The sequence below is a fragment of the Lepidochelys kempii genome, chromosome 2 (assembly GCF_965140265.1).
Source record: "Lepidochelys kempii isolate rLepKem1 chromosome 2, rLepKem1.hap2, whole genome shotgun sequence".
Classification (NCBI taxonomy): domain Eukaryota; kingdom Metazoa; phylum Chordata; order Testudines; family Cheloniidae; genus Lepidochelys; species Lepidochelys kempii.
In genome coordinates this window covers 98,642,948-98,787,126 of record NC_133257.1, presented here as the reverse complement: position 1 = coordinate 98,787,126, position 144,179 = coordinate 98,642,948, and the positions used below count along the sequence as shown (strand labels likewise).

Here is a 144,179-nt window from a genome sequence, read left to right as displayed (position 1 = left end):
ATGAAAAGGTAATGATTTTAGTTTTCATTAAGCTGTACAAGTATTTTTTTACAGTCCCATGAACTTTGTAATCATCTTCAGCATGCTAACTTGATTCATCATGATTCATTTACCCGGGCAATTGTCTACGTAATGAGCCCGAGTTTATGCATTTTCTGTAAACATATAATAAACCAGCTTCTCATAAGATTTATGCAAAATATTTCCTGAACCTGAAGATCAGAGCCCTTCAGTGCATTGCCTCTCGCCTAATGTCACAGGGCTTTAACTCCATTTATTTGAAATGCTGTAAAGTTTTTCATGTAATATACAGCAATATCACGTATTAGATATGAAGTCACTTTTTGTTCTCACTATAAGTATGTGTGTGTGTGTGTGTGTGTAGATGTCAGTGTATTCTTAATTTGTTTTAATTTGTGGTGTTCTAAATTCAGGCAAAAAATGTGGACAATCTGGATACGGAGCTACGGTAGTGGGCAGACACAATTTCATCTTTTTTCCCCCTCCTAATGAACATAATCTAAATTTCCAAGGTTTTTATTTTATTTTTTATTTCTGTGGAATCTGTCAAGATCATTGTCATAAGTCAACAACATGAAATAAAACATCCTACAAGTCAAACTTGTTTGCCCTATGCACAAGAATAGTTCTACTGACTTCCAGGGGTCTGGTTGCATCAGATAGGTGAGAAGGGTGTGGCATTCCTTTACCCATTCTGTGTATTACTCATGTGAGTAGAGTCACTGAGCTCTACTGAAGCATGAATAGGGGTTGCAGAATTATTGGGCCTTATGTTTCAAATAATGACAGCTTGAGGAAGGCAGCTGGGCTACTGAAGAGATAAAATGGCAGCAGCTATAGGGCAGAAAAGATTTTTGAGATTCTTAGCAGTCTAATGAGCAGTTAACGTTTCCAAAACATTTTAATGATGTAAGATGATATTAAAGTTCTATAATTTTATTTTCATTGGGTAACCATGTTTTCAAAACCCAAGAGGACACTTTTGTTTCTTTAGCCACTCACCCTTTAGTTTAATTTTAATGCTTACCTTAAGGCTATGCTGCTTTTTGGGGGGGCATCTCACCCTGCCACTCTGTGTCCCATTTCCTATTTTATTTCACAGTCCTCTCCTTTTGCCTATATCATCTGTCCTTCATATTTATTAATTTATTTATTAATTTTCTGATTTTTTTTTATACTTTTATCTCTGTCCAGCCAGGCACAGTCATGGCGTGAAAAAGGTTTTGAAGGGTGTGTCTGCACTGGTTCCTCTTGCTTCTGTCTCTGAAGTCTCCACCTTTCCCTTCTCCTCCGGAAGTTTTTCTTTCCCTTTTCTAATCCCAGTTTTTTTCACTAGCTCTCCTTTTCCCCTTGTCATAGTTATCCCTCGTCCCCTAGTTGTTCTGAAGCATCCTGAGTACCCTGTCTGATTTTCCTCCTGAGGGGGCTATAAGGGGCCTGAAAACATTCTCTTAGCACTGAAGCCTTCAGTGGCCTGAAGATCCCGTTGACAGTGTCCAGAGCTTTGAGTAACCTGAAGGTTTAATAGGATCTGCTGCCTCAGGATGGGAGAACTCTTTTTTTTTCCCCTCACCCTTCAAGGAATGGATAGGATTTCTGCTCTAACAAGCTAACAAATAGCCAGCATCACCTGGGGGCATTGTATCTGTCAGGAGAGATGCTGATATAATGTGTTCATAGCACAGCAGCACCTTTAAAGGCTAGGTGACCATTTGCACTAAATTCTAGCACAACCAGGATAAAATCCTGGCTATAGTACAACCAGCAGGGATATTACAATATTGTGAAAAACAGTGGCATCCTCAGGATGATCTGACTTCAACATTTACATTTCTTATCTGACATTTTCATATCTTTCTTCAGGGCACAGACAAAACCCATTAGAGATTGCAGACAGACATAACAAAGCCTGGAATTTGCGTGTACCTCTCAAAGGTAAAAACTCAAAGTTCAGAACTGTGCTGTGCTCCAATTAAAAGAGATGTAAAAAGGTCTGAGTAGTAAAAACACCTGATGTGAAGAGAGAGAGAAAGACAAAAGATGTCAAACAATAAATTACATTTATCACATAACCCATCAAGTGAGATTGGAGACAAGTACTTGCAATACACAGTAAGGAGAGCATTCCAATCTTGCATTCACAGTGAATATCCATAGTGTATATTCTGCAATCCATTTTATTTGATCTAAATCAAATAATCCTATGGTTATTTCTAAGACTCCTTTTATGTTGGTATCAATGGAAGTTGCATTCAAGGAATAACTTCAAGAATCTAATGTAGATTGCAAGAAAGAAGTTTGCCCAAACTGCTTGAAGAGGATTTTTTTTTTAAAGTATTCCTTAATTTGTATAAATGGGTTAGTTGATAATCAGCAGGGTGGTTGGGATTTTCACATTTGAAAAGTCTCAAATGCAGTGAATCTCCAGTTCTAGAGTATAGAATTTTGCGGTGTGCAAACAAACTCACATCATGCTCACTTACCTCTAATAACTGTACAGAATTCTGCTAGGATTGAACCATTTAGTTCATTCAGAAATACAGGTTAATTCTGTAATGATGTACAGATGAATGCTGAGTGACATACCTAATTGACAGTAACACTTAGTCCCAATGAATACCAAGAACACAATGCCTAAACATCAGTAACTCTTCAAATAAATGTTGTTGGTCTTGGAAGGACACAATAATTACAAGAAAACTACAGCCCACTCATTGATGGGCAATTGGAACATCTAAGAAATACATTTTGAATGAAAAAGCAAAAATGGTAACTCATTTTAGGGAGAGGGAGAGCAAAAGGCACACCACCATGTTGAGCCACTTGCTAATGAGGCAACCAGCTACATTAAAAGAATTGTGCAATGAGTATTATAGAAGTGCATGTGTGAATGGTTGCTTTGTGGATTAAGGTAAATAGAGAGCACCTTGTACACTGAGTAAGTTATGATGTTGATGTTAGTCATCCTCGTTCAGAGACAAATGAAATACTTTAAATTATTATTATGATAGCCAGAATTTCTATAGTCCATGATTTTATCTGAATTCTACCATTTCAGGATTCTTTTGAATTTTGATTGTCAGTTGTTCCAGTGTTATCACCAAGAAGAATAAGGAGCATAGACACACTTAGTAGGTCTGCCTTACAGGAATGAAATCTGCCAAACTGGACTCCAACCTGCTAGACTGAGGTCTCCTAAACTGAGGGCTTAATTGCACGGATAGTCTCTATGTCTGTTCTAGGTTTATTGCAACTAAGAGGTTTCATGCATGCGATGCATCTTTCCAATCTATCAAGTATTTCAAATAAAGATGACCAGCGTTTTTCAGTTATTTTTATTGCTAAAACATGAGGGTGGACTGAAAGTATGCAGCATGAGTAGCTGAGGATCAGGTACCAAGACCTGCAGTAAGATTTGTCCATACAGGAAAAAATCAGCCCCTGTAAGACAATGTACCACACACCTGCCTGGTATATTGCACTGTGGGATGCTTCTTATGACTGCTTTCTGTGTGTGAGTGAGCAAGTTGTATGAATGGCAGCAAATGTATTGGCCTGATTATGGGCCAACATTGCCTCTGTCCCCGAAACCCCTGTCAACTCCATTCTGATCTGGTGAAGCCCCTAGCACACTGCTGTGTTTCATCACTGCATACCATTTGCCGGCATACTTGAGCATCTCTGACTGTGCAAAGCCTGCATTGTTACTGTCACCCTTCACCCTTACATATTCCAGGGCAGGATTTAGCCTTACCTATAAGACAATCTTTCCGTTTAATAAAAAGCCCCTAGAGGAAGACAGGGTTCAGAGTAACAGCCGTGTGAGTCTGTATTCGCAAATAGAAAAGGAGTACTTGTGGCACCTTAGAGACTAACCAATTTATTTGAGCATAAGCTTTCATGAGCTACAGCTCACTTCAAGACTGTTTGCGTGTAGCTTTCCAGAGGAGACAACTGAAAGATTAGCTAAACTTCTGTGGATGAGATTAACTTTACCACTGCCCAAGTTAAGAGAAAAGTGTGACCATCACCTCTTATGTTTCCCTGCATGCAGTTCAGCTTTTTTTTTTTTTTTGCATAGCTATTTGACATCTTTTACGATCTCAGAATCAATTGATATCTTATACTGCTGCTTGGTTCATAAAGCCCCATGACATTAGAGAAGCATATTTCACAATGGGTTATGATATTAATTCAGTATATCAATACATGCTGCTAAGAAAGGAGAGCCTCGGAGAACATATGAATCAGACTAAGAGGAAAGAAAAATGGTAGATGAATGTAAGCTTCCCTAAAACAAATACATTAACAGGAATAGCATAAAAGTTCCTCCTATGCTGAGGCACATATAAAACCAGAATGCACTGTCGAGACATTATTCAGGCTCTGTATGTTGATAAGATGAATTAAAATTGTTGTCTCTGCTAGCACCTGCAAATATACAACAAATTACAAACTAACAGAAAATAACAACACTAGTAACAGAAATATAGACCATTGGTAGGTTTTATATGAGCAGGCCATTCTTCACGTTCCACCCTTAATGAAATAAAACTACGAATAAAATGTATCACCTTTCATCCAGGGACCTCAAATATTTTCCTAAGGTGGGTATTATCTCCATTTTACAAATGGGGGAGCCTGAATCCTAGATAAGTGACTTATCCGTGATCACACAGCAAATCCATGGCAGAGTCAGGAAAGAGGGAAGCCAGGCTGGCTGGCACCCAGTCCAATGTACTGGTCATTTCAGCATGCTGCCTACAATAGCTTGTCTCCCATCTCCATAAAAACTGTTGCTGCCAATGGCTGTCAACAACAGTTTCTCTTTATTCCCATCCCCCACGTTCACCTGTTGTTCAAAGCTGTTTATATGGTAGTACAGATGGAGAACTGTTTTCAGAACTATTACTTGTTCCATCAGGGCTCAGTCACAGTTTCTCTAATGTTGTAAGGGGGAAAAAAATCATCTAAACTAGCAGTTTAATCATTTCAGGGAGGGGAAGCCGGAGGGAATCTGTTGCTGATAGTACTGTCCTCAAGAGGTCATTTTCTGCCATACTATAATTCTCTCTTCATGCTCATTCAGTCTATTGACTCTCTGCTGTGACCAACAAGATATTGCTAATGGCAGGTGCTTTTTGTATGGTGAGCACTAAGACATGTCCTATTTTGGTCAGTGATATCCAGGAAACATTTGAGAACAAAAATATGATTTTTTTTAATATAACCACAAACAATATTTTGCTCCCCCCGTTCTGCATACTGAAAAATCTCTAGAGATTTGATGATGTGACTTGGTATCCTAGAACATCTTGTCTTAATGTGGCTTAATGTATGCAGTACAACATAATTAATCGCCTGCAAAGTTAAACCAGAGAAATATTCACTGAGGCAAGCTGCCTTGAAAGATGTGTACATGCAAAAGACTCACTGCTGCCTATCACAAACAGATTAAGATCTCTTTTTTCCCCTACCTATTCCTTCATGGCTAATGACGAACACACAATTTGCACAAACAAGCAATTTCTTCTGCTGCCTTCAGGAAGAAGCAAGTACTGAGTAATTGGTCTTGGGACCAGGACACATCTCTAGAAAAAGCCAAGTTTCAAAGGATCTGATTTACAGCTATTATTAAGGCAAACGAGAAATATGAACAATCTTCCACTTCTGCTCTATGCACCAAACATTAATAATCATCATAATGCAGATTCATTATATAGCGGGGCCAAATCTTGAATAGTGCTGAGATTGTGCAACTACTGTTAAAGTGGTTGGGAGGTGCAGGTGCTTAGCACCTCTCAGAATTTGTCCTACACGTGGAAATAAATTGTGTACATTCATAGCAAAAGAATTACTTCTCTAGTCTTGGAGAAAAGAAATTAAGTACCTGGTCCAGCAGCCCTAAATATCATGAGTTGTCCAAGTGAAGTTCATAGAGTAACCAAGAGTAACAGCAGCTGGATTGATCACCAAATACCCTCATACTCCGCACTGGAAATCAAGACTGTACACTGTAATCTTAGCCCTAGAGTCAGCTTGAACATACATTCAGTGTAATCTATGCATGAAGTGTTAGCAAATTTGAAATGAACTGGATCAATAATTCTTCAGACAAGCAACACTCTGTTTTTTTCATTAGGAGCTAGTTGCTGTAATGCAAAACGAAATGTCACCATAATCTTCCTTCGCATATAAATAACAACTGTTCATGGGTGCAGTTATTTAATAACTTAGACTCATGACACAGATGAAATCTGTACTTGGTGTCATGTTTGTTAGATTTTCTAAAATACACCTTGTTTGTTGGAAATAAAAGGCCAACAACTAATTTTTCAGTGTTATATGTGATTAATTGTTGTATAGCTATTATACAAATGCTATTGCCAGCATATTTGGATTAATTTTGTTTAAAGTACCTTTTGTGTAAATTTGGAGTATGGTAACTTCATTGATTTAAGTGGAGTTATTCTGGATTGACAATGTGGAGTAAATAGCAGAATTTTGGCTAAGAAGCCTTCAAAATAGGGGTGTCAAACTCATTTGGTAGAGAGGGCAAAATTCTATGTTTAATTATGGTCTGTGGTATAATGTCATGACTATGTATTCTTTGCAGTTCAGAGTGGAATGCCTTCTGGGGTCAGTAGGAGATTTGCAGAGATTAAGAAGAGAATACAGCCTTTATGTAGCAACTAAATGTTAAGATAATTATTTGTTACTGTTATGTTGACTCGGTATGAAAATATGCTCCCCTTTAACTCCATTGCTATTTCTGCCTTTTGTTTCTCTTCCTTCCCATGCTTGACACTAGAGTATCAATATTGGTCTTTAAAGCTAATATTCCTATCAGATTGATAGAGGTGAGGAGGATTCAAGCCTCTAAATTAACATTTCAGGCTGCATGCATACTCAGAGAGATAACACAGCATCAATTACATTCTGTTTACATTTTGAAAGTTATCTCTGTAGCAATGCGGGGCTGGAAATTTACCTTTTTTTAGAATTAAAGCTTAGACTCTGGAGAACCTGAATATATAATTGCATGCCACATCGTTAATAATAATAATGGCTAGATCCAATAAATACATCACATGGGCCAGATCCAGCCCATGGGGTGTCTGTGTGTTTGACACCTTGCTCTCTTTTAATTAACAATATGTGATTTAAAATTACAATTTTTAAACTTGTAAACTTTTTGAGTTCTGATTTTCATACCCCTCAAAGCAAAGGGTACTAATAACATGTATATGACTGACATTTAAAACCCATTATAAATTATCTAAAATGACTTTCAGAATAATCAGCATGTCATGAAGTTATGGTCCAGTGAAGTACCAGTGCTAGAAACTAATGCTGCATGCCATTAGAAAAATAAGATATCAGCTAACCAATGGAGAAGGTGGCTGTTAATTGATATTAACAGGTGACTACATATATTAGATCTTAAATCTAACAATGATTCAGGATTGCCTATTACCAGGCCTGGACCATTGTAATTTATATCTCCTAAAGCTATAGAAACTTCCATGCCCTTTGCCATCCTACCAGGGTCAAAGACGTTCAGAGGATGATCTAGTAGGTAAAATGCTGATTTGAGTGAACTCTCCTCCTCTCCAACCCAAGCAATTCTTTAACCCTAATTTCATGTCCAATCTCTGAACTTCCTTTACTCCTCTTCACCAGGCATGAATGTTCTGATGTCTGGTTACCATTGATTTACACAGCCTCTTGGGCAATAAATTCATCAGGATTTGGTACTTTCTTTGTTCCTTTGAAGTAATCCATAATCTACTACAGCTATCTTTAAACAGCTAGTAGTAGCTCATTCCCTACAGCTTTGTGACTTTTTAGAGAGTAATGTTTGTGATGGAAAAAATTTAGTCCTTTTCCTTGAACTAATCCAATTACATCGGAAGATGGAACTGAGGACGGGAGTTAGGGCTTGCTTATGTTTCAGCGAGACTTGGTGGGCCCTGTGGTGCTTCAGCGACAGGACTGTAGCAGGTACAATTTCAGCATTCCAGCTTGCAGAGGGGAGAGCCTGTGACCTGTAGTCATTATTTTGTGAATTGTATTTTACCCTGATAATGTTAACAATTGTTGTTTAGTGTAACCCCTTTAATTGAAATAGTTTCTAACCTCTGTCTGCCCTTCTCTTTGCCAGACTAGGAGAAAAGTTCCTTTTTGTGTGTGCAAGTGCCATTCCTGAATGAACCCACCAAGTGCTAGATGTCCAATTGCTCTGTTAGCTGGAACATCTACAGGACTTTCATTCAGGCTTTGTGGTGCAGTGGTCATGGTTAACCAGTCCAAGCAATTTCTGTACACCGCTGCTAATGCAGGCCCCTCAGACACAAGTGTGTGTGTGTATTATGGAAAGGATTCTGTTTCCTTGTATACATTCAGCTTGCTCTAAATTTTCTCTATTACAAGTTTTAGAACTGTTCTTGATTGGACCTTTAAAATAAAGAGAGCGAAAGATGATAAACCATTTAATTATTCCAGGATGGGAATTTTTCCAGGTCTATCACACTTCCTATCTCAGAAATTTCAGACATCAGTGATAATTAAGTTACAATACTCTTTCTTCTCAAGGAAAATAATTTGGTGCATAATTTACAGCTCTGTAGGACAATTACCAAGATAGATTGTATACTGTACATGCCTTGCTTTACTCTGCTTTGACTGTCTCTAAGTAAGAATGCTTAGCTCAGAAATACATTCAATGCAAAAACTTCATGTTATTAACGGTTTCACTCCTGAATTATTTTAACCACCATAACAAAGTCTCACACTGGAACTGTTTGGAATAAAAGCAATACTTGCAATAACAGAGACTGGGTTACATAGAGTGAAAGCTTGGCAGAGATGATCATTTTGAAAATGAGGAAAAACTACAGTTGTATGTAGTGTTATTGTAACCATGTCAGTCTCAGGATGTTAGAAGAAGAAAGTGGGTAAAGTCATATCTTTTATTGGACCAACTTCTGCCAAGCTCTATGTGAAAGCTCAAAAAGTTGTCTCTCACCAACAGAAGCTGGTCCAGTAAAAGATATTACCTCTCTCACTTTGTCTCTCTGAAAAACTACAGAGGCAGCCTGGAGGTAGGGGTGAATTTGTTTTAGTGAGTGGAAGGAGTGAGGAACAGAGAAGGGAATAAATGGGGTGGAGTGAGAGAGGGAGGGTCTGAATGAAGATGCCGCCTGGAAGATTCTGTCATTGGGTAACTGGCCTTTTTACAGGGGAAGCTCACTCCAGTATACCCATAACTAATAAGGGTCAGCCATCTTGAGGATAAGTGATTTTCCAGCTGGCTGTTTAGGGCTTAACTGGTAAATGAGCCTTATAGGAAGCTCACAGAATTTAGTGAGAGTTGATCAGGGGAAGGATCAATTGGGAAGGAAAGACCCCTAGAGAAAGGAATTCCCTACCACCACCAGCTGTCAGCCACTCAAGCACTCGCCTCTGGGTTATACCACCTGTGTCTTCACCTTGCAGGTTAACAAGAGGTGCAGCCTAGTCCCCAAGTCCCCTTGAAGAATTCCCTTATGAGATTGAGCCCCTGACACTGGGTACTCATGGAAATCCCAGATTCTCTGCTCCCAAAGAAGCAGTGTATCCCAGTTTACCAGTTTTACCTCAAATCACCACTCCTGAATAAAACAAAGCATGTGTGAGCACTTATAATAAAACAAAAGGAGGCTTATTTAAGACAAAATGAAGATTCCACTAGAAACAAGAAATAGTGATGGGAAGAAATGGTTACAACACATAACATGAACTAGAACCCTACACTTATTAATAGTTTACTTTCTCCCCCAAGTTGTAGAATTCTACAACAGACTAGAAGTCTGTTACGGAATCAGCTGACTTCACAGTAACAAAGATTAAATCTTTCATGAAACACCTCTGCTCAGCAGGATGTCTCCTCAGTGAAAGGATGTAGAGTGTCTTTCTCCATCCTATGATATATTGAATCAGTCTTTTGTTTCTTTACTCAAAGATAGCATGATCTCCTGTCTGTTATCATATTCCTTTTTACCTCAAAAGGGTTATGATTATTTGCAATTGTCTTTCATAGTTTTCCATAGATTTCCTGGAATGGGGCAAGGGAAGACATTTGATCTTTGTATTACATGATAGGTTAACGAGGGAGGGGTAAAAACTCCCTCTGTCTTGAATGGCCCATTACAGAGACATATGATTCCCTGCTGACTAACCTTTACTCCAAGACTGTAAGGCGTAGTTTTCAATATACTTATAGTATTCCTTAAATATTACTTATACACACATCTCACAATGACTATTAGTATTGATAAGTTACAAGCTTTCAGTAGAGATCTCACATGCTACCCTTTATGGATAAATACCATGGAAGTGGTGGATTAGGTATAGTGAGTTTGTCAGGTTTAAGAAGTTGCTTGTAAAGAATAGTGAACCCTTTGCCTGTTGGCACCAATGTCAAAGGGAGGTAGGTGACGGAGAAGAGTTGAGAAGCAGGGTCAGCCTGCAGGTGACTCCCACTGAGAAAAATAGTAAAGCATGGAGGAACTGAAGAGAGCAATGATGACAATGGAGGGAAGCAGGGCTAGCCCGAAGAAGTGTAGAAGAGGAAGCGATTACTCCAGGCAACTGCAAAGAGAATGCACCATTGACATGAGCATTACAGCTCTTTGATCTGAGAGCTCAATGTGCCCATTGCCAGTTTATCCCCTTGTTTCCATAGTATCCTGTGAAGAGTTTGGTAAATTTGCCCTTTTATTTCTCTAAACATTTCAGTGAAGGTGTGTCTTTTCTTACTCTCTTAAAATGACAGCAATAAGTTACTCACCTATCTCATAAGGGTGTTGTGGGATTTTTTAATGCCTGTGAAGCACTCTGAAGATGAAAAGTGCTATATAAATTCCAAGTATAATTATCAGTAAGTCAAAAATATTTAAGTGGGCTTTAAACTACTTTACAATAGTCTTTAATATTTTGGGGAGTACCATATTGACATCCTTTATATTCCAGGCCATCTTTTCAATGATATGCTAGTTAATTACAGAGAAAACTGCTTTCCCCACATGAATAGAAAGGAAGTAGAATTAAATTCAGCGATGGAATGTCACAGGGTAGCTAGCTGTCTGAAGGAGACAGACACCCAGCCTGGCTCCCAAAGGAGAATGAGGCAATCCAGATCCACTGGTAAGTAGCTAATTACCTACCCAACAGTTAATTAGTTAAGGAACACGTGGCCTAATAAAGGCTTATGAGGGCTCAGTCAAAAGGCCTCAGAAGACAGAGAGGAAGCTCCTGAGGAGACAGACTTCTTAGGAGAGTTGTTTTTAAAGAGCTCACCAGGAAAGGTCCTCCCGGAAAGAGCAGGTTCTAAAAAGAAGAAAAGCGCTAGGGTAGGCTCAGTCCCTGCAAAAGGACTTTACGCGGGTATGTTAAGAGGTCCATGTCATTGGGGAACTTTACACTGCTGCAAGATAGAGTTGTAGCATTTTCACCTCTGCAGGTTACCTGAATCCAGAGAAGGTTCCCTTACCCAGGTAATATTAGGTGGTCAGACTCCAGAAGAAGATTCTGGGTCTATAAGGCCTTACTAGTGAAGAGTCTAGATGGGAGAAAAGGAGGGACTCAGATAGAGGCAGACTAAGATTAACCCCTTCCCCTCACCCCCCGCAACTAGGATACTGAAGTGAGGCTTTTTTGCATACATGTCTGGCCTTTCATTTAATAAATTAGACCCCTACAGGGACTATGTTCACTATATACAAGCTTGTGTACAAGTGAAATCATTGATAACCAATAGGAAGAAACCAAGGCAGGGATGCAACCATGGTTCTGTATCAGGTCATTCCAGGAGCCAGTGCCCACTATAACAAGGAACCACATTACCAGCAAGGTATTGGTACTTTGCAGGGAGTTCAGAAAAGAACAACAAAAATGAACAGGAGCTGGAGGGAGTAACCATGAAGGAAGACTAACAAAACCGAATGTGTGCAGTAGAACTTGTAAAAATGCAGAATTTCTGTTCCGTGGGAAATTCCAACATTTCAGAATATTTTTTATTCCAAACTGGAACAAAAAGTCAAAACTTTGAAATTCCCCAGGAAATAAAATTTCTGAGAAAAATCATTTTGATTTTGACTTTATTTTAATATTTTATATTTGTTTTAATGTTATTTTCTAAATTGGTTTGGAAAATGTTACTCTAATTGTGTTGATTTATGGTAATTGGTATCCTAATTTGTTTAGTAAATTGGTACTTGGTTTGTTGAATTGGTATTCTAACTGGTCATTTTCAGTTGTTGTTATTAGTTTGATAATTGAGATACGTATATTTTAGATAAAAGGCTTTTCAAAATAAAAAAAATCAAAGTGTTATGTTCCAATAAGATAGTTCAGCTTGCCTAAGTGATCACTAAGGGGAACCTTACTGTCAACAAATAGTTGATGGGCTATAAATACCAAGAATGGAGATTAAATTATTAAAGTGGCACCCAGAGGTAGGACTTTAATTAACAAACTGAATAAATTCCCCAACAGAAGGAGAGGTGTACTTGAGAAATAGTCTTCCAAGGAAAACATTGGAAGACCCAGCATTTGAGACTTTTAAAATTAGACTATATAAAACATTAGAAAATATATTTTAGAGAATGGTCCCACACTGTCAGTAGATCTGGCTGAATGCTGCACAAACTTTCCGACTGATATAATCTATTCATATATTACATAAAAAAATTTTTTTTTGCAATGTTCACTCTTCTTTTGTTTGCTTTCTGTGCATGAATGTACCCACAGGAATACTCACTAAAAAGAGAATTTGAAGCAAATATTGGAAGATATTCAGAGAAAATGATTTTTCAATTCTTTGGTGGAAATGTTTACATCAAACCCTTAATTCTAATAGTCAAAACATCTTATCTGTTGAAATTTCAGCTATCATATATTTACAACAGACTGCTGGTGAATAAACTGCAAACCAGGATTATTCATCGAACTTTGGTAAACAATTTCAAATAATATATACATTCATTAAAATCATGGTATTACTAAGAAAACACAAAGAGTAGGTGAAAAAAATTGAATCAGTACATACATGTACTATTTGCCCAGCACTAACTGGCAGAGAAATAGATTAGATGATATTGTCATTCTTTTCCATTTCTAACTTACATTAAATTAATAAAATTTAAATTATTTTTTCTCATGATGATCATTGTTGCCACCTCTTCTAACTCTATATCGTGGAAAGTTACTGTTAAACACAGTAACTGATGTTGTGAATGATTCCTCTGAGCAACTAATCAACACATATAATCAGGCTGCTAGACTTAATCCAAATTTTTAAAAACATGTAAGGTTAAATTTTTAAAAAGAGGCAATATTGCACATGTGAGGAAAACTAATGCACCCCAGCAGTATTTCTGAATAGGCAATGCTATTCTTGCTTGTGTTTTTAATTTGTTAATGCTAAGCTTAATATCAAATTATTGTGCAACACAATAAGAAGAGAAACACCTTTTGTCATCCTATGGTTAGCATTGCATCTGCAAAAAACAATACCTAGTTGCCTAACTGCACACTCCAATAGATATTTTTCCATGTATAGTTATCATCAACTTAAAGCTTTCCATTTGCAATGGATTGTAAATGTCTTGGGTTATTTCATAAAGTCCAGAGCAAAATCTTCACTTGAATATGTGTGCGAAAAGTGGTTTGTACACTTGCCTGAACTAATCTTCTGTTTTAAAGAAGTAGTGCAATAGTGCAATCTGGTATATACAGGTGGAGCCTTATATCCACATGAGGTTCCATAGAAGTTGCTCGTGCTCTGCACAAGTTCAGGGGTCTACTAGTGCAGATCAAATTGAAAGAGCAAGTCTTAGGTCTGGTCTATGCTTGAAAATTGTATTGGTATAACTGTGCTGGTTAGGGGTGTGATTTTTACCGATATAGTTATGCCAGTGCAAGTCCTAATGTGGATATAGTTATATCGGTTTAAAGATTCCCTTCCAATACGGGAATAGCTATAACAGTATAAAGCACCTTTACACCAATATAATTGTGTCTGCAAGTGGTTTTTACTGCTTTAACTATACCTATAAGTATAGAATTATTAAGAAGGAACAGAAAACTAATCCAATGGCAGGCTTGCTGACCACATACTGTTTCATTATTTAAAATCTCCCTTATTTGAACTGGACCTTTGCGAACAAATTGGTTGTAAAGGAAATCAGTACAGTTGCTGCAGTAGAGATGATAACAATACAGTGATCCTCTCTGGCCAAATCATTGAGTGATACAGTTTTTCACCCACCTAGACCCAGATATGCTGGTGGTTGAAGGGAACAGAAGTATGAGCACAGATAAACCATAGTTTCCTCAATTATAGGTCACAATCAGTCAAACAAATAAAAATCTGCACTTTTTGACTTCAGTGCCAGTAAAAGACCTGGGGGCAGGCACGGAGCTAGGAAAAGGGCTAATAAAAGACCCATATTCAATTTTACTGAGCTCCCAATTACATGGTAAGTGATTAAATTACATAGAGGCAAGTGAAAAATTATCCCTGACTTAATATTTTCCCAAACATTTTTCCATTTTGCATGCCATGATTCCATAGACAAATCAGCTTCTGACCCTCCCTGAAAACTCATAAACTCAGAGATCCAGGGCCTCTTTTCTTTTTAGGGTATGTCTACACTGCCCCCCAAAATAAAAGTTTTTACCTGGGTTAACTAACTTGCATTAGCTAACTGGAGTTGAAATAGCAGTGACGATACAGGTTATTAGCTCAAGTTCAACTGCAGGCTCCACAATCAGTTTGAACTCATGCTGCTAACCTGAGGTAAAAGACAAATTGTTGTCTTCACTGCTATTTTCACCCGAGTTACCTTTTTTGTGCTGTGTAGACCTACCCATCATTATGCTGGAGTAAATCAGGAATAGTTCCACTTGAGTTCCACTCAAGTTGTAGTGGGGGAGGTTTAGGTTGGATATTAGGAAAAACTTTTTCACTAGGAGGGTGGTGAAACACTGGAATGCGTTGCCTAGGGAGGTGGTGGAATCTCCTTCCTTAGAAGTTTTTAAGGTCAGACTTGACAAAGGCCTGGCTGGGATGATTTAATTGGGGTTTGGTCCTGCTTTTGAGCAGGGGGTTGGACTAGATGACCTCCTGAGGTCCCTTCCAACCCTGATATTCTATGATTCTATGATATCACTGGATTTACACCAGTGTCAGTGTAAATGAGAGAAGAATCAGTCCTCCAGACTTTACTCTCTCATATTTAAGACTACCTAGGTAGGTTTACTTATATGATGCTGTAACAAAAGATAATTACCATTCATCCACACAACATGCCTTTTAGTTCCTCTTGAGTCTTCAGTTAATGTTTAAGTACTGAATTTTGGAAATAGGGACCTGTAGCTTTAAGGCATTAATGAGTTTGGTCTCCAGCCTCTTTCTTTCTCCTTAAGTATATAAAAACTTGTAGGCTGTCAGTCAAACAAGCTTGCTTATGTTTTCTGTGGCAAAGTAGAGTGGAACTGCTGTTAACTAAACAAAAAGGAGCACTGAGCAGTTGTCTTACACTGGTGTCTAAAACGGTATTTTGTGTTCGTGCAAGAACAATGGCATCAAAAAGTGTTAATCCCAGATCACTCAGGCAAAATGCCTGTAATCAGCAGGAGTGAGCCTGTATAGATAGCTGCCATTATTAAAAGCAGCAAACAGATAATCATCTTGTTCATGAGTTGTCAGAGCTGCTCCAAGAATAGGAGCCTTCCAAAGCTAATGTTTTATTGCTTAGGAGTGAAAGCAATAAATTGGAGGTAGTTTCTGAGGTAGTTATTATAGACTGTTATAATTTTAGAGTAGGTCCACTTAAATCAATGGAATTATTCTGGATTTACTCTGTTGTAATTAAGAGAAGAACATGACTCTCTAAACTTAGCTGCTATGGATTAAATCTTCTAGGCTGATTGTTAGATGTAAAACTAAGTATGGAGCATTCCAGTATATACTGGTGGTGGTTGATAATATTATCCTTGTTTGTGTTACTACATGTAACAAGTTGACAAAGTGAATTGTGAATGCAAGCAAAATGCATTCTGTGTCTGGCTCTGTGTGTAAGGACAGGCATGTTTTTAAAAACAAAAATCAAAACTAACCTACAGGCCTGATTCACCGTTCTTAATTACTCTTTTATACCAGTTTTACAATTGTGTACTTCCACTGATTTCAACTGAAAGCTGAATCAAAACCTTTAGTTCTATATTAGAATATTGAGCCACACCTCTTATTACTGTTACACCCTCCCAGGGTGGCTTGATATGTATAAGTATTGGATTATGAGAACATATCTTGCATAGTAATTAAATGTTCATTACTAGAGTGTGTGGTAGTATTTTTTATTAATATTGAATACAAATATAAGTGCATATTTTTGTTTCATACCAGTACTCATGAAGTATTTGAAAAATCCTATCTTGTGGTATTAGCTTGTGTGTAGAACAACATAAGTAAATGCACATTTTTGCAAAGACAAATCTAGTAGGCAGACAAACAAAAGCTCAGGCTCATAAAGCAGCTCTGATGGTATTAGGTGAGTATTTCCAGTTTCTTAACTTCTTATTCCCATTATTTCAGATTTAACTTCACTGATTACTCTTTATCAGTTAAAAAAAATCCTCAAAGCTCCATAATACTAATTTTAAATAATGCACCTGTTAAAACAACATGAGGGAGCATGTTTAATTTAGTTTCAATTATATGAACAAATAGTACTACAAGTAAAAGTGATTTTAAAAAAGACATCGGGGCACTTTCTGCTAACTTAATCCTAGAGCCTTTTAAATGTTTAGTATTTAAATTGTCCATAAATTAGCTTTTCAGCACCATGGAAAGCTCTGGGTTTATCAGGTCTAGAAGCAATAGTTAGACCTCCATTACGTTTGCAATCTTGCCCACTGTAAAAGTGTTCATAGAAATTAGAGGGGAAAAAAAGACTCATTTGGTTATTTAGTCTATTACCTTGCCAATGTAAAGTTGTTTCTGACAGTACAAGTATTTTTTGCCAGGTTAGTTTCCAAATCACTAAAGTGCTATGGCTCTAACTGTTTCCCTGGGGGGACTATTCTACAACCTTACAGAGCTCACAGTAAGAGAATGTGTCTTGATATTCAGCATGAATTTTCATCATTTAAACCCATTCTTGTTATACTCCCTTAGTCCACCCTGAACAATCCTTCTTCTACCTTGGAGTCTGGTGGCAACTTAAAAACTAACAGATTTATTTGAGCATAAGCTTTCTTGGGTAAAAACCTCACTTCTTCAGATGCATAGAATGAAAGTTACTCACGAAAGCTTTCACTACATGCATCTGAAGAAGTGAGGGTTTTTTTACCCATGAACGCTTCTGCTCAAATAAAGCTGTTAGTCTTGTTGTTTTTGTGGATACAGTCTAACACGGCTACCCCCTGATACTCTTCTACCTTGGTGGTCCCCAGCTTTCAAATGTTTATAGACTGATCAGATCTCCCCAGACATCATGTAAAAAAGCTATACTTAGTTCTTTAATCTTGCTGTTTTGGTTTCTCTATTCTGAATCCTTTCTCTTTTGTGGAACACATCTGAGTGTAGATTCTCATGTACATTTCACAGAAAATGTATAGGCAATTTCTTCATAAATCACTTGCTTAGAAAGTTATAATCCCATTCACAAAAATATATGATGTAGATTTCCATTACTACTATTACTGGAGCTAAAATTAGAACATTTGTTGTCTAATTGTGGCTTAATGTATACGTAGATTTGTAAGCCTGGAAACCAATGGAGGGAGACCATTGAGTTTCACAGAACACAGCTTCTGCATAAAGATTGCTCTGTGATAGAAGCCATGAGACACCAATGTGGCCCTTTGCTTATTATGTGTACTTCCCCTGATGTAGCAATAGTTGCCAAGTTTTCCATATCTATTAGTAGGAATAGACTGGTGATTGGTATATGTATGGAGTGGCTCACAACCACAGTACAGGAAAACCTTAATTCTGCTTTTTGTAGAATCTGGGCCAGATTTCACCAGTGCACTCGGACACAATTGTCTGGTTAGCTCAGCTGATGGTTGCTTTGGACCGCCAGAGCTACATAAGAGGGTGAGAGCATACGCAGGAGGGTGAGAGCAGGGAGAAGGAGGGGAAGCTCCCCACTTCCCCAGAGAGGGACAGGCTCATCCTAGGTAGGAGCTGCTTGCAGGGAGGGTGAATCAGCTAGTGTGATTGCTCAGCGTCAGATCAGATCGCAAGCATTGGGGGAGAGGAGGTAGCTTAGCTCCCTCTCGTCCCAACCCTGCTTTTACCAGATGACTGGAGAGAATCTGGTTTCGCTTCATTCCTGCTGTGGCCAGATTAGCACTGGGAGAAATATACCTTCAGTGGCAGGCGGGGGAAACAAACACTGCACAGGGCAGTTCTAGTGGGGGTGAAAGGGTAAATGGTGGCCCAGGGGTGGGCTCTCCACAGCCAGGGCAAGGGGTTGTTACAGGGCAGGGGTAGGGGAAGCCCATAGAAGTGGTGTGTTAGATCACCCAGTGCAGCAGGGGAAGTAACCACACATGCAGGTGAGCAGGCTGTGTTTGCTGGTGGGTTAGTCAGCAGACATTTGTGGCAAGTGGTCAGTGAGGTTGTTTCTGAGGTTGTTTCAACAGCAGTGCTGGGCTTCCAAAGTGTACTGGGCCACCCAGAACCACAATGTTCTTCTATGCTGAACCCAGGAGACGGGGTGGGAGGGGGAAGAGGCTGATTCTAGGGGTGAGTGTGCTTTGCAACAGAGGGGAGATAGGTGACAGAGGTGATATCCTGCCTTGCAAGGTGACAGTTTGTGGTGGTTGCACAGGCCTCAGAGAGGTGCAGAATCCAGGCTCAAATTGGCCATCTCAGAGGGTACTTGAGCGGAACAGGAGTGAGCCTTGTGGGGTAACAAATAGACCAGGACCAGAAATGGGAGTTCCAGAATCCATATCAGACCCATCTGGAGGGTGCACCCCTGCTGGGGACACTAATGGTGTTGTACAGCTGCTGCAAGCTAATCTAAGGTTCCTGTGACAAGTTCAGGCATCTGTGCATGATGGGTCTGGCCTGGGTTCCAAGAGAGGCCCAGCATGGGCACGAGTTTGGGAGTTGGGAGACAGGCACATGGGGCAGACCCGGCCACGGGTGCGGGGAGAGCGGTGTGTTTGAAACCCCTGGGCACATGTCAACTCACCAGTCGTTAAGACAGATAACCTTCTGGAATAGAATTGAGCTTCCTGGGGGTGCTGTGGGGGAACAGGGCACTGAGGAGGCCCCATCAGTCAGTCCCCAGTATGGTTATGCTGGGGTGGGTGACCTGATGGGAGTTCACCTGCTCAGTACAACTAAGGATAAAATGGTGAGAGGGGAGTACGTGGCCATATTACCCCTCTGGCACAGGGAGGTGTTGACAAAAAGTAACCACGGGCAGAGCACACAGCATAAGGAGTGGCCCAAGCAGCCACGGGTGCCTAGCACGTGGGAAAATGGGGAGGCTGCCTTCCTTATCGATGCAGGTGTTCTAGTACAGGTTTACCCGGAGAGGCGCTCAGCCTTGTTTAAGTATGTGGATATAGTCAGGCGGGCATACAGTACTTTGGGGGCATGTCTTGGTTTAATTATGACGAGCAGTTTCGATTAAGGGCAGCAACACAAACCGGGAGCCAGTGGGACATACCACATCACATGCTGTGGTTAGAGTGGATGTCTCTGTGGAGACCAGGAGTTCACACAGATAGTGGCCTGTTCCTTTCACAGCAAGGGCACGGGTCACACAATAATATTTGCTGGGCATTTAATAACAATGTTTGCTTCTGCAACCCTTGTAGATTTAAGCATGTTTGTGAGGTTTGCTTTGGGACCCATTCGGCCCGTTCTTGCCGGAGCGGTAGGGGACGATCGCAAGGGGAGAACAGGATTGGGGGTGGGTGGAGTGCCAACCGCAGGTTTGGCTCAGCTGAAGCAGGTCATGAGGTGCGGAACACAGGCGGGGTAGGGGGGCAAGCTGGGGGTGGTCCAATGGGCACGGGCACCACTGCCAGTTAGGCTTAAGGTGTTCATGGTTTCCTATAGCATTACCCTACCCGAATGAAGCGCATATGGCATATTTGGGAGGGGTTAACTTTAGGATTTTGGATCCCCTTTTTGGGGAATAGCACCCAAATAAGCTCAAAAAATTGTTTTATCCATTGCCTTTAGGGAACCTAAGGGTTCCCTCCTGAGTTCGGTCCCCAGCAGCACTCCAAAGGAATATCGAGTAATACATCACCTTTCATACCCACAAGGCAGCTCCATTCGCACTACAATGAATCAGGTGGCCTGGCAAAACATTTGGGGGTACCTTACAGAAGATGAAACAGAGGGCGCTTCTACTACATTAGCATACCTGGGTATCGAGTGAGCACAAGGGTGGGCATATTACAGTTCCCTCCCAATAAAAGTTTGTGTTTCTGGTATGACAACATGGCAGGCCAAACTTCCACCTCATGCAGGGTTATTAAGTTAATGAGAGAATATATATTTTTTTCTTTTGTGAAGTTTACCATACATAAAACCTATATTAAGGCATTAGGTACATATTAGGGACTGTGGGATAGTATCATTGTATTACCGCCTAATGAATATAGGCTCATTTTGTTTGAACAATATTAGACGTGTGCATCTGGGTTTTGTGCTTGCACGTGTAGGAGTGTGTGGGCAGAACCGGGCCCACAATTTTCAGCCCCTGCAACTGACTTCATACAGATGCAGTGATCTACCCACACCCAGTAAAACTGGATTGGAGCCTTTTTGGAAAAACCTCAGTGTAAATGTATTAATGCTACTGCTCAGGATATTTGGGTCCCTTCCTTAAACAAGCTATCAGAATTAGTAGTAGCTCAAATTAATATACAGTATTGTATTTTAGGGCAGGGTAGAGAGGTTTTTCAATATAATGCTTCCGAATGCATATTGGAAACCTGTTGCTGTATTTTGTAATGTAGCTGAATTTATTTTATACTATTAGCTTTCTTACTTTGGGTGTTTAATGCAGACGGTTTATGTGATTGCATCGCACACTGGGATTATCTGGATTCTGTCTGATTTAGCCATAGATGAGTATTATGACAATCCAACAAAGTTGGACTCTTTCCTGTCATTTTAGGTAGTAAAGTGAAAAGATTTGCTGACTTTCTAGTGAATTCACTTCTCTCCTAATTGCCCCCCAAGGAGCAAAGTGTCAGCAACAATTTCTACCAAATCTTGCATAATGATTAAAAATGGGGAAATCGAGGTAGCTGAAGTAAAGGTCACTCTACAATCTCCATTTATTGAAACAAATAGAGTTAATGGAAGTACTCCATCTTTTGTATATATCTTGGTGGGTTTTTTCTTTCAATACTCCAGAACTGAGACTTTTCAAATATATTAAATTGTGTTTAATGTTCTGTTTATGAGCTTTCTGCATTGATAGTAATGAGGTGTGATCCTCTTGTTCATGCCCTTTTCCTTGAAGAAAATTAACATTTTAAGCAAGATTTAATTACACTTTAATATATCAATGACCGAGGACATACTCATTTCCAAAGAGGGGAGGGAGAGGGGCCTGTATTGCCTAGCTGTGGGGATTATGAGATTCAGCCTTGTGGACTTCCATAACTTTGATTAGAGGAATGAAATAGTGTCCATCATATCAGAATAATGTGGAAATGAATTTACTCTCACCTGTGTGTCTCTCACACACATACTGCTCTAGACAAGTTTTTACATATTTGCTATAGCAGTTATTCACGAAGCATTGCAACATGTTAATATTTTACAGTTTCTATGCTGTAGTTTGTTTAGATAGGTCTTGTTACATGAATTAATCTTTTAGTTCCTAGGCAGGATAGATCTGTTAGTCATTCACAGCCATAGGTACAGTACTGTAGAGCAATGCCATGGAACAATGTGGTTTGAACAGCTTGTTTATATCTAGTTGGTTTTTGTTTTGTTTTGTTTAATAAACAGAAGAAATCCATGTGGTCTCGTGGTCAGAGATTTGCTGTGTTACGTTGAGCAAGTTGCTTAGACCTGCCAATGCTTATGCACATGAGTAGTCCCAATTAATTCATTTAATTCAGTTGTACCAGTCACATGTCTAAAGTTAGGAATGTGTACAAGTGTTCCAGGATCAGGGCCTTTAACATCTTTATGTCACAGTTTATAACATGTATAGAATACTCCCTATCTCTCAAGAATTTTGTGAGGTTTAATTAATGTTTTCAAACCACTGAGATGCTCAGTTGAAAGATACTATAGATGAGATTCCTTTTCTGGCCTCAAAGGGTTTGGCTACACAGTGATAAAAAACTCACAGCTGGCCCGGGTCAGCTGACTTGGGCTTATGGGGCTTGCACTCCAGGGCTGAAAAATTGCTGTGTAGACCAGGGGTGGGCAAACATTTTGGCCCGAGTGCCACATCGGGGTTGCGCAACTGTATGGAGGCCCGGGTAGGGAAGGCTGTACCTCTCCAAACAGCCTGGCCCCCACCCCCTCTCACTTCCCACCCCCAACTGCCCCCCTCAGAACCCCTGACCCATCCAACCTCCCCTGCTCCCTATCCCCTGACAGCCCTGACCCCTATCCACACCCCCGCCCCTGGGACTTCCACACCTATCCAACTCCCTGTTCCCCATCCCCTTGGATGTGACCCGCAGGCCGCAGTTTTCCCACCTCTCATGTAGACGCTCAGGCTGGAGCCCAAGCTCTAGGACACCAAGAGGGTGGAAAGTCCCAGAGCTCAGGCTTCAGCTCAAACATCTACACAGAAATAGTTAGCCCTGCAGCCTAAGTCAGCTGACCCAGGCCCACCATGTTCATTCTGCTGGTCTTTAATCCCTGTGTAGCCTTACCCAGAGTGGCATTTAGTGACAGCTCTCTTGGCTCGTTAATGCTGGCAGCAAGCCAAGTGCCATCTAATGAGCTGTTTGAAGGGCAGGGTAGTTTCTGGAATTATAGAATAGAATTGTGATACAGAGTAAAGAGAAGAACAAAACTTCCATGACCTCTACAGTACTTGTAGAAAAACATTATGTCACTGGCTTGTTAGATTCTGGTCTGAACAGACCAAAATCTGACCTTGATTTCAGTTTTTCTTAAGTCTAAAAAAAATTTTTTTTGCACTGTTTGTATGAGAGAACAGTGTTACTTCCGTTCGTTTAAAGAATGAGAACTTTTTTTATCCAGCAGAAAGAAGATTCTATTAGGGTTGACTCTGCAGTAATCCTTTTATTATTTGAAGTGACACTTATTCTCTCTCATAAGGATGTAAAACTTTTATCACTCCTGGCTTCAACACAGTAAAACTACTGATGAAATATAGTTTATTATGTAAAGGTATGCCACGGGATGAATATACCGTACAGGATGGATTTAAAACTGATGCCCTGAGAAAGTACAGATTTTTGTTTGGCTAACAGTTTACAGGAAGTCCAGAAAAAAAGCACCAAATTCTATAGAAATATTGCTCCTAATATGATCTGCAGCATTAGGTGATTTTTCCCATAGCACAATTTACTGGCAACAAACCTCAAATCATTAATTTCTTGTTCACAGTTATAGTTTGATCTTCAGTTGGTGCAAATCGACATGGCTCCCTTGGAGCCAGTGAAGCTACCTCAGGGTACACTTGCTGGGGATCTCATAACTTCAGTTTCTACTTCAGGATCTAACATAACATAAGACTGCCCATTAAATACCCACTAATCTTAATTTTTAAAATGGAAGCTTGTCATTGTACCTGTTTGCTGGAATCTGCTGCATTCTGTAGGCCTACTCCTGATCACACTTACACTAAAGTCAGTTCCTTAAAACAGCATAAGTGAGATCAAAATCAGGCCCTGTGTTTAATTGCTGAAAGTAGTGCTGTTGGAATGTTGGTACATTACAGGTGGGTTACTGAACCTAATACATGAGTCAGCAATCGAGGTGCATTTTGGCCCATATACAAATATGCCCTCTCCTTCATTGACACCAAATTCTAACTGTTGAAACTGAAGACACTCTCCCCAGGTCCCTATATTAGTCTGGAGGTTCACATTGCCATAGTAAATATTGGTCTTGTTATGTGTTGAAAGAACAGTAATGAGCACACAGGAGAAAAACCTAAAAGAAGATAACAATGCCGTTACAACCAATATTCCTTGGAATAAACACAGCTGCTTTCTGTCAACATCGGTCATAGATATTTTTAGGATTTGTCTCATGATGCGCAATCTGCATTTATCCATGACTTCTGGATAAATTGATTCATCTCTTATGCTGTTCCTTTCTACCCCATTCATCTAGGACATAAGTGAAGAGATATTGATTTTGTATCCAGGTGACAGATCACTGGAGTGTGGGGGAAGCAGGAGGACATTGGGCCAAACAGTTTCCTGGGAGAACTCTAACGTCAAAAAAATTGCACTACAGAAGAATTTTGTCCATCAGGTTTATTATTATTTCAGATTCTATTATCTTGGCTCCCTAAGCTTGTTTTCTTACACTAGCTAAGTTCCGTCCTGTCTTTTGGACAGCAACTAGTGCCTTTACCACTCCCTCTTCCCCATATTCTCTACTCTGTTTGTGCAATCTATTTCAGCTCTAGTACAAATTGATAGGGGGGACCAAGTGGGCAGTCCTGTGAGAGGAAACAGAATGTGGTAAGAGGCGAAATCTGTCTTAGCGTTGTTCAACCTTTCCATGCTACTCCTACTTCAGTTGGTGGATAGGGTCTAGTGATTTGTATATTGTACAGAATCAAATTAAGCTATTCTATGCCACTTTCTAACTGATCACTGTTCAAGCCAAATAAATTAGTTTGCATGTAAGAGACTGACAGATGAAAGGCTAGATTCCACTCTTGTACCAATGTAAATCTGGATATGACAAATTTACACCAGTGCAACTGAGAATAGACTTTGACTCCATTTCTGAGTATCAAATGTGGTGAAAAATAGGATTTTCTGGCAGCACAGTCATGGTCCTGCCTGACTATCTGTGCTTACAGTGATAGATGTGTCTGCCATTGCGACAGTTAGTCCAAAGCTTTGACTATAAATAATACAAAACAGATTCTTTGTAGAGGACTCTTCTGTGTAAGACTCCAGTAAAAGTTGTCTGGGGAGTAGGATGTAGAAATGTAACACAATTATGTCTCCACTGTCTTTGATTCTGCAGGTAAGGTTTGTGTCTAACTGGCTAATATATGGTTCCATTTAGATCACAGGTGAGAATGAGTCTTATCCTGCCACTAAAAACTTGATCTCCACTCTGTTTCACTGGAGGACATGAAAGGTAACTTCAAAATATTAGAATTTCCCACAGTAGAGAAAAGTGAGTTTTGAGTTGCTCTTGTGCTATGGTTCTCATTTTTTTGTACCGGTGACCCCTTTCACATAGTAAGCCTCTGAATGTGACCCTTCTTATAAATTAAAAACACTTTTAAAATATATTTAACACCATTATAAATGCTGGAGCAAAAGCGGGGCATGGGGTGGAAGCTGACAGCTCATGATCCCGTCATGTAATAATCTCACAATCCCCTGAAGGGTCCCGATGCCCAGTTTGAGAACCCCTGCTCTTGTATTTAGTACAAGGTCCTTGATGTTTGAAGTTTGAAAAAAGGCAGTGATGAATTAAAACTATTTAAGGCAATATTGTTTGTTTAAAAAGATTCCTTTACTTGAGAATTCCCTAATAATCTGTGAAAATATTAGATGGCCATGGAAATTGCAATGCATTCATTCACTCTGATGAACTTTGTCTCAAAAAGAACTCCAGCCCTGTCACTACTGGTGTATCTTTACATCAGACACCTGCAATCTGCGTATACGCTTTTGTTGACATCTTCGGGTTAGATGCAAAAGTTTATTTGTGTAATGTTTATATTATTTCAGTGGGAGCTCTACGTTGTGTGAAATGTTTAACTGGGTCCTTTAAAACCACTGGTCCATGATGGAGCCAACGCAGGTGACACAATGGAAAGAGGTAGCCCAATGTTTCAGCACTCGCTCAATGGATCCAAATGATTTGTCCTGTTAAAATGCTGCTGGGCTCTTGGGATCATTTACTTGAAAACATAACACCTCATTGTCAACTCCATCACAAATGTTAACCTACCCCTCTAGAAATTAGGTGTAAATCACCCTTTCATGATGGAGTTACCTTGTCCATCCTTTGATGTTATGCTTTTCTCAAAGAATTCTATTGCAGAGAAAGTTTCCACAGTATGCATCCGATGAAGTGAGCTGTAGCTCACGAAAGCTTATGCTCAAATAAATTGGTTAGTCTCTAAGGTGCCACAAGTCCTCCTTTTCTTATTACAGAGAAAGTGTCATTTTTCTTATTTCATTATCAAGAAATTGGAGTAATGAAGATTGGCTTACATAACCATTCATTGCTACAGGTATAGCCACCAAGAATGCTGAGGAACAGGCCTTACCTCCTCTAGGCCAATTATCAGTAAACAAAAGCATTTTCCAGTTTGAACTAAACAGTGGGTCTTTCCTGTTCCAGGGAATGGGAGTTTTGCCATTGTCTTCAGCAAGACAAAGAGTTAGTCCATAATATCCATACATCCCATCACTGAAGTTGACATGAGAGCACAAATAGAAAGATCTAAAGGGAAGAAACAGAAGACAACCCTTTTGAACATTTTACAGTTTATTTCCAGAACGATCCAGTAGGTTTGGTAAACATTTTTAGTATTTCATTCACCTAAGCAGTCATGGCTGATATATATACATTTACATTTTGAGAATAAATGAAGCATTTCAAGAGTTTAGGGAGTCACAGTATCCAAAAGACTATTTTTGGTCCTACTAAAAACATAAAATATACGTTTGCCATTAACAAATTCAATAAATCACATCTCAAAACTCATTTAGCTAACAGCTCTATTGAAAACCCAGAGTATTTCAGTCAAATAATTGATTATAATTCTCTGGTAATTAGTTTATTGTCTAATATTGTTTATACAACTCAAGTTGTTTCCTAGTCATGCTCCTATTTCACCCAAGATACTAAATATTTATAAATACAAGCTGTCTCTGTTAGAGAAATATTGATAAACAATTTTCAAGTCATCCCTTTGTTCAGTCTGTCATTTCATCATACTCAAGAAGCAAAATATTTTTAGATACAAGCTGTCTCTGTCAGAAAAATCACTTTCATCTGATGTTCTGGCTGTTGCATTCATCAGGGAAGCAGAAGTGTAGAATGCTCAGAGGAGATTTAAATAACCAAGAGCGCCCCTCCCCACAGAATCTGCATATTGTAGCAAGGAGGCCCAGTACTTCTTTCAGCTCCACTTGGGCAGCCTCATTGAACTGACTGGATATCCCCAAGAATAGATATTGCAGCCAGCAGCCCGATTTCATATGTACTTGTATGACTGGATTAACTCATGTGAGTTACTGTTGCTTTATACTGGAATAAATTACAGCAGAAGTGTGGCCACGAGTGTGTATGTTATATGGTATATCTGCCCTAGGCTTAGTGCTGAATTGTGTAAAGTAGATCCTGAACCTTCAAGTCACATATATATATATATATATATAAAAATAAAAGAACAGCCAAGTTTAAGACCTGGAATTGAAAGTCATTATTACACTCACCACCAATGTGATGACATTAAAGCTAGGGTTGTCCTGAATTTTAAATATGTGTAAGAGCATGAGAAATTCCACTTGATAATCGAATAGATATACTGGTCCTGAATCTTCTCTCACTTACATCAGTGACAATCCACTGAATTCACTGGTGGTATTCCTGATTTAGCCTGGTATAAATAATAGTAGAGTTAGCCCACTGTATTTAAATGATACATCTGTCTCCTATGTAAGCATGTGGTAAATATTATGTACAGCTACAATAAATAAGCTAATGGACATACTGGGCCTCATTTTCATTTCTGCTCTGGCAGAATAAAGGGAGCTTAAATGAAAACAGGGGTTATCTGTTACATCGCCCATGCCACCCCTGCACCCAGAGCCAGGATCTCAGCAGGTGTAAAACCCTAGATTCCCAAAGGAACTTAGATGTGGTGACAGTCAGGGTTTGCCATATCTAATGCTCACTGCCCAGGAGAGCGCACTAACTTCCAGGCTACAGTGTTATTCTCATGCTTGCTCTCTCTCTGCCCCAGAGATTCGTTCATTACTTATCCAAAGTGAAACAGCGTCAACACTGGACCAGAGAGAGAGTTGTGCAAGCCTGAGAATGACTTTGTAGCCTGGTGGTTATAGCATGCATGCAGAAGATCCAAGATCCAGTCTTCCTGCGCCAAAGAATTCTGAAATTATAAATCCACAGATGAACAGCTTGAACAGGAGAGACTGAGGGAGCCTCATGTCACAATATCCTGCAGCCCAGGGGCTAGCATGCTCACTTGAGAGGCACCAGATCCCTCTTCAAAACCCTTCTCCCCCTCATGTGGAGGTCCCACAGGAGTATCCTAACCACTGGGCTAAAAGTGACAAAGCTTCCACATTCCACCCCCCTTGCCCCCCCCCCAGCGATTTTGTTTAAGATCCCTATGGGGGTCCATGCAGTTTGTGAGCTCTGAACATCCTTATAGGATTAGGTCCCACACACAAGTTAGGTGGCGGAATGCCTATCTTCCCCCAGATCGTGACCTGGGGCTCCAGAGCACATGAACAGAAGAAGAAACAAAGGTGCCTATGGAACTTTTCTTGCAAAAGTTAAGGTACTGAGTGAGTTTAGGTATCTACAGGGTTCAGTGGCAACTGAATGGGGGCTTTGTGAATCCCCGTGGGGCCTGATCCTGGGATTTAGGCACTTACTTCTTTCTGTGAATCTAGCACTATGTTTTTATGCGTAAATGACTACACAAGGTGCAGAGTAAAACAAAATGAATGTTTTTGCCAGTGATGGCTGCTTAATCTTTTGTTGATGTTGCAGGAGACACTGTAGTTTGTTATAAATACCATCCAGCCATACTTCTCAACTGATAGAAACCAGACAAGTAAGCGGAGGTGACATGTTGGGCCAAGCTGAAGCAAGATTATTAGGTGAGATTGCTGCCAGCCTCCCTCCATGAGTGAGATTCTCACTCCTCTTTCTGCCCCTTTGCAGGAGGTAAAAGGGCCTGAGCAGAGTAATGGGGCCCTGGAAAGCTCTGAATCCATTTGGCAGAGAATTATCCTGGTGCAAGAACTAAGTAAAGGAGCTGCAGGCTGTCGTCTTAAGATTCCCTTGAAAGCCCTGGCGTAGCCAGTGTGCTGGGAGCAGAAGAGGCATTGCAGGTCCACAGAACACAGGATGGCAGAGATTCTGGACAGCATTTCTGCCCCTAGGCAGCCAGAGAGTGGCTGTTGTAACTGACAGAGCCCTTAGGGCAGAGGTGAAAGTAAGCCGGTATGGTACAGAAGGCTGTACCGGACCGGCTTCCCCAGGCCAGTGATTAAAAGGGCCTATGGCTCCCGGCAGCGGCTGGAGCCCCAGGCCCCTTAAATTGCCACCAGAGCCCCGCTGCCAGAGCCCTGGGTAGCGGAGGTGGCTCAGACGGCGATTTAAAGGGCGTGGGGTTCCAGCTGCTGCAAGGCATTCTAGGCCCTTTAAATCCCCACTGGAGACCCGCTGCTGGATCCCAGGTTAGTGGCGGCGGCAGCCAGGGGCTCCGGTGGCAGCCTCCTGCAGAGGCTGGAGCCCCGGGCCTTTTAAGTCGCTGCCCAAGCCCCACTGCAGGAGCCCTGGAGTAGCAGCAGCGGGGCTCTGGCAGTGATTTAAAGGGTCTGGGGCTCTGGCTGATGCTGCTGCAGTGGAGCCCCAGGCCCTTTAAATCTCCGCCAGAGCCCCAAGGTAGCGGCGACAGCCGGGAGCCCCCGGGGCTCCGTTGGCGCTTTAAAGGGCCCGGGGCTCTGCTGCGGTAGCAGTGACTGGAGCCCTGGGCCCTTTAAATTGCCCCCAAGCCCCAGGGCTCCCAGCCATCTCTGCAGCTGGTGGCTCTGGGGGGTGATTTAAAGGGCCTGGGGCTCCCAGCTGCCACTGCTGGAGCCCCGGGCCCTTTCAATCTTGATTAATCTTGATTTAAAGGCCCTGCCTCTTCCTGTTGAGGCCACGCCCCCTGCTCAGGACTCCAGCATACCAGTAAGTCCTTTAAGTTACTTTCACCCCTGCCTTGGGGCTGTTTAAATTATGTGGAAAGGTCCAGAACAAAAGGGAGCAAGAGTGATTTACAGATACCTTAGACCCCTCTCCCTCCGACTTACGAGTTTTGTGCTGCACTGTTTAGAGGCAGACCCCAGAATCTCACCATGGATGCTGGCATCGTCAGGAGTAAGTTGAATCCACTGGTAGCCGGGACCTGCATTCAGTGGAGCTCTGAAGTAGAAAAATTGTGTATGTTTCCACAGGATCAGGACTAAACTTAATTTTTTACTCACATTTTTTCCCCAACAAAAAAATGAATGTGTTGACAAATGAACACTTTCACTTTGGTAGAAAAGCCTTTTTTTGTTTGTTTTAAATCACCAATAAAATTTCACTCCCCACATTTTTATATAACATGCATTACATAATATAATGTATTACAAAATCCTTGTTCTTACTTTGGTCTTGATCAGTTTTAGGCATCAGTGGAGAGTCTGAGTACCAACTAGTAGAAGGATCTTTGGAGAATACCACCCTAGAGGACCTAGTTAAACACAATGCTCAGTAGCACCTTATATGGTTTAAGTGCACCCATGAACTGAATTTGGCAAGGTTGGAAAGGAGGCAGTACATCACTCATCATGAAAAAGTTGAAGATATTGGGCCAAGTGCCAGCTGTGGGTGAGACTCCTCCTTACGCTAGTTCTCATGGCATGTGTTTCAAGAAGAAGACATGCTTCTTCGGAGGTAAGCCAGAAGGCATCCACTAAACACAGTTTCAACACAAGACACTGTATGAAGCAGTCACTCTTAGCGAGAACATTGCACAGAAAGTAAAGATAAGTGGGTGCACTGACTCAAAAGATGTCCATGCATATTGACATTGAGTGTCATGTAGAGTGCTACACAAAAAATGTATGTACTATGTTGCGACAAAATGTAAAAGCAACAGAAACAAATACTGATTTTACTACTGCAAATTGTGCAATTCAGCTGGAGTTCATCAATTGCCTCTCAAAGATACTAATGGATGGGAAAATGGTAGCAATGGGCAATACAGAGGCTAAGTATAGAGAAATATGTGCTTTGAGTGGAATTGAAGAGGAAAAATGCTTAGCAGAAAGGCTCTTAAAGCACGTATTGAAGATGAACTGTTTGCTAAAAACTCTGTCCATATCCATCTTATCTGCAGAAATTAATCACAGAACATACCCTAAAAAGCTGTACAAGGCCTGGTGCTATCAAAAGTGGAAGAAAGCGTACGTGAGAGTTTCAGGGATTCCAAAAATAAACCAGCGTGGCCTGTACTACTACTGTGGTAGTGATGCAATAGTGGTCACAGTGACTTCAGCATCAGCAAGTATAGCACAGAGCAAGAGGAGCAAAGCTGCCACTGTATTGCAAAAGCTCACATGCAAGTGCCTGAGAGAAAGGCGGGTTTCCAACACACATGTAACTCTGTGTGGCATATGTGTAATTTGCCACCACAAGTAGCTGTTGGTTTAACAACTCGTTCCAAACCCCGTAGCAAATTCTTCATGCTGTTATACCAATAAAATAAAACCCGCCAGGATCTTTTAAAAGGAGATAAGACAAAATGCCACATTTATTGTGAATACAAAAAGAGGCACAGCAAACAAGTAATCATAAACATTCTATCCCATGCACTCACACAAAATACCAAAAGAGGCAAAGCAAGTAAACAGTCATATTTACTACATCCCATTCACTCCCACACACATACGCATACAAGTTCTGCAAAGTTGTTGTAGTTACCGGCCTAGAGGTTGCTCATGCCAAGTTACTGGCCAGGTAACCTGGGCATGAGGGTGGAGCCGAATCTTTGTCAGATGCACATCTGATGCTCCTGGAGGGTGGTTGCAGAACCAGACTCAAAGTCCTTATTTATTAGGGACTGTTTTTATAGGCGTTTTATTCCTATGCCAGTCTATGGAGGTGGCTTTATCATGCTGTTGCTGAATAAACCAGCAGGTGCCACATCCCTGATGGCTCTGTGCTGCCAGATGTTATCTTGTTCTTTGGTTCTCCCATCCTTGAGGCTGTTGGGTGGATTCCAGTCTGCCCTCCGGGGGTCATCCGGTTATCTCCACTATTAGCACATTCCTCAGCCAATCGATACTGAAGTGGTAACTCTTAGGCTGGCACTCCTAACCATTCATCTTCTATTTACACACAATATCCATTCGCATGCATTCACGAGCTTTATTTCAACATATATCTCTTCTGACTTTAGGGTGTAACAAAACTGCTTAATCCCCTTACCATATAACATACATAATAAGCAAGATAAAGAACGCGAGAAGGATGGGAGGAACAGTTGTTTTTGCAAAATCTTATCTCTTCTGAGAACAGACTCTCTGTCCCAGGATGTGCTGAGCAGTTTGGCCTTGCTAACTGCTCACAGAGAAAGGAAAAAAGAAAGGCCTTCTAATTAACATTACTTTGGGATCTTAAAACTATATAAAATTAAAAATCATACAGAAATCCTCTGGTATAGTAACAATGCAGCATTCATCCAAGAACTATAACAAAATAGTCCACCTGGAGACTGCAGTTGCAAATGAGGTTCTTCACCACATGGAACTGAATGAAGGGTTGTACATTCCCCAGGACCTTGTGAAAGGTAGGTTTATATTTTGTCCTGACAATAACTTAAACTTTCTTGAAGAAATGAAGGGTACATTTGCCATCTGCTATTGATGCTGTTCTGGTCTGCTATCAGGAGCATATTAATGGAGACCAGTCTGTAAAGTTGCCGGCAGTGACCCAAGAGCATCAACCTCAGGGCAGATTTAAGAACCAGGGCACAAACCCCAAATAGTTTGTGAGTTCTATACTTAGATTTCACCAACCAACCATCCATGTAAACTTCTCAGGCATTACAACAGCCTAAGCATGGAGTCACAGTCACTTTGGGTACTTGAATCTATCTCACCATATCCAGCTCAAGAGTGGGAGCACCCACAGAAAAAAATTAGCAGGTACTTAGCACCCACCGGCAGCCAAGCTCCCCTTCCCACTTCAGAACCTCTCACCTGCTGGCGGTCCCGCCGATCAACTCCCCCCTCCCTCCCAGCCACTGCGGATCAGCTGTTCCATGGCATGCAGGAGGCACTGTGAGGGAGTGGGAGGAGCAGGGACAGGGAAGGGGTGGGGCTTTGGGGCAAGGGGTGGAGTGGGACAGGGCCAGGAAGAGGAGAAGTGGGGGTGGGAGCTTGGAAGAAGGTGTGGAGTGGGGGTGGCGCCTTGGGCTGAACATCCCTGGGGAAAGTTGGAAGCTGGCACCTGTGGTTATATCAACTGTAGTAAAGTTTTACATTCACTAACCTTGCCCACATTTGGTTATTGTACAATAGTAGGCTGCACTGCAGAGGCAAAAAAATCGTTGAGTACAGCTTCAACTTAAGATATAGATTTATCCTTTAAATGATCTGAACACCCAAGGACATACCATACCACACCATTTCAGGAGAAAGGTATACTCCAACATGGTTGGCGGTCAAGGATCAGAAAGACATGTCTAGCCATGATGTCTTAGACAGTGATGACACTGATGATGACTTTAATGAATGAATGTTTTCAGTTCTACAAGTCAAGGCTAACTTCCAAGGATTGCCAAGTTCAATGTCTTTTTTTTTAGGTCAGCAATTCATCCCTGTGTTAAAGCATAATTTTAAAAAGTTGGTCTTTAAATATTTTCTCAAATATATATCTACATATTTTTCTAGGTTTGTCATGTTTGGAACCATTGGGTTGGTGGGAGAAATGGCTCTAGAATGATACCGAACTCGATGCATTTCTTATGACATTGTATTATCACAACATCCACAGGCAGAGGACCTGCAGCTTTGGACTGGGGGAGAATAGTAGTGAGTCCCCCCTGCCTTGTTACAGGGGGTGAAATTATGATTCTGTAGATTTTTATGAATCAGATAACATATATCCTTTACTTTTCTATCACTAATTTGCCCAGAGAATGAGATTTTTTTTTTAAATTATGCTCTCAGACTACCCTTGGATCTATGAGTGAATGAAAAGTCAGTGGCATTAGTAAATCAACTTGGACTTTCTTCCAGTATAGCTCTGTAAACCTTAAAAGACAGATGCCTGTCAGATCTACCTACTACAGTATGCACTTGGTTTGTTGTATTGGCACTGCAATGCTTGGGTTTTCTTCTCTTCTAGACTGAAGTTCTCCAGAAGTTCAGATTAAAATAAAATGTGGTCAACTAATGTTTCCTTTTTGCTTTAGCTGGAGAGTTGCATAACTGCTGTTGGACATTACATTTTCTATTCCTAGAGATTACTTAAAGAGGTCTTTATTAACAGATGATTGTCAAAAAATTGCATTTAATATCCTTGGAGGCATAGAATATCCTGAACCATACTCATATTTAGAGCCAAATAATTGATCGATTAATAACTGTGATCACTGTGGTAAAATATAATCTTAACTACCAGTATAGCTGAATAACTGCCAAAATATTTATGCAACATATTTAATGTTGAAATGAAAACAGTGGTTATCAGGGCTCTGTGTTTAAAATAAAATTAGGAGTAGAGAGTTTAGGACTAGGATAGGGTTCAGAATAATTCACTATATAGCTTCTTTAGCTCGGTCAGCAGTTGAATTTGGCAATATGCATGTCTGCAATTTGATATTGTTTATTTTATTCTTTTGTTTGTTTTTATTATTTCTATTATGGTAGTGTCCAAAGGCCACAGTAGGATCAGGATCCTCTTGTGCTAGGTGCTGTACAAACACAGAAATATCTCCACACCAAAGAATTTACAAAATAAATAAGCAAATGACATGCAATTAGATGTCAAAGATACACATCTAGCAAGTTCCTTTTTTTATTAGATTGATTATTTTTAACCATTCCCCATCTGTGCAGGGTCCAGGTACCTCAGTTAGCATGCTACACTATTGCTGTCCCCAATATTCTATCCTTCCTGCTTGTGCACCCCATGAAAATAAATCTAGGGGGAAAAATTCTCTTTGCCTTAAAAATTTTCTTTCTTCAAGTGGGGAAGGTCTGCAGCTCCTGCTTGCAGCTCCTTGGTGGCAGAAACCAGATCTACCAATCATGGTATAGTCCTGAAAACCCGCCAGCCAGTTCAAGATGGCTCTATGCAGCAGCTTTGGCACTAAAGTTTTATTCAGAGGTCATCAGATAGCACAACCATTCATATCAACACGTCCTAAGGTAAGCAACTTCAGATTCCACCACAACTACCAAGGTGGGGGGAAGGGGAGAGAGTGCTCCTCTGCGTACCAATGGTGGAATTTGAATTATACATAATGAAAGTGTGGAAAACATGAGCAGGTAACCTGGCCACTCTACATCTCTTTTTTTGTAGGCTGGATATGATCCTTCAGGCCAGAAGGCTTCCAGGGCTCTGAATGAAAGCATGCAAACGTTTGTGGGGAGAAAGGACACCTTTGAAAACTTATTAAATGTTCCAAGTTAGCCACATGAAAAATTAAGTCTCAGCAGCAAGATGAGTTGTGTGGTTTTGTTTTTGTTTTTTAACTTATGATGGCAATATAGGCCACAGCTAGAGATTTTCTGAATTAGATACAGCACTCAATGTTGATTTGTAGAGCTCTATTGAGATCAAGACTTCGACAGTTGTGTTTGGCAGTTGTTTTTCTTTTTCTTGTTTTTTTCCAAAGGCATTTTACCAGGGCACAGGGAGAGGTGGAAAAGAAAACAATTTCTTGTAACCAGGTTTTATTTTAGGAATAAAGGCTGTGTTATAGCTTAACACAACTTTGCCCTCATGAGAGGTGCAGTACTGTTGTTCCCTGTTAAGAACCTCCAGATATACTCTTTGCTGAAGCGACAACCAGATGACAACCTCTAAAGACAGAAAATCTATGGGCACTTCTGACAAGGGATCAAAAAGATGCATAGGCAGGGCATTTAATATTTAATATTTAGTTCCAGAAGCAAGGTCTCCTCAGTGGTGCAGATTTGAGAAACATGGCAGCTCTATGAATTTTTTTTTGCTTCTGGATGCCTGCCTGCTGTCTCTATGAGTTGGAAATGGGTACCGCTTGGATTTTAGAGGTTTTAGACCCAGATTAAGATTTTACTATAAGAACACCAGAAAAAATAACTTAACACTCTGCCATTCACAAAAGCTCTTTATAGATGCTCTGTTCGTAAATTACTTTCTCAAAACAACACAAAAATGTGTTACGAACATATCTGAATCTTTTATTTTAATTACTACCTCTCACATATCATGTAACTTGGTTTAATTTTTCCTAGCTTGGGTGCAGAATTTTGTCCTTGGGAGCATTCTTTTTGTAAACGAGGCATAAGTGAGCAATGGTTGCCACCTGATTTGGATATGAGAACCAGAACCCCCCGGACATTGTAGGGCTAATTGGCTCACTTCTGCTTTTTTTCCCTCCCCATATGTGTGTGTTATCTCCTTGAGAACACTGAACAGAAGAAGAGTTATGCTTGTGGCCATGGAAGAAAGTGCAAGTTTGTAGGTACAGCCAATTAATCTGTTAATATGGAATAATACTTTGGTTTCTTTGCCGGGTTGTGGATGCAAGTATATCCATTGATAGGTGCTTGACCCAGGGCTCATCTCTCTACTTGAAGACCTAAGGTTGTAGACTTCATCTCCCAGATGTATCCCTTGCTTTTTCAGCTAGTCGTTATGATGATTATTACCATTTTTGTAGTGGTTGAAGTAAAACTGAGGGGTTTTTTTCCTCGCTTTTGCCCAGGAAAAGAAAAGATTAGACATCCATAGCCAGTTTCAACATTTGGTACCTTCTTTCTTGTTGATAATTCACTTCTGAAGTGTTGTAAGACATCATCAATACATCTTGATCGATTAGGGTTAGAGTTGCAGCTCTTAGGGACTATCTAATTCAGAGATTGGCAACCTTTGGCACATGGCCCACCAGGGTAAGCCCCCTGGCGGGCTGGACCGGTTTGTTTACCTGACATGTCCGCAGGTTTGGCTGACCGCAGCTCCCACTAGCCGTGGTTTGCCGCTCCAGGCCAATGGGGGCTGCGGGAAGCAGTGCGGGCCAAGGGATGTGCTGGCAGGCCGCGTGCCAAGGATTCCGATCCCTGATCTAATTGCTCTGAACCTGAGCCAATGGAGGTCTGAACCTGAGACTGTTGGAGGTCTGCCCCCACCCCCACCATTAGCCTAGGATGAAATTGTTCTCTGCTCTTGAATCTGGCATAGATTTTCTCCACCTACCCTCTCTGATTCCAACACAGTGTGGCATTCTGAGTATGCCTTGGCAACAGGAAATGGAAAGACAGGGATGGTGTATCCTGTGAAATCAAGAAAATAGGAAATTTCTGCAGAAAACTCATGGCATCTGTGCATAATAGTATGCCAGTTAAGAGACCTTTGTCCTGATCCAAAAAGTCAGAGCCCTGATAGATGTGGCTGGAGAACAAGTGTCATTGTATCTCATGGCCACCAACTTCTAAATTCTGTTCTTTGATAGAAATAAAACTTCTCTGGAGGTGGTTCTCACTGATGACTATGAAAATTAATATTGACTCAGTTGCATCATTTGGGTCTTGTTGGTGTTGACAAATCCATATCGTTCCAGAATACATCCTGAGGGGCATGATGGCTATTTTGTGGACCTTTTCCAAGAAGAGTCCTCCAGTGAATCCCATCATTTTAGAATGAGTAAACATGAACCCTTTTCTTGCTTTACAAAAACACTATGTTAAGTATAATGTTCTGCATTTTCAGTTTTATTCTTGAAAAATAAAACTACGGGAATTTTTCAATGTTTATTTTCCAAACATTAAAACTGGGGTGAGATAGGGTTAGAAATAATTTTAAAAATCAGGACATATCAGGAAAAAAGAAGAAAAAACCCTTAAATATGCACACTTTACAACAGTATAATTGAAACTTTTTGTGTACAAAGGTATTTTTTTCTCTCTCGGAGCTAGAAGTTTCTTCAGAAATCCTGGTTGAGGATTCATGTTGAGCCTCTTGCTTTTTCAGAGGTAGTCCAACTTTGAAAATATATATATCTGTATATCAATAGATTCAGGGACTCAAAGCTCGCAATGCCACTTTGCTGAAGTTCAGGAGAGTATCTTGGTGACTGTTCCAAAAAGCCTGCACATCAAATTGCACATTGCCGGGGTTAGGCATGTTCATATAAGTAGTAAATTTCCCTTTCAGGTTTGAAATTTCATCGTTCATGACAAATGGTTGAAACACTTTGGTATAATCATATATTGCTGCAAAATTCATTTTGAGGATGGGGTTCAACACCTAGATGACATTCCAAAAAGAATTTTTGGAACCAAACACTTCAGGGATTAGATTACAGGCCACAGTTTCCCATTTCCCACTGAGCTTTGTGTTGAAGGTTTTGAATACTTTTTTGGTTTTCTCATGTTCAGGGTTGGAAGGATGTCCAGAAACAGCTGGGTTTTCTTGCCATAAGATTCTCTTGCAGCTTTTGTGCTCAATTCAGCTGAGATTTTGGTGGTTGGGATCAGGTAAACATCAGTATTGGCAAATGTGTTGGCAGTCGTTGGAGGAACTCCTATGTTTTCTGTGTTTCACACAGTGATTCCAAGTTTTCAGTGATGAACATTACCTTGGTGCACAGAATCTGGCGTTCATTTTGATTATTTGATAATTTCTTCTTTAGAACCAATGAATTCAGGATGATTTAGGAGACACATGAGCACAGTCCATGTCTTATTTACATGACAGGTAGCAAAATACAAGCTTATCCACAAATGTGGCACTACAGGGGTAGGTAATTGGCTGTTGGATCTGCACTCATTTCACACTGTGTAAAACAAAACCTTCAACTTGTTTGCATGCTTGAAAACAGCCCTGAATCCAATGATGCAAGATTGCCCGTCTTTCATTTCTTCTGTAGCAGTAACTTCTGACAATCCAACAGTTAATCAGAGGAGCAGGACAGGTAACATGTAGCAGCTCCAGTTTCAGTTTAAACTTATCCATGTAGGAAGCAGTGTTAGTTGTGGCCATATTTTCCGAAGTTAGTTGGTACATCTCAAACATGTCAGTTATTGCTGTGTCAACAAAATGGCTGTCAGCAGAGGGGATGAATGTCCCCTCAGCACAAGACAATGCAGGTTTATTTGCTGTGAAATAAAACAAACAAAAATAAAAGGTCAAGAATCGGACGCTCTAAAGCCTCGGGAGGCCTGTCAAAAATCAGATTAGACGCCACATTTCCAACATTTTGTTCCATCAGTTCAGATACTAAAACATCATAATTTTCTTTCAGATACTTATGAGTGAGGTTGTCTGTATTCGGAAGGGGTTTTGCTGCTGAAGAGTCACCAATAGGCCCCTCTGTAATTAACAGCGGTTGGCTGTCAAAACAAAGAGCATGCACAAATTTCTTGACACAATCTTCTATGTCCTCTCTTTCATTAAAGCCCTATGAAAAGTCCTGATATTGACTGTTTATTCTACAGCTCACTGTCTTCTTTAAGCTTCTTGTGTCACTTGCTTTTGACGTGCTCCTTTAATCTGTCAGCCTGAGGACTGACCTCAATGCTGCAATACTTGCAGCACAATGCAACCTATCTGGTCCTGTCTTAACTTTTTTGAAAATTTCTAAGCACTGCTTTTTCTTGTTGGTATTCAGGCATAGATTTGTATTTTTGCCCCATGTTTATTTTTTGACCTAATCTGTCTGTAAAGGATTGATTGTTTAAATTCAGCACCATACCAAATGGACGCAAAGAAATAGGTGAGCAGAGTTTCCTTGTGAGCCAAAGTGCGATATTAATGCTGTTTGATTTTCCGACATCCACTGCATGGCTGTTCTGTGTTTTACAAAGCGGACTCAACAATCATGTAAAAGGAGTTTTGTTAAACACTAACAAAGTATCCCAAAAATATTGAATTTGGATTGATAAACAGGTATAAATCAGTATAAACCAAGCTCCCTTAATTAAAAAAACTGGTAATTTATCAGTGAAAAATCAGTAAAAACTGAAAATGCAGAACACTAAATTAGAACTTGGAGTGGCAGGTAGGCCAAAAGGTGAAGTAGGATACTGGTAATACTGTCTGTTGCATGTGAAGCTGAAATCTCCTGTGGGAGGCTAAATAATACTGTATAAATAGGTGGGTTTAGACCAATTAGTGATAGGAAGAATAAACTATTGGAAATGGCTCTTATGGTGGAATTTAGGATCTATATCCTGAACTCTGGCTTCCAGAGAAATCTGTTCAAGAACTTCTGGTTCAGAGTCCATTATCTTGTTCCCAGAGAGATCAATTACCTCACCTTGAAACTGATTGTACATTTCAGTCTTCATACTTTGGTGTTTCAATCAGCGGAGGGACAAGGGGATGTCAATAAGCTTGATTTTGGAGTTATGTTTAATTTACAGTTGTAAGCCAGGCTGGATGCCTCTGTCTAGAAGTCATTCTGATGTAGTATCGAACCAGCACTTTGAAATGTCATGCCACTTGCCCCGGAAGTCATACTTACTTGAAAGATATACAGGTTTTTTTGCTCTCCCCCCATAGTATCTCCTCTCTTGTGACACTTGGTGTATTCAATAAGCTAGTTAGAACTACTGGAGGGATCTTCAAAGTGGATATAAAGAGTATCAACACCTGTGGTAATGTCTACACTTCTTTTTCAGCTACCAGTTTCCTTAGATTTTCCTATCTTTATTTATTTAAAGGAGGCTCCCATGGTTTTCCATGGGATCAGGCACAGCTGGTGGTGTGATTGGGACACAGAATGTATTTAATTGCTCTTACTGTAAATCTCATGCTGGTTGGTGAGGAGAGGGGTGCAATCTCTCACAAGAGCTATTACTAAGGAATTTTTTCTCAAATAAGGCTTCAAGTTCAGAAGATCTTGTGATTTTGAATGATAACAAGGAGTGTGACCTTGCATGCGTGAGTCTAGCACAAAAAGTGAGGACAGCATATGAAAGGCTGCTGAGGTGACTTAATTTTTATTATATTATTCTTTTAAATACAGACTTGCCACTTCTTTAGCTAGACATGACAGTTGCATCAACTGTTGGGAGTATAAATTTACCTGTGGTTGAACTAACTCCTCTTCTCTCCCACTGCCTCCCATGTTTTCTTTTTTAGAGGCAGAATACAGAATCTGCATAATACTCTTCAGAAAGATTTCAAATTATTGCTCCTCAAAATACCGATTCAGTGATCAGAGTCTAAAGTCTGAAAAAAAAACAAAACCCTAGTTCTGTGGGCCTGCACCTCTCCATCATAAACTAAAAACATACACACAAAATTAAAAAGCTTCTACTAAGCCTTCAGTTATTAGCTGGCTAACTTGATACATTTCAGAAGCTTTCAAACATAGACACCTTCTCCCTCCTCAGAGTCATGGAAGCCTCCTGGCCTGAGGAATCATATCCAACATACGAAGAAAGATGTAGAATGGCCACTTTTCACTCCTTCACTCTGTTCTTCAAACTAAGGGTATGTCTACACTATGAAATTAGGTTGACTTTATAGAAGTCGAATTTTTAGAAAGTGATTTTATACAGTCGATTGTGTGTCCCCCCACTTCAAACCATTAAGACCATTAAGTCGGTGGAGTGTGTCCACAGTACCGAGGCTAGCGTTGACTTCCGGACCGCTGCATTGTGGGTAGCTGTCCCACAGTTCCCACAGTCTCTGCCACCCATTGGAATTCTGGGTTGAGATCCCAATGCCTGATGGGGCAAAAAACATTGTTGCACGTGGTTCTGGGTATATGTCTCAGGTCCCCATTCCCTCCCTCCTTCCCTCCCTCCCTCCCTCCATGAAAGCAATGGCAGAAAATCGTTTCACGCCTTTTTTCCTGGGTTACCCATACAGACTCCATACCACGGCAAGCATGGAGCCTGCTCAGCTCACCATCACCGCACATCTCCTGGGTGATGGCAGTCGTGGGACTGCATTGCTACACAGCAGCAACTCATTGCCTTGTGGCAGCAGATAGTGCAGTACGACTGGTAGCCCTCCTCCTCATCTTCTGGGTGCTCTGGCCAGCCTAGGTCAGGTCGGTCGGGGCGCCTGGGCAGACATGGGTGCTCCTGGCAGATCTCGGTGAGGACTGTCATGGGCACCTGCAAATAAATGGGAGTCACTCAGGTCATTCTCTTCTTTAAGTTTTGTCTAATGGAGATTCAGACCTGCCAGGAATATTGGCAGAGGGATAGCTCTCCCAGCCAGCAGCACCATCTGCTGCCAGCCTACCCCTCCCTCCCTCTGTGAAAGCAATGGCCGACAATCATTTCATGCCTTTTTCCGTGCGGGCGCCATATTGCTGTCAGCATCATCATCCACCCGCCGTTTCCATTGCCACTCTGCTTTCCTACTCACACCATACTACAGCAAGCATGGAGCCTGCTCAGATCATAGAATCATAGAATATCAGGGTTGGAAGGGACCCCAGAAGGTCATCTAGTCCAACCCCCTGCTCAAAGCAGGACCAATTCCCAGTTAAATCATCCCAGCCAGGGCTTTGTCAAGCCTGACCTTAAAAACCTCTAAGGAAGGAGATTCTACCACCTCCCTAGGTAACGCATTCCAGTGTTTCACCACCCTCTTAGTGAAAAAGTTTTTCCTAATATCCAATCTAAACCTCCCCCACTGCAACTTGAGACCATTACTCCGCATTCTGTCATCTGCTACCATTGAGAACAGTCTAGAGCCATCCTCTTTGGAACCCCCTTTCAGGTAGTTGAAAGCAGCTATCAAATCCCCCCTCATTCTTCTCTTCTGCAGACTAAACAATCCCAGCTCCCTCAGCCTCTCCTCATAACTCATGTGTTCCAGTCCCTTAATCATTTTTGTTGCCCTTCGCTGGACTCTCTCCAATTTATCCACATCCTTCTTGAAGTGTGGGGCCCAAAACTGGACACAGTACTCCAGATGAGGCCTCACCAATGTCGAATAGAGGGGAACGATCACGTCCCTCGATCTGCTCGCTATGCCCCTACTTATACATCCCAAAATGCCATTGGCCTTCTTGGCAACAAGGGCACACTGCTGACTCATATCCAGCTTCTCGTCCACTGTCACCCCTAGGTCCTTTTCCGCAGAACTGCTGCCTAGCCATTCGGTCCCTAGTCTGTAACTGTGCATTGGGTTCTTCCGTCCTAAGTGCAGGACCCTGCACTTATCCTTATTGAACCTCATCAGATTCCTTTTGGCCCAATCTTCCAATTGGTCTAGGTCCTTCTGTATCCTATCCCTCCCCTCCAGCGTATCTACCACTCCTCCCAGTTTAGTATCATCCGCAAATTTGCTGAGAGTGCAATCCACACCATCCTCCAGATCATTTATGAAGATATTGAATAAAACCGGCCCCAGGACCGACCCTTGGGGCACTCCACTTGATACCGGCTGCCAACTAGACATGGAGCCATTGATCGCTACCCGTTGAGCCCGACAATCTAGCCAGCTTTCTACCCACCTTATAGTGCATTCATCCAGCCCATACTTCCTTAACTTGCTGACAAGAATACTATGGGAGACCGTGTCAAAAGCTTTGCTAAAGTCAAGAAACAATACATCCACTGCTTTCCCTTCATCCACAGAACCAGTAATCTCATCATAAAAGGTGATTAGATTAGTCAGGCATGACCTTCCCTTGGTGAATCCATGCTGGCTGTTCCTGATCACTTTCCTCTCATGCAAGTGCTTCAGGATTGATTCTTTGAGGACCTGCTCCATGATTTTTCCAGGGACTGAGGTGAGGCTGACTGGCCTGTAGTTCCCAGGATCTTCCTTCTTCCCTTTTTTAAAGATTGGCACTACATTAGCCTTTTTCCAGTCATCCGGGACTTCCCCGGCACCACGGCAGTTGTGACCACTCTAAACACCACGTGCATTATCATGCAGTATATGCAGAACCAGAATCTGCAAAAGCAGGTGAGGAGAGTGATGAGGACATGGACACAGACTTCTCTCAAAGTATGGGCCCCAGCAATTTGGCCATCCTGGTGGCAATGGGGCAGGCTCATGCCGTGGAATGCCGATTTTGGGCCCGGGAAACAAGCACAGACTGGTGGGACTGCATAACGTTGCAGGTCTGGGATGATTCCCAATGGCTGTGAAACTTTCGTATGCATACGGGCACTTTCATGGAACTTTGTGACTTACTTTCCCCTGCCCTGAAGCACCAGAATACCAAGATGAGAGCAGCCCTCACAGTTCACAAGCGAGTGGCGATAGCCCTCTGGAAGCTTGCAACGTCAAACAGCTACCGGTCAGTAGGGAATCAATTTGGAGTGGGCAAATCTACTGTGGGGGCTGCTGTGATGCAAGTAGCCAGTGCAATCACTGAGCTGCTGCTATCAAGGGTAGTGACTCTGGGAAATGTGCAGGTCATAGTGGATGGCTTTGCTGCAATGGGATTCCCTAACTGTGATGGGGCGATAGATGGAACGCATATCCCTATCTTGGAACCAGACCACCAAGGCAGCCAGTACATAAAACGAAAGGGGTACTTCTCACTGGTGCTGCAAGCACTGGTGGATCACAAGGGATGTTTCACCAACATCAGATTGGGTGGCCAGGAAAGGTACATGATTCTCGCATCTTTAGGAACTCTGGTCAGTGGGAATGGCTGCAGCAAGGGACTTTCCAGACCAGAAAATAACTGTTGGGGATGTTGAAATGCCTCTAGTTATCTTTGGGGACCCAGTCTACCCCTTAATGCCCTGTCTCATGAAGCCATACACAGGCACCCTGGACAGTAGTCAGGAGTTGTTCAACTATAGGCTGAGCAAATGCAGAATGGTGGTAGAATGTGCATTTGGATGTTTAAAAAGGAAGGAGGGAAGCACCGGGTGGGGTGGGGGAGGAGGGGAGGATGGAAGAACAAGGCCACACTGCACTTCAAAACTTATTGAATGCCAGCTTTCTGTTGCTTGTGCAGTCCTCTTGGGGTGGAGTGGTTGGGTGCCGCATTCTTGGGCGTCTGGGTGAGGAGGTTACGGAACTTGGTGGGGGGGGAGGTCGGTTGGTTACACAGGGGCTGCAGCGGCAGTCTGTGCTCCTGCTGCCTTTCCTGCACCTCAACCATACACCGGAGCATATTAGTTTGATCCTCCAGTAGCCTCACCATTGCATCCTGCCTCCTCTCATCATGCTGACGCCACCTCTCCTCTCGGTCGTCCCTCCTGTCCTCTCACTCATCCCTCCTCTCCTCTCGTGCATCCTTCCTGTCCTCGTGTTCATTTTGTGCTTTCCTTAACTCTGACATTGTCTCTCTCAACGCATTGTGCTGGTCTCTTTCAGCGTGGGAGGCCTGCATGAGCTCAGAGAACATTTCATCGCAAGTACGTGTTTTCTGGCTTCTAATCTTTGATCTTTGGGACGGAGATGATAGGGGGAGCATTGAAACATTTGCAGCTGCAGGAGGGGAAAAAGGGAGATTAGTCTTCAAAAAGAGACATTTTAGAGAACAATGGGTAGACTCTTTCATGGTGAAACAAGCTGTTAATATTACATAGCACATGTGGTTTCTTTACAAGGTCGCATTTTGCCTCTTATATCGAGGGCCTGCTGGTATGGTGTGAGAGATCACACACGCAGGGCCGGTGGGCAACAGAATTCAGCTTGCAGGCAGACATGCTAAGCCACAGTCTTTTAGCTTCTTTAACCTTCCTAACATGAGGGAATGGTTTCAAACAACAGTGCCCTCATTTCACATACCAAGCACCTGTTGGGTTCGCCCTTTAAAATGGGTTGGCCATTTAAAAGGAGGGGCTGCCGTTTTTGGGTTAATGTGCAGCACAAACCCAACTAATCCCCTCGCTCCCCCCCACACACAACTCTCTGGGATGATTGCTTCTCCCCTCCCTCCACCACGTGGCTACCAGTGGGGATGATTTCTGTTCAGCCACAGGCAAACAGCCCAGCAGGAACAGCCACCTCTGAATGTCTCCTTAATAAAATTCCACTATTTCAACCAGGTGACCATGAATGATATCACTCTCCTGAGGATAACACAGAGAGATAAAGAATGGATGTTGCTTGAATGCCAGCAAACACCAGGACCCTACCCTGCCATGCTTTCTTATGCAATGATTCCAGACTGTGTGCTGCTGGCTTGCCGTGGTAAAGTGTCCTACCATGGAGGACGGAATAAAGCTGCCCTCCCCAGAAACCTTTTGCAAAGGCTTTGGGAGTACATCCAGGAGAGCTTCATTGAGATGTCCCTGGAGGATTCCCGCTCCATCCCCATACACATTAACAGACTTTTCCAGTAGCTGTACTGGCCGTGAATGCATCCCAAGTCTTCAGGGAAAATTAATCATTAAATATGCTTGCTTTTAAACCGTGTATTATATTTACAAAGGTACACTCACCAGAGGTCCCTTCTCCGCCTTCTAGGTCTGGGAGCCCGCCTTCGGTGGGTTGGGAGGGTACTAGATCCAGGGTGAGAAACAGTTCCTGGCTGTCAGAGAAAATGGTTTCTCCGCTTGCTTGCTGTGCTTCAACTCCTCATCATCATCTTCCTCATCCCCAAAATCCGCATCACTGTTGCGTGAGAGTCCATTGACAGAGTCCATGCACAGGGCTGGGGTAGTTGTAGGGGCACCCCCAAGAATGGCATGCAGCTCATCATAGATGTGGCATGTCTGGGGCTCTGACCCGGAGCAGTCGTTTGCCTCTCTGGTTCTTTGGTAGGCTTGCCTGACCTCCTTAAGTTTCACGTGGCGCTGCTGCAGGTCCCTGTTATAGCCTCTGTCCTTCATGCCCTTGGAGATTTTTTTCAAATATTTTGGCATTTCGTCTTTTGGAACGGAGTTCTGATAGCACGGATTCATCTCCCCATACAGCGATAAGATCCAGTACCTCCTGTTTGGTCCATGCTGGAGCTCTTTTGCGATTCTGGGACTCCATGGTCACCTGTGCTGAAGAGCTCTGCATGGTCACCTCTGCTGATGAGCTCACCACACTGGACAAACAGGAGATGAAATTCAAAAGTTCGCTGGGCTTTTCCTGTCTACCTGGCCAGTGCATCTGAGTTGAGAGCACTGTCCAGAGCTGTCACAATGGAGCACTCTGGGATAGCTTCCGGAGGCAAATACCATTGAATTGCATCCACACTACCCCAAATTCGACCCAGCGAGGTCGATTTCAGCGCTAATCCACTCATCGGGGAGGATTCCAGAAACCGGTTTTAAGAGCCCTTAAAGTCGTAAAAAATGGCTTCATAGTGTGGACGGGTGCAAGGCTAAACTGATCTAAAGCTGCTAAATCCGACCTAAATTCATAGTGTAGACCAGGGCTAAATGTGCAAGTCCCCTCAGTCTTTACCACTGGAGGAAGGGAGCCACACACAATGCTTAGTAACTTATTTATTTATTTTTTAGAAAAATGTACATGGGAGGGAGAGCTTCTCACAATTTCTCATTCATCCTTTGTTTTCCTGCTTTGGTGACACACTACTATTGGATATCCCATTGTAATGTAGCTGCAGACTTTCCCTGTGAAGAACAGGAACATTTATCTTACCTAAATAGTTTCCTTTCTTCTGTCTAGAAAATCTGCAGATCTAACTCACCCAGCACAGAGATTATAGTTTTAAGTGAGGCTTAAACTGTCACACTCACCTCCATTTTCTTTGTGGGCATATCTGTCCTCCATAGTTGTGATGGAATTTGAAGCTTCTCTGCAGCAGGAAGTGTGTCATAAATATAAAGGGAAGGGTAAAACCCTTTAAAATCCCTCCTGGCCAGAGAAGAACTCCTCTCACCTGTAAAGGGTTAAGAAGCTAAAGGTAAATTCACTGGCACCTGACCAAAATGACCAATGAGGAGACAAGATACTTTCAAAAGCTGGGAGGAGGGAGAGAAACAAAGGGTCTCTGTCTGTCTATATGCTGCTTTTGTCGGGGATAGACCAGGAATGGAGTCTTAGAACTTTTAGTAAGTAATCTAGCTAGGTATGTATTAGATTATGATTTCTTTAAATGGCTGAGAAAAGAATTGTGCTGAATAGAATAACTATTTCTGTCTGTGTATCTTTTTTGTAACTTAAGGTTTCACCTAGAGGGATTCTCTATGTTTTGAATCTAATTACCCTGTAAGGTATCTACCATCCTGATTTTACAGAGGGGATTTCTTTACTTCTATTTACTCCTATTTCTATTAAAAGTCTTCTTGTAAGAAAACTGAATGCTTTTTCATTGTTCTCAGATCCAAGGGTTTGGGTCTGTGGTCACCTATGCAAATTGGTGAGGTTTTTTATCCAACATTTCCCAGGAAAGGGGGGTGCAAGTGTTGGGAGGATTGTTCATTGTTCTTAAGATCCAAGGGTCTGGGTCTGTAGTCACCTAGGCAAATTGGTGAGGCTTTTTACCAAACCTTGTCCAGGAAGTGGGGTGCAAGGTTTTGGGAAGTATTTTGGGGGGAAAGATGTTTCCAAACAGCTCTTCGCCAGTAACCAGTATTAGTTTGGTGGTGGTAGCGGCCAATCCAAGGACAAAGGGTGGAATATTTTGTACCTTGGGGAAGTTTTGACCTAAACTGGTAAAGATAAGCTTAGGAGGTTTTCATGCAGGTCCCCACATCTGTACCCTTGCGTTCAGAGTCGGGGAGGAACCTTGACATGGTGGCAAAGTGGTGGGATTAACCTGAAATCATGTTGAGATCCAGTTGAGATTTTTTGAACTAGAAATACAGATTTTAAAAAGCATTTTTTTTCCTTTGGAAAGGAAGTCCAGAAAGCAGCTGAAACTGAAAGCAGCTTGTTTTTTCTCTGCTTTGTGGCCAAGCAGAGACAAAAGGGGATTATCTTTGTGAATTGCAGGTTTTCTTTGCCTGGAGGCAGGGTACTTAACTCCTGCAGGGAAATTCACAGTCTTCCAAGCCAGAATTTTTTTCCCCCTAAAAGTAAACGGGGGGTCGGGAGGGTGTTCTACCCATTTGCCTGGAGACAAAAGTGGCAGGTTTGGTTTTTTTTGTTTGTTTTTTTTTGGGGGGGGGATTTTGATTTTTTACAAGGAGCACAAGTTTGAAAAGGATTTTTTTTTCCTTTAGGCTGCTGGTAAGCAGGTTTCCAAGTAGTTGGAGGTTTTTTGCTTTGAATTGAGCCCAGAGCAGAGACAAGGGAATTGTCTTTTTCTGTAGGCTGACAATCGCTATCACAGAATAGGTATTCTATTCCAGCACAGCAAAATTTTACAGCCAAGTTTTGTTTGTTTATTTCTAAACCTCGGGTGTAAAGTTAGTTAAAAACAGAGAGGTTAGAATGACAAAATCCACGGCTCGACAAAAGCTGGAATTATCCAGGTTTCAGGCTGAGGAAAAACAAAGGGAACATGAAAAACAGATAGAACTCATGCGGCTGAAGAAGGAGGAGAAGGAAAAAGAAAGGGAGGCAGCGAAAGAGGAAGAACAACACCAAGCGGCTGCTCACAGGAGAGCTATGGAGGCAAGAGCCAAAGAAATGGAGGCAAGGGCCAAAGAACTGGAGGAGAGGGAAAAAGAGAGGAAGCATGTGGAGGAGATGGAGAAGATAAAGGCTCAGCAGAATATACCAACAAACCCTAGCAATCCGTCTCCAGGTACCACTCCCCATCCCAGAAAGTTCCTACAATGCAGGCAATGATACTGAGGCCTTCCTAGAAAACTTCGAAGGGCCTGCCTTGGGTACAACATCTCTACTGACCAATACATGGTAGAGCTGAGGCTGCAGCTCAGTGGACCCTTAGCTGAGGTGACAGCTGAAATGCCTAAAGAACACATGAACAAGTATGAACTGTTTAAATCCAAGGCGAGAGTCAGAATGGGGATAACACCCGAGCATTTTCATCGGAGGTTCAGAGCCCTAAGGTGGAAACCAGACGTGTCATTTACCCGACATGCCTACCGCATTGTGAAACATTGGGATGCCTGGATATCAGGAGCAAGTGTTGAATCTCCAGTAAATTTGCCCTTCCTAATACAAATGGAACAATTCTTAGAGGGTGTTCCTGAGGAAATAGAAAGATACATCCTAGATGGGAAGCCCAAAACTGTAATCAAGGCAGGAGAGATTGGAGCCAGATGGGTGGAAGTGGCCGAGAAGAAGAAAACTGGTCACAGTGGGAGCGGAGACCAGAAGAGACAACCCCAGACCACACGCTATCACCAGGGGCCGCCTAAAGCCCCACCTACCTCCCAAAGAACCCTCCAGACCCCTTATTGTCCCACCACCCCGTTCTCCAGCAACCCACCTTGCCCCAGTGACCCGTCAGCTGGAAGATGTTTTAAATGTGACGAGCTGGGGCATGTAAATGCCAACTGCCCCAAGAACCCCAACAGATTACAGTTCATTGCACCGGAATCACACCAGAGGTCTCCAGGCCCAGATACCTCCCAGATACCCTTGGAGCGGAGGGAAACTGTGGTGTGGGCGGGAAGAAGGTCACCGCGTGGAGGGACACCGGAGCACAAGTGTCAGCTATCCATGCTTCCTTAGTGGACCCCAACTTAATCAACCCAGAGATCCAAGTGATGATTCAACCCTTCAAGTCCAACTCTTTCAATTTGCCTACAGCCAAGTTGCCTGTCCGGTACCAGGGCTGGTCAGGAACATGGACTTTTGCAGTCTATGATGATTATCCCATCCCCATGCTGTTGGGGGAAGACTTGGCCAATCATGTGAAGCAGGCCAAGAGGGTGGGAATAATCACCCATAGCCAGGCTAAACAAGCCGTAAGGCCTAGCTCTGTTCCGGAAACTTCTATCAGGACCCGGTCAGAGGTGATGGACCCGGACCCCAGGCCAATGTCTGCAACAGCAGTAGTGGATCCAGTCCCAGAGACCCAGATGGAACCAGTCCCAGAACCGGAACCAGCCGAACAACCAACACCAGACCCATTGCTAGCACTGAATCCAGTACTTGCAACCTCAGCACCAGAGGGCCCCACCAAACCTGAACTGGCAGCAGCCGATAACCCTACACAAAAGGCTCAGCTGGAGCCTGAATCCCAACATAGTGCACCAGCGGAAAGCGGTTCACAGTCAATGGAAACAGCCCCATCCCCTACATCGCTCCAAGAGGGACCAAGCCTAGGTCCACAATCCAATGAGGAACTGATGTCTCCAGCATCAAGGGAACAGTTCCAGACCAAACAGGAAGCAGATGAAAGCCTCCAGAGAGCTTGGATGGTGGCACGGAGCAACCCACCGCCTTTCAGCTCTTCTAATCGATCCAGGTTTGTTGTAGAAACAGTACTTTTATACAAGGGAACTCTTTCTGGTGGACACCAGGAAGACTGGCATCCTCAGAGACAGTTGGTAGTTCCAACTAAATACCGGGCCAAACTCTTGAGCTTAGCCCATGATCACCCAAGTGGCCATGCTGGGGTGAACAGGAACAAAAACCATTTCGGGGGGTCACTCCACTGGGAGGGAATGGGCCAGGATGTTTCTACCTATGTCCAGTCTTGTGAAGTATGCCAAAGAGTGGGAAAACCCCAAGACCAGGTCAAAGCCCCTCTCCAGCCACTCCCCATCATTGAAGTTCCATTTCAGCGAGTAGCTGTGGATATTCTGGGTCCTTTTCCGAAAAAGACACCCAGAGGAAAGCAGTACATACTGACTTTCATGGATTTTGCTACCCGATGGCCGGAAGCAGTAGCTCTAAGCAACACCAGGGCTAAAAGTGTGTGCCAGGCACTAGCAGACATTTTTGCCAGGGTAGGTTGGCCCTCCGACATCCTCAGAGATGCAGGGACTAATTTCCTAGCAGAAACTATGGAAAACCTTTGGGAAGCTCATGGGGTAAATCACTTGGTTGCCACTCCTTACCACCATCAAACAAATGGCATGGTGGAGAAGTTTAATGGAACTTTGGGGGCCATGATACGTAAATTCGTAAATGAGCACTCCAATGATTGGGACCTAGTGTTGCAGCAGTTGCTCTTTGCCTACAGAGCTGTACCACACCCCAGTTTAGGGTTTTCCCCATTTGAACTTGTATATGGCCGTGAGGTTAAGGGGCCATTGCAGTTGGTGAAGCAGCAATGGGAGGGATTTACACCTTCTCCAGGAACTAACATTCTGGACTTTGTAACCAACCTACAAAACACCTCCGAAACTCTTTAGCCCTTGCTAGAGAAAACTTACAGGATGCTCAAAAAGAGCAAAAAGCCTGGTATGATAAACATGCCAGAGAGCGTTCCTTCAAAGTAGGAGACCAGGTAATGGTCTTAAAGGCACTCCAGGCACATAAAATGGAAGCATCATGGGGAGGGCCATTCACGGTCCAGGAGCTCCTGGGAGCTGTTAATTATCTCATAGCATTCCCCACCTCCAACTGAAAGCCTAAGGTGTACCATATTAATTCTCTAAAGCCCTTTTATTCCAGAGAATTAAAGGTTTGTCAGTTTACAGCCCAGGGAGGAGACGACGCTTAGTGGCCTGAATGTGTCTACTAGGAAGGGAAAAGTGCTAGTGGTGTGGAAGAGGTGAACCTCTCCACGACCCTTGGGCGTATGCAGCGACAGCAGATCAAGGAGCTGTGCACTAGGTACATGCCAACGTTCTCAGCCACCCCAGGACTGACTGAACGGGCATACCACTCCATTGACACAGGTAATGCTCACCCAATTAGAGTCCAACCTTTACCGGGTGTCTCCTCAAGCTAAAACTGCTATAGAATGGGAGATCCAGGATATGTTACAGATGGGTGTAATCCACCCCTCTGGAAGTGCATGGGCATCTCCAGTGGTTTTAGCTCCCAAACCAGATGGGGAAATACGTTTTTGCATGGACTACCATAAACTAACTGCTGTAACTCGTCCAGACAACTATCCAATGCCACGCACAGATGAACTATTAGAGAAAATGGGATGGGCCCAGTTCATCTCTACCTTGGAGTTAACCAAGGGGTACTGGCAGGTACCACTAGATGAATCTGCCAAGGAAAGGTCAGCCTTCACCACACATCTCGGGCTGTATGAATTTAATGTACTCCCTTTCGGGCTGCGAAATGCACCCACCACCTTCCAAAGACTTGTAGATGGTCTCCTAGCAGGATTAGGAGAATATGCAGTCGCCTTCCTTGATGATGTGGCCATATTTTCGGATTCCTGGGCAGACCACCTGGAACATCTACAAAAAGTCCTTGAGCGCATAAGGGAGGCAGGACTAACTGTTAAGGCTAAGAAGTGTCAAATAGGCCTAAACAGAGTGACTTACCTTGGACACCAGGTGGGTCAAGGAACTATCAGCCCCCTACAGGCCAAAGTGGATGCTATCCAAAAGTGGCCTGTCCCAAAGTCAAAGAAACGGGTTCAATCCTTCTTAGGCTTGGCCGGTTATTACAGATGATTTGTATCGCAATACAGCCAAATCACTGCCCCACTGACAGACCTAACCAAAAAGAAACAGCCAAATGCTGTTCAGTGGACCAAAAAGTGTCAGAAGGCCTTTAACAAGCTTAAAGCGACACTCATGTCTGACCCTGTACTAAGGGCCCCAGACTTTGACAAACCATTCCTAGTAACCACAGATGCGTCCGAGCGTGGTGTGGGAGCAGTTTTAATGCAGAAAGGACCTGATCAAGAATTCCACCCTTTAGTGTTTCTCAGCAAAAAACTGTCTGAGAGGGAAAACAACTGGTCAGTCGGTGAAAAAGAATGTTATGCCATTGTCTACGCTCTGGAAAAGCTACGCCCCTATGTTTGGGGATGGCGTTTCCACCTGCAAACCGACCATGCTGCACTGAAGTGGCTTCACACCGTCAAAGAAACTAACAAAAAATTTCTTCGGTGGAGTTTAGCTCTCCAAGATTTTGATTTCGACATCCAACACATCTCAGGAGCTTCTAACAAAGTGGCTGATGCACTCTCCCGTGAAAGTTTCCCAGAATCAACTGGTTAAAATCATCCTTGAGATGTGGAAAATATTGTTAGTCTTTATGTACTTGGTAGTATATTTAGAGATGCATGTGTCTTATTAACTCTGTTCTTCCTAGAGCTCCAGGAAGAAATCCCAGCCAGTGTTTCACCCTAGCTGAGATTTGGGGGGCGTGTCATAAATATAAAGGGAAGGGTAAAACCCTTTAAAATCCCTCCTGGCCAGAGGAAAACTCCTCTCTCCTGTAAAGGGTTAAAAAGCTAAAGGTAAACTCGCTGGCACCTGACCAAAATGACCAATGAGGAGACAAGATACTTTCAAAAGCCGGGAGGAGGGAGAGAAACAAAGGGTCTCTGTCTGTCTATATGCTGCTTTTGTCGGGGATAGACCAGGAATGGAGTCTTAGAACTTTTAGTAAGTAATCTAGCTAGGTATGTGTAAGATTATGATTTCTTTAAATGGCTGAGAAAAGAATTGTGCTGAATAGAATAACTATTTCTGTCTGTGTATCTTTTTTGTAACTTAAGGTTTCACCTAGAGGGATTCTCTATGTTTTAAATCTAATTACCCTGTAAGGTATCTACCATCCTGATTTTACAGAGAGGATTTCTTTACTTCTATTTACTCCTATTTCTATTAAAAGTCTTCTTGTAAGAAAACTGAATGCTTTTTCATTGTTCTCAGATCCAAGGGTTTAGGTCTGTGGTCACCTATGCAAATTGGTGAGGTTTTTTATCCAACATTTCCCAGGAAAGGGGGGTGCAAGTGTTGGGAGGATTGTTCATTGTTATTAAGATCCAAGGGTCTGGGTCTGTAGACACCTAGGCAAATTGGTGAGGCTTTTTACCAAACCTTGTCCAGGAAGTGGGGTGCAAGGTTTTGGGAAGTATTTTGGGGGGAAAGACGTTTCCAAACAGCTCTTCCCCAGTAACCAGTATTTGTTTGGTGGTGGTAGTGGCCAAACCAAGGACAAAGGGTGGAATATTTTGTACCTTGGGGAAGTTTTGACCTAAGCTGGTAAAGATAAGCTTAGGAGGTTTTCATGCAGATCCCCACATCTGTACCCTTGTGTTCAGAGTGGGGGAGGAACCTTGACAAAGTGTTACATAAATTTTTGGTTCTATCAAATAATTTCTTAATTAAACTTTAAAGAACTTACCTTTATGTAGCAGCTTTGGAAGTATCTTTTAACTTGCTGGGTCTTCAGGGATGTGGCAACTCTCAGCATTCTTTGCTTGTCAGGTCTGGTTTCTGCCTCTAAGAAGGTGCAAGCAGGAGTAAGACCTATTGTGATGGTTCTGTGGACTTTCCTGTGAAAAAGAAAATCTGGTTAATAAAATAGTATTACTAGATGTGGCTAAAGACCTGATCTCTTCTGTGCCTAGGGTCTAATCTACTCCTCCCACTATTATATAGCAAACAGCTACAATAATGAGCCCTGATCTTTCAAACACTTACATGCAATCTTTCCATTGACTTCAGTCATTGGCTTTAGATAAGGCCCACAATAGCTGGAAAGTTTTATCATCTACTCTATTATGTACCTGAATAATTCTCTGCTGGCTTTTCCTTTACGTTTCCCTGCTACACATTATAAAAATCCTAAAATAAAGAATAGAAAAATGGCAAAAAAAATTACTAAATTTAGAACCTCCAAATTTAAAGAACATTTTAAGAACTACAATTTTAAAGTGTAATGGAGAATCATAAAAATCATAGAAATGTCAGGATGGAAGGGACCTCAAGAGGTCATATAGTCCATCTCCCTGTGCTGAGGCAGGAATATGTACCTTCCTCTTTTTCATAGAATTGTATTCAGCCATTTTAGATGTTGAATCAGAATTCGCAAAAAAGAAAAGAAAAGGCCCTCTCTCCTGAATATCTATATTTCCAGTGTTAATTAACCATTGAGTTTTCAATGTTCCTTTTCATAATAAAGAATTGTTTTAAAGATATATAAAAGATAAAATAAACTATGGCAATTTCATCATTTAACTCTATTCAGCAGTACCACAAAATAGGAGGCAGAGGGAGCATGTCCATTGAAGGACAGTTTTTCAAATCAGTTCTAGCTGTTGATATTTGGGTTTGCAGAAAAACCTTTACCCTCTCTAGGAGTTTTCTCTTTGAAACACATTGACTTTGGCTCCCCCAGTCACACTGAATAATTAAATGGCATTTTTTGAGATGTATGCTTTGGTGGCACCTTTTATTCTGTGCTTCTTCAGCTTCTCAGGAATTATAGTATGTGGAGAAATGTAGGGATATTAAAATGTTATCATTTCACCACAATACATTTTATTTTAAAAAGAGACATTTCAAATAAGCACTAATGTTGAAGATATTTGGAGATAGCCCTCTTGTAAAACCTGACATCTAATCCATATGAAAAAAACCAGCTCATTAGTGACATACAATCTAACTGAACAGGTTTCAACCCATCCCATGCTTGTGTGAACCCAAAGAGTCTTTTCAAAACATGTACAGAGGATCTTTCGTATCACCCTAAGTAATTTACATTTTCAAATGCAGCTTCTATAAACTCAGACTAGAACTGATCCAAACAATTGTTTATAAATGCTCTTGGCTTATATACTTCTTTCTACAAAATCAACTGTTGGGTAGGATACATTTAAATATTGAATAGGATTCTAACAATGTGTTTCTTTTGTTTGTGACCTTATCAAAAATTCTGATTTTTATTTTTTGCAACAAACATTGAATACAATGTGGATTTCTGTTTGTACCCGACCTTAAAAATATTCTTCCTATATTTTGTAGTTGTGGTTTTAGAATTTTAAAATAATAATTAGTCAGTATTTCCTCTGTTTCTAAGATCTGCCTTTTTCTTTCTGTCCAGGCTGCCAAATTTCAAGTCTAGACCCTCCATTGTGGTCGAACTTTTGGATTTGGTTTGTACAATTCTTAGCACAATGAAGCATCAATCCTAACTGAGGACTTTGGACACTATGACAATTCAAAGAATTAAACATTAAGATAATTTGAAAAAACAGAGGTAACCATCAGTAGTCACAGATTTAAACTTATTCTCTCTCATGTTTTCTATTTTCTTTTACTACTACTACTACACATGTTAAGGCTTTGCATACAAGTAACACCAATTAAAAATAGTTAATTTTGGGGTAGGGGAAAAAAAAGTCCTAGAACTTTCCAGTTGCTCGACTGAATAAAATAGCTTCATCTTTCTATTTTTAAACCCGTTGGTGTTTGTAATAGTGCTGAGTTCCATTTTAAACTAAAAACTGCTATTTATAAAATCCTACACTACTTGCAAAGTTACATGTTGTTAGCACAATCTACGGCAAGTTGCACTAACCCAATTAAATTAAATTGTTCTGATCGTAAATGTACAATTACTAATTTTCCCAGTCTTCTCATAAATCAGGTCTATTGCCCAGATTTTTAAGAAGAGTGTTAATGCCTTTTGGCATAACTCAATTAATGAGTAAGGAGTGTAAAATGAATGGATTTTCTGTAAAATTGGTTTGCATGTTGCATTTCTCCCATCTTAGATTAGTCAGGGAAATGATTGCCTTAGCTGCACCCCCAAGTGGCTAGCTGAATAACTTGATAAATACTAATACTATACTTTGGAATATAGAAATTTCCATTCCAGACCAAATTAATGGGTCATTCATTTGGTATCTTGTCTCCAACAATGGCCAGAACCAGCAATGACTGAGCTAACGGGGGGTGAGAAAAGGTGCTCCCTGGGCAGCCTTTAGGTGCACAATGGCCATCAGATCACAATGCCACTTACTCAAATCTGACGTGGCTGCCCTTCCATCATGACAGAGGGGCAGCTGGGCCAAGCCTTTAATTTAAGCTCCCAGGCTCGTCTTTTAAAAGTGTTGTGCAGGTTTCCTTTGAGGTTGAGGACTGGTAGGTCACATATAGAGTGATCACTAAATTTCCCAGAACTGAAGTAGAGTTCTATGAAAGCTTGTCACTCTCACCAACAGAAGTTGGTCCAATAAAAGATATTACCTCACCCACCATGTCTCTCTTAAGCATGACAGTATTACTGTGCCTTCATAAATGTTATCTGGAATTTTTATAGTAAGTGTATGATGACTTTCATTTGAAGACCTTAGAGTTTTTCAGTGCAGTATATTGTTCTGAATGACAACTCCTATTTTAATGTGCACATTTAATCTTTGTATTATAGCATTATATATATTGCTATACTATAGTTTAGAAAGATAATTGAGTACCAGAAGCACACACTATTCTTAAGTGGTGTTAGTGACGTGTACACTCAGTACTATAAAATAAAGTGATCAAATAGACACGCCTTTTGGATGCTGTTTAACAGTATATCATGACAAATTTATAACCCACAAAATCTCCATAGTAAAAAGGGGAACACTGCTATAAAAAGCTTCCAACATTTCTATATGTACCACAATATTCTTCTTTTCATCCCTTGTGAAATCCTTTGTATGCTCAGATAATGGGATTTCTGCGGACTTTCTAACATATTGTAGCTGAACAATTGTCAGCCTTTTCGCTTTGTACTATTCTGGATCAAACAGAAGAATCCTGAGTCTAGGTGAACGTAAAGCATTGTAGAATCAATTAAACCAAGCTGTTTTATGTATAGAAATTACCACATGTGAAGCAATGAACAGCTGTGTGCAAACGTACTTTACAGTGATGGAGTTGCTCTTCTTTTCATAAAAAGTGCTGACAGACTGAAAGACTTGCCAGAAATAGCTACAACACCATATACATCTAGAATTCTTCTTTTTTTATTAGCATTAGGGAATGATAGAGTTTTAAGATGGAATGTCCTTTTCCAGTGCACCATACACTATTCATACTGGGTGAGATACATTCAGTACAGAAAGCCTGGGAAAACATATTTATGAACCATTTAAATCCCCTGTAAACCCTCTAAGCAAAGGTTAAGTGGGACTTAAATGTTGCACAGGCTCTTTACACTTTGCATAACAGATTTTCTTCGATATGGTAGTGTCTAACATGATGAAAGCTGAAAAGTTGTAAAGCAACATACATAAACTGTGAACATCAGAGTGCCTTGTTTAATTCATGTAATCCTATTTCTCAGGTATTTTATTATAAAAGAATAATGATTTCCCAGCTACTTCATACTTCAATAAGAACAATAAATAATGCTTAACATACTTCAAATATAAAATGGAGCTTGCTTACCCAGCCATCAAGGAAATAATGCCTCCCTTATTAATTTATGCAAGATGGAACTGTAAGAGTCTACATTTAAACCCACAGACTTGAACAAGTTTGCATGAAGCAAAATCATATTAGTCTTAAAAAAAACTTGAAACACACACATACCACAGCACTCCACTCAAAGTAGATTAACATCTGTGTATATCAAACCTTAAATAAACCATTCACATCATCAATACAAACTTCACTTTTTATATTAGGTGAAACTCAAAGGGGCATATTTGATTGTAAAAGATGAGGTTCTCTTGCAGCGCATTGAAATGTACCATGGTCATTATGTATTGGACAACATAAGTAAATGGGTCTGTTTTTCACTAAGGATTCTTCCCTTAACAGCTAAAAGAGACCACCTTCTTTCATCCATAGCCATAGATATCAGTCTAGTCCAAAGCTGAGCATTTTCTGTTCTTTAATTTTGCTATTCATTAGCAATTATGTTTTCAGAAGAGAAACCTTCAAAATAAATGCTGGACTAGGAAAGGAGAAGAGAAACTCAGTTGCATGCCCTCCATCCCAGGCCCCATGGAAGCACCCTCTCTATTAGCTCTGAGGCATTGCCATTCCATGAGCTGGGAGAAAGATTAACCCGGAGAACAGACCTTCTTTGCAACATGATCCTCTTAGAGGCAGGAGGCTATCCACATAAAGATAATACTATTTCTAGCAGAATTAATTTCCCTTTACAACTTATAAGGGTTTAACCTAGCAGCATGCCTGCTGTGGGAGAGGGGAGACTGAGAAGCATATGGGTCGGTCCTTCCATATGATTGGGGGTTCCTTGTCTTCTAGATTATTAGGGATTATGGTGTTTGGAGACTTGCCCCCTACCATAAATATTTCCTCCCCGAGGAAAGTCTAAATAAGACTGTCAAGGTTCCTCCCCCACTCTGAACTCTAGGGTACAGATGTGGGGACCTGCATGAAAAACCTTCTAAGCTTATCTTTATCAGCTTAGGTCAAAACTTCCCCAAGGTACAAAATATTACACCCGTTATCCTTGGACTGGCCGTTACCACCACCAAACTAATACTGGTTACTGGGGAAGAGCTGTTTGGATGCGTCCTTCCCCCCAAAATACTTCCCAAAACCTTGCACCCCACTTCCTGGACAAGGTTTGGTAAAAAGCCTCACCAATTTGCCTAGGTGACTACAGACCCAGACCCTTGGATCTTAAGAACAATGAACAATCCTCCCAACACTTGCACCCCCCCTTTCCTGGGAAATGTTGGATAAAAAGCCTCACCAATTTGCATAGGTGACCACAGACCCAAACCCTTGGATCTGAGAACAATGAAAAAGCATTCAGTTTTTTACAAGAAGACTTTTAATAAAAAATAGAGGTAAATAGAAATAAAGAAATCCCCCCTGTAAAATCAGGATGGTAGATATCTTACAGGGTAATTAGATTCAAAAACATAGAGAACCCCTCTAGGCAAAACCTTAAGTTACAAAAAAGATACACAGACAGAAATAGTTATTCTATTCAGCACAATTCTTTTCTCAGCCATTTAAAGAAATCATAATCTAACACATACCTAGCTAGATTACTTACTAAAAGTTCTAAGGCTCCATTCCTGGTCTATCCCTGGCAGAAACCAGCATACAGATAGACCCAGACCCTTTGTTTCTCTCCCTCCTCCCAGCTTTTGAAAGTATCTTGTCTCCTCATTGGTCATTTTGGTCAGGTGCCAGCGAGGTTACCTTTAGCTTCTTAACCCTTTACAGGTGAGAGGAGCTTTCCCCTGGCCAGGAGGGATTTCAAAGGGGTTTACCCTTCCCTTTATATTTATGACAAAGACACTGTGAGGTAACCTTGATGTCGTTTACTTTGTCCCCTTCCCAGCCATTTAATTTAGAAAGAGGGGCAGTGGGAGAAGTGGAGGGAAATATACAATATAGCTAAAACATTTGTATTTCTGACCAAATTATATGTATTGATTTTCCTGTTTCACTCATTCACATGTCTAATTTGTTCCTTCGCTTATCAGCAATGATTAACAGTCCTGGTATCAAAATACACCTTTGGCATGTTGAAACGTTTAATCACCATCAATGCTGATAGCAAATTAACTTGCTCGGAAAGAATCCTGGCCATAGCTCAATTTGATTTATTAAAAGGCAGAGCAAATAACGTTGCTCCTGAAAGGGACATGGCACATGAGGGACTAAGTCATCTTTACTATTCATCAGTATAAAGTTGTTCTATGTTTTCTCTTTTTAAGTTTTATTTAATTCATGGATGCTGGTACTGATTGAATTTTTATCACTTACTTGCACACTAATTGTCTCAAAGCTAATTTTCAACACTAATTTTTTCATGAATATTGCATCTCCCTGTTTTGTTACATACTCAAAGCTGCTGATGGTGATTTAAAAGGTATTAATAATGTTTAAGGGAAGATTCTGACCAAAATATACAATACATTGAAATTAGTACCGTTGAAGGGAAAAGTCTATCGCTACACCAAACACAATCATGTTCCTATTTGGCAACAGCAATGTGGTTCCTATTGGTGCTGTGTCAAGTTGAATAGAGCAATGCCATACTAAAAGAAATAGGGTAATATTTGTACCCTTTACCTGTATATCCTCACATGTTCATGCATTTTGTATTTTCCTGTGTACCTAAATAATATATCATTTGTTCACCTTCATGTAAACTCTTTTTAAAATACAACTCAACTGCTAGAAAAAGGTTTCAGAGTAACAGCCGTGTTAGTCTGTATTTGTAAAAAGAAAAGGAGTACTTGTGGCACCTTAGAGACTAACCAATTTATTTGAGCATAAGCTTTCGTGAGCTACAGAGCTGTAGCTCACGAAAGCTTATGCTCAAATAAATTGATTAGTTTCTAAGGTGCCACAAGTACTCCTTTTCTTTTTGCTAGAAAAAAAACCCCAAAAACTGATGATGAAGTATGTTTCAATATATTTGAGACACAGATTATAGGAACAAAGTTGTGTTAAAATGACTTTTTCTGTTGTCATTCTATTGCCGTGGATGTAATCATTTTGACTAATGGATGTTGATATAACAGAGTTGATATTTGCTTACTGAATATTATTATCTTGCTTTCCTATCCTAATGGGAGTATTGGACCTAAAATGTTTATAAATGAGTTAAAAGTATTCTCTGCCCTATGTTATGAGAAGGAAAATAAATATCATGATTTTGTGTTCCATTCTTCTCCACATTACAACAACAATATTAATCTATGAACCCACCATTAAATACACTCGGTGTGGACTCTGTTCCTGACACCGAAAATATTCTGACTAACCCCAAGTAACAGTCCTGAGAATTACTCGTCACCTCATTTTTTCATTCCCAGAAACTATGGCTTTTGAAGTTAAAGATCTTTATTTTTCTCTCTATTTATTTTAGTAAGAACTACAATCCTATTACAGGTAATCTGTAAATTTAAGACACCTCTGTATGGCTGATTTTGGGATCCAGTTTTCCAGACAAACTTATCAAAAGGAAGAAACAAGGAATAAGGATATCTCTAGAAACCAAGGGAAAGGCAAAAGGGCACTGGTGAAGCCCGCTTTCGAAAATATAGTGACAAAACTGAAAAGGTCTGTCAGATTTTACAATCACATTACGAAATTTTGCATCTTTATTTTTGTGGAATTCTGTCATTTTCATATTTTTCACAGGATATAATCATTTTCACAAAAATATGTAGCTGGAGCAGATAAGGTAGCGTTTTGAAGGAGAAAATACAAAATGGCTTCTTTCTGCCACACCTCCCAGTCCATGGAAGCCTCTACCTATGGAATGAAATGCTGGACCCACTGATTTCACCCATGATCTTTACATTCTTGGCTTCTGTAGATTGAAGCAATTCTATCTAAGATTCTACAGAATCTGTAGAAGCAAGTGGCAGTCCCTTACATGGATTGCTGGAGATTTCTTATATGTGATATAATGCTGACACTGTCCACCACTCCTCCACTAAGTTAATGTGTACTAAATATAGATTGGAAACTAATAGGAGCATATTAGCCTACATTATAAAAAGGGACTAGGGAATAGTGAATTTTGGTGCATTCATTTTTGGTTGTCCAACATGAAACATCTTAAAGAAGTATAATTTTTCAAGAAGCAGGGCCTCAGCACTTTCTGACAATGATGCCCCTTTCACTGTCAGGTTGGATACCCAAAAACTGATACTCCCACACTCACTAGTGCTTTTGAAAACTTACTCCTTAGCTTCAATAAGAGGTTGTGGCCTGGGAAGCAGAAAAGAAGAAATGGGCTTTTACACAAATCTGCTGACCCTCTTTGTACACGCTGAGAAATACAAGCAGATTCAGTACATCTTGAAACATCCCCAGTTTTTATTTTATGTGCATCACGGGTAGGTATACAACAATTTATTTGACAAATTTAGGACCTGATCCAAAGCCCACTGAAGTCAATTAGATCCTTTCCATGGACTTCAGTGGGCTGTGGGTCAGACTTAGTCCTTTTTGTCTGTCTCTTAGTAGATAATGATTTTTGCTAGTAGGTTCATTTTAATAATTAAATGAAATAGTTTTTACAAACTTATTTGAAATAGGGAATGCTTGTGAACTGCTTGTGGCAAGTTTTATGACTTGCAAACCAATACTGCATTGTATTATCCCCTAACTGAGAAACCTAATTTTAGGCCAGTGAATGACACAACCTTTACTACTGCAGCAACTCTGTTGCTTCCCCATCTAATATAACTATGCATGAATTTTGTTTCTTGATTAAATAAATCTTGGCTACAGGCCTCATTTTTAACAGTATCACTGTTAGTGAACAGTGAGTAATAAAGTATATGGACAGGTCAAAGAGAAACCTGCCTTTAATTTTGGCAAGATGTTCAGAAACAGGTTTTTACATTCCTTTAACCATCCTTATTCACCTAAAAGTAAAACTATACTAACTCTTCAAAAATCCAAATGACCAATAAATCAAAATGATTGTGATAAAGTGTCCATATTCATAACAGATCAGAACAGATTCTCTCTCAATTTCAGCGCAGTATAAGGCCTTCACGATAGATTAGAAGGTAATAGTTAATTAAATAATGACTGAGACAATGCCTAATAGGCCATATTTATAAGTATCAACAAGTAGCCAAAGTAAAACACAACTAAAACCTCTCCAGCACATCATCAAAGATTTACAACCTATCCTGAAAAATGATCCCTCACTCTCACAGATCTTGGGAGACAGACCAGTCCTCGCTTAAAGACAGCCCCCCAACCTGAAGCAAATACTCTGCAGCAACCACATACCACACAACAAAAACACTAGAATCATAGAATATCAGGGTTGGAAGGGACCCCAGAAGGTCATCTAGTCCAACCCCCTGCTTGAAGCAGGACCAATTCCCAGTTAAATCCTCCCAGCCAGGGCTTTGTCAAGCCTGACCTTAAAAACCTCTAAGGAAGGAGATTCTACCACCTCCCTAGGTAACGCATTCCAGTGTTTCACCACCCTCTTAGTGAAAAAGTTTTTCCTAATATCCAATCTAAACCTCCCCCACTGCAACTTGAGACCATTACTCCGCATTCTGTCATCTGCTACCATTGAGAACAGTCTAGAGCCATCCTCTTTGGAACCCCCTTTCAGGTAGTTGAAAGCAGCTATCAAATCCCCCCTCATTCTTCTCTTCTGCAGGCTAAACAATCCCAGCTCCCTCAGCCTCTCCTCATAAGTCATGTGTTCTAGACCCCTAATCATTTTTGTTGCCCTTCGCTGGACTCTCTCCAATTTATCCACATCCTTCTTGTAGTGTGGGGCCCAAAACTGGACACAGTACTCCAGATGAGGCCTCACCAATGTCGAATAGAGGGGAACGATCACGTCCCTCGATCTGCTTGCTATGCCCCTACTTATACATCCCAAAATGCCATTGGCCTTCTTGGCAACAAGGGCACACTGCTGACTCATATCCAGCTTCTCGTTCACTATCACCCCTAGTTCCTTTTCCGCAGAACTGCTGCCTAGCCATTCGGTCCCTAGTCTGTAGCGGTGCATTGGATTCTTCCATCCTAAGTACAGGACCCTGCACTTATCCTTATTGAACCTCATCAGATTTCTTTTGGCCCAATCCTCCAATTTGTCTAGGTCCTTCTGTATCCTATCCCTCCCCTCCAGCGTATCTACCACTCCTCCCAGTTTAGTATCATCCGCAAATTTGCTGAGAGTGCAATCCACACCATCCTCCAGATCATTTATGAAGATATTGAACAAAACCGGCCCCAGGACCGACCCTTGGGGCACTCCACTTGATACCGGCTGCTAACTAGACATGGAGCCATTGATCACTACCCATTGAGCCCGACAATCTAGCCAGCTTTCTACCCACCTTATAATGCATTCATCCAGCCCATACTTCCTTAACTTGCTGACAAGAATACTGTGGGAGACCGTGTCAAAAGCTTTGCTAAAGTCAAGAAACAGGAAACTAACCCAAGAACCTATCCTTGCAACAAAGCCCGATGCCAACACTGTCCACATATTTATTCAAGTGACACCATCATAGGACCTAATCACATTAGCCATGCCATCAGGGGTTCGTTCACCTGCACATCTACCAATGCGATATATGCCATCACGTGCCAGCAATGCCCCTCTGCCATGTACATTGGTCAAACCGGACAGTCTCTATGCAAAAGAATAAATGGACACAAATCTGACATTAGGAATCGTAACATTCAAAAACCAGTAGGAGAACACTTCAACCTCTGTGGCCACTCAGTAAAATATCTAAGGGTGGCAATTTTGCAACAGAAAAGCTTCCAAAAGAGACTCCAAAGAGAAACTACTGAGCTTGAATTAATATGCAAACTAGATACCATTAACTTGGGTTTGAATAGAGACTGGGAGTGGCTGGGTCATTACACATATTGAATCTACTTCCTTAAGTTAAGTATCCTCACAGCTTCTTGTCAACAGTCTAAATGGGCCATCTTGATTATCACTACAAAAGTTTTTTTCTTCCGCTGATAATAGCTCACCTTAACTAATTAGCCTCTCACTATTAGTATGGTAACTTCTAACTTATCTGTATGTATATATCTTACTATATGTTCCATTCTATGCATCCGATGAAGTGAGCTGTAGCTCACGAAAGCTTATGCTCTAATAAATTTGTTAGTCTCTAAGGTGCTACAAGTACTCCTGTTCTTTTTGCGGATACAGACTAATACAGCTGCTACTTTGAAAACTATTACAGTACTAATTTGCCACATAAGTTTTTAAACCATTTGCTTGGTACCCAAAATTAAGACATTGGACCCATTCAGAGTTCCTTCTTCAATCCCACAGATGCTGACATTTATGGGCCATTTCAAACTGGGAAAAAATGTGGGTTGCCTTCTCGTTTGACTGATCGAACTATTATCGAAGAAGAGACAAACAAACCACCCCAGCTTTCCTCATTTGCTGTGATTCCTCAATGCTGTGATTTATTTCCCTTATTCCTCAATAGAGGATCTTCTTACCAACCAGGGAAGACACGAATCTTAGTCCAACAGTAATGACTATCATACTAAAACACAGAAATAGTCCTTGTGCTTTTACCTCTTATCCAACCCCCAACAATTAAGGTTAACTATAGTCTGGTCCTGGGCTGTTGTCTGGGACCCAGACATAACGAAAAATATCGGTAATCAGCTTATTTCCACTTTAAGGGCACAGAACAGAACAACACTTCTATTATCATCAGCATGATGTTCCCTCCTTGAGCCGTGACTGTTCTGTTTCTAACACTGCCATCCTGATGCTGTGATATATTGATTCCAGAACATATCTTTTAGTCTCCTGTCTTCCTCCTCAAATTGGGAGGACTCATAAGAAATCTAAACACTGCCAGAGCTATGTATGTCACTTTGTGAATCATTCCCCTATGCTGGCTGAGCAGCTAGAGTTCCAACAGAGTCATTTCAAGTTAGAATCGGTGGCTAATTCCTACCTTTTCTAATGTGGTATATGAACAGTAGGGGAGGCAATGCTGTTTACTTGCTCAATAGTTGTATAAAATTGAGCAGGCAGTTTATTCCTAGATTTAGAAAATGTATTCAGTGCTGTCATTGTAAGATTAATGAATCATTGGGATGCTTCTATCAGTCACATAAGCCACACAGAGAAGTCAACACCTTCAATAGCACCATAATCTAATTTCAAATGAAACACCATAATCTAATTTCAAATTGACCAAATTTGCTAAACACTTTGATAAATCCCCAATTGACTTAATGTATGAACTCTTGTAGCAGTGCCAAGCAAGACTGGACTTACATTAAACAGTGAGAATAAGCAAAAGCAATACTTACTGGTTGTCATAATGATATCTTTATACCCACTATTCTTGCATGGAATACATGAATTGCATTGACACAATATATTCATCTTGGACTAATCCAATTCTCATTGAAGTCTATGAGAAGACTCCTTTAGACTTGGATAGGCTTTGGATCATGCCTCTAGGGATTTCAAGCTTTCTTACAGAAACTAGAAGACAACAGTTCAAAAAAATGCATTTCTCTTTAAGGGCTCTCTTGCCATCATGCAACTACTGAACACTCTCCTCTGGAGCGGAATGTCACTGTTTTCTCAGACCATTGCTATTTACCTCATGATATATCATTAGTGTGAACCTAATTCCATAGATCATAGGTCCAAAGCGCTAAACTTTCAAAAAGTAGGTAATGCTTCAGAGCAAACAAGTTGCAAAAGCCTTTGATGCCCCTACTGAAAAAACATTGGAATTCAGTATGTTCTTCAAAAGCCGGCACGTTAAGTCAGCTTGTAATTTGTAAGAAATGGGAACTGAAAACATGACAGATATGGGGGCCCTGTCACTAAATCATATTGGGAACATTTCTGTGTGGTTTAAATATGATTGTTTTTAACCGATTTATATTCAAATACAAATGACAATCCAGCAAGGCACCTGAACATTTCAACATTAAAAACAATATTCGATGAGCACTACGAATATATAGAAGTCGTTGCAGGCTATCAAGAAAATCAAAATGCCATGTAATGAGCTGATCAAGAAGCAGAGCTGAAAGGATGATTAGCAGATGACAGACACAATTGTCCTACATTAACTCAATTTTGCTCCCTACTTCTAACTTACTCATCAAATCAGCGGAGAGCAGAGACAAGGTATAAACTCCCTGTAAAAAATACATTTTTGAAGTGTTACAAGGGGAAATACATGACTCATCCCCCAGTCCTTATTAAGGGAGTTAGCATGTGTAAATGCTGCCCCACTATTGTGGTACAACATTTTTTCTTATACTGGTTTGCAAAGAAATCTGTGGCTGAAGCAACACCAGTAATACCAGTCCCACCAATTAATCAGAGGCTTTTTCAAGGAAACTTCATGAAAACTATCATACTAGGAGAGTGGGCTTTAAAAAGTTGTAACAGCCATAAAGAGATTAAATGTTAGCTCTCTGTCCCACATGAATTATCCAGCAGTGATTTCCACCTTAAGTTTAATTGTTTTATAAACCAAACGCCAAGATTGTGCATTCCCCGCACACTGCCTCCTTTATGCCCAATCTCAGGATGCAAGGTGAGCCTTGTAATCAAAAACCAACCAATACTTTTTCCCCCATCAGCAGTATGGATTTTGAAATTACTGTTTACTGTCAATTTTGTTGATGATGCATGAGGCAGAACACAACAGCTCTTTTGTCAGCAGTACTGACAGCAGAAAACACTTGAAGCAGATATGACTCAGCTGCTACATAGGAAGCAGGTACCTGCACTAACAAGATGTTATTTTTAGAGTTCCTTTTCTAGCACATAATTTTTGCTGATCATATTTTAATTGGCCCTCTCGTAACATAAAAATACAGCATTTCATAGCTATAATCCAACATTTGGAAACTACTTGATCCAGTAATATAATTCCCCTTGTGTTGCAATACAAATAGAACTAATTAAAACACTCTCCTATCTTCACCCCACTATAACCACATTTCAAAATTCCACTCAAACTGAGTGAAAAAAAAATTTAACATGGGGGGAACTTGTGTGAGGAAAAAAATATGTCATTTTCATGGGTTTAAACTGTCTCAGATTTTTCTCAAATTTTATTAGAAAATTGAAAGGCAGTTCTAGCCGGCAAAAGGCTGTCATTTTTTTGCATAAAGAGCTGTTTCTACTGCTGAACTAGTGACACATCTCTGTGAAGCTGAGGGGAAAAAATACTAACTGGGAAAACCTCATGATTTTTCCCAGGAGAAAAATAATACTGTTCTTGTCTCAGAAAGTTCTGTTCATTGGTGGATATGGCAAGCTTTACAAACGTTTATGATATCAGTTTTAACACACATCTTATGACTAATATCTTATATAAATACCTATGCATCAATGAGCAGTTCTACTGTGCATCACTTGCAAAGTTCATTGTCCCTGACATTTTACTGTAGTGTTGATCTCCCTGCGGCACTTGATAAGCTTTGTTAAGCTAACATATTTTCAGTGTCCCTGTGCTGTGCTTATGCTGCCTTATCTCCTTTGCTTCTTGCTTTTGAACTAAAGAAAAGAGAGATGTTAGTGAATGAAGTAGCTTCCCCTATTTGGGGTCGAACCTGTAATAGGTGGAGCTGTTAAGCACTGCTTGTAGTTAAGGTTACATAACACTTTTCATTTTAAGAATATAGCAAATCTATAAGCAACTGAAAAACATTCTTTAGATGTTTGAGTGAAATTTTCCATCCCCTCATGTCCACCGCAGGTTAGAAAAAAGAAATCAGCAAAAAATGGTTCAACCATTTCTGAGAACAAGGTTAGGGGGAAATATGTTGTTTTCCCCTTGTTAAAAAAGAATCTTACAACCATTTCACTGAGAAGCTTAAGAATCTTTGGCACTGGATGCAGGGCGGGGGGTTGCTCTTGTACCAAGGCTGTACCTTTGGCTGATCTTGTGAGAATTCATCCAAAATTGACCAAGTTATAAGCCTCTGAAAAGTTTCAGCAGAGACTTGTTAGAGTTTGGCAGTGAAGTTCTCTGAAGATTCCATCTGCACTGGGCATGCTCCCCACCCAAGAAAGTAGGGTTGAGCAGGACTTTACCTGAAATTGCTGCTGGAAGCGGTTGTGGCCCTGGAAAGATTTTTCTCCTGTCCTTTCGATGCTCCCCTCCTGATGATGGGAAGCACCTGACTGGAATGCAGAGCTGTAAGAAACTGGTGGGAGGGGAGGAGGACACGACCTGGGGCTGGGAGGAGCAGATAGGGAGACAGGAGCCACTGTGGCAGGGCATGGACAGGAACAAAGAAGGGGCAGGAGTAGAGGCTGGGGAAATAAAGAGATGGTGGAGGACAGGAGTCATAAGCCTGAGTAAGGGCAGAAGCCAGGGTAAGTTGGAGAGGAGTATAGGGGGCAGGGGCAGAAGGATCTATAACCATGAGAAAGCATTCTCATCGAGAACCTGGAAATCAGCCCAGAAGTCCTGAGTCTCACTATTCCTCTGTTGTCAGCAAACAGGTGTCAAACCTACAAGGCAAAGCATGTCTCCTCCCCCCTGTAGTGCCAGTCCACATATCAGCTTACCAATTATTCAGTTAGCTGTGGATCTAAACCCCTCTTGATTATCCATGATTGGGAGCAGGGGGCAATATGGTTTCACACAATAGAATTTCTGTGTTTTTCAGTTTGCTTTTTCAAAACATTAATAAATCACATTTTTACAAGATAAAGAACGTTAAGGTTGCAAAATCAACCCCTCGGATGTTAGGAAATGTCAGAATTAAGATGGCTTGTGCAACTTATGATATACTTTTTAATTACATGATCGCATATACTATCTTTCCACAGGTCCTCTACCTCATTCTGTATTATTTATAATATACACACATTTCATACATCTTTATAAAGCATAAGCTGGCCATATTTTTAGAAATGTTAATAAATTGAAGAAATAAACAGATAAAACAGGGGGGCATGATTCTGCAGCCCTTTGCAAGTAAAATTGCCACTGATTTCACAAATGTTCAGCTCACAAAAACCACTACTGTAATTCATGGCACTCCTGCTGCTATCTTCAGCAGTAACCATGCATCTCAGAAGGTGATCTGCCCATGCTAAAATCCAGAAACTAATGCAGCAGTTGATTATTCTATACCTATCTCAGTTACCAGCAATTTGGCTCTCCTCATAAGCAATCTGGCCATGATGCAGGAAAGCACTTAAGCATGTGCTTAACTTAAGTATGGGAGTAGTCCAGTTTACTTCAACAGAGTGACCTATGTACATAAGTGCATGGTGGGATTGGGGCATATTTCCTTAAATGAATCCGAGATGTTCAGTAATAATAAGAAAAAAATATTTTGTGGGGGAAAAGGCTTGGGGAAAAAAATCTGCTCTGTTACACCCATGTAAACCCAATGACGTCAACTCTACTGTAGCCCAGTTGAAGTCACAAGGATTGTATGGATCTTATAGAACACAAAGTGATAATATTTGGTTTATTAGGCATATGGATGGTAGATGTCAAGAGCAAACTTTTGACAACACATATAGTACAGTAGCAAGGCAAACCACAAATCTATTTTTTTAATTAATCAATCATTCACCTAAGAAAGATCAAATGGCACAATTCAAGAAGACTCAATTACAATGGTACAAAACAGGGTGATCAGTATTTCTTGCCTACCACTGTAATTTATAATATAGCCTCATTTGTTACATCGATTGGCTAGGTATTCACTGTCAAGCTTCATTCACAGTCATGCTTAGCTTCTTTAAAAGGAGAATTTAGAGTTAATGTATTTCAAACAAATGTATTATATATCCAGACAATGGAGAATAAATAGTCCAATAAACTAAGATCAAGAAAAGAATCAGTAATATACAAAAACAGACTAAAATAAAAGGATTTCCTAACTGGTTTTAAAGGAGTCTGAATTTTCATGATCCTAACAATAGAGCTAAATTATCATCTTAAACTGCAGGGCTTGGCAGGGGAAATGTAAGCTGCACCTCCCCAGGCATAATGCCTCTGGGAGCATAGATCAGAATAACCTAGTACTGAAACCTTTTAAAGGATGTTTATAACCCATCCATTGTGACAGGCTGATGCTGAAGTCACTGCTAGTCAGGTTCCATCTTTTCACTCAGGGAATGCTGAGACTATGGGCATGTCTACGCTGGCAAAGTTACAGTGCCAGCAGTTACAGTGCCGCTCAGAGAGCGATGAAGGGAAACCGCTGTTGTGTGTTCACACTGTCAGCTGCCTGCGCAATAGCGTGTTCAACTTGCAGCAGTATTTGGCACCGTGCACTCTGGGCAACTGTCCCACACAGCGCCTCTTTATCTTCTGCCCCGTAAGACGTGTGGGAAGGTGCGGGGGGGGTCGCAGGGCAGCCTGGAACCTGTCCCAATGACCCATGATGCATTGCTTCACATCCCAGCAATCCCTGTGCGCATTTGGCACCATCTTTCAACAGTTTGTGTACTGTGTGCTCTGCCTCTTCGGGCTGCAGGAATGGATCCTGAACTGTTGACCAGTATGCTGCTCGCTCTGACCAACACGTCACAAGTGGCAGTGGAGTTATTCCTTAAACTACAAAGGCAAGAGGAGTGTGACATTGATCTCGCCGCACGTACTAGCTATGACACGAGATTGCTTGTAGCTTTCGCGGAGGTGTTGACCACAGGGGAATGCCGCTTTTGGGCTCGGGAAACAAGCACTGAGTGGTGGGATCACATCGTTTTGCACGTCTGGGATGACGAGCAGTGGCTGCAGAACTTTTGGATGAGGAAAGCCACATTCATTTCACTGTGTGATGAGCTCACCCCAGCCCTGCGACACAAGGACAAAAGAACAAGAGCTGCCCTGCCACTGGAAGCTGGCTACTCCAGATCGGTTGCTAACCAGTTCGGCGTGGGAAAGTCGACTGTCGGACTTGTGTTGATGGATGTTTGCAGGGCCATTAATCGCATCCTACTCTGAAAGACTGTGACGCTGGACAATGTGCGTGACTTTGTAGATGGCATTGCACAAATGGGCTTCCTTAACTGCGGAGGGGCATTAGATGGTACTCATATTCCAATTCTAGCACCGGACCACCTAGGCATTGAGTATATTAATCACAAAGGGTATTTCTCAATGGTTCTCCAGGTGCTTGTGGATCACTGTGGGAATTTCACAGACATTAACGCAGGCTGGTCTGGAAAGGTGCATGACAAACACATCTTTTGGAACACTGGCCTGTTCAGGAACATGCAAGCAGGAACTTTCTTCCCAGACCAGAAGATCACCATAGGGGATGTCAAAATGCCCATTGTGATCCTGGGAGACCCTGCCTATCCCTTAATTCTGTGGCTTATGAAGCCATACATGGGGCAACTTGACAGCAGCAAGGAGCAGTTCAACAATAGGCTGAGCAAGTGCAGAATGACTGTTGAGTGTGCTTTTGGCCATTTAAAAGCCTGCTGGTGCTGCTTCTATGGGAAGCTGGATCTGGGCGATTACAATATTCCTATGCTTATAGCCATGTGCTGTACGCTCCATAATAAGGGAAGGGTGAAAGCTTCACTCAGGGCTGGACTGCAGAGGCTCAGTGCCTGGAGGCTGAGTTTGAACAGCCAGAGACCAGGGCTATTAGAAGGACACAGCACGGGACCATAAGGATCGGGGATGCCTTGAGGCAGCAATTTGAAGCTGAAAGCCACTAATATTTGTTGCTATATTCGGGAGTACAGTGCTTGTAATGCTAGGAGGTGATTGGTGCACATGATGCAAAAAGTGAATTTAACATAATTGTATGTTGCTTTGCAGTGCTCTTTTTGCTTTTAATTAATAGAATAAAGATTGCTTTCAAACCAACACAATTCTTTTATTAAAAGACAACAACCAGAGGACAGAGTCAAACAAAAAAAAACATCAGCTGTGAGGGAGATGAGGGAAGGGAAGGTGCCAGGAGGACAAAGGGTCCTAGGACAGCTAAAGATTTGTTTCAGAGTAGCAGCCATGTTAACCTGTATCTGCAAAAAAAAGGAGTACTTGTGGCACCTTAGAGACTAACAAATTTACTTGAGCATAAGCTTTTGTGGGCTAAAACCCACTTCATCGGAGGCATGCCTCCGATGAAGTGAGCTGTAGCTCATGAAAGCTTATGCTCAAATAAATTTGTTAGTCTCTAAGGTGCCACAAGTACTCTTTTTCTAAAGATTTGTGTATGTCGAGGGATCATATCCAACCTTCTCCTTTGGAGTACAATGCAGTGGGTACTGCACTTCAGCAGGGCCAAACTACAGAGGGATGGGTAGTGGGAGTCCGCAGTACTGGACTGTGAGGGGGGAGGAGTGGAATGCTGCGGGTAGAGAATGGAGCCAAGAGGTTGATAAGACTGTGTTGGCGGTGTGGGGGGGCGCATGGGAAAGAGTTTTGCAACAGCAGCTCCGGGGGAGAGCGGGCACGGAGCTGCTCGGTTTGAAGAACAAGTATCACCTGGAGCATGTCTGCTTGGTGCTCCATAACCTTTAAGAGCCACGCTGTGGCTTCATTCTGGCATGTTGCGTGCTCTTTCAGTTCCTTTTCTTGCTGTCCCACCACTGCTTCAACTCCTGTTTCTCGGCAGCAGAGTGCATCATAACACCACACAGAAAGTCTTTCTTAGTTCTTCTTGGCCGCTTTCTAATTCTGCACAGACATTCAGCTCCCGATAAGAAAGAGGGAGGCTGGGCTCCAAGGTCATCTCTGTGAAGTTTAAATACAACATTTTACAGAAGCAATATTGTTTGCAACACAGAGAACACTGATTCAGTGATTTAAAACACAGCCAGCACTCACACACCTGTCACTAACTGGCTGACCCCAGGCAAGCACACATGAGACACAAGACCCCCAAAATGGTGAGTAGCCACAGGAGCAGGGTAAATCACTATTCCTGGATCCTGCTGTACACTGAGCACGTGGCTCTTGGGGAGAACCAGCACGGGGGGGAATCTGATAATCATTCCTGTCCCCACACTTTCCTCAGGACCCGATCATTAAGGAAGATACCTTGCTGCTGATGGTGAGCAGGGAATCAAGGGAGGGTCTTCTCCAAGCCTGCAGCTTCTGCCCTGGCCCCCTATGCGGCTCGCCCGTGTGCAACAATGGACCTCCTCCCATGACAGCACAGTGGTGCGGGAAAGTTACCGTTAATGGGGCAAGAACCAAAGCAGCTCTGCCGAAGTATCTGCGGCAATGGATTGTCCAGTGTCTCCATGAGAGTTTCCGGGAAATCTCTGAGGGAGATTCCCAGGAAGTGAGGGAGTGTATCAATAGCTTGTTCCGCTGCTCAAACTAGGCATGATGTGGGAGACAAACCTGCTTTCTGCAACCCTCCTGCCAACAACTCCCTTCAGCAATTCCCAAAATCAGATCCACTTACCAGGGGCCTCCTCTCCTGTTTGCGCTTCACCAATATTCACCTGCTGTGACTGACTAGGCTCCTCTGGGGTAGAAAAGCGCTTCTGACTGCATGCATCTCTAGCCTCCGAGTCATCCTCTTCCTCTAGTGGCCTCTCCCCCTCTACATCCAAGATTGCCTCCTCCTGGCTCGGGCCACTCTCGGCTGACAATTAAGCCAATGAAGTATCCCCAGGGGACTTTACAGTGGAGGTGGGGTCACCACCAAGTACCGCGTCCAGCTCTTTGTAGAACCAGCAGTTCGTGGGCACAGCACCGGAGTGGCGGTTTGCCTCATGCACCTTGTGGCAGGCGTTCCGCAGCTCCTTCACTTTTACTGTACACTGCAATGTGTCCCGGTCATGGCCCTTTCTGTCATGCATCATGAAATCTATCCGTAGATATCATAATTCGTATGGCCGGAGTGCAGCTGGCACTGCACAGCTTCTTCTCCCCAAATGCCAATGAGGTCCAGCAGCTTGGATTTGCTCCAAGCAGGGGATCGCCTGGTGCGTGGAGCAGGCATGGCCACCTGGAAACATGCGCTGAGAGCACTGCACGCATCACCGAGCAAACAGGAAGGGGACTTTCAAATTTCCAAAGGAATTTATGGTGTGGGGGATGATGGCTGGTCACCTGAGGGCAGGGTAGTAGAGTTCAAATCGATGGCCAGAAAGGTGATAACAGGCATTGTGGGACACCTCCTGGAGGCCAATCACGGCGCTGTAATTGTCCTGGTGTCTACACTGTAGCCCCGGCGCAGAAAGCTCTACGCCTCTCATTGGGGTGGTTTTTTTAAAGTGCTACACCTGCACAGTTTCTGCTCACTAAGTGACTTGGCAGCGTGTACACCTCCGGAGTTACGGCGCAGGAAGCTGCTTTACTGCACAGAAACTTGCCAGTGTAGACTGTGACTAATGAACAGGGATAGGGCAAGCGAGAGAGGATTTTCAGCCCTTCCTCTCCCTTGTGCACCTGTGCAGGGCTAGTCACAATCTCGCCCCAGTTTACACAGTGCAAACTGGGTCTGATCTTTCAAATATACTCTCTCCACATTTTCCTTTTTAGTTTTTTTTTTTAAAATACAGGCTCAGGGGCCTCCCCAACATTAAATAGCTCTAGCAATTCAAAGCTTTAATATGTATATAGCTCCTTTTAATCTAAAGAGCTTCACTGATTTTTTTTTATGCACGCACGCACGTGCGCACACACACACTCTCTCTCTCTCTCTCTCAGAAATGCAGCTGCCTTTGGGGTGAAAGGCAGCAAACAATCAGCATACAGCACAACAGCTTGAAGGGGATGGAACTGACATCAGGGCAAAGCTCTTCTTTTATCAAATGTGCTTTAGGCTCTTCCGGGCTTGATTCTATACTCTGTTGCGCATAGAAACACAAAGTAAAAATACAGGATGTACAGGAGGGAAGGAGAAACAGCTCCTGGATTAATGAATGTTGCTTTGTTGCCAGAAATTACAGTTGGAGTACGTAGTAGCAGGAGTGAAGCCAAAGAGGGGAGCACATAATAAAGCAGCTCATTAGAATGCTGACCTCTTACTTAAGTGCACACACATTCTCCACCCACACGCCATCCTTTTATTTATTTATTACTGTGTGATCTTGGCCCTGATCCAGAGACCACTTAATGGGAGTATTTCTAGTGACAGGGGTTAGACCCTTTGAGAGCAAGGCACACAAGCAGTTTGAAACCTCTGTGCAGTGCCAAAGATTATATCTACTATTTAGTCCTCCTTGATGTTCTACCATGGAAGGAGGAAAGGTTGGTTCAATGCTGCCAGAATGTGAACCTTCTGTTCAGAGAATTTAACTATTCCAACTATGATCCTTGGCTGCTAAGCCAATTCTTCCAGCAAAGATCTGGTATGAAAGGAATAGGAGGAACGGAATGGTGCCGTGTCCTTTCAACCCATGATTGGGGTTAAGTAGGAAATGATTTCATGCAAAAAATTAAGATTTTATTGAATTAATTTAAATCTTCATCAAAACATATGTCCCATATTTCGCAGACACAAGTCAAAATGTCAAAATATAAAAGCTGCTAGCATTAACCATGGAAATATCATCATCTCTACTTCCAGTTCTCAGAATTAATTATGTATCATTTGGTGTGTCTCATAAAAGTACAGACCTGTTTGTTTCTTGACTTCCACGCTGCTTACAATTGCTCTAGGATGTTTTAATGTTTTTTTCCTCAATCTACCTGGAAGCCAGATGACGGAAAACACAGAAAGCAGCTAGCAAAGACTCAGTGAAACAACATCCAAGAGCCAGATTCACAGAAGGATTTAGGCACCTAATTGCCACTTTTGATGCCTAAGTCCCAGAATCAGGCTCCAGTGGGATTCACAAAGCCCCTGCCTAGCAGGCACCTAAAAAATCACTCAGCACCTAGATTTTTGCAGTAAAATTTCCCTAGATGTCTATTTATGCCTCTCTGTGTGTGCACTGTAGTCTCACACCACATGTTTCAGAGTAGCAGCCATGTTAGTCTGTATTCGCAAAAAGAAAAGGAGTACTTGTGGCACCTTAGAGACTAACCAATTTGTTTGAGCATAAGCTTTCCTGAGCTACAGCTCACTTCATCAGATGCATTCAGTGGAAAATACAGTGAGGAGATTTATATACACACAGAACATGAAAAAAAAATGGGTGTTATCATACACTCTGTAAGGAGAGTGATCACTTAAGATGAGCTATTACCAGCAGGAGAACGGGGGGGAAGAAAACCTTTTGTAGTGATAATCAAGGTGGGCCATTTCCAGCAGTTAACAGGAACACCCAAGGAGCAGTGGGGGGTGTGGGGGGGAAATAAACATTGGGAAATAGTTTTACTTTGTACAGTGACACATCCACTCCCAGTCTCTATTCAAGCCTAAGTTAATTGTATCCAGTTGGCAAATTAATTCCAGTTCAGCAGTTCTCTCGTTGGAGTCTAGTTTTGAAGTCTTTTTGTTGTAATATTGCGACTTTTAGGTCTGTAATCGAGTGACCAGAGAAATTAAAGTGTTCTCCGACTGGTTTATGAATGTTATAATTCTTGACATCTGATTTGTGTCCATTTATTCTTTTACGTAGAGACTGTCCAGTTTGACCAATGTACATGGCAGAGGGGCCCTGCTGGCACATATCACATAGGTAGATGTGCAGGTGAACGAGCCTCTGCTAGTGTGGCTGATGTGATTAGGCCTGATGATGGTGTCCCCTGAATAGATATGTGGACACAGTTGGCAACTGGCTTTGTTGCAAGGATAGGTTCCTGGGTTAGTGTTTTTGTTGTGTGGTGTGTTGTTGCTGGTGAGTATTTGCTTCAGGTTGGGGGGCTATCCATAGGCAAGGACTGGCCTGTCTCCCAAGATTTGGGATGGGTCATCCTTCGGGATAGGTTGTAGATCCTTGATGATGCGCTGGAGAGGTTTTAGTTGGGGGCTGAAGGTGATGGCTAGTGGCGTTCTGTTATTATCTTTGTTGGGCCTGTCCTGTAGTAGGTAACTTCTGGGTACTCTTCTGGCTCTGTCAATTTGTTTCTTCACTTCAGCAGGTGGGTATTGTAGTTGTAAGAATGCTTGATAGAGATCTTGAGGGTGTTTGTCTCTGTCTGAGGGGTTGGAGCAAATGCGGTTGTATCGTAGAGCTTGGCTGTAGACGATGGATCGTGTGGTGTGGTGTGGTCTGGGTGAAAGCTGGAGGCATGTAGGTAGGAATAGCGGTCATTAGGTTTCTGGTATAGGGTGGTGTTTATGTGACCATTTCTTATTAGCACCATAGTGTCCAGGAAGTGGATCTCTTGTGTGGACTGGTGCAGGCTGAGGTTGATGTTGGGATGGAAATTGTTGAAATCATGGTGGAATTCCTCAAGGACTTCTTTTCCCTGGGTCCAGATGATGAAGATGTCATCAGTGTAGCGCAAGTAGAGGAGGGGCATTAGGGGACGAGAGCTGAGGAAGCGTTGTTCTAAGTCAGCCATAAAAATGTTGGCATACTGTGGGGCCATGTGGGTACCCATAGCAGTGCTGCTGGTTTGAAGGTATACATTGTCCCCAAATGTGAAATAGTTATGGGTGAGGACAAAGGCTGCACACACTTAAGCCCCAGAGTGATGCACAAACTGGGAGAATATAGACATTCCTCTGCCTAACTTGCCTGAAGGTCCCGATCTGGTAAGCATGCTCAGACCTTACCTTTCAGATCTGGCCCTTATAGACGTGTTTACTCAAAACATCCAGAGGGGAGGAGCTTCCTCAAAATGTTTAACCCAGTGGTTAGGCTACATTAGGGGGAGATCCCCAGTTCAAGTCTCCCTCCACCTGAGGGACAGAAAGGATTTGAATAGGGATAACCTACATTTCAGGTGACCACCTTAACCGTTGGGCTATTCTGATGTGGGGCTCCTTCACTTCTCCTGTTGAAGCTGATCCACTCTGGATAAATAATTTAAAAATTATCTGGAGCAGGGGGACTGGATCCTGGGTCTGTCCATCCTGCTTCTTGCAAAAATGGCATAAGTGCTTAACACCAAGAGAGGGTTTGCAGCTGAGAATCCCAAGCCGATGGACGTGCCTTCCTGCAGCCCAGACTTAGACATCTATCTGCAAGTTAGGTGTGGGAGTTAGCACATACCACTTGACTTGGCACTTCTCATTGGCTTAGGCAAGGAGCCTCCTAACATGCTAGCTTCTGTGAATCCCATGCTAAAGTGCCTCTCTGTCTCTCCATTCATTGTATAGGGAGCCTCGCTGCTAAACTCAGCCTTTGCCAAGCCCAGTGATTTTCTAGGCACCTGTAAGTTAGTCATGGGGGTGCTGAGCTTTACCAGCCCTAGGTTTCTTTGTGAATCTCACCCTAAATGTCCCAGAACAAGTTTTTTAAGGATTTCTGAAAATACTAGTAACCACTATACCTTGCTGAATAATGGAAGCATTTATTTCTGACTATTCAATGAAAAATGCCTAAATTTGCAACAATTATTATTTGCAATTAATTATTTACCCAGTTTTTAAGTACTTAATTATGCAGGATGTTATTTCACATGACTCATTTACCTTAATGATGGTTGTTCTCACTCTTAATAAATGGTGCATGGCTAAAATAACACAGTCACAGGTTGTGTATCTTCGAGTGTATTTTAACTACTAATATACAACACTAGAGATAGATTTTTTTAGTCTTTTCACTCTCCACTATTTACACACCATTATTTCCTTGGAACAGAAGATTTATTTTATACATTTCTTTAGACATGGGAAACGTTTTTCAGTTAAAACAAATCTTCATGTGTCTCATTCTCAACTGAATATTCATCAGAGTAGTTCACTGTTCATAATATTTTCCACAGCAGTAACAGATCTGCTGTTGCCCTTTCTTTGCCTTGGAAAACTTCTGTGCATCTCTGTTTGACTTGTTAGAGCTGATTCTAGTAACTGGGCAGTAATTGTCACTAGAGACCAATCTATTCCCCATCAGGTCTCAAGGGAGTGGGCCAAGGTGTGTCTTCAGTGTTGGAGTCCAGCTGCTAGAATCATGGAGACCCACTTTCACTTACCTCCCACCACGAGATTTTGTGGGACTCAGTCTCAAGCTAGCAGCTCAGCCATGGTGCTTCTGAACATTCCAACATGATATGATACTCTGATTGTCATAGTTGTTGCTTCTCCTTGCACACTCTTGTCAAGATAGTGAAGGGATGGGAAGAAAATATGATGCTAAATCTGCAGTTTCTATGCCAAACTGTCTTTAGGCCTTTCCACCTTTTCTGTTTTTTGCCTATGATTTTTTTAAAGGCACCTCAAGTGCCTAACATTGAAAATGGACAATAACTATTTCAGAACAATTGGTGAGGCTGTTGTTATTGCTCCCAGAAATACATTGTGCAGTGTTATTTACAAGAAAAATGCATTATTGTCTAATTCAAGAAACCACAATGTTTCCACCTGTGGTGAAAAAAGGACTTCTCAGTTACTGTACATTTCTATTAAAACTGAAAGGGAAAAAATAGCTAGCTCAAGAAAAAAATACACTTTATAGTCATTCTAAAAAAAACATTATTTAAATGACTAAGCATGTGTGTCAAAAATATAAAGGGAAGGGTAAACCCCTTTGAAATCCCTCCTGGCCAGGGGAAAGCTCCTCTCACCTGTAAAGGGTTAAGAAGCTAAAGGTAAACTCGCTGGCACCTGACCAAAATGACCAATGAGGAGACAAGACACTTTCAAAAGCTGGGAGGAGGGAGAGAAACAAAGAGTGTGTGTGTCTGTCTATATTCTGTCTTGGCCGGGGATAGACCAGGAATGGAGTCTTAGAACTTTTAGTAAGTAATCTAACTAGGTATGTGTTAGATTATGATTTCTTTAAATGGCTGAGAAAAGAACTGTGCTGAATAGAATAACTATTTCTGTCTGTGTATCTTTTTTGTAACTTAAGGTTTTGCCTAGAGGAGTTCTCTATGTTTTGAATCTAATTACCCTGTAAGGTATCTACCATCCTGATTTTACAGAGAGGATTTCTTTATTTCTATTTACTTCTATTTTTATTAAAAGTCTTCTTGTAAGAAAACTGAATGCTTTTTCATTGTTCTCAGATCCAAGGGTTTGGCTCTGTGGTCATCTATGCCAATTGGTGAGGCTTTTTATCCAACATTTCCCAGGAAAGGGGGGGTGCAAGTGTTGGGAGGATTGTTCATTGTTCTTTTAGATCCAAGGGTCTGGGTCTGTAGTCACGTAGGCAAATTGGTGAGGCTTTTTACCAAACCTTGTCCAGGAAGTGGGGTGCAAGGTTTTGGGAAGTATTTTGGGGGGAAAGACATGTCCAAACAGCTCTTCCCCAGTAACCAGTATTAGTTTGGTAGTGGTAGCGGCCAATCCAAGGACAAAGGGTGGAATATTTTGTACCTTGGGGAAGTTTTGACCTAAGCTGGTAAAGATAAGCTTAGGAGGTTTTTCATGCAGGTCCCCACATCTTCACCCTAGAGTTCAGAGTGGGCGAGGAACCTTGACAATGTGGCAGGAAGGTATAATGTACTGTTTTCCTAAATTAGGCCTGTTTTGAAACATAAGTAGCGTTAAGAATATGGTACTTTACTATACAAAGTTATTGGGAAAGATGTACAGCATACTTCTATTTGTTACTAACAGTGACTATTATTCACTGTTATTTCTACATGAGACAAGAGACACTTACACTATTCTTCCCTAGTTCCAAATGGCTATATTAATATTTTCCAGCAATCTTGCTATATTTCCTAAATCACTTTCCAGTCACACGTTTCTATTTTTCCTTTCAACTACCCCACACAATATAAAGAGCAATTCAATTCACACAGCATGCCCTTTATAACCATGTGACATGTATCTTGTGCAAAACTGGGATATGACTCTTGAGGAATTTGGGATCATATTTTATTGGTTGTGGAAGAGCATTCGGGAAGATAGGAAGTACACATGCATTTCCCCCACCACCACCACCACCCCCCCCATTACAAATGTGCTTTACTTCACTATTACTGTCATGAAAGCTTCAAGTATTATGACATCTAAACACAACTTTCTATGAATACATTTTAAAATAGGCATGGGCAGTGCTCCCTTATTGCTACAGTCTCTTTTATTTTATATATGAATAATCTATCCACCCTCACCTGCAGGAGATTGAATGAGGGACCGTGCATCCTATTCCAGTCACTGGGCTGGAACAGCCTCTGTAGAGCCGCTCCATAGCTGCTCTGCATCACAGGAGACATAATTTCTTCTTTCTTCTCAATCGTGCAGCTGCTTGGCACACAGTTGGCTATGCAGGTCCTGGGAAGAGAAACAGGTGCACACACACACTGAATGAAGTCCTAGCAAAATTCCAGTTGACATCAACAGGGACAGGGCTTCACCTCCTCTCTACTGAGCTTTTAAAATAATTTCAACAGATGAATATAAATTCCAAATCAAGATTATCTCAATTTGACTATGATAATCAAATGCTTTCCATTGTAGAATGAAGAATTTACATGAACAAAGTACCACTTATCAGAAGGGTAGCCATGTTAGTCTGTATCCACAAAAACAATGAGGAGTCCAGTGGCACCTTAAAGACTAACAGATTTATTTGGGCATAAACTTTCATGGGTAAAAAACCCACTTCTTCAGATTCATGGACTGAAAATTACAGATACAGGCATAAATATATTGATACACGAAGAGAAGGGATTTACCTTACAAGTGGAAAACCAGTGTTGACAGGGCCAATTCAGTCAGGGTGGATGTGGTCCACTCCCAATAATTGATGAGAATGATCAATACCAAGAGAGGGAAAATTGCTTTTGTAGTGAGCCAGCCACTTCCTGTCCCTGTTCAAGCCCAAATTAATGGTATTAAATTTGCAAATGAATTGTAGCTCTGCAGTTTCTTTTTGAAGTCTGTTTTTGAAGTTTTTTTTGTTGAAGTATGGCTACTTTTAAACCTGTTATAGAATATCCAGGGAGATTGAAGCGTTCTCCTACTGGCTTTTGTATGTTATCATTCCTGATGTCTGATTTGTGTCCTTTTATTCTTTTGCATAGAGACTTTGTTGGCCTGTGTACATGGCAGAGGAGCATGGCTGGCACACGATGGCATATATCACATTAGTAGATGTGCAGGTGAATGTCAGCAAACTCTATTGGCTTCTATACTACAACTATCAATGTTTCATCTCAGCCACTACAACATTAGATATCTCCTGAATCTGAATAGTGAGGATTTATATTCTATCATTCACAATCCCAGATTATGAGAGGGATCATCTCAGCTGCTGCTCTTTTGCTATAGTTTGGTACATATTTCTATTGATACAATAGAAGGGTCTGAATGTTGTTTCTGCAGAAAATCATAGCACCAGAAATCCCCTTAGGTTATATATACTGTTGGAGACATAATTCATCCCCCAAACTAACAATTTAAGTGGGATTGAAAGACAATACTGGTGACCATTAAGGCAGCAGCGTTTTCCTTTCACCCATACCACCTATTGTGAAGTTTTCAGTTTCTGTTTCAGGCAGCATAAACCACTGATTCCCCAGTAAAAGTTCACTAAGCGTTTTTCTAATGAGATAAACCTTTGATTTATTCAATATAGTGCACAAAGCAAAGTTTAAAAGGAGCGTGGCGTCTCCCAAAAACACACTTTAATAAGGAATTCTACAGCAAAAAAAACATTTGAGATTTAATCAAACAACATGTGTTATATAGTTATTCATCATGTAGAAACCACAGTCCTACCATCATCTTTAATTGCTCTTTTCAGGCTTTAAGAATTAGCTTAAAAATTATACCCTCAACCCTTGGGGATGGGGGGAGGGGAACAACAATTGAATGTTTACTTCTATAAATATCTTCTTTTCCCAAGGAATGATACCAATTGAAAAGTCATTTACAATTCTTTCAGAGAGGCATCTTCTGACCATTACTCAGGACGCTCAATTTTTACTTCTTTTGTGGGGTCGAACAAAATACACACAAAGGGTTACCTTTCTAACCACTGAATTCATCTGTAACCATAGTACATTGACCACTAGATGTGATGATTAGCTTAACACAGGGTTTATAGATTCTGGACAGGACAGGCTTTACATGGAACAGCATTCTAGATCCACAACTAATGTGGTTGGCAGTCAAGGCTCTTCTTCCCTAAGTGCAAGGAAAAGTGCTCCAGATATTAACAGGCATTATCACTACAATCCATTGTATCAGCTACTAGGGTTGGTCAAGGTCTGCAACTGTATCTCAAAACACTAACCGTCCCCCTCCCCCATCTGCTCTTGAATCACAGCAATACAATTATGAGAATTTTCAACATGGCATATAGGTTAGGGCTGCTCGACATTTTTTTGACAAAATGATTTTGTTGAAAATCAACATTTTTTGCAATTAAATGTTCCATTTTCTGGGAGAAAATCAAATTTTTAGTTTTCAAAATTGATCTTGATTTTTCAAAATTCCCATTGATTTCAATGGTTGAGGATCCAGCTATACGAATATGGATATTAAAATATCCCACAGTTGCAAATAGACTTTTTTTGAGGCAGTATTTTTCATTTCAGAATAGTTGCCCAAGTCAGATTTAAAAAAGCAACCAAGTTTATAAATTTATCTGTGAACCTTTCATTGGCCTTATGGAAAATAAAAAGGCAGATAAATTGGAGGAAATAGTAAGGTAGTAAGGAAAGAAATAGAATAAGAAAGGAAGTTGCTGTGCTTAAATGATTTTCTCTTCGCTAGATCATCAGAAATGTACCTCACTGAGTCATGCAGTTTTACCACGGTACTTTTATTTGTCTGACAAGGTGGAAGTCATGCACCTGATAAGAGCTCACTCATGAACGAAGGAAGGCTCAGGAAACAACATACTGTCATTTTATGTGGCCACCAGATAGGAAAATGAGGAATCAGTCCTCTGAGGCAAAAAACAAATTGATAATTTTCACAGCTAGAATTTTTGAAGACTGTTTGCTTAACAGGCAGGTCCAATTGTGTTGCATTCAATACCACCAGGATAGTTGTAGCAAAGAGGAGAACTGCTACACACACGCTGATATGTGGGTGTACCTTGCTTGTTCTCATTGTAAATTATAACCTATCACTTTCAGAAAATGTATTGCTTTAGGGAAAAAAGTGTTACTGAAAAAGATTATGGTATCTTATAACACTTTCCCATAAACAATTGAACGTGGTACCGATACCATAATTATTTAGTAGGAAGTTTGCTTCTCTTTTGGAGTGCTCAGAGCTATCATGGGCATCATGTGATAGGGAGTTATGTGTTTTACGTAAAAATACAACACAAAATAGATGGCAGTAGGTACCTTACTTTAAAATAAATCAATACAGCTTAATGAATACTTTCTCTCTCATCTGTATCTAAATTTACTCCTTTGAAGTTTTTTCACCTTTCAGTATTAAAATGAAAAAGAAGGTTTAATGGTTCCCCAAAGCATATAATCCAGATTTTCAAACAATGGTCTCTAATTTTATGCTTGAAATTTATTTTTGTCCTGGCAGTTTATTGTTGCAAATTACTTTCAGGCATAATTTACGTACCTATGTACCAGAGTGCCTAGCTCCCTCACAAACATTCTAGCAAAGTTATAGGATACAGGATCTGTTAGGGGCTTATTCCTTCACCCACTTATTTCCCTGGTCCTTCTCGCATGAACAGAGAGCAACAATACCTGAAGTCCAAAGGTGCAAACAATTCAATGTTTATTGGGGTGAACTTCCAGCAAGCATGATTCCAGTTTCCTTCCTCAGTGTCCCCCTTCCCAGCTCTGACACCACAGAGCCTTACCTGTGTCCCTGTTCCCATTCCCCCCCTTAGCAAAACATGATTCCAATTTCCCCACCCTCATTCCCTGTTCCCACACCCCCCCCCTTTCTGATTGACTGCAGACTATATAGTAAAACTTGAGTTCTGCTTAGCTATACCTTAACCAATCATTTTACTGAAATTTAACTAACCAATCCTAACATATTGTAACATGATTAGTTAACCAATTATATCCCACCACCTTAATTAGTTTACACCCAGCAAAATTAATTATACAGCAGATAGAAACAATCACAGAACCAGACAGACACCATGCAAATAAACAATAGCAAAGTGGGAACTATAATGACAAAACAATACAGAAGTGAGGATTTTACAACTACATCTTTAAAGACATAAGCTGTGTCTATTGATAAGTGAGTTCTTACCAAACAGAAAACTATCAAACTAAACTTCCTTTTACATCATCTAGGATCTTCCCTTTCTCTGGAGGTGATAGATGAGATCACCTTTTCAACAGCCCCAGATTGCCTTATTTCAATGTGACTAGTTTGGAATGTGAGGATGTGACCGTTCGCTTCCCAGCTTATGGCGGCCTCTGCTGTTTAGCCAAAGATCTTAGCCTAAGCACAGGGCATCAGACTGTCACTGTAAGAGAAGGTCCATAAACAGGCAGACTGTGATTCTGATTCTTTCTTTTATACCTTTATAACTAGGTAAGTGATAAGAATACACCCAAATTCTCTAAGTATAGGCCCCTGCAGACAGGCCTGCATATCTATATCCTAACAGGATCATTTTTTTGTGACAGAGCCAAGTGTAAACTTTGGCCTCTAAAATGAACCTGCCAAATGTTTACTGAATGATTTTATGACAAAATGGGGGACAGGGTTGGTGGGGGGAGAAGAGAGGAATTACTTTTGGTTTCCGCACAGTTACAAATTCCACCATGTACATAATGGTACAGAAGGATGGAGCATCCAAAGACAATTCACCGACTATATACTGTATGATGGCAGATCATAAAAATCAATCTGGAGGCTGCTAAAGTTAAAGAAAGAGCAATAATAATAAAATATGTTTGAAAGTGGCTTTTGTATAGGTGTCTAAACACAGTCTCCCTCAAAACAAACTTCCTGCTTCCACAGACAGGTTCATAATAATAATTGTAGCTTCAAGAAATGCAATGCAGACAAATAACAGCAGTAAGAACAATGGTAAAAGAACAGTAATTCTTCAGTATTATAAATTGATCCATATATTTAATAAATACCAGAGTTCTCACAATCTTCCCTCTTAAAGTGCAACTCAATGACTGCAGCACATACTAACAGCCTCACCTCTGGAGTGAAAACAAAACAATTGAGAGTCATAGAAGATCCATAAAGCTAAGAGAGCAGACTAAAAAGTCAGGAGGCAAGCTGAAGATGGCTTTAAATAAGGAGTCCATAAGAAATAAGCATAACTCAGCACTAAAGATGGGGCAGGGGTGGGGAAGAAAGCATTCTGATAAACACATCATGCATATAGGGCCCAATCCTGTACCACTTGCAAGCATGCAAGACCAAAAATGAACCACCACTACTATTCTCCTGTGCAAAGATATGGTCTGGGTGATAAGAGGCTGAACAGGATGCGGGAAGGGCAGGGACTTGACCAATTGGTCTGTAAAATACACATACCCACCACCGAACATCTGTACATAGGGTAAGTGCAGCTGCCAAAAGATACATGAATATACAGACATACCTGGCTCTGCCTCAGCTCAGGGGGCTGGCCTAGATGACCTCTCAAGGTGCCTTCCAGCCCTACATTTCTACGATACTCTGAATGAGTGCTGCATATTATCTAGAACAATCCATTTAAGAAGGAATTTTGTTTCTCAGCGTTCCTGTGAGTGATGGTTTCTACAAGAGATGGTCAAAAACATTTCATTGCAATGATTTTCTGAGAAATAAATGAGTTTTCTGTGGGAAAAAATCATTTTTGCCAGGAAAAAAAAGGGGAGGGGGGAGTTTGGGAAAATTAAAATGATGGCCACCTGGCTCTCTGTTTGGCTCCTTGTCAATTTCACTTTCTGTTGATCAAACTGACAAAAGGTTTCTCTGATTCTGGTAAACCAAGTACCAGCTCTGGCCAAGGCCATAGGCATTAGCGAAGAACTGACAAACTTATAGCTGGAAACAAAACCAGTTCACCTTTATATTATTTTTGTTCAAAATAGGTATCAAGGTTCCTTCCCCACTCTGAACTCTAGGGTACAGATGTGGGGACCTGCATGAAAGACCCCCTATGCTTATTCTTACCAGCTTAGGTTAAATGCTGCCACCACCAAAGTGTCACACAAAGTACGGGAAAGTGCCCACTTGGAAACGTCTCTCCCCCGCCCCAAATATCACCCCAAGCCCTACACCCCTTTCCTGGGGAAGGCTTGATACAAATCCTCACCAATTTGCCTCGGTGAACACAGGCCCAAACCCTTGGATCTTAAGAACAATGAAAAAGCAATCAGGTTCTTAAAAGAAGAATTTTAATTAAAGAAAAAGTAAAAGAATCACCTCTGTAAAATCAGGATGGTAAATACCTTACAGGGTAATCAGATTCAAAACATAGAGAATCCCTCTAGGTAAAACCTTAAGTTACAAAAAGACACAAAAACAGGAATCTACATTCCATTCAGCACAACTTATTTTATCAGCCATTTAAACAAAACAGAATCTAATGCATATCTAACTAGATTGCTTATTAACTCTTTACAGGACTTCTGACCTGCACTCCTGCTCTGGTCCCAGCAAAAGCATCACACAGACAGAGAGAGAGACCTTCCCCCCCCCCTCCAGCTTTGAAAGTATCTTGTCTCCTAATACATTGGTCATTCTGGTCAGATGCCAGTGAGGTTATCTTAGCTTCTTAACCCTTTACAGGTGAAAAGGTTTTTCCTTTGGCCAGGAGGGATTTAAAGGTGTTTACCCTTCCCTTTATATTTATGACAACAGGTATTAGTCTTATAATAGTGTATTTAGTGTTTAGATTCTATGAAATTCTTGAGAGTTGCTGCATGCTTTGATCTCACTTGTAATGTCTGTATTCTGTGCTATAAGGAGATATGAAAGTTTTGCTTTATAATTTTGAAAATGTTTGCTCCAAACTTGTGAACCCAGGCACAGGAATCTCTCCCCGCCTCCCACAACTTGATAGGAGACCTATCAGGATTTAAAGGGCCATTAAGGAACAGCACAATACAAAGGATTGGAGAATTTCCCTATTACACCTTGAAAATGCCACTTGCCAGAGAGCTCATTTTATTGACTGGAAGGCTAAATGTAAAAGATAACAAGGATCACAAGAAAAATTTTCATCTCTTCACCCTTTGAACTGGTCAGAGGGCCAGAGACACTAAACTAAGGCAGAGATAACTCAGGGGTTACCCCTGGGTCCGCCCTGAAAGACATTTTGAATTGACAGATCACTACATCTCTGTCATCTTTAGGCATCATAGATGGTAATTCATTTGTGCATATATGCTTGCTTGCTTTAACCTGTAAATAACTCTCTCTAGTTTCTTTTTCCTGGATAATAAACCATTATTTACAGGATTGACTACAGTTTATTACAGGATTGACTACAAGGATTGTCTTTGGTATAAGCTCTGAGATACAAACTGATCTGAAGTATGTGACTGGTCCCTTGGTCCTGGGAGTAACCTACATGTTTTGTGATCTTTGGTATAGGTGAGCAACTATCAGTAAGTCCAGCTTGTCTGGGTGGCAAGATAGACTGGAGTGCCTAAGGGGATTGCACGTGACTCCATCGTAAGACTGTTACAGTGATCCACGTGTTCACAGATGTTACTGCGTGGGTGAAATCTAGTTATAGAACATACCATGAGATTGGGGTGTCTGCCCTATTTTTGCCAGGCTGCCCTGAGTAAGGCACTCATGGTCCTGAGCCATTTCAGGCAGTATGACAGTTTCCCAGAGGGATGCTCAGGCAGACAGTCTGGGTGCAATCTATCCCCAGCTCTGGGAAAGAGAGAGGGAGAGCCCTTGCAGTTGGGCTGGAAGACTGTGAAACTGATAAGAGCCTTCCAGGCAGGTTGCCAGAAAGATAACACATTATGTTATAATAAAAGGAGTACTTGTGGCACCTTAGAGACTAACACATTTATTTGAGCATAAGCTTTCGTGAGCTACAGCTCACTTCATCGGATGCATTCAGTGGAAAATGATGAAGTAAGCTTTAGCTCATGAAAGCTTATGCTCAAATAAATGTGTTAGTCTCTAAGGTGCCACAAGTCCTCCTTTTATTTTTGCGGATACAGACTAACATGGCTGCTACTCTGAAACCTGACATTATGTTATGGGTCTCGTGAAACAATTTTTTTCTTGAAAACCCTTCCCACAAAAAACAAACAATCATGTTTTTGAAGTTTCATTACAGCTTGCAATGATAGTTTTTTTCTCCAAAACCACAATTTTTTTTTAATGGAAATTATTTCAATTTTCTGGCCATCTCTAGTTTCTGCCTCAATTGTTATTCTCTCTTTTTCTTTTGGAGTTTTGCCTGGATAAGGAACAACTACTGTGGAATTTGGTCCACAATATTATAGCAGGGAGTTATTACCACTGTTGCAGTTAAGGTTGCAAAGCAGTTTCACCTCCGACCCACTTATTTTGACATGCTTCTATCCTTCCCCAACATTTCCCTTTGAGGCTGAAATTTTGCATGCTTGGTTTCTGCCTCATAAATTTATAAAGTAATATATATGCTCAGACAAACAAAATGAACTGACTTCAGCTACATTTGTACCTTTTCTGTTTTCAATGTGTGTAACTATCTCTGTAAATAAGATTATTTTCAGGAATATATATGAAACTTGAATTTAAGAAAATACTAAAGACATTAATGGAAGATAAGTTCTGAACAAAAATAACTGGATTTATATACCAAAAATCTAAATCCTGAAGTTATGTTCATCCATTCAGAGAAGAAAAAAAAAGAGAAATCACCAAAAGCTAGGATTATCTGGTCATGTTAATATTATGCATATGCACCTTTTTCTATTCTTTCTTGCCTTACTAAATTTAATCCATAATGTATCACTTTTTTTTACTTGTGAATATCATAAAATATTCAGGAGTATATGTGGCTGAGCAACCTTAATTTATATAATTTGTTAACTTTTGAGAACTTGATCTCAGGGTACTAACGTTGCATTAACATTAGTGGATTTTGTTTTTACATTTGATATATGAATATAGGAGTGAGTTACAGTGGGTGTCGGATCTTTAAATTTTTCAGCATTGGGTTAAATCACATTATACACATGAATTAGCCGTTCTGACTCTCCTTGTATAAATAAAGATTAGTATCATGCCAGAGACTCTTCCATTATTTTTATACAACATATATTTATTGTCGTCTTTTTCTGTGACACTGTTCTTTAAGGTTGGGCTTTTCAAAATCAGTAGCCATTGGAATAACATCATTCTCATTGTAGTAAATGGTAAAACTTCTGTTTACTTCAAAGAGAGCAGCCTAAGGCCAATGCTGAGCATTATTTAAGGATATCACATTGTAAGTCTGCAATTTGGTTACACTTACAGTCTCTTTGTAGGGATGGTACATGTGTAATCTCATCAGCACTAGAGAGCATGCTCAGTGAGGATGGCCTTATCAACGATTTTAGCTGTCAAACTAGCAAGTCTCTACAGAGCATGTGCAAGGAGAAATTTTTCAGAGGCTTGCAAATATGGAAATTTGGGTGGATTTTCACTGGTATACAAAAAAGTACATCCCTGACTCAAAACCCATCCTTTGCCAAATTTCACATCCCTGCTCCAAAGCATGAGGGCAAATAAAAGATCTCAAGAACTTTTTTTAAATGACCAAAACAACATATTTTCCAAGCCTCATTCTCAAACAATGCGTGAAACATTTTGACTGAAATTAATCAGCCTGAGGCAGACACCTGACATGGAAAATTGTAGTCCAAACAGTTAAAGTTATAAGCAACTGAAGGTCAAATACCACACAGTTTATTCATACAGGTAGTCCCTCTAACCTAGCCAGAACTACTCACCAATAAAGTAAGCAGTTTGTAGACCATAGTAGAATAATCAACTTACATGTAGCTCATGTCTGTGTGCGCATAAACAAACACCATAATTCATATAGAAAAACAGGAGTCTCAATGTCCCAAGAAAGACTGAACAGCAATTCTTTTAATGAGATCTCATGTTATTAAGACTTCTTACTTTTTTCCAAAATGTATTACAGTAAACTGTGAACTAATATTACAATTAAAACTGAATTACACTAGTTTAATAAATAAACCAAGTACTTTGTCTTTTGTTTTTAATTGTGTGTGTTCACTTTGAAAAAAAAAATCAGTAACTTCTAATGGATCCAGTCAAGGAGTTATCAGAATGTTCTTAAATAACAGCAGCAGAATTTAACCTTTAAAGCCTCCTAACTTATTACCTATGGGCTCAATTCTGAACACTGATTAGCTTATCATTGAAGCTAATAAGAATTTTGCCTGAGTAAGAACAGTTTGGTTTAGGCTATTAGCAGCATTCTGAATAGAAGGTTGTCTTTGTTTTCAACTGTAATTTTCAAATAGGGGGTAAATGGTAAAAATAGGAAAATATCAGAAAATTTTTATACTCCTTCATTTACAGCGAATGCCTGAACTTTAATTTCCATCAGGTTTTCATATGTAATTGCACCCAAACTTCCGATTAGGGTTTTAGAGAATGTAATTAAAAATAAAGTGCATACTATTCAAATATAATCCAGTTAATCAGATGAAAATAACCCTTCTTTGCACCCTTTCCTTTTGAATTACAGATGAAGCATGAAAAGAAATCTTGACCTTTCAACTTTAGCTTCATCATGCAGCCATAAATGCAATTTGCTGCTTGTTCACCACAGGAAGATTGGTTTCAGGCTCATAACTCAGAGATCTTGTTCTCTCTTATGTTAATCATACTTTACAGTTAGATTTATAATTTTATTTTGGTTTGCTCTGTTCTAGTGCACCAAAGACGACTTAGAAAATGGTCCGCGGGCCAGCATCCAAGAGATTAGTACGTATTTTAATCAAATTATATTTAGCTATGTATTCATTGATTTTGATGAAAGGTAAACTAATAAATTGAAACAGTTTGGTCTGTAATTACACAGATAGATAAAAAAGTTACTTTTTCCATAAAATATGAAAAGTTTTATTTGCCTACTTTCCCCTGTACCTCCTGATAATTTTGATTGTGCATACAGAACATTTGGGTCAATATTTAGCAGTTTTGCTTTGTGCGTTTTTTGTTTGTTTCATTGTGTTTGTGTATGAGGATCCAGTACCTAGATGTGCTAGAATGGTGAAGCAGGAGGAGCATGACTCTATTCCTGCTTCCAGGAACAGCTAACACTTCTGCTCCAGCTGGCAGATCAGGTCCAACATACCGAGAATATGGCCTATGCCCCATTAAAGGGATTAGGAGTTGCAGTTCTTGCTGCTCCTTCATTTGCTCCCCCAGAACGTATAGAGGCATTGTGCCTTAATGTATTCCAAGCATGCGGAATGTCTCTGGCTACTACTATTGCCTCAGAGTGTGCCTCTTCGCCCTCCAAAACATGAGAAAGCCAGAAGCAGGAGGATGGCTAATTGACCTGTAAAGTATAGAGATCCACCTCCCAGAAGCTCTGCAGGACAGTACTGGAGCCTATTGCAGCAGCCACCAGGTGCCTGAATAAGCGCTGCATTTAGTGAATCTTAGCTATTTGAAAACTACTGTGCTATAACCTCCCTTGCTTTACTTACTGTATGGCTGCAGCATGTCTTTCCCCTCCAAACTACCCAAACTACCAGATCATCTTGAGCAAATTATTATTACATTTATCTTAATGAAAAATATATTTTATTTAAAATAACCCCCAGTTGTATTCCCTTCTATCCTTTCTTCACTATAAAGTTATAAATGAGTGTACAAAGAGAACTATGCAGTATACACCCCCCACATTCCATTAAAAGCATTCGTCCAATAGTACTTACAAGAGAACTGTTTTGTGGAGCTGCGGAAAGTGTTTCATTTTATTAACAGGCTGCTTTTTGCTTAAATTAGTGATAACTACTCCTTATTACTCGTTATATGTGTTCTGAAGTGAATCAACATGTTGCACACTAACTGGTCTGCACTGACCCTGCTGGCATGAATTCAGAGTTCTCTAGTGTGCGTTAATGCAGTACATTTTAGAAATCACATCCCGCTAGTGCATATTGCTGCTCAGTGTAGACAAGCCCTTACATTTCCTCAGTCTGGGGTCTTCAACGCAAAACAGCCCTTCCTTAACTGCTTCTAGCTCATCACTAGACTCTGGATTCTTTGAATTCTTAGTAGCATGGTCTTGGTCCTTGGAAACCCTCCGTGGTGTGCTCACACCTATATAATATTGCATATTGCCAGTGTACAAAACAATAAAGTTGTGAGCGGTACCAAGAATGTTCTCGACAATTAATGAGGAAATAAATTATTTTTTCCTTTCCCCCTGTCAGAAGTGTAAACTATTTGCCAAATTGCCTTTATAAGAAATTAACTTCCCTGCTCATGAGTTTGATTCACATTTAAAAAAAATCAAATCTCCATCACAACATATTGACTAAGAAAATATTCCTTTTCTCAGGGGAAATTCTTTTTAAGTTCAAAGTTTGCCTTTTCCAGAAATCCCAGTGGAAATAATGTTTTCTCTTGATAATCTACTGATCGAAGCTTTCTTCTTATATCCTAGAACAGGGGTTCTCAACCTTTTCCTTTCCGAGGCCCCTCTAACATGGTATCAAAACTCCATGGCCCACCTGTGCCACAACAGCCGTTTTTCTGCATATAAAAGCCAGGGGGGTAGAAAGCAGGACAATTGCCCAGGGCCCACCACCACAGGGGGACCCACAAAGCTAAGTTGCTCAGGCTTTGGTTTCAGCCCTGGGTGGTGGGGATCAGGGCCCTGGGCTTCAGCCCCATGGGGTAGGACTTTGTCTTTCTGCTCTGGGCCCCCAGCAAGTCTAATGCCAGCCCTGCTTGCAGCCCCCGAGCGGGCCCTCAATCTCTGGTTGAGAACCACTGCCCTAGAACACTTTTTTAAGAGGAAGATTGATTTCCAAACTGCTGTTGGCTAGCTAAGCTATGGTTCCAATAGAAAGAAAACATGATCCAGTTTATGTCACTGATTCTAAAGCTATGCCATATTCTCCATCTCTATATTAAGAGAGGAAATTAGAAGCCCTTAATTAAATGGCTAGGAAATCACAGATGGCCGGATTAATTAATGAAGTAAACAAAGCTAATCAAAAGAATCCAAGAGTGTCAGAGAGGTAGTACGTTCTGGGAAGATTATCAGCAATGATGTGTGATTTAACGTGCAACTTTGTGGAGATGTTAATGTGGAAACAGGCAAGTTGACAGAATATACAATCATGGCAGAAGTGCGATGCACACTGAAGTACTTGTTGGTACTGCTGCTTCTGGCTGCAGGAAAACTGGCTGATCTACTTATCATGGGGCTTTTAAGAGGTAGGTGACTAAAGAAGTTGCTGGTAACCTTGCTCTGAAGTTCCTTGGCTGATGGATGTTCGGAGGTGGTAGGGACAAGAGAAGACTTCTGCCTGCTCCCAGGATCCCTTATTGATTCCAGCAACCTTAGCTGGGGAAGACTAACTTGGTGAGTTCCAGCCTTTTAGGAGAGGGGGTGGGGGTGGGAATGGGGTGGAGGGGAAGATGAGAGCCCTGCTGAGTGGCTCCTGGATCGCTGAGTGGTCCAACAGTTGACCATTCAATATCTCCTTTCTGTAGCTAATGTGTTAAATCGGTAGAAAACCTATCTATTCTTTAAATTAACATCACTGTTGTGTTTGCACAGCTCTTCAGATTTGTTTAACTACATTGCTTAGACTAGAAATAATCATTTCAAAAATGGATCTAAGCTCTTTTTCTCCATGGTTTTCTTTTAGAAAAAGTATGAACAGACCTAATACTTGGTAATTGTTTTATAAGCAATTTCCAGCTACAGTATTTCTAGGAATAAACTACAATGTGCCTTACCATCCTTTGACTGGCTTCATTATCCTGTATATACAACTTATCAAACCTGTCTTGTAAATTGCAGTGTATTTCATCAACACCAGCAAAGCTTGCATAAATAACAGAGTTATGAGTTTAAAATGATAATTACCAGAATCTAATGAATCGCATAAATCATTTATAATGAAGGGAAATAAACAAGGACTCAGAGATGAACACATTAATAACTTGAGTTTCGCAAAAGCAATGAGTAGTTTAATTTACATGGAATGTCCGTAGACATTGAATTCTATCAGTGAAATAATTAGTAGTTAATCTAAAGGGATAAACTTATCTAGCATATTCCAAATTGAAAAAAATGAATATTAAAACCATGATTAAACTACAGTCATTACAGTAAAACTACAGTATATGACCTATAATGGTATATCAGAAGCTGGCAATATTGTTTGTCAAGATTAATATCTCGTCAATGTCTCCGGAGCCTGAAAAAAATGTCTATAAGTGTCCAAAATGTAGATCAGAAGACACTTAAAACAAGATCCTGATAGGTTGGTTCCTATAAATGTTTAGTTCAACCCCAATTTTTTTTTTAATTTTTTGCTTCATTAGATTTATTTTCTGGTATTTTTATTTTGATAGAATAAGAACTTTCAAGGGTCGCTGACTAGAATCCTGGAAAGCAAAAACAAAATATGTCAGCATTAACCTGGCCTTTCTGTCCCGTTTGCCATCCCAGGCCAGACTGCAAGTGTCAAGTAGGCAAGACTCTGACTTTTGTAGAAAATCTGGAGTAACTCTAGGTTGCTACTAGTGAAACTTGGATCAGAAACTGACTCTGTGGTCCTTATGGTGAAGTGATGATTATCTCAGCATCACATGCTTTTAAGACTTCATTGTTCTTCTGGACAGTGTTCATCACCTGATAAGAGATGCAGCTGCTGGGTTATTTTGCTTTTTCTACTCATGTCCCATGTCTCTTCTCATCAAAGGAAAGGCAATTCATAATGAGTTATTTACAACAACATAGAAGAAATACTGAATTAGTCTTTTGCCTTTTTCTTTGATTTTCTCTTTTGTTAGTAATCTGCTAAGAGTGCATAGTGCTGCACAGATATGGGATAGCACTCACTACTATTTTTAGTACTATTATCTTCACCATTCTATAATCAAGAGAACAAAGTCTAAGTGGAACTTTCAACTTTCAGGTATTGCTGTCTATGTTTGAAATAATAAATTAAAACCGGCAGAGAGGTAATGACTGGCAATGAATCCAAACTATTCAGGTATGACAGCTGGGCATCCTTTTGTTTGACAGCCAGGTGTCATCCAGATTTCTACTTGATATCTAATGGCAATTAATATTTCCCTGCTCAGAAAGATAGCAAACATTTGCAATTCCATGCTTATGTTACCAAATACCAGTAAAAGCCATGATAATCTTTGTACTTTAAAGTACTTTGTACTTTGCATTTAAAATGATTTTGGCAGGAAAGCACACCAGACTGACTAATGCAAGCTGATTGTCACTTTTAATACAAAACATTGGTATAAATATAACAATAATAATGATCAAGGATAATAAATACCCATCATGCATAACTGTTTGTCTTACGAGGAATATGCTATAAGTGAAATTCATCCTTGTGCAAATGACCCACACAAAGCTTAAGAGGGATTTAATTGGCACATAGATCTTGTAAGGATTCCATACACAGGTATACATTTTACCGAGTGAGCTTACTTCAGTTGCTTACTTACAGTTGTCTCCCCCAAGTTGTGTTCAGTCAAAAGCTATTTCTTTGGGTCTGTTCAGTGGCTCTCTCTTTGGAGAAGTCTGTATTTCATGTGGCTGCAGAGACTGAATCTTTGTGCCTGTGTGCAAACAGCCTAATATTTAATTTGAAAGAAACAAAAAATCCCAATGTTCATTCTGTGTTTAATACACAAAGATCCAGTAATTTTTGACCCCCAAAGCATTCATCATAGGTACAGAACCGAAGCAATAGATAATGGATTAGATGACCTAAATGGTCTTTTCTCTCTCTAATTTTTATGATATTCACATCCAAAGCCTAAATTGCTCAGTGTCAAAATAGTTGATTTTGCAGTGCCACCATCCAGCTGTTACACTGTGTAAATACACTATTTATTATTACACTAATCACTCATGCCTACATTTTATGGGCCACATACTACCTTCTGCTACACACTGATGAGGGGAGGAAATTGTGGCAAAATTATCTGAAAATAGGACAATGGGATAGAGCATTGGCTGTGTTTTGTGTTTTCCATGCCTTTAGAGACAGTGAATACCTTACAGATCCAGATCTATGGGTATGTCTACACTGAAATATAAGCCCGGGGTTAGTGGGACTCCCAGGAGCTGACCCATGTTAGGGAATCCTGGACTTGAGTGTCTACATTGTATTTTAACTCTATGTTTAGAGATTTTTCTAATGCATGCTTGAACCTAGCACTCCAGTGTCCATGCTGCAGTGTACAGACCTAAGTCAAAGTAATCATATCCCAGAGTCACTAATTTCTTCCCCAAAATGTAGCTGCTCTAGCCCTAGGACAGTAGTGTACTGTCAGAAAAATGTACTGCCCACACTGCACATTACCAGTTTGCTTTGCAAAAGGCTCAATTGGTTCACTCTCTATTGTAAACCCAGGAGGCTGATAGTGCTCATGCAGATGGATGATAAGAAGAGAATGGGTTAACACTGACCTGAATTGCTGCCTTTTGCAAAGGGGTGTGGGGTTGCTTCCCTTTTCAATATAGTGGATTGCAGGTTGTTGGGATAGTTGTCCCATGGAGTTGTGGACAGGCACAAGCACGGGCTTACATTGCAGTATGGACATACCCTTCAAGGCTAGAACTCCACGGCATAGAGACAGGAGGAAGTACAGCCTAGAAACAACTGGTCACTACAAATCTCTTCAGTAATTCCTGCTCATTGGACAAGCAGTAAATTTCTCTTGGTAACTTTGATGCACCTTGTTCCCACCCTGTTTGAGGGGTGGAAGGGAGCAGGCATAAGGGAGTAACCCAGTGGTAGTATGCTATTGAGCGGTAGGTGAAATGATCGCTACAGACTCAAAGATACATCTATATGAGGAGAGTCTAAAGACTGGGCTGTCTCTGATTATAGGTTTGTACAAAATTCAGCATGGTGGGATTCTCATCCTAACTGACCCCCTGGGCATTAGTGCTCTACAAATTGTAAATAATAATGATGACAAATACATATAAAGCAGCATCTCACCTTGGAACCATCGTGGGAGAAATGATACTGGAGGAGTATTGGACTTGGGCCATTCCTCTGTTTCTGTGGAGCCATGATGGTGAGGAGTGGAGACCAATAGAGCATCACATGGGCCAGGACCTCTTCACATGAATGAGCTGGGTGTGACAGGTTAGCCTCTGCTCATTCCACTGGTCAAGGTTAGGGCTAATCTTTGAGGTTTATGTGGGAAGCTCTACCTAGTCATGGTTACGTAAACCCTTCTCTATAGAAGGGAGAATCAGGTGGAAACGCTGTCATTTCTGCTATGGCCTCTTTGTGCTCAGCTGCCTTCTTGAAGATACCCTCTGCACAGAGTGAGCAGAGTAGTGCAGCATGCTCCAAATCCTTCCCCACCCAGCCCACCATAAAGGATGTGTCTGTGTAAAAGGGGTTTGGTGGAGATTCCTAGCCCCCAGAACAGCTCCTTAAGGCCACACACAGTCAGGTACAACACAGCAGCCATAAGAGCACTCTAGGTTGTGCCAAGGAGCAGTTCTGTCCCAGGACAGGACAGGCACTTTTCAGCCCTTTGTCATATGCTGAGCACAATTCACATGGACCACAGTGTTCTGCTATGCATTCTCCCTTCCATGGATTGGCCCAAAGTCTGGAAGACACATGAGATAAATAATCTATAAACACTGAAGAACAGGATCTCAAACTGAAAAGACAAAATTGTGCTAAAAAAGTCTTGTAAATTACAAAAACAAAAAGTGCTATCCTTTATTGGTAGAACTCAGTGTAAGCGCTCATTTCTACTGTAAACCAGGGGTTTATATTTATTTAGTCCATTACTGCAAGTGAAATATATAGTATTCAGGTCAGAACCTGACCTGGTGCAAATCAGCATAGTTCCATTGAGGCCAACGGGGCTACACTAATTTACACCAGTTGAGGATCTGGTCCAATCTTTCATATTCCATTTCTGGTTTATTGTTTTTACAAAGAAAATATAGATGAAAGATTCAGCTTGTATTCCTTTGAAAACAATACTCAAGTGACTCAAGGGTTCGTGATAAGTAACATACATTTACAAAACATGGATGATCTTGTAGGTAAGGCAAAGGTGAGAGCCAGAAAATGCGGATTATTTTGTTAGAAGTGCTAAGCATTTCCTTTGTAACCTTGAGCAAGTCCATTCCTCCCTGTGTTTCAATTTTCTCTTTTGCAAAATAGATCAAATAATAATTATTTACCTCCCAGGCATACTTTGAGACTAAGTTTCATTAGAATCTGTAAAGTGCTTTGAGAGTCTTGGATGGATAAACAGAAAGTCATAGCAGTATTTTACCTCTAGCTTCTGGTTCAAATGTGGCTTAGATAAGTAGTGATCAAAATCTATTTTCTGCCAGTGTTGGCCTATGTGGAATTAATCATTGGTGTCACTGCAGTTCCCAGTGGAGAAGAATTGAAATCACACAAAAAATAGCATTAAAACGGATACTAATTTCCCCCTTTGCTGGCAATCCCAGCAAAGCCGCGTAGGATAGAAGTATAATGACAATGAACGACCCTTTCACTCCTACAGGCGGTCCTTCCAGAACTGATTTCAGGTACTTCAGAGATGCAGTATTTGGAAGTTGTAAAATGTCTGCCCACAGTCTGCTTTGTGGACCTTGGTTTTCAGTGCTACAAATTTTACACCATTCATTAGCATCAAACTATATTATATAGAGAGCTATATAGTTATATAGAGCTATATAGTTATTGTCAAGGTTCCTCCCCCACTCTGAACTCTAGGGTACAGATGTGGGGACCTGCATGAAAAACCTCCTAAGCTTATCTTTACCAGCTTAGGTCAAAACTTCCCCAAGGTACAAAATATTACCCCCGTTATCCTTGGAATGGCCGCTACCACCACCAAACTAATACTGGTTACTGGGGAAGAGCTGTTTGGACGCGTCCTTCCCCCCAAAATACTTCCCAAAACCTTGCACCCTACTTCCTGGACAAGGTTTGGTAAAAAGCCTCACCAATTCGCCTAGGTGACTACAGACCCAGACCCTTGGATCTTAAGAACAATGAACAATCCTCCCAACACTTGCACTCCCCCTTTCCTGGGAAATGTTGGATAAAAAGCCTCACCAATTTGCATAGGTGACCACAGACCCAAACCCTTGGATCTGAGAACAATGAAAAAGCATTCAGTGTTTTACAAGAAGACTTTTAATAAAAAATAGAAGTAAATAGAAATAAAGAAATCCCCCCTGTAAAATCAGGATGGTAGATATCTTACAGGGTAATTAGATTCAAAAACATAGAGAACCCCTCTAGGCAAAACCTTAAGTTACAAAAAAGATACACAGACAGAAATAGTTATTCTATTCAGCACAATTCTTTTCTCAGCCATTTAAAGAAATCATAATCTAACACATACCTAGCTAGATTACTTACTAAAAGTTCTAAGGCTCCATTCCTGTTCTGTCCCTGGCCAAGACGACTACAGACAGACACACAAACCCTTTGTTTCTCTCCCTCCTCCCAGCTTTTGAAAGTATCTTGTCTCCTCATTGGTCATTTTGGTCAGGTGCCAGCGAGGTTACCTTTAGCTTCTTAACCCTTTACAGGTGAGAGGAGCTTTCCCCTGGCCAGGAGGGATTTCAAAGGGGTTTACCCTTCCCTTTATATTTATGACACCCCCCCCAAATCTCAGCTAGGGTGAAACACTGGCTGGGATTTCTTCCTGGAGCTCTAGGAAAACAGAGTTAATAAGACACATGCATCTCTAAATATACTACCAAGTACATAAAGACTAACAATATTTTCCACATCTCAAGGACGATTTTAACCAGTTGATTCTGGGAAACTTTCACGGGAGAGTGCATCAGCCACTTTGTTAGAAGCTCCTGAGATGTGTTGGATGTCGAAATCAAAATCTTGGAGAGCTAAACTCCACCGAAGAAGTTTTCTGTTAGTTTCTTTGACGGTGTGAAGCCACTTTAGTGCAGCATGGTCGGTTTGCAGGTGGAAACGCCGTCCCCAAACATATGGGCGTAGCTTTTCCAGAGCGTAGACAATGGCATAACATTCTTTTTCAGTGACTGACCAGTTGCTTTCCCTCTCAGACAGTTTTTTGCTGAGAAACACTACAGGGTGGAATTCTTGATCAGGTCCTTTCTGCATTAAAACTGCTCCCACACCACGCTCGGATGCATCTGTGGTTACTAGGAACGGTTTGTCAAAGTCTGGGGCCCTTAGTACAGGGTCAGACATGAGTGTCGCTTTAAGCTTGTTAAAGGCCTTCTGACACCTTCCGGTCCACTGAACAGCATTTGGCTGTTTCTTTTTGGTTAGGTCTGTCAGTGGGGCAGCGATTTGGCTGTAGTGCGGTACAAATCGTCTGTAATAACCGGCCAAGCCTAAGAAGGATTGAACCTGTTTCTTTGACTTTGGGACAGGCCACTTTTGGATAGCATCCACTTTGGCCTGTAGGGGGCTGATAGTTCCTTGACCCACCTGGTGTCCAAGGTAAGTCACTCTGTTTAGGCCTATTTGACACTTCTTAGCCTTAACAGTTAGTCCTGCCTCCCTTATGCGCTCAAGGACTTTTTGTAGATGTTCCAGGTGGTCTGCCCAGGAATCCGAAAATATGGCCACATCGTCAAGGTAGGCGACTGCATATTCTCCTAATCCCGCTAGGAGACCATCTACAAGTCTTTGGAAAGTGGCGGGTGCATTTCGCAGCCCGAAAGGGAGTACATTAAATTCATACAGCCCGAGATGTGTGATGAAGGCTGACCTTTCCTTGGCAGATTCATCTAGCGGTACCTGCCAGTACCCCTTGGTTAAGTCCAAGGTAGAGATGAACTGGGCCCTTCCCAGTTTCTCTAATAGTTCATCTGTGCGTGGCATGGGATAGTTGTCTGGGCGAGTTACAGCATTTAGCTTACGGTAGTCCACGCAAAAACGTATTTCCCCATCTGGTTTGGGAACTAGAACCACTGGAGATGCCCATGCACTTTCAGAGGGGCGGATTACACCCATCTGTAACATATCCTGGATCTCCCGTTCTATAGCAGTTTTAGCTTGAGGAGACACCCGGTAAGGGTGGACCCTAATTGGGTGAGCATTACCTGTGTCAATGGAGTGGTATGCCCGTTCAGTCAGTCCTGGGGTGGCTGAGAACGTTGGCGCGTAGCTAGTGCACAGCTCCTGGATCTGCTGTCGCTGCATACGCCCAAGGGTCATGGAGAGGTTCACCTCTTCCACACCACCAGCACATTTCCCTTCGTAGTAAACACCTTCAGGCCACTCAGCGTCGTCTCCTCCCTGGGCTGTAAACTGACAAACCTTTAATTCTCTGGAATAAAAGGGCTTTAGAGAATTAATATGGTACACCTTAGGCTTTCGGTTGGAGGTGGGGAATGCTATGAGATAATTAACAGCTCCCAGGCGCTCCTGGACCACGAATGGCCCTTCCCACGATGCTTCCATTTTATGGGCCTGGAGCGCCTTTAAGACCATGACCTGGTCTCCTACTTTGAAGGAACGCTCTCTGGCATGTTTATCATACCAGGCTTTTTGCTCTTTTTGAGCATCCTGTAAGTTTTCTCTAGCAAGGGCTAAAGAGGTTCGGAGGGTGTTTTGTAGGTTGGTTACAAAGTCCAGAATGTTAGTTCCTGGAGAAGGTGTAAATCCCTCCCATTGCTGCTTCACCAACTGCAATGGCCCCTTAACCTCACGGCCATATACAAGTTCAAATGGGGAAAACCCTAAACTGGGATGTGGTACAGCTCTGTAGGCAAAGAGCAACTGCTGCAATACTAGGTCCCAATCATTGGAGTGCTCATTTACGAATTTACGTATCATGGCCCCCAAAGTTCCATTAAACTTCTCCACCATGCCATTTGTTTGATGATGGTAAGGAGTGGCAACCAAGTGATTTACCCCATGAGCTTCCCAAAGGTTTTTCATAGTTCCTGCCAGGAAATTAGTCCCTGCATCTGTGAGGATGTCGGAGGGCCAACCTACCCTGGCAAAAATGTCTGCTAGTGCCTGGCACACACTTTTAGCCCTGGTGTTGCTTAGAGCTACTGCTTCCGGCCATCGGGTGGCAAAATCCATGAAAGTCAGTATGTACTGCTTTCCTCTGGGTGTCTTTTTCGGAAAAGGACCCAGAATATCCACAGCTACTCGCTGAAATGGAACTTCAATGATGGGGAGTGGCTGGAGAGGAGCTTTGACCTGGTCTTGGGGTTTTCCCACTCTTTGGCACACCTCACAAGACTGGACATAGGTAGAAACATCCTTGCCCATTCCCTCCCAGTGGAATGACCCCCCCAAACGGTCTTTGGTCCTGTTCACCCCAGCATGGCCACTAGGGTGATCATGGGCTAAGCTCAAGAGCTTGGCCCGGTATTTAGTTGGAACTACCAACTGTCTCTGAGGATGCCAGTCTTCCTGGTGTCCCCCAGAAAGAGTTTCCTTGTATAAAAGTCCTCTTTCTACAACAAACCTGGATCGATTAGAAGAGCTGAGAGGCGGTGGGTTGCTCCGTGCCGCCGTCCAAGCTCTCTGGAGGCTTTCATCTGCTTCCTGTTCGGTCTGGAACTGTTCCCTTGATGCTGGAGACATCAGTTCCTCATGGGATTGTGGACCTAGGCTTGGTCCCTCTGGAAGCGATATAGGGGATGGAGCTGTTTCTGTTGACTGTGAACCGCTCTCCGCTGGTGCACTATGTTGGGATTCAGGCTCCGGCTGAGCCTCTTGTGTAGGGTTATCGGCTGCTGCCAGTTCAGGTTCGGTGGGGCCCTCTGGTGTTGAGGTTGCAAGTACTGGATTCAGTGCTGACACGGGGTCTGGTGTTGGTTGTTCGGCTGGTTCCGGTTCTGGGACTGGTTCCGTCTGGGTCTCTGGGACTGGATCCACTACTGCTGTTGCAGACATTGGCCTGGGGTCCAGGTCCATCACCTCTGACTGGGTCCTGATAGAAGTTTCCGGAACAGAGCTAGGCCTCACGGCTTGTTTAGCCTGGTTGCGGGTGACCATTCCCACCCTCTTGGCCTGCTTCACATGATTGGCCAAGTCTTCCCCCAACAGCATGGGGATGGGATAATCATCATAGACTGCAAAAGTCCACATTCCTGACCAGCCCTTGTACTGGACAGGCAACTTGGCTGTAGGCAAATTGAAAGAGTTGGACTTGAAGGGTTGAATCGTCACTTGGATCTCTGGGTTGATTAAATTGGGGTCCACTAAGGAAGCATGGATAGCTGACACTTGTGCTCCGGTGTCCCTCCACGCGGTGACCTTCTTCCCGCCCACACTCACAGTTTCCCTCCGCTCCAAGGGTATCTGGGAGGTATCTGGGCCTGTGGACCTCTGGTGTGATTCCGGTGCAATGAACTGTAATCTGTTGGGGTTCTTGGGGCAGTTGGCCTTTACATGCCCCAGCTCGTTACACTTAAAACATCGTCCAGCTGACGGGTCACTGGGACGAGGAGGGTTGCTGGAGAACGGGGTGGTGGGACGATAAGGGGTCTGGAGGGTTCTTTGGGAGGTAGGTGGGGCTTTGGGCGGCCCCCGGTAATAGGGTGTGGTCTGGGGTGGTCCCTTCTGGTCTCCGCTCCAACTGCGACCAGTTTTCTTCTTCTCTGCCACCTCCACCCATCTGGCTCCAATCTCTCCTGCCTCGATTACAGTTTTGGGTTTCCCATCTAGGATGTATCTTTCTATTTCCTCAGGAACACCCTCTAAGAATTGTTCCATTTGCATTAGGAAGGGCAAATTTACTGGAGATTCAACACTTGCTCCTGATATCCAGGCATCCCAATGTTTCACAATGTGGTAGGCATGTCGGGTAAATGACATGTCTGGTTTCCACCTTAGGGCTCTGAACCTCCGACGAGACTGCTCGGGTGTTATCCCCATTCTGACTCTCGCCTTGGATTTAAACAGTTCATACTTGTTCATGTGTTCTTTAGGCATTTCAGCTGCCACCTCAGCTAAGGGTCCACTGAGCTGCGGCCTCAGCTCTACCATGTATTGGTCAGTAGAGATGCTGTACCCAAGGCAGGCCCTTTCGAAGTTTTCTAAGAAGGCCTCAGTATCATCACCTGCCTTGTAGGTGGGGAACTTTCTGGGATGGGAAGTGGTACCTGGAGAAGGATTGCTAGGGTTTGTTGGTATATTCTGCTGGGCCTTTATCCTCTCCATCTCCTCCACATGCTTCCTCTCTTTTTCCTTCTCCTCCTCCACATGCTTCCTTGCCTCCATTTCCCTCTTGTGTGCAGCCTCCTGTACCTCCTTCTCCAGCCGCATGAGTTCTATCTGTCTTTCATGTTCCCTTTGTTTTTCCTCAGCCTGAAATTTGGCTAATTCCAGCTGTAGTCGAGCTGAGGATTTGGTCATTCTAACCTCTCTGTTTTTAACTAACTTTACACCTGAGGTTTAGAAATAAACAAACAAAACTTGGCTGTAAAATTTTGCTGTGCTGGAATAGAATACCTATTCTCTGATAGTGATTGTCAGCCTACAGAAAAAGACAATTCCCTTGTCTCTGCTCTGGGCCCAAATTAAAGCAAAAAACCTCCAACTACTTGGAAACCTGCTTACCCAGCCCAACGAAGAAAAAAAAAATTCTTTTCAAACCTGTGCTCCTTGTAAAACAAAAAAAAAAATCAAAATCCTAAAAAAAACCCTGCCACTTTTGTCTCCAGGCAAATGGGTAGAGCACACACCCCCTATTTACTTTTAGGAAGAAAAGAAAAAAAAAACCTCTGGGTTGGAAGACTGTGAATTTCCCTGCAGGAGTTAAGTACCCTTCCTCTAGGCAAAGAAAACCTGCAATTCACAAGATAATCCCCTTTTGTCTCTGCTTGGCCACAAAGCAGAGAGAAACCAAGCTGCTTTCAGTTTCAAAGCTGCCTTCTGGACTTCCTAAAAATTCCTTTTTAAAATCTGTATTTCTAGTTCAAAAAATCTCAACTGGATCTCAAAATGATTTCAGGTTAATCCCACCACTGTGCCACCATGTCAAGGTTCCTCCCCCACTCTGAACTCTAGGGTACAGATGTGGGGACCTGCATGAAAAACCTCCTAAGCTTATCTTTACCAGCTTAGGTCAAAACTTCCCCAAGGTACAAAATATTACCCCCGTTATCCTTGGAATGGCCGCTACCACCACCAAACTAATACTGGTTACTGGGGAAGAGCTGTTTGGACGCGTCCTTCCCCCCAAAATACTTCCCAAAACCTTGCACCCTACTTCCTGGACAAGGTTTGGTAAAAAGCCTCACCAATTCGCCTAGGTGACTACAGACCCAGACCCTTGGATCTTAAGAACAATGAACAATCCTCCCAACACTTGCACTCCCCCTTTCCTGGGAAATGTTGGATAAAAAGCCTCACCAATTTGCATAGGTGACCACAGACCCAAACCCTTGGATCTGAGAACAATGAAAAAGCATTCAGTGTTTTACAAGAAGACTTTTAATAAAAAATAGAAGTAAATAGAAATAAAGAAATCCCCCCTGTAAAATCAGGATGGTAGATATCTTACAGGGTAATTAGATTCAAAAACATAGAGAACCCCTCTAGGCAAAACCTTAAGTTACAAAAAAGATACACAGACAGAAATAGTTATTCTATTCAGCACAATTCTTTTCTCAGCCATTTAAAGAAATCATAATCTAACACATACCTAGCTAGATTACTTACTAAAAGTTCTAAGGCTCCATTCCTGTTCTGTCCCTGGCCAAGACGACTACAGACAGACACACAAACCCTTTGTTTCTCTCCCTCCTCCCAGCTTTTGAAAGTATCTTGTCTCCTCATTGGTCATTTTGGTCAGGTGCCAGCGAGGTTACCTTTAGCTTCTTAACCCTTTACAGGTGAGAGGAGCTTTCCCCTGGCCAGGAGGGATTTCAAAGGGGTTTACCCTTCCCTTTATATTTATGACAGTTATATATACACACACGTATATAAGAAAAGGAAAAGAAAACCCTTCCATGAGCTCTGGATATTACTGTTAAATTGCCTTATCATAATTCTTTTCAGCCTCCTAATATATTTACAGTTGGTGGTGCTAGACATTAAGGGTTTGATTCTCTTTTCAGATGCAAGGACACACATCACCCTAGTATGATCAGTTCCTAAATTCAAACTGATATCCCACCTAGACAGTTTAGATTAGTACACAGGAAGATTTTAGATACCTATTTCGGAGTGACCCCACCATGGAAAAAAACATCTGAGACCTTTCTGATCACATTCCAAAATACATTTTAAACCCATACATTGTCTGGGCTGGATATTTATTTTTATACATAGGGGATTTTTCACCTGTCTTCTACAGTAGAGTCATCTTTCTTTATGACCTGATCCATTGAAGAAAAGCCTCTCATTGACTTCAATGGGTTTGGATCAGGCTTTAAATACATATTTAAATACCCAGGTCCTATACACTGCATGGGTAAGTTAGCAATTGCATTAAAAATTATATTACAGGTTCAACGCACTGCACAAACACTAATCCTCATACTACCCCTTTAAGGCAGGCATTCACAGGGGTCTTCCCAACTCTTTCTGATGACAAAACTGAGCCATAGTGAGGACCCAAATGCATTGGGGCTGATTTGGCCCAATGTTCCTAAACGGAGCTTGAGGTAGATCAAATGCAATAAAGATGACAATAGTGCACCGCAAACAGCATATGCTCTGCAAATGCTGCCACTCTTACTTTACTCACAATCTTAAAAAGAAATTATCTTCATTCGTCTCACATCCCCCAAGGAATGGTAAATCACCAGAATTGCGTAAAAGAAAATATTTGTTTCACAGCAGGTCAGCAAATTTCCAAATACTCAACAATACCATGCAGTTTATCCAGCAGTGAGTTGAAGAATCTTCAGTAAACTTCAATACTGGGCCAGCCTCAGCTCTGCTCCCTGGAGCTACATTGGTAGCATAAACCGGCCATAACCAACTTACTAAGGATTTCCCCCAGTGCAGGGGAATCCTCAGATGACATATGGCTAGGGTTCCATGTCTGTCACAGAGATTCTGTGACTTTCTGTGACCTCTCTGACTTCTGCAGGGGCCAGTGTGGCTGACAGCAGGGCCGCCCAAGCAGCTGGCTCTGGGGCCAGATGCTCAGGTGGCTCCAGGGACAGCCACTGTTCGGGCGGCCCCGGCAGCAGTGTGGAGAGCCTGTCCTGGTCAACTGCAACACAGCAGCCCGTGGGAGAGCCAAGGGTGAAGCTGTCACTCAAGTGAAGTCTGAGAGTCTCTGCATGCCTGGAAGGGGGTCTTGGCTTGGGCCTCAAATAAGCTGGTTCAGAGGGGAATGCTGGGGAGGTCTGGTGGAAGAACCTATGTGACCCATGTATATTTGGATGTGATGGCCCAATCCCAGTAGAAAGGCTGGAGAAGAGCTCAGCCATTATTCCAGCCCATAGTGCACAGTAGCAGAACAGCTGAGTTGTGGTCCCACAGCCTAGCTACAATTTAGGGGCATGTGGTTTCTTTGCCCTGGTCTACACTAGGACTTTAGGTCGAATTTAGCAGCGTTAAATGGATTTAAACCTGCACCCGTCCACACAATGAAGCCCTTTATTTCGACTTAAAGGGCTCTTAAAATCGATTTCCTTACTCCACCCCTGACAAGTGGATTAGCGCTTAAATTGACGTTGCCGGCTCGAATTTGGGGTACTGTGGACACAATTCGATGGTATTGGCCTCCGGGAGCTATCCCAGAGTGCTCCATTCTGACCGCTCTGGACAGCACTCTCAACTCAGATGCACTGGCCAGGTAGACAGGAAAAGAACCGCGAACTTTTGAATCTCATTTCCTGTTTGGCCAGCGTGGCAAGCTGCAGGTGACCATGCAGAGATCATCAGCACAGGTCACCATGATGGAGTCCCAGAATCGCAAAAGAGCTCCAGCATGGACCGAACGGGAGGTACGGGATCTGATCGCTGTATGGGGAGAGGAATCCGTGCTATCAGAACTCCGGTCCAGTTTTCGAAATGCCAAAACCTTTGTCAAAATCTCCCAGGGCATGAAGGACAGAGGCCATAACAGGGACCCGAAGCAGTGCCGCGTGAAACTGAAGGAGCTGAGGCAAGCCTACCAGAAAACCAGAGAGGCGAACAGCCGCTCTGGGTCAGAGCCCCAAACATGCCGCTTCTATGATGAGCTGCATGCCATTTTAGGGGGTTCAGCCACCACTACCCCAGCCGTGTTGTTTGACTCCTTCAATGGAGATGGAGGCAATACGGAAGTAGGTTTTGGGGACGAAGAAGATGAGGAGGAGGAGGAGGTTGTAGATAGCTCACAGCAAGCAAGCGGAGAAACCGGTTTTCCCGAGAGCCAGGAACTGTTTCTCACCCTAGACCTGGAGCCAGTACCCCCCGAACCCACCCAAGGCTGCCTCCTGGACCCAGCAGGCGGAGAAGGGACCTCTGGTGAGTGTACCTTTTAAAATGCTATACATGGTTTAAAAGCAAGCATGTGAAAGGATTACTTTGCCCTGGCATTTGCGGTTTTCCTAGATGTAGTCCTAAAGCCTTTGCAAAAGGTTTCTGAGGAGGGCAGCCTTATTTTGTCCTTCATGGTAGGACACTTTACCACTCCAGGCCAGAAACACGTACTCGGGAATCACTGTAGAACAAAGCATTGCAGTGTATGTTTGCTGGCATTCAACCAAAATCCGTTCTTTATCTCTCTGTGTTATCCTCAGGAGAGTGAGATATAATTCATGGTCACCTGGTTGAAATAGAGTGCTTTTCTTCAGGGGACACTCAGAGGAGCCCATTCCTGCTGGGCTGTTTGCCTGTGGCTAAACAGAAATGTTCCCCGCTGTTAGCCACAGGGAGGGGGGAAGGTTGAGGGGGTAGTCACGCGGTGGGAGGAGGCAAAATGCGACCTTGTAACGAAAGCACATGTGCTATGTATGTAATGTTAACAGCAAGGTTTACCCGGAAAGAGTGTAGCCACTGTTTTATAAAATGTGTCTTTTTAAATACCGCTGTCCCTTTTTTTTTCTCCACCAGCTGCATGTGTTTCAATGATCACAGGATCTTCTCCTTCCCAGAGGCTAGTGAAGCTTAGAAAGAAAAAAAAAATGCACTCGCGATGAAATGTTCTCCGAGCTCATGCTGTCCTCCCACACTGACAGAGCACAGACAAATGCGTGGAGGCAAATAATGTCAGAGTGCAGGAAAGCACAAAATGACCGGGAGGAGAGGTGGAGGGCTGAAGAGAGTAAGTGGCGGGCTGAAGACAGGGCTGAAGCTCAAATGTGGCGGCAGCGTGATGAGAGGAGGCAGGATTCAATGCTGAGGCTGCTGCAGGACCAAACCAGTATGCTCCAGTGTATGGTTGAGCTGCAGCAAAGGCAGCTGGAGCACAGACTGCCACTGCTGCCCCTCTGTAACCAACCGCCCTCCTCCCCAAGTTCCATAGCCTCCACACCCAGACGCCCAAGAACGCGGTGGGGGGGCCTCCGGCCAACCAGCCACTCCACCACAGAGGATTGCCCAAAAAAAAGAAGGCTGTCATTCAATAAATTTTAAAGTTGTAAACTTTTAAAGTGCTGTGCTTAAAGTGCTGTGTGGCATTTTCCTTCCCTCCTCCACCACCCCTCCTGGGCTACCTTGGTAGTCATCTCCCTATTTGTGTGATGAATGAATAACGAATGCATGACTGTGAAGCAGCAATGACTTTATTGCCTCTGCAAGCAATGATTAAAGGGAGGAGGGGAGGGTGGTTAGCTTACAGGGAAGTAGAGTGAACCAAGGGGCGGGGGGTTTCATCAAGGAGAAACAAACAGAACTTTCACACCGTAGCCTGGCCAGTCATGAAACTGGTTTTCAAAGCTTCTCTGATGCGTACCGCGCCCTCCTGTGCTCTTCTAACCGCCCTGGTGTCTGGCTGCGCGTAACCAGCAGCTAGGCGATTTGCCTCAACCTCCCACCCCGCCATAAACGTCTCCCCCTTACTCTCACAGATATTGTGGAGCACACAGCAAGCAGTAATTACAGTGGGAATATTGGTTTCGCTGAGGTCTAAGCGAGTCAGTAAACTGCGCCAGCGCGCCTTTAAACGTCCAAATGCACATTCTACCACCATTCTGCACTTGTTCAGCCTGTAGTTGAACAGCTCCTGACTACTGTCCAGGCTGCCTGTGTACGGCTTCATGAGCCATGGCATTAAGGGGTAGGCTGGGTCTCCAAGGATACATATAGGCATTTCAACATCCCCAACAGTTATTTTCTGGTCTGGGAATAAAGTCCCTTCCTGCAGCTTTTGAAACAGACCAGAGTTCCTGAAGATGCGAGCATCATGCACCTTTCCCGGCCATCCCACGTTGATGTTGGTGAAACGTCCCTTGTGATCCACCAGAGCTTGCAGCACTATCGAAAAGTACCCCTTGCGGTTTATGTACTCGGCGGCTTGGTGCTCCGGTGCCAAGATAGGGATATGGGTTCCGTCTATAGCCCCACCACAGTTAGGGAATCCCATTGCAGCAAAGCCATCCACTATGACCTGCACATTTCCCAGGGTCACTACCCTTGATATCAGCAGATCTTTGATTGCGTGGGCTACTTGCATCACAGCAGCCCCCACAGTAGATTTGCCCACTCCAAATTGATTCCCAACTGACCGGTAGATGTCTGGTGTTGCAAGCTTCCACAGGGCTATCGCCACTCGCTTCTCAACTGTGAGGGCTGCTCTCATCTTGGTATTCATGCGCTTCAGGGCAGGGGAAAGCAAGTCACAAAGTTCCATGAAAGTGCCCCTACGCATGCGAAAGTTTCGCAGCCACTGGGAATCATCCCAGACCTGCAACACTATGCGGTCCCACCAGTCTGTGCTTGTTTCCCGAGCCCAGAATCGGCGTTCCACAGCATGAACCTGCCCCATTAGCACCATGATGCATGCATTGTCAGGGCCCATGCTTTCAGAGAAATCTGTGTCCATGTCCTGATCACTCACGGGACCGCGCTGACGTCGCCTCCTCACCCGGTATCGCGTTGCCATGTTCTGGTGCTGCATATACTGCTGGATAATGCGTGTGGTGGTTAATGTGCTCCTAATTGCCAAAGTGAGCTGAGCGGCCTCCATGGTTGCCTTGGTATGGCGTCCGCACAGAAAAAAGGCGCGGAACGATTGTCTGCCGTTGCTCTGATGGAGGGAGGGGCGACTGACGACACGGCTTACAGGGTTGGCTTCAGGGAGCTAAAATCAACAAAGGGTGTGCCTGTACATCAAGGAGTATTTCAGGCAGGACTGCATGGAGGGTTCCAATAAGAAATGGTGCACCTAAGTTATCGTTGTTATTGGAACAAGGAGGTTAGCCTGGCCTCTGATTGATACATGGCTAGATTTACCTCGGTGCACCTTCTCTGTGAGTGAGTGCAGTGTGATCTAGACAGGGGAGGAGGCAAATGAGTACAAAACAAATCTGGTCTATTTCTTGTTCTGACCCACTCCCTCTATCTTTTACATCTTTGGCTGGCAGCAGACGGTGCAGAAGGACTGCATGCCATCCACATCTCATGGCTGCTCGGCAGAAGATGGTACAGTACAACTGCTAGCCATCTTCATCTCTTGCCTGCCTGGCATAAGATGGTACAATACGACTGCTAGCAATCCTCATCTCTTGCCTGCCTGGCAGAAGATGGTACAGTACGACTGCTAGCAGTCCGTATCGCCTGCCCGCTCACCATACGACGGTTCAATAGGACTGCAGAACTAAAGAGAATGACCTGGTCAAGTCACTCCAAATTTAGTCCCTGCGCCCATGTCTGCCCAGGCGCTCCCAGCCGACGTGGCCAGGAGCACCTCGGACACGACGAGGACGACTACCAGTCGTATTGCACTGTCTGCTGCCAGAAGGCAATGGGTTGCTGCTACTGTGCAGCAAAGCCATACCGCGTCTGCCAGCACCCAGGAGACATAGGGTGACGGTTACCTGAGCTGGCTCCATGCTTGCCGTGGTATGGCGTCTGCACAGGTAACTCATGAAAAAAGGCGCGAAATGATTGTCTGCCCTTGCTTTCACGGAGGGAGGGAGGGAACGGGGGCCTGACGACACGTACCCAGAACCACCCGCGACAATGTTTTAGCCCCATCAGAGTGCTCCATTGTGACTGCTCTGGACAGCACTCTCAGATGCCCGATTGTTTGCCATTGCTCTGACGCTGGGAGGGGCGCTTACAGGGTTGGCTTCAGGGAGCTAAAATCAACAAAGGGGGTGGCTTTACATCAAGGAGTATTTCAGGCAGGACTTCACGGAGGGTTCCAATAAGAAATGGTGCACCTAAGTTATTGTCGTTATTGGAACAAGAAGGTTAGCCTGGCCTCTGATTGATACATGGCTAGATTTACCTCGCTGCACCTTCTCTGTAAGTGACTGCAGTGTGATCTAGAAGAATGAGTCCCCTAGACAGGGGAGGGGGGGAAGCAAATGAGTACAAAACAAATCTGGTCTATTTCTTGTTTTGATCCACTCCATCTATCTTTTACATCTTTGGCTGGCAGCAGACGGTGCAGAAGGACTGCATGCCATCCACATCTCATGGCTGCTCGGCAGAAGATGGTACAGTACGACTGCTAGCAGTCCGTATCGCCTGCCCGCTCACCATAAGACGGTTCAATAGGACTGACTGCAGGACTAAAGAGAATGACCCGCTCAAGTCACTCCAAATTTAGTCCCTGCGCCCATGTCTGCCCAGGCGCTCCTGATCGACCTCACATAGGTGACCAGGAGCACCTCAGACATGACGATGACGGCTACCAGTCGTACTGTACCGTCTGCTGCCACAAGGCAAGGGGTTGCTGCTACTGTGTAGCAATGCCGTACCGCGTCTGCCAGCACCCAGGAGACATAGGGTGACGGTTACCTGAGCAGGCTCCATGCTTGCCGTGGTATGGCGTCTGCACAGGTAACTCAGGAAAAAAGGCGCGAAATGATTGTCTGCCCTTGCTTTCACGGGGGGAGGGAGGGAACGGGGGCCTGACGATATGTACCCAGAACCACCCGCGACAATGTTTTAGCCCCATCAGGCATTGGGATCTCAACCCAGAATTCCAATGGGCAGCGGAGACTGCGGGAACTGTGGGATAGCTACCCACAGTGCAACACTCCGGAAGTCGACTCTAGCCTCGGTACTGTGGAAGTTAATGCACTTAATGCACTTAATGCACTTAGAGCATTTTCTGTGGGGACACACACACTCGAATATATAAAACCGATTTCTAAAAAAACGACTTCTATAAATTCGACCTAATTTCATAGTGTAGACATACCCTTTGTTAAAAATGTGAAATTAAACACCAGTTGCCAACAGGAGGAAATAAACTAATTAGAAATATAAGAAAATCACCACATGCAGTCTCAAAGCTATGTTGCAAAGTCACTTCAGAGATTGTTTGGGGAACAGAAGTGCTTAGAAATAGTGAGAAGGAGTAAACTAAATTGTGGTATGGTTGTTTCCACCCTATTAACTGTTCTCCAGTTGCCCATATTGCATATATGCGAAAGCTATGTAGTATTGTTCAGTATGAAGTAATTACACAAAGAAATATCTTTTAAATATTGGCTTTGTTTTAGCCAGTGGAATTATCCCTATTTTTTCTTTCCCTACTTTTCCATTTCATTATTCTTTCTTCTTTATGGGAGTGTGATTTTGGATGCCCTCATATTAAACTCAAGTCCTGTGTTGTTTTCAAATTTCTCAGAGCCACTTTAATGATCAGATTATGCACTGTGTTACTATTTACATATATTATGCCCTTCTGCTTGGAAAAGTCCATACCAAGCTGGGAAGTTTCAGGCTTACCTATGAGGACGTGCACAGCAGAGTCTTGATCTCGGGCAAAGAGCTGGTTGCAGTTCAACAAGAAGCACTAGATCATGTCAGCAAGATTTAACTTGTTATAAATTGCAGCTAATCTCACTTTCAGGCATGTTGTGACCCCCCAGGGTAAGTGTGTGTAATGTTTGTAAACATTATTTATCACCTATCCTTTTGACAGATGATGCCAAAAGAGCAATATACATTCCTCTGCAATAGGAAATGATTCTCCTGCCCCATTGCTTTCTGCAAAAATAGTTCCTGGAGGGCCTAGGTACAGCAAAAATACATGCATCCGACAAAGTGGGTATTCACCCACGAAAGCTTATGCTCCAATACGTCTGTTAGTCTGGATCTGTAAAAACGGCAAAGAGTCCAGTAGCACCTTAGAGACTAACACGGCTACCCTTCTGATACAAAGATACATGTAAATGTATAGCTCTTTATTGTCCATTGATGCATGAAAGTTGGCTAGTCCAATGGGATGCAAACAATCATACCAGTAGATGTGAATTGATCAGAAATGTTGCAAGTGGAGACCTGCTGCTTGTGAATTATTGTACAATGTCATTCAGTTCAGACCAAGTGAGGTTTGCCATAAGTGAGAGAGAAAAGAAATATCATGCATTGGGGAAGCTAAATTACATTGTATGGTGGCAGTCAGCCTGTCAGTAAATGCGATTAAAGCAATTCCTATTGTATAGATCTGTCCAGAACCATAATTGAGGAGAAAATGCTTCAGTGAAAACTATAAAAACTGAAGTTAAATTGTAAATTTAATCAGCATCGATTGGCTGCAGCTTTAGAATTTATTAGGGTGCTAAAAAATTCTGTTTTATCCTTTTTTAAATGGGGCTTACAATATCACTTGGAGGTAGTAAAATACAATCAACATTGATTTTTTTTTAAATTTCAGAACTTAAAAATATTTATAAAATTATGACTCCTTTCTCTCTCTCTCTCTAACTGCTTGCTCTTATAACACTTTTCAGTGGAGCAGCTTCACATACTATGTGTTTACAAAAAGAAAAGGAGTACTTGTGGCACCTTAGAGACTAACCAATTTATTTGAGCATGAGCTTTCGTGAGCTACAGCTCACTTCATGGGATGCATGCCGTGGAAACTGCAGCAGACTTTATTTATACACAGAGAATATGAAAAAATACCTCCTCCCACCCCACTGTCCTGCTGGTAATAGCTTATCTAAAGTGATCATCAGGTGGGCCATTTCCAGCACAAATCCAGGTTTTCTCACCCTCCACCCCCTCACACAAATTCACTCTCCTGCTGGTGATAGCCCATCCAAAGTGACAACTCTTTACACAATGTGCATGATAATCAAGTTGGGCCATTTCCTGCACAAATCCAGGTTCTCTCACCCCCTCACCCCCCTCCCAAAAACCACACACACAAACTCACTATCCTGCTGGTAATAGCTCATCCAAAGTGACCATTCTCCCTACAATGTGCATAATTAAGGTGGGCCATTTCCAGCACAAATCCAGGTTTTCTCACATCCCCCCAACCCCCATACACACACAAACTCACTCTCCTGCTGGTAATAGCTCATCCAAACTGACCACTCTCCAAGTTTAAATCCAAGTTAAACCAGAACATCTGGGGGGGGGGGGGTAGGAAAAAACAAGAGGAAATAGGCTACCTTGCATAATGACTTAGCCACTCCCAGTCTCTATTTAAGCCTAAATTAATAGTATCCAATTTGCAAATGAATTCCAATTCAGCAGTTTCTCGCTGGAGTCTGGATTTGAAGTTTTTTTGTTTTAAGATAGCGACCTTCATGTCTGTGATTGCGTGACCAGAGAGATTGAAGTGTTCTCCGACTGGTTTATGAATGTTATAATTCTTGACATCTGATTTGTGTCCATTTATTCTTTTACGTAGAGACTGTCCAGTTTGACCAATGTACATGGCAGAGGGGCATTGCTGGCACATGATGGCATATATCACATTGGTGGATGTGCAGGTGAACGAGCCTCTGATAGTGTGGCTGATGTTATTAGGCCCTGTGATGGTGTCCCCTGAATAGATATGTGGGCACAATTGGCAACGGGCTTTGTTGCAAGGATAAGTTCCTGGGTTAGTGGTTCTGTTGTGTGGTATGTGGTTGTTGGTGAGTATTTGCTTCAGGTTGCGGGGCTGTCTGTAGGCAAGGACTGGCCTGTCTCCCAAGATTTGTGAGAGTGTTGGGTCATCCTTCAGGATAGGTTGTAGATCCTTAATAATGCGTTGGAGGGGTAAAAACTTCAAATCCAGACTCCAGCGAGAAACTGTTGAATTGGAATTCATTTGCAAATTGGATACTATTAATTTAGGCTTAAATAGAGACTGGGAGTGGCTAAGTCATTATGCAAGGTAGCCTATTTCCTCTTGTTTTTTCCTACCCCCCCCCCCACAGATGTTCTGGTTTAACTTGGATTTAAACTTGGAGAGTGGTCAATTTGGATGAGCTATTACCAGCAGGAGAGTGAGTTTGTGTGTGTATGGGGGTGGGGGGGATGTGAGAAAACTTGGATTTGTGCTGGAAATGGCCCACCTTAATTATGCACATTGTAGGGAGAATGGTCACTTTGGATGAGCTATTACCAGCAGGATAGTGAGTTTGTGTGTGTGGTTTTTGGGAGGGGGGTGAGGGGGTGAGAGAACCTGGATTTGTGCAGGAAATGGCCCAACTTGATTATCATGCACATTGTGTAAAGAGTTGTCACTTTGGATGGGCTATCACCAGCAGGAGAGTGAATTTGTGTGAGGGGGTGGAGGGTGAGAAAACCTGGATTTGTGCTGGAAATGGCCCACCTGATGATCACTTTAGATAAGCTATTACCAGCAGGACAGTGGGGTGGGAGGAGGTATTTTTTCATATTCTCTGTGTATAAATAAAGTCTGCTGCAGTTTCCACGGCATGCATCCCATGAAGTGAGCTGTAGCTCACGAAAGCTCATGCTCAAATAAATTGGTTAGTCTCTAAGGTGCCACAAGTACTCCTTTTCTTTTTGCGAATACAGACTAACACGGCTGTTACTCTGAAACCTGTCATTATGTGTTTACAGTACAGTATGATACATTGGCTTTCAATTTTAGTTAAAGCAGAGCCATCTGTTTGGTCACAAAATGTTTCATTTCTACAAATACTAATTACAATATTTACAATTGACACACAGGAAAAATCACAACCTAGAGCTGCATGTTTATAGGCCTCAATCCTTGCCCTGGAGTGTTTAAATGTTGGAGTGATACCACAGACACCAGGCGGTAGTGTGGTATTCAGAGATGACTGAATTTCGTGCTTTAAGGTTTAATCATGACTAGTCTGGGTTCAGTCCATTCATGTTGCAGAGTCAAGCACTCAAAAGTTAGGAAAGGCCAGAATTAAGATTGGCTATGCAACCTTAATCTGGCCTGTTTGTGCGTGTTCATCATGATAGTCTTGCTTAACATCACCCAGGGATGTCTGTGGCAGAGCCAGGAATAGAACCCAGCTCTCCTCGTCCCAGTCTAGTGTCTTAAAGAAGAAAGACCATCTCTTCATCATTCTCTCTCCCTCCTGCACATAAAGTGTGTAACAAATAGTGTGTTAATGAAGACTATCATAATACGTACCCATAAAGGGACTGAATGTTGGGAATTAGGAATCTGGGATTGTATTCCTGACTTTGTGGGGAACGTGGTCTCGTGGTTACATACAGCACAGATGAATATATAGGTCTGGCATTCTAAAAAAACATTGTGGATGAGTGGATAAGGCTTGAATCTGCTATTTTAGAGCCAGATTCTAGATTCCACTGTGCCCCTTTGATTCTGCTCCAGCCACACACCAGGGTTGTAAGAGAGGTAGATATATCTCCTGAGAAATTTCCCCAGTGCAGGAGCAACATAGGGACAGAATTCACAGCTCTATTCTGCCCCTGAGATAGAAGTCATGTTGTGTTGCCTGTTGGAAGCACAATGGGGTGTGATCAGCTTACTAGGCACTTCAGCAAATTCATGGTGTGGGGAAACCCAGGGGTAGCTGGATAATTAAGCTGGATAAACTTAATTTGGAACAACTTCCAGCTTGGTGCAACAGTTTGTTACTTAAGACTTCCACAAGCAGCTCCTACTCTGGGAAGCACAAAAGTGGGTAAAGGTCACTTCCCATCCTTCAGCCCGTTCCCAGGGTGCACCTTCTCTACTGCTCCTCCAGAGAGTACAGCACAGAATGTGGGCCTTGGATTCTACTCGCAGCATTGCTACAACTGACCTTATGTAATCATTCAGTTAGTCCATCTAAAATATAGGGAATGATACTTGCCTTCATAATTATGAGTATGAGGCCTTGCTTAAGAATAAGGGCTGTGAAATGCAAAGATTATTAAAACCAGTGAAAGGAAGAGATGACACTAGAACTCATTGTATCCTCTTGATACCTAGGCAAAAGCCATGGCAGCAGCCGTGGCTTGTTACTGATGCTATTTTGTTCCTCTAGTCTGAGGCTATGGCTCTATGTCTTTGTGGTTAAGAGCATGCTCAGTGAAATTAGCATCTAAAGGATGTCCGTGGGACATGAACACGTTCAGCACAACTGGAAATGTTCAGAGAGCTTATTAGCCAGCCTCTAAAAAGCTGTACTGAGCATATGCAATTTTCAGAGGCTTATAACTCAGTCAATGTGGTTAGATTTACACTGCGACTGACAAAGCACCTCTTTGACTCTAGGATCAATCCCCTGCCAAATTTCAAGTTCCTGTTCTTAACCCTGAATGTGCTAGAGTTCTTGAAAAACATTTTGGGAAAAAGACTAATTACTGTTTATGACTGACTACTTACTATTAACATAATTACTTATTTTTTCAGAAGCTTGTTTTCACAAACAGCTGAAACAGTTGTGCTGAATCTAGAATCAGGCTGAGGCTGAAAGCAATCATGGAAAAATTTCAGACTGCATGGCAAAATTATAGATGCTCATAATATTAGATAGTATAAACTACAGACATTGGTACCAGCTTTAATATTAATATTCTGACGTTAAGGTTACTAGTTTCTCTCTCAAAAGTCATGAAATGGCAATATTACAGTTGTTCAACCAACCTTACTATTGCATACTATTTCTCAAGTAATGTAATATAATATCATACAGCATTGTGTTATCACTTAATCTCCTGTCTATCTTTTTCCCCTCACTCTTTTATACTTAAATTAATATTAGTATTGTAATGGTCCAGTAAATCTTTGATGACTTATCCTGTTTTATAAGATGGCTGTAGTTTAAGGACTGGAGCACTTAACTATGAAGCTTAGTTGCACATTGCAGACTTTTGTAGGTGCAAATCAGGCAGTTAGAAAGCTAATTTAGCTGCAAAGTATCCTGCAAACACTATGCATGTGGATAATTTCATTCTCATGATTAGTCCTATTGGAATCCAATGTGCCTACTCCTATGAGTAACATTATTAAAGCGTAAGTGTTTGCAGGATTGTATGAATGTATGTTTATATCTCAGTAAATTTTAACCGATGATGGTTTGACTCCAGTAGAAGTCTTTTCATTGACTTCATTGGATTTAGGAGCATGTCTAATGTCCCTAAACCATCAAATATTTAAGCGTGTATTTAACTTTAAGCCTTGGGATTAGCCCCATTGACTTTAATGGGAGCGCTCGCATTTTTAAATTTAAGCACATGCCTCAGTGCTTTGTTGCATCAGAATTTACTTTGTTAACGTCAGTACAGAGCTCTCCAACAAACAAGGCCTGATTCTACCATATATTGTGGCAGCTGTCTTAAACATTGAGGTAAGGCACCTGAGAATTTTCTCTCTTTTAAGGAGATATCAGGTGTGCTGCTTTGTTGAAGTGGCCATTCACAGCACCCAGCTGCTGACATAAGACTGCTGAAAGGATTAATTAGATAACATTAGTAAAGCCAGAGGAACATGAAAAGTTCTCTGCATAATGCAAGGTATTATTAATATCAGTCTTCAATATACTACATGCAGAGAAGCAGGTGAGCTGAAAGAACATAGCTGGTACTGACAAACCCTGAAGAGCCCTCACTTTACTTCTGAGCGCCTCTAATCTGTACAACTATTTTAATATATAATAATAAATACCCAGTCTGCATTTTTGCAAGAATAAACGATCAGGTAATCATCTAGAAGAAGGTAAAGGGTTTGTGCTGATATTACAGCTTTTCTTTACTCATTTCCCAACTTACAGCATCCCCGCTCCAGTGCTAAGCTTCTGGGGAAGACACTAGGGGAATCTGCATTTTAAGTTGGGTGCCATTCAGTGTGTGCTAACGCTATGTTGTGGTCTAGTAATTTAGAACAATTCTACTAGCTATTATTTCACTTGTGCCCTAAGTCACACCAGAGCCCTTGTGCATTACTGTAAGATCATGATCATTTCAAAGGATTGTAAAGTGAGATACCAAAAACTATTGTATAGAATAGTGAAAATAAATCCATTGCAAGAACATTCTTTCACTGTACTTTTAATTTGTGATTGTATTTAAGTATTTCCAAAGTAGCACGGCAATTTAGTGAAAATGTTCTAAATCCCTTCTAATTAGCAGCGACTTTCCAAGCTAAACTAATAGGAAGTTGGAAATGAAATAGTCTAAGTAGGTAAAATGCCTCCTACTGTTTGAGAACTGGCTTTCCAACCTAAAACAGTAATTAGATGCAAACTGAATATTCACAGTGAATAAATTCCTCCTTCTGTTTGAACACAAACAATAGGAGGTCAAAGCTAATCCTAGGATACAAGACAACCTGATACTTTTCTACAGTATGTTTATGAATCATATTAACTGAACCTTTTTCTGCAGGTGGTGAAACCAAGCATTCTCAGTTAGTAACCATGGATGCACATATATAGTCACTACAGCTGTCTGCTTCTTTTCCAGTGCCTCAAGGTTATTTTCCCTGGTAGTTTATCATGACAAATACCCTATAAAAGAAACCCATCAAAGGCATGGATAGGGTCTATTCTGGGAGGTAGGAAGGGGATCAAAAACACGGACAGGATTACTCCGATTTTCTGTAACTGTAACAGTCAGAGTGTGGTAACGGTGGGCAACCTCCCTAACTTTGAAGAATTCTAGGTAAAGCTCATAAAAATAGCAAATTCACAGCTCTAGCAACAGTCATGCTCAGGGCAAGCTTCTTCACACAGCTCAGTATCCTGACCTACAACTTGAGTTGACTCCACTGAGGGGGAAATCACAGCCCCCCCCCCCAGCATTTTCACCAAATTGACAGAAGGCAAACGTTGCTGAATTTTGCTGGAAAAATGGATCAATAATTGTCTGTGGTGCACAAGCCATTTTCATTGTCTCTTTTTCAAAATTTGTAGCTAATAAAATGTATCTGCAATTTGTTATAAAAAACAAATGCAAAGCTAATGATAGACAAAAGGTACCTTTCAATTTCTAAATACAATACACTTCTCTCCTCATCTATCCAAGTCTGTTTAGGAGACCACAGAGACCACATTCTCCAGACTATACAAGGGAAAGATCAATAATGGGAGAGGCAGTGAAGGCCCTTCCCCTTCCCCTACCATGTTCCTACCTCCCCCACATGCACATACATATATACCTCCTTGCAGCTTCATGGTTCACCAATCTGAATCTCTGAGGGTAGGGACAGGACCAAGCCTCACAAAGAGGATTTCGACCAAGCAGAATGCATGAAACAATGCCATTTTGTTTCATGGTTGGCTATATATTTGGGTGTGTATTCAGATTTAATTTACATCCCGACCCAAATATACAGACAGTAATAATAGTCATATTACACAACTAGCCCATTTCTTTGAATTTGAATTTACACCAGAAGACAAATCTCTGTCCTACTGGATTATGATAAAATAGTGTATATCCTGTAGAGCCAAAACAGAAATAATAAATAAAATACTGTAGGCCAGAGACCACTTCTCAGATTTCCTGTTCAAATGAAAGGGGCAATGGTGCTTCTGCAGTATTCTTGTCTTCAGTCCATCCTAAACCCAGAGACACCCCTCAGCACACTTTACACTCAGTTTGGGAGGCTGGAGGGCATAGAGCATGGGAGTGAACATGTTCTGTGACAACGTCCCCAGTTAAAACTATAGATTTGCCAAGGGGTTTATTCTTCTTAACTTACGTATGGCTGCTGGGGGAACCCAAATCAACGGCAATATGGTTCCTGCTGGAAACATGTTGCGAGGCATAATGTGGCTAGGTTACTGCCTCAGCAGACATGGTAGTACTTTCTTGACAGACCAATAGATTCAATAGAGTTGGGAGGTTTAACCTGCCACTCTTGTCCTCTCCTCTGGATTTTGTCTATCAGGAGGTGATCTAGGCCAATGATAGAAAGAAAGAGAACACATTTAATTACAAAACAATTGAAAGTCCTTGTGCAGTAAATAAAAATGGATGGATATTCACTACATGGCTTGTGTCTCCCAGAAGGGTAGAGGGCACAGAAAGGTGAGGGAGAAGAGCAGTGCTAGAAAAAGCTTTACATCAAGGTGGGAAAATCACTTGTATATCTATGAAAAGAAAGCTCTATACAAGGCAGAGGCAGGAGAATTGACAGAGTGCTAAAAGGTAGCATTATTAGTATAAGATATTTTTATGAACACTGGCTGTTAACAATGAATATACAGTAGTAGTATGCAATATTATTTTTTTAGTTGAAGTATGAGGTAGAGGGATGCACAAAAGAAGAAAAAAATAAAAGAAGAATTGGTGACAGACAAACGTTAATTTAAGAAAGAATAATAAGGTAAAGGGAAATATATCTCATAGAATTATTATTTTTTAAATAAGAGGAAAAACAAAGTAACATTCTATTGAGATTTGGATAGAAGAGGGAGCTATCTGAGATATTAGATTGCTAGGTACACAGACAGTAGAGAAGATGAACTCAACGGGATGCAGACAAAAAAATGATGATCTCTCCGAAGAATGAAAAGACATATTCAGACCAAACAGAATGGTAGATGGGCTGTTACAATTTCCTTAGAGGACTATTCCAGGAAGAGTAGTAGTTGGTGGTCACAATAATTTCTCAGCCAAAACATTATTTTACAGCTTTAATTTAGCATTTTTTCCCTTTAATTAACATCTCCGAGCCTCAACCTTCTCTTTGAATACCTAGCTCGTCAGTGCCATCCATAGACTAGATAAGAAATCTGACAGGGAAAGATTATATGCATATACAAAAATATTCATATACCTGGAAACCCAGGGAAGAAATTAAAACACTATCAACTTGGTTTATGGTGCCTACTAAAGAAGGACTTTCATTATAGTAATTGCTGTATTCCATGTTTTTATTAGTCATCTCAGAGACATGTCTGCACCAATTTAAACATATAGGAAAGTAAAGTGATAAGCCAAAATCTCTGTGAACAATATATATGGGCACAATCATGTTTCTACTGAAGTAAATGGTAAAATTAGCACTGATTTCTATGGGAGCAGTATCAAGCAGTGTGGACCCAATCTAATAGCTAGTTTATCCATTGACTTCAATGGGCACTGGATCAGGCCCTTATAAAGTTAAATGTCTTGGTCCTTATTTTCAAGGTGCTCAGTGTCCTGGCCATCTGAAAGATCCCCTAAACCAGCATGGATTCACCAAGGACAAGTCATGCCTGACTAATCTAATTGCCTTCTATGACGAGATAACTGGCTCTGTGGATGAAGGGAAAGCAGTGGACGTGTTGTTCCTTGACTTTTGCAAAGCTTTTGACACGGTCTCCCACAGTATTCTTGCCAGCAAGTTAAAGAAGTATGGGCTGGATCAATGGACTATAGGGTGGATAGAAAGCTGGCTAGATTGTCAGGCTCAACGGGTAGTGATCAATGGCTCCATGTCTAGTTGGCAGCCGGTATCAAGTGGAATGCCCCAGGGTCGCTCCTGGGGCCGGTTTTGTTCAATATCTTCATAAATGATCTGGAGGATGGTGTGGATTGCACCCTCAGCAAGTTTGCAGATGACACTAAACTGGGAGGAGAGGTAGATAACGCTGGAGGGTAGGGATAGGATACAGAGGGAGCTAGACAAATTGGAGGATTGGGCCAAAAGAAATCTGATGAGGTTCAACAAGGACAAGTGCAGAGTCCTGCACTTAGGACGGAAGAATCCAATGCACCGCTACAGACTAGGGACCGAATGGCTCAGCAGCAGTTCTGCAGAAAAGGACCTAGGGCTTATGGTGGACGAGAAGTTGGATATGAGTCAACAGTGTGCCCTTGTTGCCAAGAAGGCCAATGGCATTTTGGGATGTATAAGTAGGGGCATTGCCAGCAGATCGAGGGACATGATCGTTCCCCTCTATTCGACATTGGTGAGGCCTCTTCTGGAGTACTGTGTCCAGCTTTGGGCCCCACACTACAAGAAGGATCTGAAAAAATTGGAAAGAGTCCAGCGGAGGGCAACAAAAATTATTAGGGGACTGGAACACATGACTTATGAGGAGAGACTGAGGGAACTGGGGATGTTTCGTCTTCAGAAGAGAAGAATGAGGGGGGATTTGATAGCTGCTTTCAACTACCTGAAAGGGGGTTCCAAAGAGGATGGCTCTAGACTGTTCTCAGTGGTAGCAGATGACAGAACGAGGAGTAATGGTCTCAAGTTGCAGTGGGGGAGATTTAGGTTGGATATTAGGAAAAACTTTTTCACTATGAGGGTGGTGAAACACTGGAATCCGTTACCTAGGGAGGTGGTGGAATCTCCTTCCCTAGAAGTTTTTAAGGTCAGGCTTGACAAATCCCTGGCTGAGATGATTTAGTCAGGGATCGGTCCTGCTTTGAGCAGGGGGTTGGACTAGATGACCACCTGAGGTCCCTTCCAACCCTGATATTCTATGGTTCTATGATTCTATGATGAAAACCATGGTCAACAACTCCATTCCTTGGGCACAACAGATCTTTCTACGGAAGACACAGGAGGAGACAGAGCCTTTTGGGTGGCCAGTCTGAGATGGTAGAACTAAGGACCATCACAAATCTCGCTAACTTCCTCTTCACATGCAAGGTGAACTTCTTTGACCTGATGTTCTCTGAGACAAACTCGGAGCAATTTGCACCTTTTTTTTAAAAAAATAGACAAAACCAAAAAATAACCCAAACAAAACTCTGCACACACAATTCTACCATTGGTGGGGAGGATGATAGAAAGAACAAACCAAACCAAACATGACACACTAGCCATGTCACAATGCAGTACTGGAAAGTGCTCAGATATTACAATGATGAGAATAGTAAAAACCCTATATATATATATATATATATATATATATATATATATATATATATATATATATATATATATATATAATTTACTTATCTATTTATATATAAATAAAATAGAATTGTAATGTTGAGGATACAATATTAAAAAATCTTTAAAAGGAAACAGGCTAAGTCTGAGAACTTACAGTCAATTACTAAAAAGAAAAGGAGTACTTGTGGCACCTTAGAGACTAACCAATTTATTTGAACATGAGCTTTCGTGAGCTACAGCTCACTTCATCAGATGTTTACCGTGGAAACTGCAGCAGACTTTATATACACACAGAAATCATGAAACAATACCTCCTCCCACCCCACTGTCCTGCTGGTAATAGCTTATCTAAAGTGATCAACAGGTGGGCCATTTCCAGCACAAATCCAGGTTTTCTCACCCTCCACCCCCCCACACAAATTCACTCTCCTGCTGGTGCTAGCCCATCCAAAGTGACAACTCTTAACATAATCAAGTCGGGCTATTTCCTGCATAGATCAAGGTTTTCTCACATCCCCCCCGCCCCCATACACACACAAACTCACTCTCCTGCTGGTAATAGCTCATCTAAACTGACCATTCTCCAGGTTTAAATCCAAGTTAAACCAGAACATCTGGGGGGGGGGGGGGTAGGAAAAAACAAGAGGAAACAGGCTACCTTGCATAATGACTTAGCCACTCCCAGTCTCTATTTAAGCCTAAATTAATAGTATCCAATTTGCAAATGAATTCCAATTCAGCAGTTTCTCGCTGGAGTCTGGATTTGAAGTTTTTTTGTTTTAAGATAGCGACCTTCATGTCTGTGATTGCGTGACCAGAGAGATTGAAGTGTTCTCCGACTGGTTTATGAATGTTATAATTCTTGACATCTGATTTGTGTCCATTTATTCTTTTACGTAGAGACTGTCCAGTTTGACCAATGTACATGGCAGAGGGGCATTGCTGGCACATGATGGCATAGATCACATTGGTGGATGTGCAGGTGAACGAAACCTGTCATTATGCAAGGCACTGCATTTCTGTTCCTCTGAAACCTGTCATTATGCAAGGCACTGCATTTCTGTTCCTCTGAAACCTGTCATTATGCAAGGCACTGCATTTCTGTTCCTCTGAAACCTGTCATTATGCAAGGCACTGCATTTCTGTTCCTCTGATACCTGTCATTATGCAAGGCACTGCATTTCTGTTCCTCTGAAACCAGTCAATTACTGTAACTAATCTACTAGAGTGGCAACAGCATTAGTTCACTAGGATTGTAGTCGCATTAGCACTCTATCCTGCCATCCTTAAATTCTGAATTCAGAGAAATTGTACTAAATTCTGTAAAATTGAAGAAAAGAAAAGATGCATATCAATAGCCCTAGCATAATCTGTGTAGCTAAAATAGTGTAGTAAAGCCATTCTGAATGTATAATTTTTAAGGTAATCACTATTTGTAGGTTTAGAATTTCTATATTTTAATTGTATAATATGACATTTTCTTGAACTAAGTTTTAAAATTCACTGCAAATTCTAGAGCTGATTGAATTCACTGAGAATAAGTTATTGAAAATGAAACCCTATTTCCTGTTCCCAAATCATTCATGAGTCACTCCTGATTTCTATGATGTATTCATTATTGACAAGCATTTGGCAAAAAGTTCACAGACATGATTTTCAGCCTACAGTCTGTTCATGAACTGTGAATGGTTCACTCCTACTAGTCACTATTTGAGATGTGTGATTGGCTACCTAAGGCACATAGTAACATTTCTGCTCCTTGACTGGCTGACTAAAATTTTCAGAGGTCACAACCATCCAAAGCTTGAATTATGTAGGCATCCTATTTGAAAAAAAATGGCTTAATATTTGAAAAACAGAATAGAATATATTTTTAAATGAAAACTTTTTAAAAATCTGCAAACAGAGTTGTTGAGGAAACAGAAATATATGCAACATACATTGCCCAAAAAATCAAGCACTTTTGTCAATTATTAAACTCAGTCTCAATCCCTTTGTTCAGGGTTTAACACAAGGAGAAGTACGCACAAATCTTACAGAAACAAAGATGACAACAGTCTGTGCTGATCACATGTAGTGTTTGTCAGTGGAATGCAAGCAGAAAGTATCCCATGGACTTGTTATCCTGAGATTTCTATAAGAAAATTTTTTAAAAGAGCTACTACATCGACAAAATAAGAGACATTCACCGTGTGGACATGCCAGCTGTAATGAGAATGTTCCAAACCCACTGGTGTGTCCTGCCCTAAGCAACCTTCGGAAACATGCCAGGAAATTGATGTGGCTTTTCCCCACCTTGAAATGGAAAATTAATAAGCAATCCAGCAAAATACAACTGATCCCAAAATCTCTGCCTTGTCTATTGCACTAAATGCATATACACTGTAAATGAAATAGACCAAATAATATATTCCAAATGCCTCTAATTTTAAATACAGGGTTTTAAAAACTGTATTGATTTTTTTAGATATTTAGAAGGCAAAATATTTAATAAAAGAAACAATATTTCCTCACCTACCCACACACAACATAAGTTTCTCTTCTATTACAACCAAGTTTGTACTAATCGGGATGAAATCTCAGCTTCGTTGAAGTACATGACAAAACTCCCTTTAATTTCAGTAGGGCCAGGGTTTGACTGGCACATTAATTTCAGTGGGGCCAGGGTGCTTTTGTATTGTGTTTTTTTTTATTTGTTCCAGAAGTGTATTATTTTTATCAGGATAAAGCAACAGCAAAGTGAACACCAACATTTAAACATAGGCTTCCATCCTGCAAATTATCTGTGGAAGAATGGATCTGCTCATGCAGATGAGTTTGCAGACTGAGTCAGACTCATATCAGATTCAGATTTAGTATGGCCTGCACAAAGAGGTGCACACTGTATCTCCCTGCACCAGCCAAGCCCACAGTGCTCAGAAGTAGGGGGAAGGAAAAAGATGGGGCTCACATGCAAGGGATCAGAGCTTTATTTTTCACAAAGGTTTTCATAAAAGTCCCTGAAGCAGAAGTCAGGGCCTGACTACATCCTCTAGCTGCCCTGGCCCTCTATCTCAACCACAACCTTTCTGCCTTCAGGGGCCCAGTGCCCTGGTTTAAATTAGAAGAAGTCAAAGTGAATCTAATCTTGGGTACATAGTTTCTTTGAAGGAAGAGAGGGTTGGCAGGACTGCTGGCCCCTTGCATCTCCTTTCTGTGCAGTCATTTATACACAGTCACCAATCCTACTTAATCCTATGTGACTGGATAAAAAAAAGGGCAAAAATGAAGATTAGGTTAACCAGGTGCTGCCTACACTCTATACTGCATATGGACACTATACTGTTACCTTGAGTCAACTGTTATCATACCTCACGTATAAGCCACCAGTTTGCAGATTCAAGAATCACACCAGGGCCCCAATTCTCAGTTCCTAAATTTTTGCACTTAGGGCAGGAATGGAGAGGAGAAGGAGGGTGGGCAAGTATGACTTAAGCCACCTTTGAGCTTCCAAATATGGGGTAGCCCAAGGCTACTCTAAGCCAGGATCTGTTTCTAATGGTCCCTTATAGGCCTTGGTAAGCAAAGAGTAACTGTAGTACAATGTGCTTGGGCGTGCCACCTCAGTGCCCTGGGTCCGTTCCCTCCCGAAACCACGGCTTATCCCCCAAAGCTCCACTTTCCATGGCAGCAGTTTGAACATAGAGCCCCTATGTCAACTCTGTGCTAGCCTTATCACAGCAAGTATTTGCAAAGGAATTTTGTGTGCATGCCCACACACACACCCACACACCCTGTAATTCAGAATCAGACTTTAGGATTGTCACACGCATTATGAAGAACAAGGGAGATATCTGTATTATTTTTTATTAATGTGATGTGTACCTCTGTTTGATTACTATCATGCTGTCTGTTACATCACTGGAAAGAGTTACCTTAGTCCTGGGGTTTTACACATCCACAGAAGGTCAAACAGTGGTTGTAGATAAGTCAGTCACTGATACTTAACAAGACAGATGTTGAGAGTGGTTATTCTTTTGTCCCTGCCCAAAGAGGGCACAACCACCCCCACTTTAGGACAGAGACAAGGCCCTAGCAGGACAGTGCAGATTATCAGCCAAAGACTGGTTGATACAGACAGTTAGAGATGGCAGCCTTTGGAGGATTGGAGAGTGGCAAAACCCCTGGGGAAGGACAGGAAGAGACAAGGTGCTAGAAATTGCTGTTAAAAGGAGATGTTCTCCAGCCAGGTGAGCCCAGAAGAGAGGGGAAAGGGGACTGAAGAATCCGAAACTCACCAAAGGACACTGAGTAACACCCAAAGGGCTCTCAAGATCGGAGTCAAAATGAGGTAGTCTCTTGTATACAGATGTTTGGGGTTTTTTTGTGCTTTATTACAAGTAAAGTTTAGAACTGACTTTGCAAAGTTATTTGTCATGAAACCCAGAAGGGTTAAACTGTAAACCAGTGTCCTCCAATTGGCACTCTGGTGAAGGCATGTTTAAGCTACTGGGGAGATTTGGGGGATCTGCACCAGTCTTGAGACCTAGGGCAGCTGTACCACAAGGTCCTACATCCCAAGAAAGGGCACCTGCATTGGAGTTTGTACCCCAGAAATTAATCTGAAAGACCAGACACAGAGACAGTGTTTGGATGCTGTTCATATTCAGTAGGTTTAAAAACACATGGGATCCAAAGTTTAGGTCTAATACAACAGGCTTGTGACCATCCATCCATCCATATTCAAAGTTGTAGAGCAACACTGGGGAGATTGGAAGTGAGGGCACCAATTTTGGTGCCTGTATTCAGATGAAGAAATTTAAACCATGGTTTCTTGTGTCTAATCTAAATACCCTTCTTGTAGAAATATATGCTCCATGGTAATGAAAGAAAACAGAATAGCGATAACCCTTATTTTCCTTCTCTAAAGAAAACAAGTTTTAATATACATGGCTACATACAAGCTGCTATTGAATATTTCATGGCTGATTTAAATACTAATTGCACCATCACTATCTAATAAAAATGACTTCAAGATCAAGATCGGGCCCTGACTTTGTAAAATGCTTTGGGTTACTTTGAAACCAAGTCCTATTCTAAGGTTTGGGTTTTTTTTTTAATTATTTGTGACTGAGGTTTGTATTCTTGAACAAGACAGATGAATAGTACATGCATAAGACATGCATAATGCATGCAGGAGCTTGACGAAGTTCCACACAGCTCTGGCAATGTATTTCAATCCTGATCGGCAACATCCATACTCTTCTAGTTGTGAGTCTCTCTGGAGGAAGGAATTTTAATTGTATTACATTGTACAAGCAGCAATGTTGTAAGAATGAACGAGACAAGGATAAAGCCATCAAACTCCTTTCTCACTTTTTTTTAAAAAATGAGGTGAATGTCTAAAATGATGACCTTTGATGCTGAAGCCTTCTACACACAGGGCCTGTATAGCATTGGCATCATTAGCGCAAACTTTCTCATATTGCCATTGTCAATGTACAAATATGCACCTCCCACACAGTTGGCACTGTATGAATAATGCTAATACCTCAATGAACCACCTTTTGCTTCAAAGCAACAAGCCCATTCCTTCTCTGTGATATATATATGAAATGCCCACTGAAGACAATGGGAGTTGTTAGTGCATATCTGCCAGGGAGAAGATATTCCAGTCTCTACAACTTCTTGCTCCTTGACTTCTCTGCTGTCAGATTTCACTTATGATCTAATCTAGGACTTGAACTCATGTATCAAGTGGTGAACAGCTAATGTACCATATGAGACATATTGAATTACCAAGCTACCAAATAAACTTATCCTCTAAAATATCAATGACAAAGCTCCTTATTGTTCATATGGGGATTTTAAAAAAAATCTCAACCCCAAAATGAATGAAATGAAAAATAAAGCAATCCTGAGAGCAGAATGTAACAGGGCACTAACCTTTAACTTCTGGAAGTGGTTTTAAGTTTTGTTTAGGTGGTAAGTGAAAATGAGTTTAGTGATTCACATCAAAACAAGGTGCCACAATATGTGCCTTCACTGGAATTTTCTGTTCAGGACAGGGCTAATACTTGAGGTTTTTGAAAATCAAGATTAAATTGCATAGCACCTCAGATCTCTCCAAGGTTGCTTGCATGATGAATGCATGCCTCTGCTACTGACGACACATGCAGTCTTTTCTTTTGCATGAACCCCTTTTTTATTTAAAGACAATATGTACTATTTACACCTGATTCACAAAGAACAGTCACCAGATAGGAGGTGGAGTCCTAATATGGTGGTTATTTAAAATGTCAGCACTGTGAAATATATAAAATAGGCATTATATCATAAATTAGTAGGAAGCCCTTTTTTTTCGTCAGGGAAAAATGCTATATGAACTGTGCAATCAATGCATAGGAATGCTGTGCAATCAAATACGTTGTGTTTAAATTTCAAACTTGTGTGCCTAAAGTTAAATCCACATTTCAGCTTCTGCTTAAGATGCTGAGTGCCTGCAAGTCCCCCGGCTTGAGTTTTTGGAGTAGAGCACCTCTGAATAAAAGTCAGGCTACTTATTTAAATGCCATTGTTAAAATCTTAATTCGAGGGGTCAGGTATAAATCCCAGCTCTAGGGAGACCAAATTAAAGCTGTCATTTTCTACTTTATCAGCTCTGCTGTCCCTAGGGACTGGAATGCATGAAGTCCTGTATTACATGGTAAACTGGCTTAAACTGCAGTGTTTCAAACACTGGGAGAAGAATGGGGTTGTATTAGGAAGAGCAGGAGGGTGTAAAAAGTTGTAAAATAAAACAGTCCCCTCTCCTCCATTCCTCTCCCTCTTTAATTTTGCATCTTCCTACAACCTCCCCTAGGTGGTTTTTCCTATTACAATACTGTGTTTCAGATTCCTCTGTATAAAAGTTACTTAGCTCATGTAATTTACAGCACCACTTAGGCTCCATGGACCATACTGTGCCATTGATTTTAAGGCAGAGCTCCCCATCGACTTCAATAGTAAGTTCTGCTTGAAAAACAAAGGCATGATAAGGCACCATATGTGCAGCAAGATGCAGATGTGGCAGGGGGAATTAGAGATACAATTGAATCTCCTTGCTTAGTAGGTTTATGGCAGTACCTTAATGTTATTTGAATGAACTTTTATTGGACTGAAAATACCATTGTGTAGTATATGTACCACAGATCATTGATCCCTCCAGCATTCAGACATTGGAGCCTGCTTCTGCTTCCACTGACTTCACTGGGAACAGGATCAGGAATATTTTCTAAGCTCTATGCACTGAACATGCTTTATTTACCAACAAATGACATGGAGCATCCTGCAAGATCCGACATTTAGTGTGTGTCACGATTGGTACCCTCAGTCTGACTTGGGCACATCTCGTCATCTTTGCACAGTGAATTCCTTTCTCTTGTTGATGAATGTGTCTACACATCCAATCTGTTCTCTGAATAAAAGGGAAAAGAATACAGCCCCTGGAGATAGTAAATTATAATGAAAGGGCTACTGAAAATTAAATAATTCCTTAGAGCTCTTTAAATTACGATAAAAAAAAAATCTGAGAACTTGGTAAGCAGAAAAGAAGACCTGCAGGTGGAAGATTATTAAAATACATTTGCTCCAAACACCTCTCTCTTCAGTAAGAACAGTTTCAAATGAAAATCTCGGCTAGATCAGTATAAAGCTTATAAAGACCCAGTGTTTTTTCTCTTTCCATAGTATTAATATCAGTAATAGCAGTTATTAAAGTCAGCATCTAAAATTCAAACCCTGAAATTAGTTATATTATCCCAGCCCTATTAATTTGTCTCCAGCAATTCTGGGAGATATGGAAAATTCCTAGCTTGCAGACAGATTGGGAATATAAAGAAATGTGAACTGTCAACTGTTTGAAAAGACAGCTTGCTCAGGATCTGCAATCTGCAGGAGTTATTATTCTGTGATTTTTAAATAACAGTTCGTCCAGGACAGACTTACAAACCTTGTATATGTAAAATGGCAACAAGTCAGCTTTATCTTTCTATTTTCTGTCTTCTGTGTTTACCTTTTAACCATGTTGTACTGTGAACATACACACACTTTTTTATTCTATGGGCCAGATCCTCAGATATGTAAATTGTCATATGCTGATTTTTCACTATCTGAGAATCTGGACCTTTTAATTTTAAGAAATTATATAATGGTTTCAAAAGTAGCAATTTTTACCTAAGAAAGTTAACATTTCAAAGGTGAGTTACTCTTGGGGTGACAAGTATTTAGATTTGGATATCTGCCATTTCACCTTTTTAAAAAATTCCTTGTGAAAAGTGCTTGGTTCACAGCAGTGGGCAGTAAAGTTCTTTTTATCTACAGAACAGGTGCAGTGCATTCAGCAGTAGTGCAAGCTTCCCCACCCCACTGTTGTGCATCAAGCCTCTTTTGCTTGAAGGGATTAATTAGTTCAGTCACCAGGGCCATTCAATCCTTGGGCTCTCTGGTGAGGCTAAGAAAGTGAAAAATGTTGATATGGATACCTATCTCCAAAGAAATGGACTGAGACCTCCAACACCTTTCATAGAGGGCACACTGAACAATCATCATATATTCACAACAACTTTGTTCACACTCATGGCTAGAGATACCTGGAATCTTTTATCCACCATCTGGACCTGAAGTGCCCTTGGGTTTACTTTTTTCATACCCACAATTTGACTGATAAAGTCTTGAAAGAGGGGAAAAAATCACTCTTATTGTATGGATGTGACAAACCAAAGCCTTGTATGTAAACACAAGTCTCTCCCTTACCAATCTTTGATGGTTTAGATAAAACAGAACTGGGATTGGAACTATTCCTGCTTTGGTTTTGTTGTATTTAATAAATACATTTGAACCAGGGACTTAAATGTGAAAGATTTCATATTCTATAACTCACCTCCTAAGCTACCAGCTTTCAGGCTTTAAGCATGTGAACATTTTCTTTGGTTTCAGTCTGTTTGGGTGTAGCTTACTATGCCCTTTCTTCCTGAGATTCTCTTTGGGTGTAGGTTCAAACAAATATGAAATCTCAAAGGGCAACTCTCTCAAAATTACCACATTCCAACTTGTTTTCCATTGAAATGATCTTCATACTAAAATATTACAAAATCCTAACAATAAAAGATAAATCAGCCCATCTGTTCAAAATATTGGCTCAGGTTTGCTATTATGATCATGAACGCATGTGACTCTTTTGACAAATCTAATCTGAATTTCAAGTGTATAGCACCACGAGGTAAATTTGCCATATATTGGGGGGGTTACTGTGAACAATTTGCATGGTCAGTCCCGTTTTCTTGATTATTAAATGAACAACTTTGAGCCTGCTCCTGCTTCTAGTGGAGATTATTGTCACTGATTTAAATGGGATCAAGATTAGACCTTTATTTTCCCAAAAAGTGGAAAGAAAATATATTTTATTTTAAATTCTGGATTTTTTAAAAAGAGCCTTTGATGCCGCCAATAAGTGGAAGTTCATTTTTATTAATAAAACAACCATTTAAAAAAAAATCATAAAGTTAAAAATGTGCTGACCTTTCTTAGCAAGTTTGAGTCTTGAGCTAATTTATCTTGTGGTGGTATTAAACCACTTAAAATAGGATTTTTAACAGTGAAAACACTGACCTAACCTTTACTTTGGCAGCTTGATTGTTGTTTTCAGGGTAAGAAAAATGAAACTAAGAATTTTTGTTTTTCCATTGTGGAATACTCCACCACTTGCCATTCACATTGTATGTGTTAACTCATTACTCCTGAGTAATCCCTCTGTTATATGTGTGCTGAATAAGAGGAGATAGCTGTGATCTATACAGCTTTAGTTCATAATGTCTCACATGATCAAACCTCTTATTAGATTTTTAATAAGGGAAAACACCAGAACAAAATCAGAGATCTTACATCAGATTTTCTGTTTCTGAGTTAGTATTTGTCATGCACTGAAAGGAATGTGAGAAACAGAGCTTTTGGTTGTTAAGTTGTTCAGTTGAAAAGTACCCCACATAGCATAACTCAAGCCCTTTGTTTCAGAAGTAGCTTAGATCTCCCTTTTCACCCTATCATTATCTCTGCAATTTCTCATTTTATTTTCCCTGTCTCTCCTTTATTTCAAGACAATAATATTAAAACATTGCCATTCATATTAACCTCATGATGAGCAGCAGCTTCTCCAGGCACTGGCATGCAGGGTCAGATTTCCAAAGGGATTTAGGCACCTAAATATGCAGATAGACGTCCTGTGGGATGTTCAAAAGTGCCTCAGAAGATTAGACACCCAAATCCCATTGCAATTATGACAATTATTGTAAACTAGATTAATAGCAATGTATGGGATCCCAGTATTGCTTCCCTTAGCCAATACAGCTTCCTACTATTTCCTGCTAACCTTCAGCATATCCAACTGGCATTCGTTGTCCACCACCAGAAACACCCTAGGCCTACACTTACGAAAGCATGAACATATGAAAATCCCTATTTACCTGCTTATTTGGGCTTCCAGCCTGACATAAGCATGCAAAGGATATTCAAAGGGATGACTGCCCAGGCACAGGGCTTTGGCACCCAGAAGGATGGCCACAAACAAATCTATTAAGTCATAGGTGTGGCAAGGAATAAGCATATACATCAAGATTCAGAGGGACTTGCCTCAGCTACCTATGATTTTGATACACATAAGCTATGGAACACTGGTACACATTATTTCTCATTGGCACTTAATTGGCTTTTTTGGGCTTGCCTCTTCTTTACAAAAGAATAGCAGGTTGGTGGTGAGAGGATTGGGCTTTCTTTTTGAGGTAGACATAGGCATAATTCTTACTTTTTACAAGATAGATGAGTAAGGAATTCCCGCTGGGAACACCAGTGAAGTGTTGTATGGATTAATTAGTAGGGAGAGCACACTAGCTAGCATAATAGTTATTCATTAGTTTTTAAAGTTTAGTGGTAGGTGGCTATAAACTATAAAAGATGTGAAACAGTTCCTTCTAGAAGAATGTTAGAAAATCAGAATCTGCAGATGTATATGCTACAACCTTTTCTTCGTACTGTGATGTGATATTCTTTGTCTTGAAATATTTGATCTACATACAATGCAACTAAACACTGTATTTTTACTTTGATCATCAATAAAACGCTGACCTATGTTTTCCATCCCCACAGAGGAATTATGTAATCTACAGTAGAACCTCAGAGTCACAAACACCAGAGTTACAAACTGACCAACTACACACCTCATTTGGAACTGGAAGTATGCCATCAGGCAGCAGCAGAGACAAAAAACAAACAAATACAGTGCAGTACTACATTAAACAAACTACTAAAAAGTAAATGGAAAAAGTTTTTAAAAAGATTCGAAGGTAAGGAAACTGTTTCTCGCTTGTTTCTTATAAATTAAGATGGTTAAAAGCATCATTTTTCTTCTGCATAGTAAAGTTTCAAAGCTGTATTAAGTCAAATGCTCAGAGTTGTGAGCATTTCAGAGTTACGAACAACCTCCATTTCTGAGGTGTTTGTAACTCTGAGGTTCTACTGTACTAAAGGAACAATTGTATTTCAGTAAGTTTCTGAATCAACAAGGAGGACACCTCAATAATAGAGTTTCATTGTAAAGTACATTGTTCATTGTTTACTTTCCTTCCCATGGGAGAGGCTTTCCATGAAGCTTTCCCACAGATTAAAAGTTTAGAGAATTGTCTGGAGGAGGGAAACAAGGCAGCAGGTGTTTCGTCTCAAGTCTGCTCATCAGAACCTTAGTGTATCTGTCCTCCAGTGAGAATGTGAAGATGCCCATGAGCCCAGATCTCCCAGGAGGCTTTGCAGCTGCAAAGTCCTGCCTGTTCTCTCACTTGATTCACCTTTAACTAAATTTCTGGTGTCACATGGCTGTCTCTCATCTGTTGTGCTTGTCTCTGTAGTTCCTTTCTGTTTCTGACTCTCTGATTTCTCTAGGATCTCTTCCTTAATCTTGTTCATTTTATTTTGTCTCCTTGTTATGTTTTAACTTTGATTCCCCTATTTTTTTTTCTCCTGGATTCAGAAACCAATGAAAATGTTGTCAATATGTAAGGGAGATATAACAAAGGTGGGGGGAACAGTTTTCTTCTATTTAAATATGAGCTAGAAAGGAGCAAAAAGATTAGAAAAGCCCATTTCTTTTGGGAAGACATTAACTCTCCTTATACTGCAGAGAGGCATGACTACACATCCGGGGGAGTGGGGGTGGGGCGAAGGGGTAGAAAGGATTGCAGTCAACAGAAACAGGAAATAGAAAGAAAGATGGACAATGTTCACATCTGGCTGTATGCTTTTTCAGATGTGTTAAGTGAAAATGACTTACAAACATATTACAAACAAGCAAGCTTCTGGACAAAAACAAACAAACAAACAAAAACCCTAAAACCAAAACCAGAAACGTTTCATGCTAAGATAAGTTTGAACATACATTCACAAAGCTAGGTTCCATTTAAAATAACGGTGATGAAGATTAGTATTGTCCCTAATGGTTGGGTACCCTTCTAAGATTAACTACTTTACTGTTATTCCTGTTTTCAGCAGAGGAAACAGAGAAGGCTATCATGTTACAGGTAGAGGAAGGCCATCAAAACAGGGCTCTATCAATCAGATTTTAACAGATTGCAATCTTGTAGCCTGCTGAGCACCTCTTGCAAGGTGCTGGGTACTCTTAGGTTTCACTGAAGGAGTCAGTCAGTGGGAGTTGAAGGTATATAATATCCCCTAGGAGGCATACAGCATTTTGCAGACTTGTATCTGAAAAGCCTTGGTATCATACTCAAGTTCATTCCATGTGACTGGTGATCCCTTCCACCTGTTGATCATGCTTCCAAGAATTACATTGTGTCCTAGATCTTATTGGCGTGACTTAAACATTGGTCTACTCAAAATGTTGATTCAGCATACAACATTCAAAATAATGAGTCAGATATAGATACATACCTATCCCTCTATAAGTCAAAAGTATTTGGGAAGCTCTGAACAAAGGGACTGGACCTCAATAGATAGTTGCCTATCCCATACTTTTGGTGTTCTTACAACACTTAAAACATATATCCTTCTAATGTTTTCTTCTATATTTCACTGATGTTATTTTTAAAGTAATTTCTTATGTAAAAAGTCCTATAGAATTTACCAGAAAATAATAACTTTCTACAGCTTCTTTTAGCCAACATAAAGAATGTGAGAGAATTATATCCCTGGACAAGGCAAGTCATCAGGGACTAACATAATAGCTCATGTTTTTGTTGCAAGTAACCTATGCTTTAACATTTGAAAAACTATTCTGATCCACATTTAGATCCCCCATTAGCCTAGTATCCACATTTTCTTATTCCCAATGGAAAATATGAAATGAGATTGCATGATTTATGTTATAAAGTCTATCTACATTTTATTTGAGAATAGGATTGGTTACTTCTTCTCCACCCCCCCCCCCACCACCCCCCCCCGGCTCCCGGGTCCCATTAGGTCATATAGGTGTTTGGGAGAGATTTTCAAAGGCACAGAGGGAGCTAGCTGTCCAGTTCCCCCATAGTCAATAAGGTATGAATGCCTAAAGCACCTTTGGGCCTTTGAAAACAAAGGCCCAGATTACCAGTCATTAGCCAGATAAATTTGAGTTAGCCAAATGCTTTGTTCTGACTGGGGATTCTAAATCCCGTAAGCAGTTCTGAAACTCTCAGTCTCTAGCTTTCCATCAAGGCAAGTAGGTCTTTTTATTATTTTGATGGCCCAAATTGTCACTTTAATTTGCTATATTACTTTTTTTCTTTATCATAATCACTATCAAATAGTCTGGACAATAGCTCTGCCTCACTGCTTGTTTTGTTGATGTCTGATCAGTGAAATCACGCCCTAAGTGAACACTAAAATCTCTCTTTATGGACACCTGGCAGATGACTTGATATGTCATAATGAGTTCAGTACTTGTAAGAAGGTGATTGCTTTATGGCTTGCAGGTTATTTTTTTTTCTAGTAAATGAGTTTCATTGTGGATAAGCCTCTAGCAGATATATGCAAAACACCGAATAGCTGATGTACCTAACTGTTAAATTCATAATAGGAACCACATCTCATCTACCACCTGAAAAAAAAAAAAAACTTCTGCACAGCTGTTCACAGTCTAGCCCTAATCACTGCAATCCATACTATATATTCTATGCAAAAAAGGGCATTAAAATAATGTTAACGTTCCAAAGGCAAGTTAGGAAATGCCAGAATTAGGTCTGGCCAGCCAACTGTACTTTGTCTCCTGTGTGTCAGTGCATTACGATAGAGCCTTCAGCTCCATGATCCCATGGCTATTTTTCCCCCACAGCATCCCAGCTTCCTTCAGTGACTGAGTATTTATTCAAGATTTTTTTCTTATTCTCACGATTCAACATGTGGCTGATGTATTTACAGTACATCATCCAAATTTACAGCACATACAGAATTATTAATTTCCTCAGCCATGTTTCAATTATGCTTTCATAATAGTATTAGCTCTTCCCAGACATTAATGGATTTATTTTCACCACACCCTCTTAAGGTGAGATGCTAGCCTACCCGTTTTACAGATGGGAAACTGAGGCACAGAGATTAAGGTCAAACCTGTCAAGTGTCCACTAATTTTGGATATCCTATTTAAGACACATAAGATCTGTATTTTCAGAGTACATAGCATAATATAGCATTCCATATGTTCAATTGCAGGTGTAACTGCTCATTGCAAATCAGACCCCAGGTGTTTCAAATGAGGTATTCAGAAAATAAGGAAAACACAGGGACACCTCTGAAAACAGATTTATATGACCTTTCCAGAATCATATAGTAACTCTGTGGGAAAGGCAGGGATAGAATCTAATTCGTCAAGGTGGCATTTAAGGGCATGTCTATTGCAGTTGAGAGCGTGTCCCCAGCTGGGATAGACAGAGACGCACCAGCTCGGATAGAGCTAGCACACTAAAAATAGCTGTGGACAGCCGCAATATGGAATAGGTGCCCAAGAACAAGTTTGCCTGATCCATGGGTCCATACACAGGTGGCTAGCCCATGCTACAACATCCGCACTGCTATTTTTAACTTGTTAGCTCAAGCAGACCTATTGCATGTCTCTCTATGCAGATGGGGAGGCATGCTCTCAGATGCAATGTAGGCAGACACCAATTCCTTTACTCTTAAGTACCTCCTTTCTCGTCCTGCAATCCCCTGCCACATTCGTCACACACCTGCTAATTTCTGCAGCAAATGAGAGAAACGTTTCTCAGGAAAGGTGAGATTTCTTCATTCACAAGAAAGGTTCACCCATAAGAAATGTTCCTTGTCATTTAGACTAACAGAACAAAAAAAAATATGGTGGAAACTCCCTACAGGGTCTTCTGTGGTTTAATCCTAGAACTGGTCAGAAAGCCAGCTTGGCTTAATGGTGAAATCCTAGCGGATCTTAAACATAAAAAAGAAGCTTACAAGAAGTGGAAGGTTGGACATATGACCAGGGAAGAGTATAAAAATATTGCTCGGGCATGTAGGAATGTTATCAGGAGGGCCAAATCGCACCTGGAGCTGCAGCTAGCCAGAGATGTCAAGAGTAACAAGAAGGGTTTCTTCAGGTATGTTGGCAACAAGAAGAAAGCCAAGGAATGTGTGGGCCCCTTACTGAATGAGGGAGGCAACCTAGTGACAGAGGATGTGGAAAAAGCTAATGTACTCAATGCTTTTTTTGC

At 41.5% G+C, this 144,179-nt stretch overlaps 1 protein-coding gene across 1 annotated transcript; it reads right to left on the bottom strand.

The window, feature by feature from the left end:
- Positions 1-38,281: 38,281 nt before the first annotated feature.
- Positions 38,282-109,190, bottom strand: LOC140906122 (uncharacterized). The gene is made up of 4 exons (XM_073329628.1): positions 109,041-109,190; positions 106,483-107,764; positions 55,238-55,388; positions 38,282-38,512 (listed from the first exon to the last, which is right to left on the bottom strand). Exons 2-4 carry the CDS (start codon positions 107,730-107,732, stop codon positions 38,282-38,284), a joined length of 1,632 nt encoding a protein of 543 aa, XP_073185729.1. The 5' UTR covers positions 107,733-107,764; positions 109,041-109,190.
- Between the last annotated feature and the right edge of the window lie 34,989 nt (positions 109,191-144,179).

Excerpts from the sequence above, each read along its gene's own strand:
- LOC140906122 (XM_073329628.1), bottom strand. The coding sequence starts at position 107,732 with ATGACCAAATCCTCAGCTCGACTACAGCTGGAATTAGCCAAATTTCAG. Across the intron at positions 55,389-106,482 it reads ACAGCCAAGTTGCCTGTCCA|GAAAGTCCACAGAACCATCA; the intron begins GTACAAGGGCTG and ends TCTTTTTCACAG. Across the intron at positions 38,513-55,237 it reads TCCAAAGCTGCTACATAAAG|GTGTTGAACCCCATCCTCAA; the intron begins GTAAGTTCTTTA and ends AATGTCATCTAG.